Consider the following 134,135-nt stretch of genomic DNA (forward strand, 5'->3'; position numbering starts at 1 on the left):
GTGGGATCTTTAGTTGCAGCATGTGGGATCTAGTTCCCTGACCAGGGATCGAACCAGGCCCCCTGCATTGGGAGCGTGGAGTCTTAGCCACTGGACCACCAGGGAAGTCCCTTGCTTATTTTTCAAAACCAAATTGAATCGAAATTTTAAGAAAGGAGAGTCCTCCAAATAGGTTGGCATCGATGGATTTAGATTCCATCTCCTTAACATCATTCACAGGCAGCCAAACTTCTCTCACAAAATCCTTGAGCAGCTCCTCACTGCTTTTTGCATCAATTTCAAATTCATCAACACAGCATTCACAGCCCTTGTGATCCAGTCCTTTTCAGCTCTCTCTCTCTCTCTCTGCCTTCTCTTCCAAGATCTCTGGTTCAGAACTGTGAGAAATAAATGTCTGTTGTTTATAAGTCTCCCCAGTGCAAGATATCCTGTCATAACAGCACAAACAAACTAAGACACCTCCCATTCAATCCATCTTCTAAACCACCACCATAGTTTCCTTCCTAAAACTCAGACCTAACTGTGTCACTCACTTTCTCAAAATCTTTCAGATAATCTGAAGCCAGTTTACCTCTGGTTCAGGACTGCTGGCCTCCTTCCAATTCCCCGAGGGGTCTGGGTCTCTCATACCTCCATGCCCTTGTCACGTTTCCTCTACTTGGACCCCCCTTCCTCCCCTAACCTCCGGGGGCTCATCTCCACCCACATTCCAGGATCCAACCCATGTGTTACCTCTTCTAGGAAGTACTTCCTGCTCCCTCTCCAAGGAGAGTTAGACAACCCTTCCCATTCATTCAGCCTTCTGTAAAGATTTCTTGTCACCAGTAGGCTAGGACCCCTACTAGGTGCTGTAGGTACGGAAATTAAAAACATAGCCCTTATAGAGATTATCATACTAAGTGAAGTAAGTCAGAAAGAGAAAGACAGATACCATACGATATCACTTATATGTGGAATCTAAAATATGGCACAAATGAACCTATCTACAAAACAGAAACAGACTCACAGACATAGAGATCAGGCTTGTGGTTGCCAAGGGGGAGGTGGGAAGGGAGAGGGATGGAGTGGGAGTCTGGGGTTGGTAGATGCAAACTATTACATTTAGAATGGGTAAACAACAAGGTCCTACTGTATAGCACAGGGAACTGTATCCCATCTCCTGGGATAAACCATAATGGAAAAGAATATTAAAAAAAAAGAATGTGTATATGTATATAACTGAGTCATTTTGCTGTACAGCAGAGATTGGCACACCATTGTAAATCAACTATACTTCAATAATAATAATAACAATTTTTAAAAACATCGGCCTTACTCTTAAGAAAATAGCAGATTAGTGGCAAGGTATCCATTAGGATTAAGTCAATGCCTCCTCACCAAGTTCTCAGCCCTTGGACTGGGAAGTCAGCTTGAGTGTGGAATTTTCAGTCTTTCAGCTGATGGAACAGTTTCTGCCCTCCTCCCCTGGCCTCCTAAGACACGGTGCTCACAGCCAGAGTCTTATCGCCTGGTAATACAGAACTCAATTGTCTCCTTTATCTCCTCTACCAGATTGTGTGCTCCAAGAACGGGGAGTAAAATGAAAAAAAAAAAAGAAGTTACATGAAGGTGGTGTAATTATAACCAGGCCTTGAAGAATGGAGAGAATTTCCACCCTTGCTGTAGACGTGGAAGCAGAACATTCCTACTTGAGGGAACGGGGTGAGCAGAGGAGGGATGTGCCAACATCAAAGAAGTCACGTGGTTCCCTGTGGCTGTAATGAAAGATGCGTGCACGGTGGGGGAGGGGAGGTTGTGGGAGAGCTGCGTGAGATAAACTGGGTACAGATTACTTGAAAGATTTTGAGAAAGTGATATAGTTAGATTTGAGTTTTAGGAAGGAAACTCTGGTTTAGAAGATAGATTGAATGGGGAGGGGGTATCCCTTAAGGTCTGTCCCTTATATTATAACAGAATCCCATAGAGAGGAAATTTATTTCTCACACTTCAGGAGACTGGAAGTCCAAGATCAAGGCGCTGGCAGATTCGGTGTCAGGTGAGGGTCTGCTTCCTGGCTCGTAGACAGCTGTCTTCTCACTGTGTCCTCATAGAAGGGGCGAGGGAGTTCTCCGGGGTCTCTCTTATAAGGGAACTATCACGTTGATGAGGGCTCACGCCAAAAGGGCCCACTTCCCAAAGGCCCCGCCTCCAAGTACTATCCCACTGTGGGTTAGGATTTCACTGTATGAATACTGGGGGGACACGACATCCAGTCAATGGCAGGGGAAGAGGGAGGCAACAGGGAGATCTGTTAGGAGCCAACAGGACATGGTAACTAATTGAACATGGAGAGTGAACAAGATTCTTACCGGACCAGTTCCTTTTCTCAGTCCCCACGTGCATCAAATCACCACGTGATTGTAGCACGTTCATTGCTAAGGCCTCAGCTCAGTCTTCCCCATCCCGGTCTCTTGCCTGGGGCAGGCTGTAAATCTTCATGATACCTTCCAGTTACACTGCTCCCAACCACTAAAGAAAAGCAGCCTTATTCTATTTATTTTTGTAGGTATACATCTCAATCGTTTTTAGGGTATTCACAAAGTTGTGCAACCATTGGACTTCCCTGGTGGCGCAGTGGTTGAGAGTCCGCCTGCCGATACAGGGGACACAGGTTCGTGCCCGGGTCCGGGAAGACCCCACATGCCTCAGAGCGGCTGGGCCCGTGAGCCATGGCCACTGAGCCTGCGCGTCCGGAGCCTGTCCTCTGCAAGTTGTGCAACCATCAGTTTTAGAACATTTTTATAATCCTCCAAAGAAACCCCATACCCTTATCTGTCACTCCTCAATGCCCTCATCCCCTCCCAGCCCTGTACAACCACTAATTCACTTTATGTCTCTATGCACTTGTTTATTCTGACATGTCATATAAATGAAATCATACAATGTGCGGTCATTTTTGTGTCTGGCTTTTTTCTCTTAGCATAATGTTTTCAAGCATCATCCATGTAGTAGCGTGTATCAGTACTTCATTCCTTTTTATTGTCAAATAATATTTCATTGTTTGGCTGTCCCACATTTTGTTTATCCATTCATCAGTTGATGGACATCTGAATTGTTTCCACTTTTTGACTGTTGTAACTCTTTGACTAACTTCCAGACTCTTTTTCAAAGCACTTTACATTCTCATCAGCAGTGTATGAGAGTTCCAATTTCTCTACATCCTTACTGATACTTCTATCTTTTTTTACTATAGCCATCCTACTGGGTGTGAAATGGTATCTCATTAATTTGCAGTTTTAATTTGCATTTCCCTAATGACTAATGATGTTGAGCATGTTTTTGTGTGCTTATTGGCCATTTGTATATCTTCTTTAGGGAAATGTCTTTTCAGGTCCTTTTCCCATTTTTAATTAGGTTATTACTCTTATTAAAATTGAGTTGTAATAGTTCTTTATATATTCCAGATACAAATCTTTTATCCTTTGCAAAATATATGATTTGCAAAAATATTCTCTCATTCTATCCTGTGTGTTGTCTTTTTGCTTTTTGATGATGTCCTTTGAAACAAAGAAGTTTTTAATTTTGATGAAGTCTAATTTGTTTATTTTTTCTTAGGTTGTTAATGCTTGAGGTGTCATATCTAAGAAATTTTGCCAAATACAAGGTCACAAAGATTTATGCCTATATTTTCTTCTAAGAGTTTTATAGCTTTAGCTTTTACATTTCTGTCTTTGCTCCATTTTGAATTAATTTTTGTATACAGTATGAGTTAGGAGTCCAACTTCATTCTTTTGCATGTAGTTATCCAGTTGTCCCATTAGTGTTTGTTGAAAAGTCTATTCTTTCCCCATATAGTTTTCTTGGCACCCTTATCAAAAATCAATTTACCAAAAATATAGGGTTTATTTCTGGACTTTCAATTCTGTTCCATTGAACTATATGTCTAATCCTTATGTTAGTACCACATTGTATTGGTTACGGTAGCTTTGTTACAATTTTTTTTTTTTTTTATGTTTTAGGCCACACCGTGCAGTATGCAGGATCTTAGTTTCCCAACCAGGGACTGAACCCGTGTCCCCTGCATTGGGAGCGTGGAGTCTTAACCACTGGACCGCCAGGTAAGTCCCTGTCACAATTTTTGAAATCAGAAAGTGTGAGTCTTCCAACTCTGTTCTTCTTTTCCAAGATTGTTTTGGCTCTTCTGAGTCCCTCGAATTTCCATATGAATTTTAGAATCAGGTTGTCAAATTCTGCAAAGAAGCTACCTGGAATTCTGATGGGGTTTGTATTGAATCTGAAGATCAACTTGGGAAGTATTGCCATCTTAATATTAAGTCTTCCAACCCATGAATAGAGAATGTCTTTCCACTTATTTCATTCTTTTTAAAATTTCTTTCAACAATGTTTTGTAAGTTTCAGAGTATATGAAACTTACACTTCTTTTGTTAAATTTATTCCTAAGTATTTTATTCTTTTTGATGCTATTGTAAATTGAGTTGTTTTCTTTTTTTTTTTGCGGTACGCGGGCCTCTCACTGCTGTGGCCTCTCCCGTTGCGGCGCACAGGCTCCGGACGCGCAGGCTCAGCGGCCATGGCTCACGGGCCCAGCCGCTCCGCGGCATGTGGGATCTTCCCGGACCGGGGCATGAACCTGTGTCCCCTGCATCAGCAGGCGGACTCTCAACCACTGCGTCACCAGGGAAGCCCTTGAGTTGTTTTCTTAATTTCACTTTCAGACTGTTCATTGCTATTGTATATAAATAGTTCTTTATATAGTCTAGATTTTTGTTTATTGGTCTTGTATCCTGCAACCTTGCTGAACTCATTTAGTAGTTCTAATAGTTTTTTAGTGGATTCCTAAGGATTGTCAATATACAAGATAATGCCATCTGTGTACAGAGATAGTTTTACTTCTTCCTTTCCAGTCTAGATGACTTTTATTTCACTTTCTTGCCCAATCGCCCTGGCTAGACCTCCAGTATAATCTTTAACTGAAGTGGTGACACAGGACATCTTTGTTTTGTTCCTGATCTTAGGGGGAAGCATTCAGTCTTTCACTATTAAGCGTGATCCTAGCTGTAGGTTTTTTTGCAGATTTCCTTTATCAGTTTGGAGAAGTTCCCTTCAATCCTAGTTTTTTTAGTGCTTTTATAATAAAGGAGTGTTAGATTTTATCAAATGCTTTTTCTGCATCTATTGAGATGGTCATATTTTGGGTTTTGGTTTTTATCCTACTGATACGGTGTATTCCATTAATTGGGTTTTGGACGTTAAACTGATCTAGCATTCCAGAGATAAATCCCACTTAGCCATGCTATATAATCCTTTTTATATGTTTCTGGATTTAGTTTGCACATATTTTGTTGACGATTTTTGTGTCCATATTCATAGTGGTCTATAGTTTTCTTTTCTTTGATGTCTTTGCCTGGTTTTAGTATCAGGGTAATACTGGTCTCATGGAATGACTTGGAAAGTATTCCTTCCTATTCTATTTTTTTGAAGAGTCTGTGAATAATTGGTATTAATCCTCTTGTCTATATTGGTAGAATTCACCAGTGAGGACATAGGGACCTGGGCTTTTCTTTGTGTGTAGTTTGTTTTGTTTTGTAATTCAATCTCTTGTTACAGGTCTACTGAGACACAGAAGAGACACTAACCAGACCCCAGCCCAACCTCAGATTCCGGGTAGATTTCCAGTTCCAGCCCACCTATATCCTCACAGTATACCCACACACTTTTTTTTCCTAATATTTTCAGAGTTTGCCCTATTTCTTGCAAAGAAAATACCAAACTACCCTAACAAACATAGAAGTTTATTCCAGGAGTGGAGTTGCACGCAACAGAATCTCAGAAGAGCTATGGAATCTTCTGTAGCAATACAGTGGAGGAAGAGACAGAGACAATTTCTACATCCCTGAATGGGAAGTTAGAATTCCATAGATTAATAAAACAGTTAATGAAGTCTTGGTATTCAGATATTATGTCCACTGAAAGTAAAGCTTTGGTGGACATTATTGCCATTCCTTTAAAGCACATTAGATCACCTAAAGTACTTTAAAAAGCATGGGTGCCTGGGTTACATCCATAGATATTCTGATTTAATTGTTCTGGGGCAGGGGCAGGGCATCATGATTTTTCAGATTTCCCCAACTGATCCTAAAGTACATCAGAGTTTAAGAACCACAGCTTGAGAGGCATTCTAAGGGAATAAGGAGTGTAAGGACTGTAGGGACATTTTTCACAGCATTAGGTGATTTGAATCAAGAAGGAACAAATTTTAGACCCAGGGTACCTGGATAGAACCAGATAACAATATTCAAGGCTACTTTGTGGCCCTGTAACGAGAAACCATTTTACTATTGGAAACCACTGAAAATTAAATTTCAGTGAATTTTTATCATATTCTCTCTAAAGTGAATATTGATCATATTCTATTTTTCAGCTTGAGTGGCAGGTTCACCAGTGTTCATTTATTTTAAGGCATCACAGATAATATGTGTAATATGTATTCTTTGCATATTTTCAAACATGTTATCATGAAATTTTCCTGCCAAATATTTTACAGTAAAAAAGATATTGTAAATTGCCAAAGTACAGTGTTTGCTAAGTTCACAACTGTCCTGGGTTTCTATGGTTAAAATTAAGGTCTTGATTATCAAAGATTGAAATCCTGGCAGTTGGAATAGCAATATCTTAAGGGATGGAACCCCCCAGTCTCCTGGGCCCCTCCAAATAATTTCTACTTCATTCACCACGATTGCCAAGCAAATGTGATGAGTCACCTCTTAATGAGGAACATCTGGTCATAGGAGTTTGGAAAAACTGTGAAACCAAGGATGGTGTGCAAAATCTGAGGAGGAAAAAGAGGAATTACAGGCAAAATGAATTGCAGAAATTTTCTAGGGAGTTGTTGCAGGAGTGACTATGTGGAATTGAATTCTAAGGGTTCATAATCAAGAAAGATGGAATAAAGGAGGCTAGACTATGACTTCATTCCCTTCCTGCCTCCTTCGTCCCTTTATTTCTCTGTCTCTGTCTCTGTTCCCTCCTCCCCACCCCGCCCCCATCTTCCTTCTCTTCCTGCACAGAGTTTGGCTGATGATACTTTGTTGAGCTGACACTGAAGAGCTTGACGGTTCTTGGTACACCATCCTAGATGAAAAAAATACCAAGACTGAAGGAGAAGGAGTGACAGTATGTCACCAGTGACCTGCTGATGGCTACTTCCCTCCCTCCCCACAACACACAAACCTCGTCTTCTTCAGAAAAATTCACCACTGATGAAAACACTAATTAGTACAGCCTCTCTGTTGGCGGGGGCGGGCGGTCAGGGTGGCGCACCAGAAGAGCTGTCCCAGCCAGGAACATGCAAGGACAGTGATTAACCACAATGAAAGCACCTCTTGCCTCATGGAGTCAATTTCCAAGATGCCATCTTTCCAGACACTCAAGAGAACAGAAGGATGTTTTTCAGCCTTTTCCAGTTTTCAAACTGTTCCCAAGGGCAGCAACTGGCAACTTTCTCCAGGGACTGGGAGGTCCAAGAAGACAGTAGGACCATGACAGATTTATTGAGATGTCGCCTTAAGAGCCTCTGGGGAAAGGCTTACAAAGAACCTGGAAGTCTGATGCCTGGGTGAAGGATTCACTTTCTGTGCTGGAGACTCTTATTGATGGGTAGTCACTAAAAATGAACTCTTAATTTGCTTCATAGAACTCAGTGGTTTATCATACAGAGTGAATTCCATGCCGAGTCCCACTTGTGTGGGGTCTGCCTTTTCCATGTGTCACTTTTACAGCATCTACAGTAATGAAGCTTTCTCCCTGTGGAGAGCCAGCGTTGGGTTCTGTTTTGCGTGACGCCTCCTTCTAGCCGGAAATCCCCACACTGCTAGCATCCAGGAGTCAGTGACTCAGGATCACAGGAGAAAAGAAGCATTAACAATGAACAACAGATCACTGCCTGGTTTATATTCTTAGACTATGGTGGCTGATCGCTTGATTTTACTAAGATAAACCATTAAGAGTCAAAACCATTGGAGTTTAATAAAAAGAGAATATATTTGCAAAAAAAAAAAAAAAAAAAGGGAGGCAGACTCAAAGGGAGGCAGGTGTAAAAAGCAAAGTGAGGGGCTTCCCTGGTGGCGCAGTGGTTAAGAATCCGCCTGCCAGTGCAGGGGACACGGGTTCGAGCCCTGGTCCGGGAAGATGCCACGGAGCAACTAAGCCCGTGCTCCACAACTACTGAGCCTGCGCTCTAGAGCCGCGAGCCACAACTACTGAGCCCATGTGCCACAAGTACTGAAGCCCGCGCACCTAGAGCCCATGCTCCACAACAGGAGAAGCCACCGCAATGAGAAGCCCGCGCACCGCAACGAAGAGTAGCCCCTGCTCGCCACAACTAGAGAAAGCCTGTGCACAGCAACCAAGACCCAACGCAATCATAAATAAATAAATAAATAAATAGTAAAGTGAGTGGACCAACCAGTCTCTGTTCTCTGCTGAGGCCAGGCTGACCTTCTGCCTGTGGCCACACTCGTTGATGGATTGAAATGCTCTCCTATCAGTTGGGAAATTGCAGCCTAGAGTCCCCTGATGCCTCACCCCCATCTACCTGCCTCCAGGCCACTGGATCTCCCTCTGATCCTGCTTCTAAAGGGTTAACACCCAGCATAGCTCTTGGCCTCCTGGAATCTATCTCTGTGCTAAAGTCAGTGTCTATTCTAATTGGCTGGTGGCCATGTGGTAACCAGCTGCTAAATATGTTGAATATCGCCCCTAGCTGTGGCCACAAAAAAGGCCAAAGCCAAGTAGGTGTGGTACTTTTGGTACAAGAAATGGCCTAACTCACTGAGTTGAGGTTTTGGCTTCTGCTTGAGGCATGGGCAGGAACAGGACAGATGGGCAGGTCTGGGTTCTGCTTGATTTGTACAGCAAAATAATTCCTTAGTTTAACAAACAAAGATGTAACTCAAGCCAGCACACTACACAGTCACATGCCCTCTGACCGTAAACATCCCTGAGTCAGTTATTGACCTAGAGCTTGGGAACCTTGGAGCAAGGCTGCTAAAGCACCATTCCATTCTCCAGGCTGGTTGGTACCAAAGGTTGACAGGACTTGAAAAATAATGGAGGGCTGCCTCAAACTTAATTAGGTGGGTACTTGATACATGATAAAAATTTTTTTTTCCTGATCTCTTTACCCATACCAGCAGAAGCTATTTCTCTTCCACTGGCAGGTAGAACAGCATATCTTCACAGGGACCTAGTCCATCTTAGCAAAGATGACCAACTATCGGGTTTGCCCAGGGCTGTCTGAAAGTTCTGCATCCCAGGAAACCCCTGGGTCCCTAGCAAACAGGGATGCTTGATCACACTAATTTGCTCTTCCATGAATGTCACCTTAATCTGCTACATTGATGATATCATGCTGATTGGCCTGGGACATTACGAAGGAACAAGCATCTTTGTTGTCTTCTTGAGACATGAATATAATGGGGGTGTGAGCGAAAATTTGCAGAAATAAAAGGACCTGCCACATCAATGAAGTTCTTAGGAGGTCAAAGTATAATGGAATCTCTCCTTCAAAATGAAGGGGCCGGGGGAGACCATGAAGGACAAGTTGTTACATTTTATACCCTTTCACCTAATAAGGAGTTTTGGAAGCACTGCATATCTCTATTTTAGCAGGGCTTTTTTTCATTGCAAGAAACAAGAGTTCACAAAGCTCAGGTAAGGGAAACATTGATGAGAGAGACGAAGTCTCCCAGATCTGAGGCTCTAGTGGGATCAGGCTTCATGTAAATTGAAACCCAAGGAAGTGTGGAGTCCAGGAGAACTCTGGGAATAGGAATTTGTGGATTTTCTTCTATCCCAGATTGTGTGGCTTAGCCACTGTCTACCACTCCTGTTAGTGTTTGTCTCCTACCATCTGATTCCACATTTCTCACCTGAAGAGCCCAAGAAAGAGAATCTGATTACCTTTTCTTTTTAAAAATTTATGTTTTATGTTTAATAAAGTTTGGCGTGTACATAATTTAAAGAGTTAGATACTTCCAAAGGCTTGTTAGAAAAAAAATGGAAGAATCCTTTCAACCCTTCTTTATTTCCAGCTCTTCGGAAGTAAGCACTTTTTCAGTTCTTTAGCTGATTATTTTGGTACTTGGTATTTATCTCCATATTTCCAAATAATATGGCTATATTTAGAATTCTTGATTTTTCCAGTTTTAACCATTATCTATTGACTTACCACTGTGGGACAAGGAGATCTAGCTCTCTTCCATTACCCAGTCTCCACGCCCACCCACCCCCTACACACACCCCATGTCACCATGCTCCAAATATACATTTGGAATTTTAGTTAGAAAGATATTTAGGATTATAATTTTATAACTATGTAAATGCTATTCACAACTGAGCCATATGTTATAATGTTATTACTTTCCCACATGTTTTCCTTGGAGTTCATTGCCTTGGAGTTCATAATTGCCTCATCTTTTCGTTTGCCTAGTTTTCTAAGCATTTATTCCTAATTGAACCCCTGATACATAAATGTCTTCTCATTATATTCAAACATATGGAGTAGACTGTCACAGAAGTAAAGGTACGTTGCTGTACCTGCCAGGTGAAGGTGAATTATGAGGTCTTCTGTCAGTTTCATCTTCTTAAAGAAATCCCTACTAGAACCATCTGACCTTCTTTACTCTGGGCTGGCTGCCATTTAGGCCTGTAGCTCAGCTGTCATCTTGGAATCTCCTTTAATCAATACCCCGGGGAGTCCCTTTATCTTTCTGGTGTTGGACCCTTACTCATGGATCCAAAGTCTTCCTCTTTCTTGCTTTAGCCCTTCACTTTGGTCAGCTGACCCTCCACAGAACCCACGGATATGGAGGGCCAACAATACTATACCATTTTATATAAGGAACTTGAGCATCATGGATTTTTGGTAGGGACGGTTCTGGACTGAATCCCCTGCATATACTGAGGGACAACTGTATACAAGCAGCTTCTGAAAAAGAGTGCTCAGGCAATGTCCACGACTGTGTAGCAGAGACTGCTACTTATTCCACACGTCTGTCTTCTGTTTTTCCTTAGTAATATAGTTTTTAGCTGGGCACAAGATCATCCAAAATCAAGTCTTTTTTTTTTTTTTTTTTTTTTTTTTTTGCGGTACGCGGGCCTCTCACTGTTGTGGCCTCTCCCGTTGCGGAGCACAGGCTCCGGACGCGCAGGCTCAGCGGCCACGGCTCACAGGCCCAGCCGCTCCGCGGCATGTGGGATCTTCCCGGACCGGGGCATGAACCCGTGTCCCCTGCATCGGCAGGCAGACTCTCAACCACTGCACCACCAGGGAAGCCCCAAAATCAAGTCTTTATTTCTACATTTCCAGCCTCCCTTGCAGCTTCGTGTGGCCATGCGGCCAAATTCTGACCAATGGGATGTAAGCAGAAGTGTCATTTAGCAGCTTCTGAGAAACTTCCTGAAGACATAGCTGGCAAATGCCCCTTGCTCCTTCTTCATCATCCCTTTCTCCATCTGGTGGCTGGTGCTCAGATGCTACCATCCTGGACCATGAGGATGAAGCCCACACTCTGGGCATGGCAGAGTGAGGGCTGGAATGAACCTGCGTTGCTGAGAGTTTCATGGAACAGAACCACTCTAGTGACCTGGATTTTTATGTGAGAAAGAAAGAAAATTGTAACTATTGTTTTGGGTTTTCTGTCGCTTGCATCCGAACCTTGAATTAACGAATATGCCTTTATTCCAGAGTAATTCATAATTGCAGGTTAGCTGTGTATGGAATTGCAGGTTGGAAATTATTTTCTGACAGAATTTTTAATGCATTGCTCCTTTGCCTTCTAGCTTCCAGAGGTGCTATTATAAACACTAATTTGGACCATTTGTTTGTATCCTTAGAAATATATATGTATTAAATACATATATTTAATCTCCACTATTTTCAGTTTCACAAGGATGAGCCTTGGTGAGGTTCTTGGTTTTTCTCAGTTGTGTTGGGACACTTGATAGGCCCTTTATATCTAGAAACTCATTCTCTTCTATTCTGGGAAATTTCTTAAATTTTTTCAGTTACACTTTTCCCTCTGTTTTTTTCTCTTCTCATATTTTTTCATATTTTTAATTTCCAACATTTCTTTCTCATTCTCTGACTATTCTTTTTAAAAAATCATCTTATTTTTGTTTCATGAAAGTAGTATCTTATCTCTCTAAGGATATTAATTATGGGGTTTTGTAAAATCTTCTCTCTGCATTGTATCTGTTTCTTTCAGGTTGCTTATTTCTGTTTTCGGTTTTGGTTTTTTGTTTGTTTTTGTATCTATGCCTTCATACAAGGTGTTTCCCTCAGAAATACCAGTGATCCTTAGCAGGGCACCGCAGTGAGTACTAAAAGGTGATTGGCAGCTCTGTGTGCCTGGGTGGGGCTTTCTGCCTGTGGGGTTCACTGTAGAGTGATCCAGCTCAACCATTTCCGTGGAGAAACTCCAAACTCAATGTCTTTAAGTCTATTCTCTTCGGCTAGTCATATTTCAGAAAATATTTCTTTTGGGCTAGTCATATTTCAAAATATACTTTTAAGCTTCTGTCTGGAGGATAAAGGCCGGCTACCAGCATTTCGGGAGCTGAGGTCGGGGGCGGAGGTGGGCTTGGTGTCCCAACATTTGGTGCACTTTAGCTTTCTTTAAATCCCCATATTTTCAATAAGGTACCTTCACCTTCAACTGGGATTGGATCCCACAGTCCAGAAACCTTCTGTTTTACCTTCTCCAGGAATAAACTTCCAGTGTTCTTTCGAGGTAGAGAAGGGGCAGTCACCTACCTGTGGGCCCTAAAGGGGAACGGAACCTAGTTGTCTAATGTCTTTTTTATAAATTAAGGTGAAATTCACATAACATACAACTAACCATTATAAAGTATACAATTCAGGGGCATTTAGTACATTCACAGTGTCTATCTAGTTCTAAAGCATTTTCATCACCCCCAGAGAAAGCCTCACAGACCTTAAACAATCACTCCTCATTCCCGTCTCCCCCAGACCCAGCCACCAACATGCTTTCTGTCTCTATGGATTTATCTATTCTGGACATTTCCTATAAATGGAATCATACAACTTGTGCCCTTTTGTATCTGAACTCTTTTACTTAGCATTAGGTTTTTGAGATTTCCCTACACTGTCACATGTGACGGCACTTCATTCCTTTTTATGGCTGAACAATATTCCATCATAGGTATGTACCACAATTTCTTTATCCATTCAACCACTGATGGACATTTGGGTTGTTTCCACCTTTTGCCTATTGTGAATAATGCTGCTGTGAACATTTGTGTACAAGTATTTGTCTGAGTACCTGTTTTCAATCCTTTTGGGTGTATACAGACACACCTCATTTTACCGCACTTCACAGATATGGGGTTTTTTTGGTTTTGTTCTGTTTTGTTTTACCAATTGAAGGTTTGTGGTAACGCTGCACTGAGCAAGTCTATCTGCATCATCTTTCCAACAGCATTTGCTCACGTCATGTCTCTATGTTACTCTGAATTCTAAATTACAGTTTAGTGATTCTCGAAATATTTCAAGCTTTTCCTTATTTTTATATTTGTTACAGTGATGTGTGATCTTTGATGTTACTATCGTAATTGTTTCAGGGCACCACGAACCGCGCTCATATACGACAACAAACGTAAGCAATAGATGCTGTGTGTGTTCTGACTTCTCCACTGACTGGCTATTCCCCCACCTTTCTCCCTCTTCTGGGGTCCCTCTATTCCCTAAGACAACAATATTGAAATTAGGCTAATTAATAACCCTACAATGGCCTCTGAGTGATCAAGTGAAAGGAAGAGTCACATGTCTCTCAGTTTAAATCAAAAGCTAGAAATGATTAAGCTTAATGAGGAAGGCATGCCGAAAGTCAAGACAGACCAAAAGCTAGGCCTCTTGCATCAAACAGTTAGCCAAGTTGTAAATGCAAAGGAAAAGTTCTGGAAGGAAATTAAAAGTGCTAGTTCAGTGATCATATGAATGATAAGAAAGCAAAACAGCCTTACTGCTGATATGGAGAAAGTTTTATGATCTGTACAGAAGATCAAACCAGCCACAACATTCCCTTAAGCCAAAGCCTAATTCAGAGCAAAGCTCCAACTCTCTTCAATTCTGCGAAGGCTGAGAAAGGCTAGGAAGCTGCAGAAGAAAAATCTGAAGCTAGCAGAGGTTGGTTCAGGACGTTGAAGGAAAAAAGTTGTCTCCATGGGCTTCCCTGGTGGCACAGTGGTTAAGAATCAGCCTGTCAATGCAGGGGACACAGGTTCGAGCCCTGGTCTGGGAAGATCCCACATGCTGCAGAGCAACTAAGCCCGTGCGCCACAACTACTGAGCCTGTGCTCCGGAGCCCACATTACTGAGCCCACGTGCCACAACTACTGAAGCCCACGCGCCTAGAGCCTGTGCTCCGCAACAAGAGAAGCCACTGCAGTGAGAAGCCCGCGCACCACAACGAAGAGTAGCCCCTGCTCACCGCAACTAGAGAAAGCTCACATGCAGCAACGAAGACCCAATGCATCCAAAATAAATAAATAAAAATAAATAAAGAATTAGGCTAAATCTACCCTGCTCTATAAATGGAACAACAAAGCCTGCATAACAGCACATCTGTTTACAACATGGTTTACTGAATATTTAAGCCCACTGTTGAGAACTACTGCTCAGAAAAAAAGATTTCTTTCAAAATATTACTGCTCATTGACAATGTACCCGGTCACCCAAGAGCTCTGATGGAGATGGACCACAAGATTAATGTTTTCATGCCTGCTAACATAACATCCAGCCCATGGTTCAAGGAGTCATTTTGACTTTCAAGTCTTATTTTCTTCCCTTTGCTTTGTTTTTTTTAAATTTTATTGAAGTATAGTTGATTTACAATGTTGTGTTAGTTTCAGGGGTATAGCACAGTGATTCAGATATATATCTTCTTTTTCAGATTCTTTTCCCTTATAGGTTATTACAAAATATTGAGTATAGTTCCCTGTGCTATACAGTAGGTCCTTGTTGGTTATCTATTTTATATATAGTAGTAAAGTCTTATTATTTAAGAAATACATTTCTTAAGGTTATAGCTATCAGAGATAGTGATTCTTCTGATGGATCTTGGCAGTCAACTGAAAACCTTCTGGAAAGGATTCACCATGAAGAACATTCATGATTCATTAGAAGAGGTCAAAATACCAACATTAACAGGAGTTTGGAAGAAGTTGATTCCAACCCTCATGGACGACTCAAGACTTCAGTGGAGGAAGTAACTGCAGATGTGAAAGAGCAAGAGAACTAGATTTAGAAGGGGAGCCTAAAGATGTGACCAAATGGCTACAATCTCACGATAAAACTTTCATGGATGCGGAGTTTTCTCTTCTGGATGAGCAAAGAAAGTGGTTTCTTGAGGTGGAAACTACTCCTGGTGCAGATGCTGTGAAGACTGTTGAAACGACAACAAAGGATTTAGAATATTACCTAAACTTAGTTGATAAAGCAGCGGCAGGGTTTGAAAGGATTGACTCCAATTTTGAAAGAAGTTCTACTCTGGGTAAAATGCTATCAAACAGCATTGCAGGCTACAAAAAAAAAAAATCATTTGTGGAAGGAAGTGTCAATCAATGTGGCAAACGTCACTGCTGTCTTACTTTAAGCGACCGCCACGGCCACCCCAGTCTTCAGTAACCATCACCCTGATCAGTCAGCAGCCATCCACACTGAGGCAAGACCCTCCACCAGCAAAAAGATTATGACTTGCTGAGGGCTCAGACGATGGTTAGCATTTTTAGCAATAAAGTATTTTTTAAAAATGTTTCTCACCGCCTCTTTTTAAAAAAATATTTATTTATTTATTTGGCTGCGCCAGGCGGGTCTTAGTTGCGGCACGTGGGATCTTTAGTTGCAGCATGCAAACTCTTAGTTGTGTCACGTGGAATCTAGTTCCCTGACCAGGGATCGAACCCGGGCCCCCTGCATTGGGAGCGTGGAGTCTCAGCCACTGGACCACCAGGGAAGTCTCAGCAATAAAGTATTTTTAAATTAAAGTATATACATTGTTTTTTAGACACAATGATATTGCACACTTAAGAGACTACAGTATAGTGTAAACATAACTTTTATATGCACTGGGAAACCGAAAAATTTGTGTGACTCACTTTACTGTGATATTCGCTTTATTTTGGTGGTCCAGAACCAAACCCACAATATCTCCGAGGTACGCCTGTACCTAGGAGTGGAACTACTGAGTCATATGGTAATTCTATATTTACCTTTGTGAGGAACTGTCAAACTGTTTTCCACAGTGGCTGTCCATCAGCAGTGTACAAGGGTTCCAATTTCTACCCATCCTCTCTGACAACTGTCACTTTTATCTTTCCTTTTCTTGAAAAATTATAGTCATCCTAGTGGGGGTGAAGTGGTTTTGATTTGCATTTCCTAATGACTAATGATATACTGACCATCTTTTCATGTGCTTATGGCTTTTCATATATCTTCTTTGGAGAAATGTCTAATCAAGTCCTTTGCTCGTCTTTTAAACTGGGTGGTTTTTCTTTTTGTTGTTGAGTCTAATGCTTTTGTAAACTGACTTTCAATTAAATCTCACATCTTATTTTTAGTCTCTATATTAACCCCACTTCCAGAGGTACCTGCTGCCACCAGTTCCTGAGGGGTGCACTTGAAGTTGTGCCACAGCTTACTGGGGTTCTGTTTGTTTGTGGGTGTTTTCCCCATCCTTTTTCCCCCCTGTATTTCATTTTCAGTAGTTTCTATTGGTATGACTTCAAGTTCATAATCTTTTCTTCTGTAGTGTCTAGTCCACTGTTTACCCCATTCACCATACTTTTCATCTCAGACATTTTATTTGTCATTTCTAGAACTTAGATTTGGGCCTTTTTATATCCTCTTTATCTCCTCTTATCATGCTCATACTTTCCTCTACCTTCTTCAACATAAGATATATATTTTGAACAGCCGTTTTGCTCTCCTTGTCTACTAATTCTATCATCTGTGTCATTTCTGGGTCTGTCTCTATTGTTTGATTTTCTTGCCTCACTATGGGTTGTTTTCCTGCTTTTTTGAATCACTGATACTTTTTTTTTTTCTTCCATGCTGCATGGCTTGTGGGACCTTAGTTCCCCGACCAGGGATCGAACCCGCACCCTTGGCAGTGAAAGCGTGGAGTCCTAACCACTGGACCGCCAGAGAATTCACATCTGATTCTTTTTATATTAGATGTCAGACACCGTGAATTTTACATCTGGGTGCTGAATTTCTTTGTATTCCTTTAAATATTTTTGGCTTCTCTGTTGGGATGCAGCTAAGCTATTTGGAAATAGTTTGTAATTTTTTTTCAAGGCTTGCTTTTAAGATTTGTCAGTGGGGACCAAAGCAGTCTTTAGTCTAGGACTAATTTGGCTACAGTACTATTTAGCAAATACCTTTCGGAGTACTCTCAATGCCTTGTGTATTATGAGGTTTTCCATTCTGGCTGTTAGGAATGTGAAATATTCCTAGACTTGTGTGCTCTCTAGAAAGTGTTTCACCTGTTCCTTTCTGGTGGTTCAGTATCCAGCCTTGAGTAGTTTCTTCATCCACACGTGATGATAAGTACTCAGCCAAAGACTCAAGAGGAACCCTCTGAAGATTTCAGGACTTCTTTCTCTGTCTCTGTGCAGCTCTCCTTCCAATACTTTGCCCTGTAAACTCAAGCTCTCTTGGCCTAAGCTCTATCTCCTCAACTCAGGGAACCCAGTGGGCTGTGTGTCAGGTCCCCCTTCTTGTACTGCAGCCTGGGAACTCTATCCAGACGGCAAGCTGGGGCAATGATAGGGCTGACCTCGTTCTTTTCCCTTTTCTCAGGTATCAATGTCCTGTGCTGTCCACTGTCCAATATCTGAAAACAATTGTTTTATATATTTTGCCTTTTTTTTTTTTTTTTTTTCAATTTGGCTTCACCCCGCGGCTTGTGGGATCTTAGTTCCCAGACCAGGGATTGAACCCGGACCCTCAGCAGTGAGAGTGTGGAGTCCTAACCACTGAACTGCCAGGGAATTCCCCTTTGCCCATTCTTAAGTCATTTAAGTGGGAGGGTGAATGCAGTCCCTGTTACTCCATCATGGGCAGAGCTGAAATGTCCTTGCTTGTCTCCTCACAGCAGACAACTTTAAAGGTCACAGGTCATGGTATGATTTGTCTGTCTTAGGATCATGGGTCTTCCCACCTTTCCCATCAGTTGCGGTCAGTGACCCTAAGCACAAAATTCTACTGCTACAGTGGGCTGCCCACTCAGTGTGGGCCATGGGAAGACGGGGCGGATTTCCTTAGAAGAATCTGTGAGCTCGGATGGGCCCACGGCCAACTTGCGTAGAGTGAGCCTGCTTAGGACTCCTTCTTAGACTCATTTACCGGTTGGCCTGAAAATATGTCCATTCGAGGGAGGAGAGGACAAAAAAGGAAGTTTTGTCCAGGCTGCAGAGCAAAATGCCCTTATGGCCTTGCCAACCATAGTGCTGGAGATGTCTAGTCCACTGAACTTTGGCATGGCCAACAGAGCATCACAGTGGGGCTCCTGAGGGTTTGAAGTGAGATGACATTTCAGCAGATAACTATTCTCCTTTCGGGAAGCATCCTCTATTATGCTCCTGAAGTCTGGTGTAAATACCGGGGATAGAAATTTACCATGAAACCTGAACTGAGCACTGTTTATCCATCTCGCCTCAGAATGGGGCAACCCAGAGCCTTCCATAACTAAGTAGACTCCAGATTCTGAAGGCCTAAGTAAGTTACCTGAGACATTGTTTACAACTTTGTATGCTTCTCCCCTCCCCTGTCACATATGTTTTCACTTGGCCCATTTGGGAGGGAGTCCCCTATGACGAGGTAAACGAGGGTAAAAAGACTCTAGCCAGATTCACAGATGGTTCCTTGTAGTATGCTAGTACTACCTAGAAGTGAACTGGTTCAGCATTATTCAATCAAAAGCCCATAGACAGGGCTTCCCTGGTGGTGCAGTGGTTGAGAATCTGCCTGCCAATGCAGGGGACACGGGTTCGAGCCCTGGTCTGGGAAGATCCCACATGCCGCGGAGCAGCGGGGCCCGTGAGCCACAGTTACTGAGCCTGCGCATCTGGAGCCTGTGCTCCACAACGGGAGAGGCCGCGATAGTGAGAGGCCCGCGCACCGCGATGAAGAGTGGCCTCCGCTTGCCACAAATAGAGAAAGCCCTCGCACAGAAGTGAAGACCCAACACAGCCATAAATAATAAATAAATTAATTAATTAAAAAAAAAAAAAAAAGCCCATAGACAGTTTCATTTTGAAGATGGTAGCATAAAGGCAGCATTTCCTCTCTACCTTCTCGCAACCATCCAAGAGCAATGGAGAGAATAAGAAACAAAAGCACAAATTCCAATTTCAGCAAAACAATCAACTAGCTCCAGCTTCAAACCACAATTCCAATGGAATGGCTGCCGAAAGTGGTGGAGTTCTAGAGGAGGTGTGTGTGGAAGGAAGGGTAGCAAGGTCACTGCTATTGCGGATCTCAAAAAGAGCCAGGACAGGGGCTTCCCTGGTGGCGCAGTGGTTGAGAGTCTGCCTGCCGATGCAGGGGACACGGGTTCGTTCCCCGGTCCAGGAAGATCCCACATGCTGCGGAGCGGCTGGGCCCATGAGCCATGGCCGCTGAGCCTGTGCGTCCGGAGCCTGTGCTCTGCAATGGGAGAGGCCACAGCAGTGAGAGGCCCGCGTACCGCAAAAAAAAAAAAAAAAAAAAAAAGAGCCAGGACAATACATTTCTCAAGGATGAGGGGCATACCATGGTGCGCAAAAGCCCTTGAGGGTCTGTCTCAGGTGTTTGAGATGGGGAACTGAGTAGGTCAGAGAGGTGCTTCCTGGACCCAGTTTAACTCAGAGAAACAGAAGAGTTGGAGTGAATGACAGTCAGACTGGCAAGTCCCGGCATGAGGCCCTCTCTCTCTCTCTGGGGTAGCAAGGTAAAAGAGGGACTTTACCGGACATCCCTGGTGGTCCAGTGGTTAAGACTCCGTGCTTCCACTGCAGGGGACGAGGGCTCGGATCCCTGGTCGGGGAACTAAGATCCCGCATGCCACACGGTGCAGCCAAAAAAAAAAAAAAGAGAGAGAGAGAGAGAGAGAGAGACACTTTACATTATGAAAAACTCTATAAGTAAGTAAACGGAGTTGGATGAACTCAACAGCATAATAAGGTAGGTCTGATATTATCAAACACACCTTAGTTTCAGGTACCCAGAGAAAATTCACAAAACTTGGCTATATATTAGGCTACAAAGAAAGCCTTGTTAAGTTTGAAAAAACAGAACTAATACACATCCATCATTCTCTGATCACTGTGTAGTATCACTAAACATTAAGATTAAAACTAAGAGAAAAAAAATGTCCCTATGACCTGAATATTTTTTTATTGTTCTCTTTTAAAAGAACTCCTTTTTTTTTTTTCAGGCTGAAGGCAAAGGGAACATGAACCGGCTGGTGAAGAAGGGAGGTTATTCATACCAGCTACAGATTTGTTGTAGAAAAGTTCTGTAGCTTCTACATATATTTCTTTAAAAGAAACTTGAGTCAATAAAGAAGTACAAATCAAAATGCAGAATATTTAGAAAATAACAAAACCACAACCTTACAGAATCTATGAGATACAGCTAAAACAGTGCTTTTAAAAAAAAATTTTTTTTTTTTGGCCGCAGCTTGTGGGATCGAACCCGGGCCCCCAAAGTGAAAGCGCCGAGTCCTAACCGCTGGAACGCCAGGGAATTCCCTAAAACAGTGCTTATATGAAATGTTTTTAGCCTCATTAATAAAAAATTAAAATAAAATAAGTAAGCATCCAACGCAAGAAATTAAGACCTTTAAGACGTTGACTGGTGTATGGGTCACCGTGGAGCCACGCCTCTCCATTGCCTGCTGGGCTGTGTGCCCCCTCCTTACTCTACAGCCAGCAGTAAGCACGCCCCACCTCACATTCTGCCTATGGCCCACCTGCCAGCTCCCAGCCCTTCCCAAGGTACATCAAAGGGCACTGGTAATACTTTGCGAAGACCCCTTTTAAAGCTTTACACGCTTTGCCCTAGTCCATGCTATTACGACTCCAGTCAGCAAAGGAGAAGTACCAAACCACCAGAACCCAGGCAGACGGTCACAGCCAGGGCAGCTACAGCTTTCTTGTAGAGTTTCTTCTGACATTTCTCTCCTTAAAGAAGGAGAAAAGATATCCACTATTATTTAACTAGCTCTAGATGCTCAAAAACCAAATTACACAAGAGAAAGTAATTAGAGATTTTAGAAAATCAAAAGAAGTTAAAACTGTCACTATTTGAATATCAGGGGATCTCTACCTAGAAAAAATGAAGAAAATAACCGAAAAAAAAAAGTATTATAAACCGTAAGTGAAATCAGTAGGAGGTTGGATACAGTCCTGAGGCCCGAATGGAGCACCTGGTTTCTTGGGAAACTGTCAGGAATGTAGTGGCAGGTCATGTCTATCAGATCCCTTCACTGAGGGTGTGGTCATTTAAACATTCTGGAAGAAACACTTATTCTATATTTGGGTTTTCTCTCCCAGCAGGTCATGCCTCTGAGTATTTCACCAACCCTGGAATTACTGACTTTGCATAACACAGGGGGGTCCAGACAAAATCTCTCCAACCAGGAAATTCATTTCCCAGTGAGAGAAATAAGACAGTTGGCCAGCCATGGGCCATGATCATATTTCCCATCCACAAGAAGCAGCTGGTCCTATAGAACAATGAAACGGTGTTCTGAAAACAGATCTAGCAGTACCCAGGAGACTGCACCTGTGAGGCTGGGACACTTCCTTGTAGAAAATGATACGTGGAGAAAAAAGAAAAGAAAATGATATGTGATCTCACACAGTGACTGAAATGCAGTGTCAATTCCCCCTCAGCCGATATTAGATGTTCAGAAACCAAGGGCTGGGGTCGGGGGTGGAAGGTGGCAGCTCTCACTATTACTTAGATCTCTAAAAATATTTCCTTTCCATCCCCCAAATCACTCATGTTCTGTGGACTTGACTGTCCATGTGGGCAAGGTATTTTCACCAGGGAACCCGGTGAGGGTTCCACCTGGCCATCTGGGACTCCTCCCACCACAGGCTAATGGCAGAAAAGGGTGTTCCCGTGCTAGCTGCGCTCTGATTATACAGGGGAAATGGGGTTGTTACTCCCCGATAGGGTTTGGGAGGGGCAGAGGAGGTTGCCTCCTTGCACCACCACACCCAGTGGCACAAATTAACCGAAAACGATCACAGTGCATATTAACGTTCTAATTTTCCTTCCCCACGACTATCCTGTACACCAGGGTTTGTGGTAGCTAAGACTACCAATTTGTTCAAGGTTTCAGGATAGTAAGAAATAACCCTCGGCTAACAGGAAATACAGGAGGAATGGGCAGCACTTCGAAACTGTGAACTCCAGAAGGAATGTTTAAAGTGGTCCGAGATGTCACAGCTGCATATCTGGATGTGACTTGGTGTCATCTTTTTTTCTGGGGGGCAGGGTGGGGGCAGCGTTTAAGTGCATTTGTGGCTGTGATAACTCGAGACATGAAACCAAGTACACATCGGGGTGCCCAGAGCTTAGTTCTGGGCCCTCTTCTCTGTCTACATGCTGCACCTAAGCAACCTCACCCAGTCTCATGGCTTTAACTAGCTCCTGTACACTGATGACTCCTAAACCTACATTTTCACTTCTGGCCTCACCTGCAAATCCAAACTATATATCCACCTGCCTACTTGATCAACTACTTGGAGGCCTCACAAGTGTCTCAAATCAATATATCCAAAGCAAAGCTACTGATTTCTGGCTATCAGCACCCCCTAACCTTCTTCTGCTACAGTCTCCATTTTTTTGTCAATAAATGGCACCATAAGCCACCCAGTTGCTCAAAACAAAAATCTAGAGCTGCCCTGTCCAATATGGTAGCCACTAACCACATGTGACCACTTCAATTTAAATTTTAATTAATTAAAATAAAGTAAAATAAAAGATTCAGGTTCTCAGCTTTATTAGCCACATTTCAAGTGCTCAATGGCCACACGTAGCTAGTAGCTACCATACTGGACAGTCAGATACAGAACATTTCCATCATCACAGAGAGATCTATTGGACAGTGCTTCTCTAGAGAGGTTGCCATTGATTCCTCTTTCCCTCACCTCCCACATGTAATCCATTGACAAATCCCATGGATTTTACCTCCAAAACATTCCCTGAATCAATCCATTACTCTCCAACCTACTCCTACAACCCTAGTCTCTGCCACCATCACCTTTCACCCTGACTGCTGAACTCACTTCTTAATTGCCCTAGTTTCAATCATCCCCACTGTAACCATTTCTGCTATAGTAGACAGAATGATTTTTTTTGAAACTGAACATCAGATCATCTCTTGCTCCTGCTACAATCCTTCCAATGGTTTCTGTGGCAGAGGCTGTGGTTTTATCCTAATATCCTTTCTCCCCTTCCACCTCAGTAATAGAACCTCTGAAGCTTAGGTGAGCGCATAGAAGCCCAAAATAAAGAAAACATTTTCCAGAGTCCCTCCTTGCACTTAGGTGTGAATTCATGTGACTGAATTCTGACCAGGGTGAGCCAATGAGGTTGTGTGTATGTCCTTAAAAAGAACAGGTTCTTCCTGCTGCTGTAACAGACATGATGGCTAAAGCTGGAATAGACCATGAGGTGAACTTGGGAGGGGAGGTAATGCACTCTGGAGCAACAAGATAGAGGGAGTGTGGGTCCCTGACACAGTGGAGCAACCCACCAGCCCTGGAACACCTACCTAGACTTTTACATGCGAGAGAAATAAACTTCATCTTGTTTAAGCCCCGATTATGTGAGGTATTCTGTCATAGTGGGACTTAATTCTAATACAGCTTCCCATCACACTTAGAAGAAAATCCCAAGTTCCTTACAAGTCTGGAAGGTTCTACACGATCAGGTCCCACTCCAGTATAATCCCCCTCATCCCCCCCACACTCCAACCTGCTTTGTTCTTTGCTGCTTCCACACACCAAGCTTCCTCATGCTTTAGGGCCTTCGAACTTGCTTTTCCTTCTGCCTGGGTTGCTCCTTTTCTGTTACTCAGGTCTCAGCTTTAAATATCACTGCTTCAGAGACGGTCCCCTGACCAATCTGAAATATCTAAGTCACTCTCTTTTACAATACCTTACTTTGGTTCTCTGCATAGAACTTACCAGAGCTGATGATTCTTTGTTTATTGTCTGCCTCTCCTACTAGAATGTAAATTCCATGAGGATAGGAATTTTGATTGGTTGGTTCACTGCTGTATTCCAAGTGTCTACAACAGCTCCTGAAACCTAGTAAACTACTCAATAAGTGTCAAATGAATGCTCAAATACTGTTCCACGGATAGGGTGGTGGTTAAAAGCAGGGCTTCTAAAGTCAGACGTCCCAGAACAGAACCCTGGCTGGGCCACGAATCAGTCGTGTGACCTACCTAAGTTGTATACCTAAGACTCTCTGTAAAATGAGATTTCCTACAGCATAGGGTAGGAGTAAAAAATATATACATATATAGCGTTTATAAAGCACTCCCTCTCCTTCTCCCTTCCTTACTCTGAGAGCTCCCGTCTTTTCTCCCTCTCTTTGGCCCCTCACTTGGCCACTTCCCTTCGGCTTTGCGTTCCTCTCGGCACAGTCTAGCTGAAACTAGTCTTTTGAAATTTAGCGGGAATTAACATCATCCCTCCCGAGGACCATAGCTGCGCACGCGCAGGACACCCACTCTTTCTCGAAAGCAATCTTTGCAGCCTCGACAGCCAATCAGAGTTATCGTCGGAGCCAAGTTCCGAAGACTCACCAATCGAGTGTGGGAGGCGGTCAGCCCTGGAGGCAGTGGCGAGAGGGGGCGGGAACTAGGAGAGAGCACGCACAGTTCTCGCGGCCAGGGTCTCAGCAGCCCAATCCGAGAGGCCTGAGGTCTGAAGGCAGTGGGGCGTGGCGTTGGCAGCTCCCGCAACTCGAGGCCGTCCAATGCCGGGCCAATCAGAGTGAGGAGGTGGAGGAGGCTAGCCAATCAGCGTGCAGGACAGGAGAAGCAGGGGGTTGAGGAGTCTCGCGCGGCTGCCGCCGGCTCCCTAGCTTCTGTCAGGGGAGCCGGGCGTGCGGGGGCGGCTGAGGAGGCGGGAAGGCGGCAGTGGTTGAAGGGGCGATTGCTGACTTGCAGGGAGGAGGTCCGAGTGGTTGAGCAGCCATGGTGATGGCAGCGAAGAAGGGCCCAGGGCCGGGTGGCGGGGTCGGCGGGGGAAAGGCGGAGGCGGAGGCGGCCTCGGAGGTGTGGTGTCGCCGGGTGCGGGAGCTGGGAGGCTGCAGCCAGGCCGGGAACCGCCACTGCTTCGAGTGCGCCCAGCGCGGGGTCACCTACGTGGATATCACCGTGGGCAGCTTCGTCTGCACCACCTGCTCCGGCCTCCTGTGAGTGGACCGGCGCGGGGGGAGGACCGGGAAGGAGCGGCGGAGAGTTGGCGTTGAGGACAGCGGGGGACCCGGGGCGAAGGGACAGAGCCGAGGTCGGGGGCGGTGGGGAGGCCTGGGACGCGCAGGATGTGCCGAGAGGGTCGTCTGCTGCAGGGGTGTCACGGGGAAGGCGAAGGGTCAGGGGCGACAAAAAACGATTGGAGTCGCGATGCAGGGGAAAGGAAAGACAGCGTGAGAACTGGAGAAACTCCCTAAAGGAGGCGAGGCGATCCGAAAGTGGGGAGAATTGAAGGAAACTGGGGTCGGGTGGGGGTTAGAGATTTAAGGGGCCAGAGAATGATAGACACCTTGAAAGGGAACTTCATGTAAGTGGAGGGCAAACAGGAAAGAGGTAGAGCAAGCTAGACTCAACATGAAGGGGTACCTTTCTTCCTTCTGGCTTGTGCCCATCCTGGATTGTGAGACGGAGAAACCAATTTAAAATAGGTAAGTTAACCCAGGTTGACAGCACAACGGTAATGGCAGGTAAAGAGCCACGTTCCAGTGTTCAGGAACAGATCCTAATCTTTCAGGGCTTTAGAATGCTACCCAGAGGGAGATTTCTTACAATTCTAAGAGATGAATGCTGATGGGTTGCCCTGTTAGAGAACTTAACTTTTCCAGAGGTTTGGGGGTCTGGATGAGCCATCCTTAAGTGTAATGATTTACACCTTTAAGCTCCTTGTTACCATGGCTTGCTCCTGGTAGTAACATCTGGCGACTCTTTCTAGATTTGGGGGGAGGGTGGGTTGTTGAATAATCTGCAGTGCTACCTTGGCACCGGCACTGAATTTGGTCATGCCTGAGCTAATTTAGAGCCGCAGATTTCTAGCCCAGATTTCTGGTTATATAGTAAGGTTCTTTTTTCCCCCTAAGGGAGTTATCTGGTTAGATGCATGACTAACATTTGATACCAAGCCTGCATGTCTATCTTTATAAACTTATCAGGGGCTTTATTTTGACTTTTTTAGTATTAATACATTAGTTTGGTTCGTTTCATTTTTAACTAGGAGCGCTTTCCTTGTTTCTTCTTACATCTTCAGGAGCTGAGGAGGGAGTGGTATTGTTCTTGCGTGACAGATGGGAGAACAGAAGCAAAGAGAGGTTTAGTAACTTATCCAATGCCAGATGGGGGTTGCTGTTTTCAGCATTTGTTGTTCCATATTAGTTATGATCACGGCAGACCAGAAATGAGGGTCCAGGTCTCCTCATGCAGTTTAGGATTATTTCTCTATTCGATTCTTACTTCGTTAGCCAAACTTCTATATGTTAATCAACCTTACTTGTGTGTTGTGAGGATAGACTTGACTTCCGTCTAAGTAAAAGCATCGTGGCTCTTGGGATAGTGGTTTAGAACACGAACAGTAATGTGTCAAAAGTTGAGATAGAGGCTCAAAGGAAGTCAAAGGATAGAGACTCGAGACTGGGACAAGTACTTTGAGGAGAACAGGAGCAAAGTTTAGGAATATTTATAGTGCAGAGTACAAAGAGAGCAGATTCCTGAAGATCCTGTTATGAGAAGGCAAATCTGATTACAGAGTCTGGAGAGAAGTCAAAGGAAGCAGGGGGATAACACTGATGGCATATCAGAGTCTAGGTCCCAGGAAGCAGTGTTAACTCATTCCCCTAGTCAGCTGCCAAGGCGTGAAAGCCAAAACGCTGAATAAATGGAAAGTGCTGACATCATTATCATTATTTTATAGATCTTGGTTTAAAGTATCCCATAGACAACACTTCCCTTCTCTAATGAATGTCCCTCAATCAGGACAGAAGGAGGGCCAAGGGATCTGGCTCACATTAAAAACCCGGTTTCTTTTGCTGGACAAGTTAACTCCTTAAACATCAGTGCACAATTTGCAGAACTTTACCACTTCCTCCTGTGGTCATTATTGTTGAGCTCACTGGTGAAAAGTCAAACACCTGTGCTCTGGACAGACAGTGGGTGGGGCTGACGATGGCCTAAGGTTGCTTAAAGGAGAAGTACCTCAAGAGGCCTGTCTCTGTGGCGCACGTAACTTCCAACTAGGGGCTTAGCTCCTTAGGAAGCTAAGTTCCTATAGGACCAAGTGGTGGGAGTCTACCAGCCTCCCCCTTTTCTTTTAGTTTCAAAAGATTCTCGAAAGGACATTTTTGCTTAGTACTTTGGTAAAGCATTATGAGAATTACTCGGAGTGATTCTCAAGGTGGTAGACTTTAGGGAACGCATTTCGGTGGTTGGGAAATCAGAAGCTAGGCCAACTGTTTGTTAGCAGGAAGTGAGGGTAGAGTGAAGGGTCAAGAAGCTGGACCAATAAATGAAGCTGAACTGAAGGCATGTTGAGATTATAAAGAGACAAATGTCAGAAGAAACTCTACAAGAAAGCTTTAGTTGCCCTGGCTGTGACCATCTGCCGGGGTTCTGGTGGTTTGGTACTTCTCCTTTGCTAATTGGAGTCGTAATAGCATGGACTAGGGCAAAGCATGTAAAGCTTTAAAAGGGGTCTTCGCAAAGTATTACCAGTGCCCTTTGATGTACCTTGGGAAGGGCTGGGAGCTGGCAGGTGGGCCATAGGCAGAATGTGAGGTGGGGCGTGCTTACTGCTGGCTGTAGAGTGAGGAGGGGGCACACAGCCCAGCAGGCAATGGAGAGGCGTGGCTCCACGGTGACCCATACACCAGTCAACGTCTTAAATCCACATGGTTGCTTGCCCACAGATTTGGATTTTGTGGTGCTAGTGAAAATCGTAGTAGTAGGCCAATATCTTGCATCAGTCTATCAGTCAACAAATGTTTGTCAAGTGTCTTTGAAGCCCCAGTCGCTGTTTTAGGCACTGGAGTTGTGGTAATGAACAAAACTGGCAAAGTCCTATCTTCATGTAGCTTGCATCCTAGGGGAGGCCTTGGACTCTAAATGAGTCATGAAATATATAATTTCAGGTAGTGATAAGTGCTACGAAGTAAACTAAAGTTCAGCATGGGCTAGAGAGTGATGAGAGCTCATATTCAGCTATGATGATAAAAAGAGAAGAAATATTCTTGCTTAAAATAAAGAGGATACTGAAGGAGAGGAAATTGAAGTATCATACTTCACACCATAGCCAGAGAAAGGAGACAGAGGCTTGGCTCTCTTGAAAGCCAGTTTCCTGTTGAGTGTGTTACAAATATGTCGACCACTTAGGGGGCTGGAGTGTTCTGGGGCAGTGAGCAGAATTGCCAGGGTTCCCATCTGGCTGGATTGACTGATAATAACAAAGTTGACTGTTCCAGCCAAAGTTGAATTTCCCAAGATCTGAAGAAAAATTGAGATTTTAATAGTGGGGGTGGGTATGGCTGTGCCTTCAGCTCTGCATATGCGAGCTCATTCTTTCTGTCTTTTTCAATGAGAAATTTTTTCTCAGCTCAAGCAGAAACCCACAGTGTTGGTGTGAGGGCCTGAGAGAGAGGCTGCTAATTTCTGCTGTTTCTAAATTTACATACATGCTGCCACAGTGGTAGGTCCCAAATTTGACCTAGTTTTATTCATTTGGTTTTCTTCCAATACCTAATTTCCTTAACCTGGATAGAGATCCTTTTACTCTCCCTAATCTATTCATGCACTTGTCTGTTCAGTTATACTTCTCACTCTTCAACTAGAAGACGAATCTGCCATTTGAAGCTAGGGGGGGTAAAAATTGCCACTGAAAAGGACTTCTTTCTAAAGCAGTGCCTCAGTGTTCCTTCTTGTTCTGGTTTGCTTGGATGCCTCAATGGAGAAATGAAAAGAAAGAAAAATGCCTCAACTTTTCTTTAAAAAGGAAATAGATGGAGAGGCCTGAGATCTCATTGGCATCTGGGCTAGGCACTATCTTTGACACCCAGTTTTTCAGCCAAGTATGTGACATGCTTCCCTGACCTGTCTGTCTGAGTCTGTCCTTTAATCCACCATCTTTCAGGTCTCAGTAGTAGCTATTTGTCTCTTCTACTTCTTTACAACTTTATTCTAACAGTGGGATTAAGTCAGGATTGAGGTGGACGGAGCCCTGGACTGGATGTCAAGAGATGTGCCTGACAGCTCTTTATTTGTGACAAGTTGCTACCCTTCTGGTGCCTTAGTTTCCCTGTCTGGCTCGCTAATAGCTGTTCCTAACCAAAACACTTTTATCTCCATGGAAGGAAAGGTATAGTATGTTGTTCAATAATTCAGTACTTTTCCATCTGTCTGGGCTGGAGAGGTAGACGTATGCCTTGCCCTTATTTTAGTCCTGTCCCTCCATCCCCTCGCACCTCACCTTTCTTTTTTAAAAAAAATTATTTTATTTTATTTTTGGCTGCGTTGGATCTTTGTTGCTGCGTGTGGGCTTTCTGTAGTTGCGGTGAGAGGGGGCTACTCTTCGTGGCGGTACATGAGCTTCTTGTTATGGAGCACAGGCTCTAGGCGCACGGGCTTCAGTAGTTGAGGCACGAGGGCTCAGTAGTTGTGGCTCACGGGCTCTAGAGCACAGGCTCAGTAGTTGTGGCGCATGGGCTTAGTTGCTCCACGGCATGTGGGATCTTCCCGGACCAGGGATCAAACCTGTGTCCCCTGCATTGGCAGGCAGATTCTTAACCACTGCTCCACCAGGGAAGTCCGCACCTCTCCTTTCATATTCACTTCTGCCAGGCAGAGATGGACAGAGTCTCTAAAATTACAGATTTAGGCATTTTATTATATAGGGCCTTTGGACAACTTGAAAAGCTCCTAAGAAAATAATAAATTAACAAAGGGGTGAGAAGAAAGGGGGCAAAATGTGAAAGGATTGAGATTGAGCCTGAAGAGGAAGGTAGCTGGTAGTATCAGGATTCCACGTGTCTCTACATGAGGGCAGCTGTTTATTATTGTCACTGAGGAAGAACTTCAGGAAATGGGTCGAAGCAGGGGACTTTCAGTTAGGAAGGAGTTCCCTAACATTAGTGAAATTGACCCTGGAGCAGGGTAATGGGGAGCCTTCCTAAGAGGGACTCTTCTTGGTAATGTTTGGGTCCAAGATAAGAGCTAACCTGGTTTAGCTGAACCCTGCTCAGAGGCAGAGGAATGGAATCCCAGGGGCAAAGAAACACAATCTAGAGTGTATGAATTTGAACACAAATATTCAGAGGTAAGGAATGCCCGAGTCCAAATCTGGCACAAATGAAGGAACTTGGGTGCTGGGTAGAACTGTTTTTTTCCACTGTCGACCTGGCAGAACCCTTCTTATCTGAGCAGCTGAGCAGGTTTGAGGCTTCTGTGAAGCAAGATAGAAGCAAAACATGGGCCAGTTTGAGGGTGATGACCACAGAGAAACAAAAGATGTGGTATTTGCAGAAATAGTAGTATGCTTAATACAAGCAAAGGGAAGGGAGAGAGGCAAAGAGAGGGAGGACTGGGCAGACTTCAGGATCTCTGCAAGTCGCTTCACTTGCCAAGTAATTCAGAGTGCTTCAGAGAGGGAGTCAGAGTACTTCAAGTGCCCTTTAGGTGCCCTGTGAAAGAGAAACTGAAGTAGAAGAAGACATCATGACTGGGCTGAAGGCTTGAGCCCTAGTAATGTACTTGCCTTCAACTAGAAAAACTTGCCCTATTCTGGGCAAATACCTTTATCTCTATTTCCCCAGCTCCTCCTGGTTAGAAATAATAGAATAAATTTGCTGTGATAACCAAAGAGCAGTGCCTCCTTCAAGCTCTCACTTCTTCTTGTTTTGGGGAGAACCTGAGAGTTATGTTGGGGAGACTGGCTGCAAGTTGGAGAGTTGGGTCTGTTTAATTCCAGGCCAGTGATTCCCATCTGGCCCAGTGCATGACCCTGGTTTGTACCCGGTAACACACAACACTCCTAGACCATTTGATTCCGGCTCCTGGGAGGAGAGGGGCTCTCATTTCTAAATTGCTTCTCTTGGCCAGCAGTGGCCTCTCTATGATTCAGAGACAAACGCTCTGACTCATAGGCCGTGTAACTAGGCCCTCTTCCTGGGCTGCAGTGTTGCCTTGTAGACTCTCCCTGCCCCCAAACCATGGCTCTGGTTATACATGATCCAGTCCACAGACATCAAGGTCAGAGCAGTGCTTTTTGTACTGTGCTATGGAAACATCCTGTTCCACCAGATTCATTTGGCCCAAAGCACCTAAATCACTTCTTTTCTCTGCCTTTCCTTTATCCTTTCTCCACCCCACCTCAAAACCCCTCCAATCCAAGCTCAGCCAGAGGAAGTTCTGTTGCTCTAAGCATCCCCTCTAGACTGATGAGTGGGTCAAGTTCCCCACCCCCCACCCCTGCCAAGGAAGCACACCTCCCTGTTTATACTTTGCTAACAGTTCCTGGTTGTCCTGTCAGGAAATGTCAATGACCTTTTTGTGATAGGCTTAGAATCTGTTTTTCTAGTGTAAACATAATACATTTTACTTTTCCCATGACCATTTCTCTTCCCTCACTGCTGCATCCTGGTGCCACGTCCTCCCCCATCTGACTGTGTGCGCCTGCTGCATTGCGGGCTCCTTGGCTCCTTCTTGGAAGCAAGTGATCGAGGACTAGGTCCTATAATTTTTGCATCCCCCACAGTGCCAAACGCAATGCCTTGTGTTTTATTTAGCAAAGTAAATATTTGTCAGTGGGAGGTGATAGGGCGGCCCAGGATCATAGGAACAGAGAAGTCTGCTCTGGCTAGACCTCGGAAAGGCCTGGCATTCCCAGGGGGAAGGGCACAGTGGTTAAGGTGAGAAAGGGCAAGGGAAAGAGTATCAAAGTGGGATGTCTGGACTGCGGGATGTCTGGACTTCAGGACCAAAACAGAACCAAGCCACTGGTAAGAGAGGCTTTAGGAGAGAAAACTGGAGTCTCTGAAATGCAATCAGAAGAGAGTCTTCAGGTCAAATCAGGTTTAAGAGCTATGGTTTGACACCGAGTTACAAAGCCTGGCTTTTGGTTTTCCCGGCTCTCATCTTTCCTCAGGGCATCCGTCCTCTTTGATATTGCTTATCTTTTAAAGGGGTATTTTGAAACCCATCCAAGTCTAGTAGCAGAATTGCTGAAAACGCCCCCAGTTGTAGCCTCCAGTGTCCTTCCTGTCCTTGGTTAGAATCCCATAATCGGTAACTTGTCCAAAAGAGCAGCTGTCCTTCACTGTTTACCTTGTACTCTGTCTTCTGTCCATTGTCCCCGCCCAGGCTGCCTTCACTTATGCTAACCCACGCACTGCCGTTCTGCCAGGCTCGCCTGGGCACCTGTATTCATCGTGTGTACCTGTAAGCCTGCATGTGTGATTTCTCCACCTTTCCCCAAGATTTCCATCTGGTAAATTTTGTTCGCTTTCCTGAGGGCGTCAGCCAGGACCGTATCCTAGAGTTACTTTTATTTTCACGTCTTGCTTTGCCTATTTTTTCCAGAGGAGTGAAAACCAGAAGAGGGCTTATCAGTTGAGACTGTCTTTCTTGCATGTGCCCATGGTCTTTCACTCCTGACCCCAGCATCTAATTTATTTGTTTTGGTTCAGCCAGTTGTGTTTTCATGTGATGAGGGCCATAGGTTCAGACTAGAGTAAAACTGAAGGTAAGGAAAGGGGAACCTCTGAAAGCCTGCCTGGCTTGGCCCCAGGCTCCAGTTAGAGCACTCTGGAGGGCAGCTGAGTGGGGGCAAGGAAGCCTTCTCAGCTGTAATCTCCACAGGGCATCTGTGGGCAGAGCTGGACTCCCAGGGAGTTAACAGAATACACAGAGCTGGCACAAAAGCATCCCTACAGGGTATATGTTCCTGACTCATGCCCGTCTCATACTCATGATTGAACCTGACTTCCTCCTGCTTCATTGAAAGATCTAGAAGTGAAAGGAAGTCTGGAATACTTCTTTTCCCAGAGATCACTCCCTAAAAAGAGAGGCCCGGTCCATCCCTCCACCACACCGCCCTCCTGTGTAGTCAAGAGGGGGAGCAGCCAGCCTAGGGACTCTTGTTTCCAAATCTTATCTGTGTTGGTATTATCAGGGATAGTCACGGGCCTTCATTTTTGCTTTCCCTCATGCATGAGGGATTTGTGTCTCCATGGGCTCTGGGACCCTGAGGATGTGCTATAGGTCTCAAACAGTGATGAAGCAGGAAACGGGAAGTGCCCCCATGCCAGAGTTCCCAGAAATACCCCTCAGCCTGAACACCCAGCTGCTGTGGTCTAAGCCGAGGTAGAGGAGGCTTCTGGATGGGCAGGCTCTACCTTTCTCTCCAGAGTGACTCGGGTTCCCTGTCTCTCATGAGAAGCCTCCAGAACATTCTTGCCTCCCTTCTTTCCTTGAATTAGGAAGTAGCTTCAGTCAGAGAGTTTCATGTACGTGTAGTTTTATCCTTTCCCCCTCCCTCTCCTCCCATAAACAGACCTGCAGTGCTAGTGGCATTCAACTTCTCTTTTTTTCTATTTGTCTCCCACAGGAGAGGCCTGAACCCCCCTCATCGTGTCAAGTCCATCTCCATGACAACTTTCACTGAGCCTGAAGTAGTGTTCCTGCAATCCCGTGGAAACGAGGTGAGCCACCCCAGACGGAAGGGTTCCAGGCTGCAGTTGCCCTATCTGTCGGTGGAGCTTTGCCTCAGGAGTATAGAAAAGCCCTACAGTTTTCTTTTTTGTTCGAGTTTCTCTTATTTTTTAGTACGTAAGGTATCTTAACTTACGTCCAGGTGTACATTTACAGACAGTTATAAAATTTGGGGTTTGTCCAGGCCCCTTGTTGGAAGAATCAGGGGAAGAAGCAAAATCTCTGTCGGGGGTGGCTCCTGGGCACTCGAGGGGGGAAATGCTCCACAGTGATGAGCGTTCAGGGTTGACTGAGCCAGGCCCTCCAAGCAAGAGCTCCTGGAGCCAGCTCTGCTGACTGGAGCCTCGGCAACTGGGTCTAAGCCATGTCATTTACTTGAAAGGGAGTTAAACCCCTTCTCCAGCTAAATCTGCTGGTGGGAAGATGCCAGCCTTGGTGTCAGCAGTACCCCTAGCTTATGGGTGACAGACTTAACTTGGAGGGTGCAAACAAGGGCCTCTAGGGGGTGTTCTGGAAGCTACAGTTCTGAAAATTGCTCCTGACCCCACCTCCATCCAAATTTAGTCCCCCTTAGTTCTCATGGCCCTCTGTTTTCTTTCACAAGATGTGTCACAGTGTGTCATTATAAATGTATTTTTATTTATCTAAGGCATGACCTCCCCGTTAGATGATCCACTCTGCGAGGACAGGGATCATGTCTGTTTTGTAGGTGTACCCAGATCCTCACATTGTGTCCATGCTCGATAAACGTCTATTGATAAATGAGCTGGAAATGGTTTGACTCCCATTTCATGCTTTCTGCCTCAGTTCCTCTGCCACCTGACTTCATTCCTTTAGGTTTGCAGGAAGATTTGGCTGGGTCTTTTCGATGCTCGCACATCTTTAATACCAGATTCCAGGGATCCTCAGAAGGTGAAGGAGTTTCTCCAGGAAAAATATGAGAAGAAGAGATGGTAAGGAGGAGGAAAGAGATTGCTCTGGAGACATGTGTCCAAGACACACTTCATCTTACAGTCCAGTTTCCAGAGCTGAACTGGGGCTTCTCTCAAAGGCTAGACGAGGGTTGAGTCTGTTCCCTTCAGATTCAGTTAGGGCTGAATTCTGACTTCAAAATAACAAAGGTACAGGAAAGAACAACTTGCTCTTGGTCACTAACCTTGCAGATTTGATGTCCCCTCTTTTGGGGAGACAGTAGACTGGTTGGAGGGGAGAGCTATGGCCCCCACTAGGGAGTCTGGGTTCATTTTTATAGCTCAGCTGATCTCATTTATGGAGAGAGGTGACTGGGAGCACATGTCCTCTAGCTTCATGCTTTTAACCCGTGATTCATATGTCCCCTGTTTTCCTGCTGAGGAAACAGCATCTCTGTTCTCTCTTGCCTTTTCTCTCCCCAGGTGTCACTTCCTATTGTTCGATTTCTGGGGGGTGGCGGGGTGTGTACGGTTGGGGGTAACTCTGGGGTGGAGAAGAGAATTCAGGGAGCAAGGAGACTGGTGTGGATAAAACAGAATTTTGGAGTCCCTTCGGGGGGCGGTCCTTGGGATAAAGAAGATACATCGGAGTAGAGACCGCATCCACTGGAGTGGAAGGGGATTTGATCAGAAGGCGCAGCAGCCGGCAGGATAGACCGTGAGCACTTAGAAGATGAGGTGGCAGAGAAGGAGGAACCTGAAGATACTCCCAGGAAATAAAAGGGGGCCCTTGAGTAGGAAGTTGGAAAATAGGATCACCTGTTGCTCAGCATGACTGCAGGTGTTATTACTTGAAACCCAGATGGTTTGATGTGTCAGAAAGATGAGGGAGAGATGAGGGGAAGACCAGCACAAGCCAGAGCCAACTGAACATCCCTGCAGGAAAAAAATGAGCACCTGACAGTAAAGGGGAAGCTCAAGTTAGGCAGAACTTTGCTAAGTTGCTAAATTCCCTTTAGTTCAAAAAAGAGAATCAGTAGGGAAAGTGAGAAAGGACTTTGACTGCTGTAACCTGTGTTTTGTCAAGCACCTAAGCTGAGCAAGGTCCAAGGTTTCACCCCTCTCCTCTTAGCCTAACTGTTCTTTCTCCAAGGTATGTCCCCCCAGACCAAGTCAAAGGGCCCACTTATACCAAAGGTGGCGCCTCCACCCCCATCCAGGGCTCCATTCCAGAAGGGAAGCCCCCGCGGACACTTCTGGGGGATCCTGTGCCATCTCTCTCGGCTGCTGCCTCCACTTCCAGCCAGGTAACTCTCAGATGTGCCCTGCAGCTTATTTTGGGATTTGGGAGGCAGGGGTATCAGTTTCCTAAATCCAATTGCCTGAACTTAGCAGACGACGGTCCAAGAGGTGTGAGCAGGTTCTCAGCCTTGCTGTTCCCATGTCTTGCATCTCTCACCTTGGATCTGTATGTTTTGGAAGAAAGACCCCAACAGGAAGTGGTATTTAGGGAAGTCAGAGTATCAACTTCAAACGTGACCATTCCTCCAAGGAAAAACAGGGGCCAGGACACTGCTTCAGGCGCCTGGGAAAGATGAGGAGGGGCTGTTGGGCGACATCCCTGTGTATCTCAGGGTTGCCTTGACTAACGTGCTCTAAAATATGTGGTTCTGGGAGCTGCTGCACTGAGAGGACAGAGGAATTAGGGATGAGAAGGGCTCAGGCACCTTCTGCCCGGGAACCCTCTTGGTTGAGGGTAGTTTCTGCCTCTCTTCTCTCTCCACTCGCCTATCTGGGGGCAGCCCGGGGAGCCATGCAAGGGCCTGGGTCATGGCTGGGATTCCGAGTGCTATATGTACTGCCTTCTCCTCCAAGTCTGTCAGTCAGTCTCAGCCCCGGACGTCCCAGCCCCGGAGCTCTCAGCCACCTCCCCCCTCCTCGGTCAAGAAAGCCAGTACTGACCTGCTGGCCGACATCGGCGGAGACCCCTTTGCTGCTCCCCAGGTGGCACCAGCTTTTGCTGCATTCCCAGCCTTTGGGGGTAAGTGGGACTTGGGAAGAGAACCTTCCTACAACATATGTCCCCATCACACAAGGAATTCACTCGGCCCTAGCTCTCTGCACAGGAATGAACGTGATGGTAATTCTGAAGTATCACGGCTGGGAGGGTGGGGGTCAGATGAGTACAGCCGGGATTCGTTTTGGGAGTTTGACCAGAAAGCATGGCAGTTGGGGGCTCCCAGCTCTCCCTCTTAGAGCATTGGAAAGAGCCTTTTTCTTAGTTTCTCTCTCTGTTAAAGTGGGGCAAGGGGATTGTCACAGGTTCCATTTCCCCTGCCCTCTTCCAGAAGATCAGCAGTAGCCAGTAGAGGGTGGAACAAAGTGATTATCTAGTTTCCCTTTTTCCTTTTTAAAGCCCTTCCCCCCAGCAAAATCTTTTTCCATGATTCCGCCTAAACTAGGCCCTGACAAAAATGTTAATGCCTCACGGAGTAAGGATAAAAAATGGGGAGTGAACTTGGAGGCCTCTGAGATGCCCTTTCCCCCTGCATGTGTCTGGCTCTCTGCCACAGGCTCCTGCCAACTCCCTCTGAAGAGGACCCTGCAGGAAGGCAGATGTCCCATTGAGCAGCCCTTGGCCTTCAGAACTAGTCCGTGTGATATGGATTACATATACATCATATATAAACATAACCTTTATATTCTCTCCACCTATAGGCCAGACGCCTTCCCATGGGGGCTTTGCCAACTTCGATGCCTTTGGCAGTAGCCCTGGCTCTTCTGCATTTGGAAGCATGCCTCCAGCTGGCCAAGCCCCGTTCCAGGCGCAGCCAGCACCCCCAGGTAAGCTCTGCCCCTCTGGCTTCCTTGCTTGCAACTGTGACCCACTGTCCACACCCATACATCACCCTGCATTCACATCCGCACCCACCCAAAGTACCGCACAAAGAGGAGAAGCTCCAGGAAAGGATGAGGGCAGTCTGATGGGGTTCTTGTCAGGAAGAAGGGGCTCTGTTCTCTTTCTTCATGTAAGGAAATGGCTAAAACTGCATCAGGAGTTGTGCAGGCTATGCACTAGGAGGTCGCTGACTGGGAAGTAATGGAGACCCGAGTCCTAGAAAACATGAGAATGGACATGACCTTTCCCTGAGAGGGCCCCCAGGGCAAGGTCTGGATCAGCATCCTAGGTGGTCTCCAGAAGTCCTCAGGCATCCCTCTTAGAGCAGAAGCCTGCCAACACTGCATCGTGTTGTTCCTGTGGGATGGAAGGAGAGTCTAAAGGCCCCGAAAGCACTCGGTCCCTCCCGAAGCTCCCAGACATCAATCAGGCTTCAGAGCTTTCGGGCTGCCTCCTTCCTTTGGACATCCTGCACACAGGAGGGCAGCCGGAGCGCTGTGAGGACAGATGTCTGGGGACGGCCAGTGACTGACACTCTCTCTCTCCTCCCCACCTACCTGCCCTTTCCCTGCCCCACCCTCACTGCCAGCCAGTCGGATGCTAACTGGAAGTCACAGCTTCGGTAAGTTATTCCTCCCACTCCACAGCCGACCCAAGGCAGAAGCCTCTGTCTCAGGTCCTCTGACCCTAGAGTTTTGAGGTCTGGAAGGAACCCCTCAAATTTAGCCTTTAACAAAGGAGGCAGTTAGCAGTTTCCCTAGTCATGCAGCCCACAGCCCAGCAGAGCCCATCCCACAGCGCAGACTTCCTGACTCTCTGCTGTCCACAGCGCCCCCGCCTCTCACTGTTGCTCTTGTCTTTAATTTTTTGAATGGAACAAGAAGAGACATTTTATATTGACAGAATTTAAAATTCACAACAGAGTTCTCACATTGTGAACTTAAAGTAACTGACAGAGTAGCCTTGAAATCCATAAAGCAAAAACTATTAGACAGAAAGAAAATCTGATAAACCAACAGATGGAGACTATAATAGATTCTCTCACAAGATTCATAGGTGGAGTAGATAGACAAGGAGGGAAGAGAGTTGACCATTTGAGGAACACTTTAACAAGTTTGACCTAAGAAGTATAAGTAGAACTTTGTAACAAAAATACAGAATATATACTATTTTCAAACATATAACCCTTTTATAATTTGACCATATACTGGGAAACAAAATCTCCATAAATTCTAACAAGGAGAAATTGTTATGTTATTCTATATAACATGTTATTCTATATAACATGTTATTCTGTATGGTAAAAGATGTCCTAAAAAATGTCCCCACACAATGTTTCATGTCCTTAAAGGCATGAAGCAGATGAGGAGAAGACACTTACAACATGGAAAACAGACAAAAAGCTAATAACCATAATGTGCCTTTTAAACTCCTATTAATAAGAAAGACTAGAATAATGGGCAAGGGATAGAAGCAGATAATACCCAGAAAAAACATGAAAACGTCCTCAACCTAACGAATCAGGGGAAACACAAATTAGAATAAGATAGTAATTTTGCACATTATATTCACAAAATTTTTAAAGATGAATAATGGCCAGTATTGTGTGGGGAAATAGGCCCTTTTGTATGCTGTTGGCAAACATGTATACTGGTAGAGGAATAATCAACTTAGCAAGAGGGGGCTATTCCCAGGAATGGGATCTGGAAAGGAAACAGCCTATTACAAGGTGGTTATAAACTGGCTGGTTGAGAGATGCATTCCTAGCGCAACTGATCAGTTTAAAGGGAGTGCTTAAAGTGCCAAGCTTTAAAGGAGAGAAGGGAGGCATCAGCCCCGGAGCCATCCCAGGCTGAACCTGGGATGGACCGTCTGTCCAGTGTCTGCTCATCTCAAGAAGCAGACAGCCCACGGCCAGACCCAGAGCTCACCAGCGCTGACGGTGCTTGGGGAGCACCCCCGTATCATCTCCATGAGGAAAGAAAGATCTCTGTTTTGCAGCTGAGGAAACTGGCTCAGCTTGGCCAAAATCAAATGTGTGATCAGTGGCAGATCCCATTCATTCCCAGCCACACCATGACCACGAGGGTGTTACTGTGAGTGTGACGTGAGGAACCACTGGGGAGGAAGTAGGAAGATTTGGGTGAGAGATGGATGTCTCTTCTGACAAGGCTGGTTGTATTGTTATATATCTGAGGGGGAGTATGGAGAAGGGGGGTTTCTAAAAGTGCAGTTTCCCCTGAAACTGTTAGAAGGCAAGTCTACTAATCCAGCTGTGTGGAGTGAGGCTCTGGCAGTGGATAGGAAGCAAAGGAGCACAGGTATTGGGAGCGCCGGCCTCCTTTCTGAGGACACGCCCTCGGTGCAGGGAGCCCAGCCTGCCTGAGCCAGGGCCGGCTCTGCCCTCTAGCGCCGGCCAGGAGGCGCACAGCACTCTCTCCCCGCCCTCGGCGGAGAGCCTGGTCCTCACTGAGGGGAGCACCCTGACCCAAGGGCCCAGAGCAAGACTGAGGAGTCAGACCCCAGTAAGGACGGGGAGCTGTGTCCGCTGGGAAAGTCCATGTACCTCGAGTCCGTTGGGCAAAGGAAAGGCCTGGGGTCTGAGAAGCCAAAGATCCACCACCGCCCTGGTGGCTTCCCAGCCTTCCTCACAGCCTGTGGGTGCGAGAGGACTGAAGACCAGGGCTTGCAGTGGCCACAGCCTAGCACTGTCCCTCAGGAAAGCCCAGGGGTTGGGGAGGGAGAGGGGCTGAGGAGAGCACTGTCCCCTGAGTGCTGGCTCTCAAGAAGCAGCCCATCCCTGGAACCTCGCAGGCAGGCCCTGGGCACTCGGCTTCCCTGCTGGCTTCTCGGCCCTTCCACGTTACAGCCGGTCCCCCATCCCCATCAGGTATGCTCTGTGCCTGGCACCAGGAAGATACCCTTAACAGAGGGGTTTGGATAAACACAGCAGCCTCACCCTTTAGAAAAGGAAGATCCACATTACAGTTCTGAGGTGCTCAGAAGAAAGCCCAAAACTGTACTGACAAGAAACGAGGGCTGAGGTTTGAGGGGACCAGGGAGCAACGCGGATTTGAGAACCACCCCGACCCTGCCATTTCCTTCCTTGCCTCGTGTCTTTATCTTTTCCTTTCCCTCTTCTTCCTCTCGTGTCTGAGAAAGAGAAGTATCTTCCCTTGCGAAGGTTACCTCCCTCGTCCTTTCCCACTTCCTGCAGGGCTTGGTCCCATCAGCTTTCCTATCTGAATTTCACCTCCACTTTCTCCACCTCTACCGGCATGTCCCCTTTTTCCCACAAATACACTTCAAGTTCCCATCCTACAAAATGTCTCTGCAGCCTGACCCACGCTGGTCTCTCGTCTCACCTCTCCACAGCTGTGCCTCTGGGGAAAGGGGTCAGTAGCCTTCACTTACTTATCTTTTATTGTCCTGTTTTCTCTTTTTTTTTTGTACTGAGCATTTTATGGCATAATATACAAGCTGTTCTGAACCTCGATTTTTCTTTAACTTAACAGTACTATTAGGGACTTCCCTGGCAGTCCAGTGGTTAGGACTCCACGCTTCCACTGCAGGGGGCATGGGTTTGATCCCTGGTTGAGAAACTAAGACCCTGCAAGCCGCATGGTGCGGCCAAAAAAATAAATAAATAAAATAACAGTACTGTTAGATTTTTTTTTTTTTTTTTTTTTTTTAGCGGTACGCGGGCCTCTCACTGTTGTGGCCTCTCCCGTTGCAGAGCACAGTCTCCAGAGGTGCAGGCTTAGCGGCCATGGCTCACGGGCCCAGCCGCTCCGCGGCATGTGGGATCTTCCCAGACCGGGGCACGAACCCGTGTCCCCTGCATCGGCAGGCAGACTCTCAACCACTGCGCCACCAGGGAAGCCCTAGATTTTTTTTTTTAGTAGTACATTAAGAGCTTCCTCATTCTTTTGTATAGCTGCACCACTGTTCAACTTCTGTCTAGACCATAATTTATCTGCTCAGTTCCCTGTTGTTGAATATTTAGGATGTTCCAGTCTTTTGCTGTTAAACAGTGCTGCAGTTAATAACTCTGCTTCGGCACATTGGCAAGTTATATCTGTAAGGGAATTCTTGGCAGTGGAATTGGTATAGTGGGGACCCAGTTGATACAGAAATAAACAAAAATACATCACTATAAATATGTCAAGTGCTAGGAAGGAAAAGAACAAGGTGCTAGGAGAGGAAAACCAGGATCAAACACTGGAGTCAGGAAGGCCCATGGAAGACATGGTTCTGTTAAGCCTGCAGGGTGAGTAGGAGTTAGCAGGCCAAGGCCATGGGCAAGGCCTCTTGTTCAAGGCAGAGTGGAAAGGCCAGAGCTGAGGGCTGTGGGTCGGGCCCTTTCCACTCGTGTTTACCATCTGAGCCAGCCATCCTGTGTTTCCTTTGAGACCTTGTCTTGCTTCTCTGACCCTGGAAGTAGTATCTTATAGGTATGATAAAACCTCACATTTGTGTTATGCTTTAGAGATTTCAAAATACTTTATCTCAGAGGGCCTTTACAGCCACCCTACAGGGGGCGGGGTTGGGGAGCAAGAACAAAAGTGGGCTCCGGAGAGTGAGAGAGATGGTTTGCTGAAGTCACAGCGGTAGCAGGTGGCAGAACCACAACTGGAATCCAGTTCTTCTCCTTCTGCCTGTTCAGCTGTTCCTTCAGCAAACCCTTCCGGAGCACCGTCAGGAGGCGGGCACTACGTAAAGTGTGTTTCCCTTTGGTAACAAAAAGTCTTACAGCACTCAGAAAAATCAAGCTTTTCCCCATTTGTAGCCTCATTTTACCCTCACTGTAGCCCAGAGTAGTTGGCAGGACCCCACACTACAAATGAGACTTAGACACTCAGATAAAGAGGCTTTCTTAAAATGACAGGGCCTCAGGCCTCTCCCTTCGAGACCAGGTTGCTGATTGGACCCTAACCCTAACCCTAACCTGCCCCGAGGGCTGTTCTGTAAACTTCCCCTGTGAGGCTCTTCCATGTTGACTATGAAGACCAGGGAGGGCGGGAGAGCCCTGCTGTCGGCCCTGCCCCGTGGGCAGTGTGTCCCAGCCCTGATCTGAGGTCCTGGCGTCAGGGGGCTCCCGAGAGGGGTGCAGGCGGCTCGATGGGAGTGAGAAGGGTGCTGGTGAGGCCGGAGATTTATGCTCAGCACCTCCAGTGCCATCTCCGCGTTCCCCGAGTCACCCAAGTGTCCCTGAGCCTTTCTGCCCTTCACAGCTCCTTCCCCACCCCTCTACCTGCCCCTTCATATGATTTATTCATAAATGGAAATGCTGTTTAGGCAAAAGACAGACGTTTCCATCTCTTAAGGAAAAAAATGGGAAGTGTAAGCCAAACTAGAGCAGGAGGGACGGTGACCTGGACGAGGAGGAAGAACTGCTTTTCTCTCTGCAGTGGCGGTTTTGAGCGCTAGGGAGATTGAGAAGGGCTGAGTCTCACATCGCCTAGAATTCTCGGTGGGAGACAAACCCTCCTGAACTGGGTGATCCGATCCGGGGGAAGAACGGGCTGCCTCAGAGGACCCCGTTTGTGCCATCCCTCCCCTCCCCTCCACTGCACCTCTGCCTCCATCTCTCCTGCCCTTTCCGTCCTGTCTCATGCCAGCACCCCCTGTTTTACTTCCTGTGCCTGCCCAGGGAGCAGCCAGGGGACTCCATTTGGTGCCTCTCCTCTGGCACCTGCCAGTCAGCCCAACAGCCTTGCAGATACGGGCAGCCTCCTGGGACCCGGGGCATCAGCTGGAGGCATCCCTAGCAGGTAGGTCCAGATGTTGGGGAGCTTGCCATCAGGCAGGAGAGCCGGCCAGGAAAGCCTGGCCTTGCTTATACCAGCCCACTCGGCTCCTCCCGTCCGGCAGGACAGAGTTTGCCATCTCCTAGTTCCTTGCCCAGCTCACCTCCTTGGTGCTAGATGATGTGCACGCCGACTTTTCTCCCCATATCACAGCATGTTCGGGATGACCAGCCAGGTCCCCACGCTCCAGTCGGCCACCACTGGTGGAGGCGGAAGCACAGGGCTCTCCTTTGGAGGTGAGTCTTGCGTGTAGAGACCCAGGGAGGGGATCTAAGGCCAAGAGGAAATTGGGGACCCTGGAGGGAGGGGAGTGGGGAGAGATGCACACCAGGATTTAGAGGAATGCTCAGTTATCACGATATTAATCAAATGAGAGAAAAATAACCAGCTCTTCATCCCTCCTCTACCCCATTCCACCCTGAGCAGCCTTCAACCCTTTCACCACACCTGCTGCTCACGCCCAGCTGCCTTCCACCAACCCTTTCCAGCCCAATGGCTTGGCCACAGGTAAGCCTCCCAGACTGTCCCCTGGCCCTGACTCTCTCCAGAGTCACCAGCCCAGGCCAGGCCGGTTTAATTTCCAGTCCACCTAGTGGGCAAAAACTAGAGGCCCCTAGGTCACCAAATCAGAATTTTGGAGTTAGAAAAGACAGGCTGCCCCTTCCCTGAACCAGTTCCGAAGGGTTAATGCTGACTGGTAGTGTGGTGATTCTTTTTTCTCCAACCCTCAGTTTCCCTCTGGGAGCCCAGCCTCCTTCCCTTCTGTGTCCCACCTGAAACCATGGCCCTGTTTCCTGCCCTTCTCAGCTGGAGTCCTGTGGTCTCCTGCCCCTCCCCAGCCCCTGCCTCTGCTTTTCTCTCTCCAAACTCACACTCACGCCCCCCTTCGTTTTTTTGTTTGTTTTTTGTTGTTTTTTTGTTGTTCCTCTAAAACCTTCAGGCCAGGAAGAGAGAATAATATTTGCTACCAAGCTGACCCACGTGGCAGGCCCAACACTTAGGGCTTTACATCCGTTATTTGATTTTCACAGCAGTCCGAGAAGATAGGCATGGTCCCCGTTTTAGAGATGAGAGAACTGAGGCAGAGAGGGCTGGTAATTTGCTTTGATTTATGCAGTTTAAGAGGGGGCAGAAAGCTGACCCCATGATCATAACTACCCTGCTGTCCGAGCCACAGGCCACAGGCCGGAGAGGGCAGGGTTGACACGATGCTTGGACGCTGAAGGGTTTCGTGCTCATTTCAGGTACTTCCACACCTCTGGGTGGCGAAAAACGATATCCCATTTCTGTGTCTTGGAGGGACTTAGGAAGAACTGTTCTCCTGCCCACCTTCCAGAACCTCACCTACCTCATGTCCCTCCCTCCCTCCACAGGGCCAGGCTTTGGGATGAGCGGTGCTGGGCCTGGCTTCCCCCAGACGGTGCCACCCACCGGGGCTTTTTCCAGCCCCTTCCCCCCACCGCTCTTCCCCCCACCGCTCTTCCCCCCACCGACCTCAGTGACTCAGCAGCAGAATGGTAAGGGATTCAGACTGCGCCCTCCTTTCTTAGCCCATTCCCACCCCCAGGGACTCTGCTCTGTGTGTGTGTGTGTGTGAATATTAGAAATACGTATTAGGGAGCCAGACATCTGAGCTAGTTCCCTTTTGGACCAGCAGGGGGAGACCAGGGAAGCAACAGACCTGCCTGTGTCCTCTGACTGTTCCACAGGTTTCTTCCCGGCTTTGGGGAGGCCCCCACTGGCTGCCCACCTTGGGATGTAACTGGGCCTGCCCTGCAGGGAGGCGGGCGAGCTAGGCAGCACTAGCCCCGAGGGGCAGGGTTCCCGTCAGCTGAGTTTTTGCTCTTCCTGCCAGGCTCTTCCTTCGGAGACCAGGGATCTGCCAAGCTGGGGCAGAGGCCACTGAGCCAGCCAGCTGGGATCTCCACCAACCCCTTCATGGTGAGTGGCCGGTGCAGGGCCCGGGCCTGGTGGGGGTGTGGCCTTTCACTCTGGGGGTTGGGACAGAATCCTTCCAGGAGAAGAGGGCAATGTGGGGCGGAACCACGCCCCTTCCTCGTGAAACTGCCTTGGCCCAGCCAGGGATGAGTGGGCTGGTTAAGGAGCCTCTGCGCTACCCGCCCCTCTGCTTGCCTCCTAGCTCCCTTACTTTCCCTCCTCCCTCAGCACAGCAATTTTGAGGGAGAAAGGAATCCTGAGCTGCATTTCTTCCGTGGCCTCCAGCTTTTCCTCCCTAATCTAACAATTTGTGGTGATTGTTTCTTTCCAGACTGGATCCTCATCAAGCCCGTTTGCCTGCAACCCTCCAAACACCAACCCATTCTTGTAGCACTGTGTCCGGGGGGCTGCTCTCTGGGGCCCCTCTACTCCCTGGAGCTCCGATGACCACTTGCCTGTGGCAGTTTTGCGGGTCTGAGACCAGATGGGTCTTGTTTCGCAGGGTAGGGGTCTGGGGATGGTGGAGGTGCTAATGCTTTGCTTGGGGCTTGCAGATAAAAGGGCAGCTTCCCGGGTCAGCAACCCCAAGGCTTCCTCCTTCCTCCTCCAGCCCCCACCCAGGTAGGGGGCCCGGGAGGCGGGCTGGCAGAGCCTGGCCTAGAGGAGCCTTGGTGTTTTATTTTTCAAATTACTAATTATGATGACAAGAGTCCTCCTCTCCTGCCCCCAGCGCTCCCTTCACTCCGAACCCTGTGGGCAGAGGAAGCTGGGGGCACAGGCTGAGCTGTGCTCCTTGTGGGAACAACTCCCCACTGCCCAGCTGTCTAACACTGTTCTCCTCGTGGGAAGAAGCACAGTGGGGAAAGCAGGGCGGAGGTGGGGATGAGGCGTGCATGGTGTTGACATGGGATGGTGATCAGACGGGACGGGGAGGTCCTGGGGAGCCAGAGTGCCCTTGGTGCCCTGGCTTGGGACAGCACCCCTTTCTCCATGTTTTTGCTTCCCCAGCTCCCTCAGGATGAGTAGTTTTACCTACATACTTATACATGCCCAACTTCCGTCAAGCACTTTAGTTAGCTGTGGTGTCATGTTTGGATACCAGTGTTTTATATTTATACATAGAGAATTTTCTAATATAGCCTATTATATATATATATATGCATACACATACGTATCCAGATGCAGCCATTCTTCCTCTCCCAGACAGCTCTTTCACACGGGGAATGGGATCTGTGCCTCGCAAAGCCAGAGCTCCAGGGGATGGTGGGGAAGGAGGCACACTTCTCGACCACCCCGAGCCTGGGCTTTTCCAGAGAAAGGCTTTGTGCAGTTGGCTTTTTTTTTTTTTCCTTTCTTTTTCCCTTGTGCCTCCCCCGCTCCTCCCCCTGGCCCCAGATCTCTGCACCAAAGCTGTTGCAGGCAATGTTGGAAAAGAACTGCATTTGAAAGAAAAAAAATGGCTCTCGTGGTCTTGCTTTGGGCCAGCTTGAGGGGCCTCATGTCAGTCAACGTGACTGCTTGGGTCAGTGCCCATGCTGCTGTTCGCCAAGGACAGAGCCAGTCCCTGTCTGAACTGGAGTCCAGTTTTAGCAGTGGAGGGAGCGGGGGAGGGGGTGCAGAGGAGGACCCGGCATGAGGGTCGGGCAGGGCCTAGTCAAAGTCCAGCTGTCCCAGGTCAGCTGCCTCCTCAGCCCCTCCCCAGACCCTTGCCACCTGGGGATGTTGTGTCAACAGTGTCTAGGCTGTGTGTGTGGTAACAAGACAGCTGGCTTGGGTTAGACACCTCACCTGGGGAGGAGAGGCCCCGAACTCAGCCCTGCTGTGAGCGCCTCTCCCTTTCCTAAGGCTGCCTGGGAACCCTGGCCCCTTCAGTCTTCCCTTCTTGGGATTCCTCTGAGTCTTTCCACCCAATGACCTTTAACCTGACAGCAAGGAGAGGCCGGGACAGTCTTATCACTGATTTACTTTGAGGATTTTTCCTGTAAATACCTTCAGCTGCTGTTCTTTGCGCAGCCAGGCGTGGCCTCCCCACCGTCCCAGGGCTCAGTCCCCATCCTGTCTTGTGTCTGTGGTTCCCGTTCTCCAGCCTCTACTCTCCTTCCATCTCCTGGTGGCGCTCCCAGGGTGGACCATCTTTTTTTTTCCCTGGGTATTCTCTGTCACCCTTGATTATCTGTGTCTCCCCCATTCTCTGCTCAGAGCCAGGGACGGGAGGGAAGCTGGAATCTTGTGGTGGAGAAGGAGGGGGAGGAGGAGGCTTTTTCCCCAGCTCCCTGGCGCCTCCTTTCCTAACCAAAAACACTGAGGTTTGGAGGTGAGATTTAAAGGACCAGCAGCTGCAGTGCTTCTTACTGTTTGAGTCACACTGCCGCTGTTTCCCAGGGATCTCAACTGCTCAGTGCCTGGGCGCAGGACCTCCCTGCAGTCCCCCCTCCACGCTTCTCAGTCACTCTGTCTGACATGGACCCCCACCAGCTCACTGGCCAGGGCAGGATGACCAGTCAGAGAAGTTACAACGGGTCAGCGTCCAACTCCAGGGCAGAAAAATCAAGAGTTCGCAGGGCGTAGGCCGAGGCCGGGACCGCAGCTGCCTCTCGGTGTGGAACAGCCTGGTGCTGCCTCCACCCGGCGTCCTCTCTCCAGGCAGGCAGCAAAGATGGAAGAATCCCTGGCCTCAGGAAATGTCTAAATGACTGGGCTGTGCTCCCCCGCCCCGTCGCCCAGGGCCTCCCTGCAGGCCCTGCCTGGTGGTTACAAATCTGGACCCACACCATGGGGCTGGAAGGACTCACCCAGACTGCCACCAGGCTTCTGACCAAGTGCTCATGTCCCCCTGGCCAATGCTGTGACAGTGCTCTGCAGGCAACAGTCCTCTGGCTTGATCCCAGCCTTCAGCAGGTCACTGGCGGCTGCCTCTGCGGGTGAGGAAGCAGGAGCCAGTGCCCAGGACCTCTGTCAAGCTCTCCGATGGAGGAAGGGGCTGGCGCTGTCCCTGCAGACCCCTCCAGAGGAGTGAGAACCTGGAGGGAGGAGAGAGGGGCACACGGGAAGAGCCTGGCCCTAGTGCCCCAGCTTCCTTCCTGGGGGCTCCCCTTTGGTAACAAGAGTCTTCCATAGGCACTTAGAATGTGGAGAGCCCATCCCACTGCTGCCCTGCACCTGGCAGTGGGATGCACAGGTGGACCTCCTCAGGTGTTCTCACCCAACAGAGCTGAAGTTCTGTTACTTCCTGTCCCGGGGGAGCAACACGAGTTACCAGGGCAACAGGCTCAAATCAATCTTGTCTGGGTAGAGCCAAGGGCAATGTTGTTGCCAGGGCAACTGATTAAGTCAGTCGTTTGGCTCCAGGCTTTTCCTGGTACCCAGCAGGCTAAATCACCTGGCATTGATTACCAACCCACTCGACCAGGTTTGCTTGTCCAGGGCCCAGGTGCTCCAATCCCTGCTGCTTCCTGCTTTATCTTTACCCAGCACTTAGGGGTTCAATGACACAAGGCCGTCTGGAGCTGGTCTCTGTGACAGCGGCTGTGATTTCGCAAGGACTGGGGTGCTCCAAGGTGGACTGGTTGGTGGGGAGCGGGAAGGAGCAGATGTGAAGAGACCCTCCTGTGCGTAGCTTCAAATCAAACCTGGGGAGTAAGGCTCCAGGCAGGAGCACAGCAGGTACGTGGCCCCCATGGGTGCCCTGCTCCTCAAGGCAGCACCAAAACTAGGAAGGGGAAAGGCCTGCAGATGTCTTTTGTGTCCCTGCCACTTCTCCATGGCGCATATGTTGAGGCCACACTGGAGGCTATGACCTTGAATATACTTCTGGTGTCCACTTCAGGATCTCTCACATACCTGCCTCTCCCTGGCCAACACCCATCAACGGTGGAGGCTGCCGCTGGCCCACGTGCACCACCTGAGCTGCCGCCACCTCTCTGGCACCTTGGAGAGGCTTTGGCTGACCGGGGTGGGGGTGGGCGGGCACCTGGAGCAGAACCTGGGCGCTGCTGCCTGCTGGCCAGATGCCCATCCTCATGATGCCAGGTGGTGCCCTGCATCACACTTTCAGCATGACCCTTAAAGGGCGTTCAAGAATCTGAGCCTTCCTGCACACCGCACGCACTGTTGGCTTTTCCAGTATTCCAGCTCATAGACCAACCCCTTCCTCCCACGCCTGGGAAGTGGAGGAGCCGGGGTGGGAAGCCCAGCCCTTCCTACTCAGGCTTTCCTGGCCCTTGGACTAGCCGGAGAAAAAGAACCAAGTGGCCTTGCCTCAGTACTCCTGGTACAGCTCCTAACTCACCTGAAGGCGCTCCTCCCCAAATACCATCTTTAATAGGGGCCACAGCTGCCCTCTCCCAAATCCTCAGATCCTCCACTGTAGGTGTCCTACTTGCCGTGACAGTGAAATCATAAGGTCCTCTAAGGCCCCCACCCATGTGTCAACTACCGGTTTGTCTCACAGAGTGTGCACTGACCGGCGCCATCGCCCCCAACGTGAGTCAGTGGTCCTTGGAAGGATCAGAAGTGGGGTGTAAAAACGTCTGAATCCCAACCCCATTTCAAGCCTCCCGGGATGCAAGGGGCAAAGGGTACCTCCGCCAGTGCAGAGAGTCTGCACTTCTGTGATCAGAGCCTTCAGCTGGCCTAGGCAGCGTTATTTTTGAACAGATGTGGTGAGAAGGGGCTGAGGGCAATGGTGCAGCAAGAGGGCAGTGCCCCTGAGAGAGAGTCTCTTCCTCTACTGGCTCTCCTTCAGTGCCACTTGACTGGAACCCTGGTGGGTATGGTCTGTGCACAGGGACCGATCCAGAAGTTAACTTACCCCAAGACACCTCCTATGGCCCCAACCCCGCAGAGAAACTGAACCTCCATCTCCTCCAAGATCAGCATAGGCCAGTGCTCCGTAGCCCTGGCTCCTGGGATTACTTGGGAAGGCAGAGAACAGAGCCACTCCTGGGTGGGAAGAGGAGACACCATTCCGAGTGGGGAGTGGCAGAGGCCGGAAGGGGGTGCCACTGTAAGGGTGGCCCGGCTCAGTGGCCCGCTCACCTCTAGGACTGCAGACGCCACCAGCGCGGTCACCACAGACGTGGCTCCACGCACACTCGCCTCACCTCGCCGCTTTCTCGGCCGGCCGGCAGCTCAGACCAGTAGATACGCCACCCCACCCCCGCCCCTGCAAAAGCCCAGTCCCAGGACACGGGATGGGGTGAGGTGGAGGCCGCCTCTCCTGGATTTCCCCACTCACACTCCACTCCCACCGCCCGGCGTCCAGCTCCGGGGCGCGCAAGGGTTAACCTCGCAGGGGTGGGGACTTCGGCTCGATCCGCGCTGGGAGGGAGGGGAGAGGACAGGAGAGGAGGCGACGGGAGGCGCAGGGGTCAAGCCTCAGAGTCTGTCGGAGGCTCGGGTGTCTCAGGCCACCGGGCAGCCACACGGTGCGGACCCCCTGCCCCAAACTTCAAGTCGGGAGTCGGGGGAAAGACGCTGGGCATCAAGACGGGTGGTCGCCTGTCAGGATGCCGCCCCCTTCTCCGGGGGCCGCTGCGTCTACCCCACCTCCGCCGTCCCAGCCCCTGCTCCGGACACTTTACTGCTTTGGGTCCGGGATGAAGCCCGGAGGCCCCACGACGACCCCGGAGTTCGAGTCGGCCGACATGGCCCTGGGTCCGCCGCGGCCCTGGGCCTGCCCGGCTGATGTGCGGCTCTGCGGCCACCTGCGGAAGCAGAAGTCCCAGCGCCGCCGCTTCTTTGTGCTCCGCGCCTACCCGCAGCGCCTCGAGTGTTACGAGAGCGAGAAGAAGTTCCGCGCCGGCCGAGCGCCGCCCAAGTTCAGCGTGAGCCTGGAGGGCGCGTGCACCATCAGTAAGCGCGTGGACGCGCGTCAGCGACACCTGATCGTCCTGTACACGCGCGACCGCAGCCTGGGCGTGGCGGCGGCCAGCGAGGCGGAGCAGCAGGCGTGGTACAGCGCCCTGCTCCAGGCGCGCGCCGCCGCCGCCGCCGGTGAGGCCCGAGCCGGGAGGGGGTGGGGGTGGGGGTGGGGGAGGTGGATGATCGTGAATTTGGTTTATCCATAGTCTGTCCCTTCCCCAGGTCTCCGAAATCAAGACCAAACGTGAAGGGTTTACACGTTTTCAGTTCCCGGGCCACAGTGAATCCAGCCTGCCGGCCCGGGATCCCCTATCACCAGACCATTGTCTCTCCAGGTCCCGACTCCCACGAGGACGCTGGGGCCTGGATCCTCGCTCCGTTTCAGGACGTCTGGCCCGTGACGCTGCGGCCCAAGGGGCTGGGGCGGGCACGAGGCCTGGGCAGCGGCGACTACTGCCTGTGCCTGGGTTCCGGGGTACTGAGCCTGCTGCGGAAGCCCGGGGGCAGAAGCTCCAGGGCCTCCCGGCCATCTCCGCCGCCGGCCCTGCGCTTGTCCCTGCTCAGCGTGCGCCGCTGTGGCCATGCCGACGCTTTCTTCTTCCTGGAGCTTGGCCGCTCGGCACCCACGGGTCCCGGGGAGCTGTGGCTGCAGGCGCCCGACACCGTCGTGGCCCAAAGCATTCACGAGACTGTCCTGACCGCCATGAAACGAATCGGGGACAGTGGTGCTGCTGGCAGGGCTGAGCCACTGCCAAGAAAGCCCCCGAGAAGTGCCTCCACACCCTCTGTCCCTCGATCTTATGAGACCCCAGCCTCTGCGGCCCAATCAAGCGGCCTGTACCGTCTGGGACGCCTGAGTGAGAGAAGCGAGCAAGCAACCCTCAAGACCCTGGCCAGGCCGGGGGCAGCAGCCTCACACCCCGAGGGGCTGGAGCTGGGCGGGGTCTACATAACCAAGGGAGCCAGGAGTGACTACGAGCCCATGGGGGGTGGCCAAACCAGTGGCTACGTGGTGATGGCAACCCCGGACCTTCCTGCCTCAGCCAAAGCCACTTCCCACCAGCTGCTCCAGGATGGAGGGGTCACTGAATATGTGTCCATGAGCCTCTGTGCACCACGGTCCTTTTCCTCGAGCTTCTTGCCTCTTTCCTACAGGCCTGGGGCTGGGGAGCCTGGACCCGGGCTCCAAGGCCCTCATCTAGGCGTGGGAGACGACTGGGGACCCGCAGGGGCTCAGCGCTGCTTGCAGCCGCCGTCAGAGTTAGCCGGGGAGTACGTGTGCATTGTGTACGCGGCCGCCGACTACATAGGAATGGGCACTGACATCCCCGAGCCCCCTGACAGCGGCCTCAACTATGTAGACCTGGACCTGGTCCCTCCCCTGGAGGTGCGAGGCGACGCCCCCGGGGCCAGGCACCGCCCACACAGCTACGCACACATCGAGTTCCAGAACCTCGGGGAGGCCCCGGTGAGGAGACCCCCGTGGCCCCTGGGTATAGGTGATGGATGGAGAGACAGACGGGAATGGAGAAAGAAAAAAGGGCAAAGTTAAGAATGCCTTCCTGCCCACCCTGCTAAACCCCACAATCCCCTTCCGCCCGATGGAGAGGCTCTACAGCCCAGATGTCCCCTAGGACGTGTGACCAGCAGAAGCGCTGAGCTGCCCCTTAGGACGGGCTGCCTAAGGGCTCCGCCCCTTCCAACTGTGGCGCCTGTGAAGTCTTCGGGAGGAGGTTCCCCAAGAAGTTGGATTCTTTTAAGGGAGAAAATTCTAGAACTCTTCCCCCCTTAAAACAAAACCCCTACAAATTTCTGGACCTTCTCAGCCAAAGCCCTGACCCTCTGTTTCCCCACAGAGTTCCTGCAGCATCGCTCCAGAGTCTCAAGTCAGCCTTGGCCCCACACCCTGCCTCCAATGACGACCACGAAGACAGAGATCTCCCCCTCCCCCCCCACACACACCTGCTGTGTTTGCCTGGTGTCGGCTGAACTCCTGGGACCCCAGAGCAAGAAGGATGAGAGCAACAGGTATCTTACACTAGGTGCCTTCCCAAAGTGATGACACACCCTACCCCCTACTTTGCCTCTCCCAACACCAGCTATGTGCTCACACAATTCTCCTTCTCTCGGGCCTGGCAGAACTGATGGAGTCCTTGCTTCTAATATACTTAATCTAGTCTAGGGGTCTATACTGTGCACCCCACCCCCATTAAAGTTTCCCTGCTGGGTGAGCCTGGAAAAGTCTAGGTCCATGGATTCCCCTGCCTGACTGTAAGGGAAATGAGTAACAAGAATCTGAGGGGAGAGCAATCAAAGCCGTGGTGGAAGAAGAGACCCTATCCCTGCCTCCTCGCCCCACTCTGCTATCTGCCACAAGGAGCCTGTTTGCAAACCAACACTGTTTATTGTCAACAGAACCTGCCTGGGGAAGTAAGGGGCCCACTCTCCCCCAGAGGGGCTATGGACCTTGGCTGTCTGGGGCCCGTGGGAGAGATGGGTCCATGCAGTGAGAACAGCTCTGGCCACCACTGGCACCTGGGTGGTCAGAGGCAGGGTCTGGGGGGCCAGCAGGGGGCATGGGAGCCCCCGGGGAGCTGGGTCTTGGCTCCCCCTGGCTCATCTGCAGGAGGCCAGTGAGGGCGATCAGCTCAGGCCCACTGAGCCAGGCGGTGGAGCAGCCAGAGGATGGAGCGGGGAGGACCCTGGGGGACATGACTGGGGGTGGGAGCAGCAGCTTCAGAGAGCCCATCACCTGAGGAGAAAGGAGAGGCAAGGGTCTCCCCCCGAGCCCTGCGTGAAGGCTGGGGTGAGGCCAGGGCACGAAGAGCGCTCACCTGCTGACGGGCCTGAGACAGGTACAGGGGAACACGCTGCCCACAGGGCAGATGGTCAGAAAGAAAGACGTCTTCACAGCACGTCACCGGGAACCCTGGGGAGGAGAAGCTGCTAGGGTGGCCAGCGCTGCACTGGTTCTCCGCGGAGCCTGAGGGAACCAAGGGCCATACCTGCATCCCTGGGCACCTGCTCTCCACTCTGACGTCCTGCTAGACTGGGCCTGAGGCCTCTGCCTGAGGCTGCCTCGTACACAGGGCAGAATGAGGGATGGCGCAAGGTCCGGCCTGAGAAGGAGGTGCCTGACTCACAGCTGAGCCCCTGTGGAGGGATGGGAAAGATTCCTGGAGCTTCAGCCCCCTCCCAAGGCATCCCTGCCCCACCCGAGGCTGGTGCCACAGGTACCCCCAACTCACCCACACCAGCTGAGGTCCCGGTTTAGCTTCACAGTTGGGGTCCTGTGGCGCCAGCAGGGTCATCCTTGACGGGGCCACCTCCCAGGTCATCTGGGGGGGTAGGGGAACTGGGCAGGGGGAGGACTGGAGATTAAAATCGGCTCAGGAGTCGGTAAAAGGGTCTTGGGGGTAAAGATATCAGGACCCTGTACCTACCTGGGGTTCCCGGTGACCGCTCGGCAGCCAGGCCTGGGGGCGGCCGAGGCAGCTGCTGCTCTTTCCGGGTCCAGGAAGGCCTTCGGAACCAGGGCTGAGGACTGGGAAGGGGCGGTACTGAGATGCTTCGGTCACAGCCTCCCGCAATCACCTCCCTGCTCCAAGTCTGAATACTTCCAAGGCCGGGCCAAGGGTGCCCGGTGCGGGGAGACTGATCATACCCTTTCTTCACTACTAGGGACAACTGAGATCTCACACTGTGGGCCCCCGCGGGTTTTGCCCAAATGCCGCTGGCAGCGCCCCTCACCTGTCCTGTGGGGTTGTTCTTGGCTCCCGCAGGGCTTCCTCTCCAGAGTCCCAGGCCTGGCCGGGGTCGCTGCCCGCCGAGGGGCCTTGTTCCTCGGGCGCCTGCTCCTCGCCCGCGCCCCACCGCCGGGGGGTCCAGGGCAACATGCCGCGTCCACGGAGAGGGCAGGTCAGGGCCCCGCGCCGCCCGCCTGGCACCTCCCGGCTCCCACTCGGGCGCAACCTCCCTCAGCGGCCCGCGCTGCCCTGCGCGCCCAGCTTGCGGCCCACCTCGCAAGGCTTCGCGGCGCAGGCGTCCAGCGCGTTTCCGGGCCACGTGGCGCACGGTCCCGCCGGGAGCCCGCGAGCGCCCCCTGGCGGCGCGGACGGCGGGGGCGCACGGAAGGGTGAAAACGGCCAGAGGGAACTGCGGCGCCCGCACGTGTGAGGCTACACCGTCCCCGGCACGCACCGCTCTCGTTCGCAGGCACACACACACACAGCTAAGGGGCAACCTAGAGGGCTTCCGGCTTCCGTTTATTGCACGTGACACGACACCCAGCCCCCAGTCTTCCATCCCAGACCCTCGACCACGCCCAGAGGCGGCCTCGCGCCTTGCTGGGCCAGCCTGCTTCCAAGCTCCCGGGCAGACAGGTGCCCGAGGCACAGGGCCAGGCCCGAGGCCGCCCTCACCAGTCCTCACTAGAGAGCAGAGCCCAGGTGTGGCTGTCTTCTCTGTTCCTGGGGTTCCCGCCGGGTCGGGCCCCTGCACCCCGACCTCAACCCCTAAGGCCGTTCCAGCAGTGCATGGATGACAGCAGCGATGTAGGGGAGGCCCCTTCCCGGGGCCCCCTCCTCTTCCAGGATGTGGTGGGGCTGGCACAGGGACTCCTACAGGGAGGGGCCCAGGTTAAGTTCCCCTTGTCACCTCCTCCTCTCAGCTGTAGGGTGGGAGACACCCTAAAGGAGCCTGGGCAAAGGAAGCTAACAGAATGTAGCAGGCAAGGGTCAAGGGCACCCTGGACATGGCTTGGGGACAAATGAGATGCAAGGAAGCTGCCAGAGGATAACAGAAGGGAGATGACACAGGGGGCCAAGGCTCAGAGGGAAGGACAGACCTGCCATTTCCAGAGGGAAATGCTGGAGTAGGCAAGCTGGCACATAGAGCCCAGGAGACACGGCCAGGGATGGGCCCCCGTCACAGCAGGAGCAGACGCAAACACGCAAACACACACACACACACAGGCAGCCACAGTCTGTACAATTTATACAAGAGACAGAGACCCAGGCTGGGCCCCTGCATCCCCTACAAATATAGAGTTCTCTCTACAAAATATAGATAATTTAGCCCCCTATAGCAGCTGGGGGGGGGGGATGGTGCAAGGAGGAAGGTTAAGACCCACCCTCTAGGGAAGCAGAGGGCAGGGCAGGGAGAGGACTTAAAAGGCACCATCAGCACTGAATAGGGAGGGGCTACAGGAGGGTGGCCAGAGGCTGGGGGCCCAGGGTCTGGGGGCACCAGAGTGGGGCCTCTGAGGTCAGTGTTTATGAGGGGAGGGGGGTTCACTAGTGTCTTTGGTAGGGGCTGAAGGCACCACCGGCGGGGAAGGGGGTTTGCACAGGAGTCTTATAAATAGAAGTAGGGCAAGGGAGTAGGGGAAGGGGTGACTTCAGGTCCTAGGAACCCAGGAGCCGAGTGTAGATGACACAGAGCAGCAGCATGAGGACCACGTAGAAGAGGATGAAGCCTCCCAGACCAGAGGGGGGCCAGAGGGGCGGGGGGTACCTGCCCCCCGCCCGCTTCACAGCCTCCAGGGTGGTCCACAGCCCCTGGGCAGTGCCCTGGAGGAGATCCGAGGGCGAGCACAGGTCAGCCTGGGAAGGGAGAGTAGGACAGATGGACAAGGACAAAGGACAAAAGACGTCAGCAGCAGCAGCAGCAGCAGCAGCAGGACAATCCTTCCCACCCCTGCCCTCACGTGCCAGGGCCAGAGCCACGCCAGCATGCGGAGTGCGGTAAGGGAGGCATGCGTGCCAGGGCCAGAGCCACGCCAGCATGCGGAGTGCGGGAAGGGAGGCATGCGTGCCAGGGCCAGAGCCACGCCAGCATGCGGAGTGCGGTATGGAGGCATGCGTGCCAGGGCCAGAGCCACGCCAGCATGCGGAGTGCGGTATGGAGGCATGCGTGCCAGGGCCAGAGCCACGCCAGCATGCGGAGTGCGGGAAGGGAGGCATGCGTGCCAGGGCCAGAGCCACGCCAACATGCGGAGTGCGGGAAGGGAGGCATGCGTGCCAGGGCCAGAGCCACGTCAACATGCGGAGTGCAGGAAGGGAGGCATGCAGGGGAGACGTGCGGGACAGGGGCTGGCAGATGTGCTTCCTGTTGAGAAGCAGACACGCCCCGTGAATGGAACCCTGCCATCCACGCAGGGTGCCCCGCTGAGCCCAGGACACTGCACCCTTTATAGGAGAGACCAGCCCTGCGCCCCTGAGAACACACCCCCATACCTCAGGCACCCCCATTTTTCGACAAGCTTCTAAGAAACTCTCCACATTCTTCCGAGACTTGAGGGCACTGAGTTTTGGCTGGGGGTGGGTAAGAAAGGAAAAAGAGAGTAAGGGGAAGGCCCCAGGAGGCCCCGTCCCAACCCCTATTTCCTGCCTGGGCCCCAACTGACCACAGCAGGTGAGGGCACATGAATGAAGGGCACGGAGCGGGGCCGCAGCTGGTTGGCCAGCTGACAGAGGATGACCCCATTGGCTAGAGCCTCTGCCAGGTCCTCGGGTAGGGGCCGCTGCAGCTGGGACTCAAGCACCTGGGAGGCAGGGGAAGGAGGGGTAGAGGTCAGGGTCAGCAGGGAATGCCCTCCTGCCCCTTCCGTCTCAGGGGAGGTACCAGGGTAGGCAAAAAGGCTGTTGAGGGAAGCCGGGAACCTCCAGGCACCACGCGGAGCCCAGGCTCCACCCACGCGGATCCCACCTCTCATACCTGGCGCAGCTGAGCCATCACCTCCTTTTCGTCCAAAAGCTGGGGGGATCGCCGAGGTCTCAAGACAGAGTCTGGTGAGGAAGGGCCTGGAGAGAGAGGAGGGTGTGGGGCCGCCTCCACTACGCACCATCGACTTTGCAGCCCGGTCGCAGGGTCTGGCACCCACATCACCTGCCTCTGCGCTTGTGGGATTTTCAACACAATGGGACAACTGACCAGAGAACTCCCAGGCCAGAAGGGACGGCCCTAGCGCCGGGGTTAGTGCTGGATTAGCACCGGGTTGGTACTGGGTAGGAGGGAAGACCCACCTGAGCTGCTCTGAGAGGAAGAACGGAAGAGGAAGCTGTTTGGTCTCTGAATGGAGCTGAGCGGCCGGGGAGCAGGTGCGGTCGCTGGGGGCCGGAGCCAGGGGGCAGGAGAAGCATCCCCTCAGTGTCCTACTCCTCCCTCAGGCCACCAGGTCTCAATCCCCCCTCACCTACACAGGCCCGCACCCTCCTCCCAGTGCCGCCGTCCCACCTGGTCCTGCTGTAGGAAGTGGCTCCTGGGAGGTGGAGGCGGGGGCGGGAGCACCCTGCCCCCCCGAAGCTCCCAGCTGGGTGGCATTGGACTTGGGCGTGCCGCTGAGGAGAGACAGAAGGGGAATCGAAGGGAGGCTCAGGGGAAGGGCGTGTAAGGCGAGGACGGAGGGAGGCGGGGTCCAGGAGGACACATACTTGTAGGTGGCCTGAGCTGACGAGGCGGCAGCAACCCCGCCAGGAGCCCTGACCCCCAGCTTCGGAAAACTAGAAAATGAAGGTGTGGGGTCAGCAGTGCCAGGCGGGGCTCCGCCAACCCCGAGAGGCAGGGAAGCTCAGGAGGCCTCACCGCCAGGGCAGCTGCTCCCACGCCCACACCTGTCCTTCCTTGGGGAACCCCACACTCCACTCTGCTGCTGCTGCCGCCGCTCGCGCTCCTGCCACAGCTGCAAGGTGTCTGGGCGCCGCCTCTCCTCCCCTGCCGGCTCCTCCCGCCTGCGGGGCAGAGGCAGCATGAGAGGTGGAGCGGGGCCGGAGGAGAGGACAGGAGGGAGGGCGATGCAGTAAAGGGAGGAGGCGCCGCCTCAGGTGGCTCCGGGTACCTGCTGCTTGGTGCCCTCTCCCCATCCCCTGTCACAGGGCTCGATTCTGGTGGCCGCTGCTCCTGAAGAAAGAACAGCAGAGGGGCTGAGGGGGTTCCCCGAGCCTACACTGGCTCCCCTCCTCCAGCTCTCTCATGGTGGATGGACAGGTGGACGCGGGCTCCCCTCACCTCGCCAGCACCTCGCTCTTCGTCCTCCCCAGGGACGTGGCTGTCGATGAAGTCAACCTGCTCAGGGTCTCCGTCAGCTGGAGAGAGCAGTGCGCATCAGCGAGCCGATGCGGGCGTTAGGCCCTCGTCTCTGCCCCGCCCCCTGGCCCCTAGCCCGTGACCCCACTACACACCAGAGCCATCCTCCCGCCGCTCCCTGGGTCCCCGAGGCTCCCGGGCCAGCTCTGAGATCCGGAACGACAACTCGGAAAATTCATCAGTTGACTGTAAATGCAGAAATGCAGGGGCAGGGGACAGCCTCTCCGGAGTCCCGGGGCCCGTGGGGTTCGGGCCCAGGCTCTGCTGCTGAGCCAGCCCTTCCCCGCGAGATTCTTGGGCGAGCGAAGGAAGAGGGCTCCAGGCATCACCAGTCACTCTGAGCTTCAGAGGTAGAAGGCGAAGGGTCCCGGCTCAGAGGTTCTCCCCTGGGGCTGAGATCCCCCACGATCCTTGGAAAGGAGGCCCTTACCTCATTTCCAGACCACCTCTTGCTGCCACTGTCAACGCTGTGGAAGCCTGAGTCCAGCCCTCCGTCATACCGACGTCCCGGAAACAAGTCCTCAGCGGGGCTGGGGCCAGCCAGGGAGAGCTGGTCAGCTCCATTCTGGGCAGCAACCCCGTCATCCGCCCTCCGGAAACCATGGGGTCCCTGGTGCTAGGAAGGGGTTTAAGTATCCAGGGGCTTCCTTCCTTCCCACTTGGAACTTACCAGGGGCTGAAACTCGGGGGGCGGGAAGGGGCCAGGTCCCCCAGTGCAGACCCCCCGCGCCGCCCAGCCTCTGTTGACAAATACTTGAAGATGTGAAGTTTCCCCTTCAGGCAGATCTAGATGTGGAGGCGCATGGGGGGGTAGTTAGGGGAAGAGAGGGGGGCCTCCCAGATCCTGCCTGGCTACCGAAGGGACCTGTGCCCCCAACTCCTGCCCATTCTCGGGCCGTCCTCACCTGGGCAGGCGGGCTTTGCAGGGGGTTGCTGTCCAGCAAAATGACCTGCAGGTGCCTGAGGCGGCAGAAGGAGACCGGGATGCGGGAGACACGGTTACAGGAGAAATCCAGGCGGACAAGAGGAAGGTCTCCCAGCTCTGGCGGTGGGTGAGGGAAGAGTTAGAAGCATGCCCCGGGGCGGGGCCTTGTGCTCACTTCCTCTGCCCCCTGCTCTGGCTAGTGGGTCACCCCTGGGGCCGCCGCGCCTCCGCCCTGGTTGGCTGAGGGCACTCCCCAGGACCCACCTCCCTGCTCCTCTTCCCGCTCAGACCAACTTCGGCTGCTGCCCACCCCACGTGCTTCCCTCGCCTTGTCCTCCCCTCGCCTTGTCCTCCCACCCCACCGCCACTTCCTCCTTCTCAAGTGTCCGTCACAGGGCCCAAACCAAGCTGTGCCACCGCGTTGCTCAAAAGCCTTCCAGGATCTGCAGGCGGGGCTTCTGCGGGTGAGCGGGCTGCACCGTGCACAAAGGCACAGGGAGAGGGGCTGCTGCGACCGTACAGCCTCCACTAGCCAAGCCCTGGCCCACCCGCAGGAGAGGGTACCCTTCTCCACTTCTCAGAAAGGCACAGCTGGATTAGTGGTGCCCCGAGACACATAAGAATAAAAATCACTGCTCTGAAAAATTTCACGCCAAGCTGGCAGGTAATCCCCGTGTCAGTGTGACGTGCTAGCTCGGAAGTGTTTTCTGCCGCTATCGCGGTTCGTCCGCTACACTGCATCATCACTGTGTCCCAGAACATGGGCATCAGCAAGAACGGGGACCTGCCCTGGCCCTCGCTCAGGAACGAATACAAGTATTTCCAAAGAATGACCACAACCTCTTCAGTAGAAGGGAAACAGAATTCGGTGATTATGGGTAGGAAAACCTGGTTCTCCATTCCAGAGAATTGACCTTTAAAGGACAGAATTAATATAGTTCTCAGTAGAGAACTCACGGAACCTCCACAGGGAGCTCATTTTCTTGCCAGAGGTCTGGATGATGCCTTAAAACTTACTGAGCGACCAGAATTAACAAATAAAGTGGACATGGTCCGGATAGTGGGAGGCAGTTCTGTTTATAAGGAAGCCACGAACAAGCCAGGCCATCTTACAGTATTTGTGACAAGGACCGTGCAGGAATTTGAAAGTGACACATTTTTTCCAGAAATTGATTTGGAAAAATATAAACTTATCTCAGAATATCCAGATGTTCCTTCTGATGTCCAGGAGGAGAAAGGCATTAAGTACAACTTTGAAGTATATGAAAAGAACAATTAATGTGAAAGTGTTTTCTGATCTATTTCAAGCCTCCTCCTCCCCCCGAAAAAATTATGTTTTTTTTGTTGTAGAGACTTTTGTTGACTTTAGATCTGTGGATAATTATTTCTAAGCAAAGTACTTTTATTCCCCATTAATCTTAACTAGACTGTATCAGATACCATCTGTGAAACATTTCTTGCTGTAACTTCCTGAATGTCCACCAAGAGTCGAGAATAGGTGAGCAGCACCTGCCTGGGGCAGAACGTCTACCAAGACAGCCCGAAGTGGGAGAGCGCCCCGGCAGCGTGAGCTGAAACCAGAGCCCACAGAGCTAGGAGCTAGGCAGATGGGTGCAAGGTCAGAAATGGATTATAAACAGAAGAGCTAGCATTCAGTTATTAGAATCAGATCAAAAGAGGGACTGTGAATTACTTTATATCACACTTCTGAAAAAAATTCTCTTCACTCAGACCAGGAGTCAGTAAGTTGAAAAATCCAGGATATTCCACAGGGATAGTAAAGAGGCAGGTACAAGACTACCTTTTTGGTGGTTAAAGGAGAAGGTCTGAGACCTTAAAAAACTTTGTTTCTGATCTTCAGTAAGATTGTATGGGATGTTACAATGATAGAACAAGAATTGGCTGCTCTTTACAAAAAAGAATAATCTAATATCAAGCATAATGGCTAAAATTAAAAATTCAAAGAGCTAATAAATTGAGAATGAATATTGCTAGAAACCAAAATTAGCAAGTTAGAAACTAAACTTCACAGAATTAAAAAATGAAAATTAAAACACGTTTTACCCAACACGTTAGCAAAGATTCAGATTAAGTATCCAAAAAAACAAACAAAAAGCATTTTCTGCCTTATAAATTGGTACAACCTTTTTAGAGTGTAAGTTAGCAACATCAATTAAAATTCAAAATATTCTGGGTTTGGACCCAGAACTTCCACTTCTAGAAATTAATCCTGAACAAAGAAATGGACCCAAGAGTATTTGTTGCAACTTTTTTTTTTCAAACTTGGAAACAGCCCAAATGTTGATTAATAAGAAATAACTAACCAATATGTCTATAAAATGTAACGTCTACAGCAGTTAAAAAGAATGAAGTACTGACAGGAAAATGCCAAAAATTGCTAAGTAAAAGAAAGAAATTGTGTATAATACTCAAAAATGTTTAATAAATGTTCATGTATGGGGAAAAAGAAAAAAAAAAAGAAAAAAATCACTGCTCTCTGGTCAAGCACCCCTCCCTGGTTAAAGAGTTCATGATCTGGCTCCACCCATGTCTCGCACCTTGCTGCCCACCCTCACACCACATCAGACAACCCCCTGTGTTCTGGGCCTCTCCACATGCTGTCTGCTCAGGTAGGAGAACCCCATTTTTCTGTCCACGCATCTTTCAAGGTTCAGCTCAAGGGTCATTTCTTCTATGACATCTTTCTAAACACTAGGTTGGAATTTATTGCTCCTTCCTCTGGGCCCCCAGGGCATTTTGCTGGGGTCTCTTTTACGGCCCAGAGAGAGCCGTGATCAAATGCTTATTTGTACCCCTACTGTCTCAGAAGGAAAGAAGGAGTCGGGGGGGGGGGGGGGAGCCTAGAGAAAATGGATGGCCACCTGACTCCCCTCTCTTGTTCTTCAAAACCATGGGTAGCATGGCCCCAGCCTTCCCACCTAGCCTTGGCTTGCCTTTCTAACCACGTCTGTGCTGGACCTCCGTGCTTTACACACAGGGTTGCTTCTGCCTGGGTTGCAGAAGGATGGAGAACTCTCCTTCAAAGGTCAGCTCCTGCTGCACCTCTGGGCTGACTGAGGCCTTCCCCAGGTCCCTGAGCAGAGCCACACGGCTCCCTCTAGCCCCTACTGCGCTAAGTTTCCAAGTTTCCTGTTCTAGCGCTTCCCTCTGCTTGTCTCTCCCCATTGAGCCATTAAATCTTAAGAGTTGGCCCCAGATCTGAGTGACATCACTCACATCTACCTGTTCCCCACCTAAAACACAGGAAACACACACACACAACAATGCTGGCTGAATAAAGGAAGGTGTGCCTGCTTTGCAGCAAGGGCTATCAAGTGTCGGGTGCATCACAATTAGCCCATTAAAATGGGGTTGCCTGAGCTCCAGCTCACTGGCTCAGAATCTCTGGGGAGGCAGCACAGGACCTCACCTGACTCAGGCTTTGAGAGCTTCGTGGGCGCTAAATGGTGACACTGGGTGACCTTGAGGGCTCCTCTTGACTGTGAAATTCTACAGGGTGCCGATGCACTCACGACTCCCCTTCCTGTACCCTTCCCCAGATTTGTCAAGCACGGCTAATAACCCATGCTTTGCCAGCCTCAGAGGGTTGCTGGTCAAGAGCAAAGAAAATTTACAGCATGTCTCATGCATTGCAAAACCCTGGGCAACTAAGGCATTATTTTTCCTTGAAGATTCCTTGTCTGTGACTCCTCCAAGGTAGATACACAGACACAGACACACACACAGACACACACCCCTCCAGGGCTTCCTTTTCCTCACCATCAGGCAGGGCGCTGAGCTGGTTCCTGCGAACATTTAGATCCCGCAGGGAAGGGAGGCCACACAGCTCCGCTGGGAGAGATGGCAACTCATTGCTGCTCACATCCTAGAATGAGGAAAGAAGTAGGGAAGGAGCCACAGACCCCGAGCATCAGAAACTACCTCCTGGACCTGGCCGCCTGCTTTAGTCTCGGCTTTTCCCCTAGGGTGCATCCCTCCTTTTCCTGCGCTCCCCCGCCCCCCAGAGGTCCCTAGTGCCTGGCTCATCAGTCCCTCTTGTCACCCTGCTCCCCATCCTCACGAGCTGCCGCAGGCTTCCCAGGGCGCTGATGTCGGGAGGCAGGGCCCCCAGTTTGTTGTTGCTGACAATGAGTACTCGCAGGGGCAGCTGGCAGATGTAGGGCGGCAGCGATGACAGCTGGTTTCGGCTGTGGGAGGGAGGAGGGCAGTGGGCTCACCCTCCAGGCATGGCGCTGTCCTTTCAGGCTCACTGGGAGGGTCATTCAGGGTGCCGTTCACTGGTACTTGGGGCCGAGAAGGACCACCCCCTACCCTGCAGTGGCCCTGCCTCCCTACCTGAGGTTGAGGTAGGTGAGAGCTGTGAGATTCCCCAAGGCTGGGTTCAGGCATCTCAGACAATTGTGGTAGAGGCTCAGACCCTCCAGGGACACCAGCTGGCACGCTGCCTCTGGCACCTCGGGGAACCGGTTCCGGGACAGGTCTAGGGGAAGCAAGCGTCAGTGGAGAGCTTGCAAAGACCCAGCCCTGGACAGGAAGACCTTGAACTTCCCCAGAGCCAAGGAATCAGACCTATAAACCTGGACCCTCTGGAGCGAGAAGAAAGCCTTCCGTAACCTGGAGCCCATTCCAAGCGTAGTCAGAGCGGCAAAGGGAAGGCAAAGGCCTTGGGGTCTCTGGGCTGGAGAAGCCTAGACTTGGGGGAGGGGGGCGAGCCATGAACACCATCTTCAAACGCACAAATGCAGGGCTATCCTGTAAGGGTGGCTGGATTCTATAACTCTTGTGGTTTCTGTTGTTCTGTGATGCCTGGAGAGGTGGAAGGCAAAGGTCATAGGAGAAGGTTGGTGCTCCAAAGGAACTAGCAAGGTGATGGGCTGGGAGGTTCAAGGTAAGAATATGAACAACCCCTGGGGGACACGACCGAGAAAGCTCATCCCTCCTAGGTGCCCTGTCTCCCAACCTCTACCTATTTTCCACCAAGGGTTATTACAGCCTGGCTCTAGAGACCTGACACTGGCCACTGGTTTTTCACCAGTCCCTGGGATCAGCAAGCCAGGTCCAAGGGACTATGAAGTCACAGATTCCCAAGGACCCGGAGGGAAAGGCAAGTGGACCAAGCCGGAGGTGGGAGGTGGAGTCCCAGGCACACCTTCCTCAGAGCTGGCCTCCTTCCTGCCCTCTTCCACTCTCAAAGGCCTGCTTCTACTTCCTCTCTCGCTGACCCGGACTTCAGACCAGCTCCTTTGCCTCGAGTCTTGGGCACGGGCGAGGAGTGGAGAGGGTGGAAAGGACGGGAGGGTCTACTACCATCCTTTTATCTCAACCAGCGGCTTGCTAGACCAGTGCAAGGCGTCCAGTACGGGGTTCCTGCCAGTCTGGAGGCTCTCACTGCTTAGACTGCTACAAGCCCGGGTCTCTGCTCCCTCTGTCCAGCCTGTATTGGGAGGGGCCCAGGGCCTGCTGGGGAAGTCCCAGGGAACAGAGCTTGGGTGAGCTTCTTAGAGGGCCCTCTCCACGGAGGCGCAAGCAAAAGCCGAGAGGAGGGGAAGCGGGGCTATATCCCCCAAGGAAATGAGTCTTGTGACAGGAAATGAAGTAGAAATAACCTGTCAGGTTCTGTCTCTGGGCCCTGTATTTACCAGGGCGGACGACAGCCTGACGCCCCAGGAACCCTCTCTGCTCCCAGCCCTGGTGTGCACAGAAAAAAGACCTGTCACAGGAGAAGACAGTTCCAGAGAGGGTGGGAGGATGAGATGCAGCCCTCCCGCCCTCCCCCTCCACCTGCCCGCTTCCTCTGCATCCACAAATGCGTGTGTGCACGCGCATGTGGGTGAGGGGGGCGGAGGGCAAGCTGTGTTGGGGTGGGCCAGGGAGCGGGGGGCAAAAGCTCAGAGCGGGTGAGCGGAAGGGAGCGGGGCTGGAGGAGCGGTGCACGGGAGGCGCAGGATGCGGTCTGCGAGAGAACGAGCTGCACTTCTCTTTTGTGAGAGCAGCCCTTCCTCCCACCTCAGGATTCATCCTCCTATCGGGGCCCGGGGACCGAGTCCAAGGGACAGCAGGGACCTGCGCCACAGCACACGTGCAAGGAAAACGCTGGTTCAGAAAGAGCTGCGGAAGCAGGAGGAGAGGTTCCACAAGATTCAGTCAGCAGAGCTGAAGTTTTTAGTCCGTCAGGGTTGACGGGCAAGGAAGTGTGGAGAGCAGGGTATGGGCAACAGACTGGGTTCCTGTCACTTCCTCTTTCCACCCCAAGCTACAGGCACCCTGCCTGGGGAGAGGGGCCGGAGGAGAGAGTTCTGGACGAGAGAGACCCACCTGGCCTAGAACCTGGGCCCTGAAAGGACTGAGGATTCCTGCGTGGAGAGCAGGGTAGAGAGGGGTTCTCAGGAAGCTGGGATTGTCCCGCTTGCCCTGGAGGACGGGCTGCACCCTGAGCCGGAATGCTGGGGGAGGAGGCGGAGAGGGGGTGGGAGCTGGGAGGGGGCCCGGGAGGTCTCGGGAGTTTTCCCCAGGAGTCCACTCACACAGACAGAGCCCTAAGGAAGTAAAGAATAACATTTGGTCTTTGTCAAAAAACAAGCAAGGGGGAGGGGAAAGCGAACAGACGGCAAGTGTCACACAGCTGCTGAGGTCAGTCTGGAGCTGGGGGGTTAGGCGGCTCGGGGAGACTGAGAGAGACAGCAGTGGCTCCCGGCTGCCCTGAACTCACTCGCCGAAGAGTGGGCGAGTGAGTTTACCTAGCAACCCAAGACAAGGGGAGTGGTTTCAACTGGTTCTCTCCAGAACAGTCGAGGAAAGAGTGTGCGTCGGCGCCCACTAGAGTGTTTGCAGGTGAGCAGGCACCTGCTGGGGGGCAGTGCAGTCCCAGGGCACTGTCATCAGGCGGACACTCTCATCCAGCCCCAAGTCCCATCCTGGGCTCGGCTGGGGTGGGGCTTTGGGAATGCAGTCCTCCACCCCTCTTCCAATCCCCACCCCCCAGCTGCCAGCCTAAGGTCAGAGTTTGCCTCCTGAGCAGCTGAGGCCTGACTCACTTGTCACAGTGGAGTCCCTGCACCCTACCATCAACAGACACCAGGGTGGAGGGAGCATGATTAGAGGGATCCTATGGGTGGGGGACTAGGAAGGACAGTTGGACCGTCTCTAGCTTCCCAGCACTCCTAGCTGGGAGATAAGATTTCCTTCCTTTCAGCAGCTGCCTCAAGTCCCTCCCCCGTGGGGAAAGCAGAAACTGAGATGGGAATTCTAGGGTCTCTGTGAGATCACAGGCTCCACAGTGACCTCACACACGCAAGAAGGAGGAGGAGTCGCAGATAAAGGAGTCAGGGATAATAGGAGGAAGAGCTCGCGGAGAAAAGAGTTGGGGGAGGTGGGAGATTTGCTTTTTTCCCACAGGCTGGCTGGGGGAAGAATGGAGAGAGTCTATGGCCTTAGGGGGCGGGACTACAATCAAAGGAAACAGAAACTTGGGGCTGTCAGGGGCAAACGCATGGAAGCGGGGGCCTGGGGCTGCTCTTATCTTTGGTGGAACAGGGGAAAGAGTTGGAGACTAAGTGGAAAAAGAGAAAGGAGTCATGGGGGGGGGGGGCTCGTGAGGGCTGCTTTATGGAACGATCAGAACTGAGGTTGAAGAGATCACGCAAATGAGCCAAGCAGGTGAGGGCCAGGACCATTCTACAGGTGCGCAGATATGCAAATAAAGAGAAGCGGGGCGGGGTAGGGGGGCGCTCACGACGCTCAGCCAGAGATTCCTGAGCGTTCCGTGCAAACCAGAAAAGCGCTCATTGTCTAGTAGTTCTTAAGGTGGGGAGGGGGTGGTAGCAGACTTATGCAAATCAGCAGAATCTAGAACTCCGACGGCCAGGTGATGGGGCGGGCCAGACTCCCGGGCCCGGGAAGAAACAAGCGAGGGGCGGGGCTATGTAAATGAGGGTCCCGGCCGGGCTCGGAGCCGGGTGCACTCACCAGCCTGGGTGATGTCTGACAGGTCGTAGCTGCGGGCCGCGCCCCGGGGGAAGTGCTTCAAACGCCGGTTAGACAGGTTCAGGGTCCCGGTGGCCACGGCCTCCTCTAGAGCCCGCTCTGCACTGCGGCTCCCGGGCAGACCCGGAGACCCTGGAACGGAGGTCGTGGCCGCCGCCTCCTCACCCCCGGCGGCGAGTGAGGCCGCTACCGCCGCCGCCATCCGCTCCCGGCGGCTCCCGCTGCCTGACTGACGGGACCGGCCGTCCCTCCTTGCCCTCCCCCTCCTCGGAGCCGCCGTAGTCGCTTCCAGGGGGAGGAAGCGGGCTCAGGGACCCGACGGACCAATCGGGATCCCGAGACGCGTCGGAAGTGGCTAATCAGAACCTGCCGGCGGGGTGGAGACGCCGGCGCTGAAGAGAGGCGAGAGAAGGGAGGGGGACTAGAATAGAGTGCTCGCCAACGGCCTACTCTCCAGGCCGGCCCGCCCCGCGCAGCCGCACCCAATCACAAATCTTAGGAGTGGAGATGGAGCCAATCAGGTCCAATCAGGAGGCGGGGACGTCGGCCCTCCACTAGAAGGGATAGAGGCCGAGAAACGCGAACCCTGGTCCTCTTCCAACGAAAACCAATCGCAAGCCAGATACAGGCGAGTGACTGTAAAGAAGGCCAATTAGACCCTTCAGAGGGAACCTGGCCCGGCCTCTTCTCTGAGGGACTGCTCTACCTACCAATAGCATGGGCGAGAAGTCTGTCCCTTCGCTAAGGAGGAGATGGGTGAGCTAGAACTTTGAGGTTGAGGTAAAGAATGTGAGTGCGGCACGCTGGGCTGGCTGGAAGCAGTGCAGGGATTGCAGTAGTGTGTGCGAGCTAGACGTGTTAGGGAGCGAGCCAGCTTTGCGGGCGCCAGGGTGACCGTAGGGATGGGGGGAGCGGGAGGCAAGGTGATGCCTGAGGCTAGTGTACAGGGGGTCGTTGCAGCCGAAGGGACCTTGGATGCCATTCTGGCTGCGGAGACCGAAGCCCCGCGACAATCTCCGGAGTCCGGGCGGACCTGTGGCTTCCCAGGGGCTGGAAAGGCCCAGCTCAACGCCTCGAGGGAGGGTTAAGGGAGACCGGGAAGGCCTCGAAAATACCGCCCGGCCTACACCCCTGCCCAAAGGAGCGCGCCTGGGCAGGAATTGTGATGATCAGATCTGGGGGGTTAGTCTAGAAGGGACCACCCCACCTAGAAGAAGTCCTCCGTTTTACAAATGAGGAAACTGAGGCGGAGGGAAGTCGATGAGCTGTCAAGAGCAAACAGCAGGTTACTGACAGCTCACACTAGAAGCCAGGCTTCCCCCTGCATCAGCTTTTGCGGTGGACTTTTTTCTGTTCGTACCCTCTTCTTTGCCTCCCGAGGTGAAATGGAGTGGATCAACGGGACCCAGTTACAAGAGGAAGCTGCAGATACTTGCTCCGTCTGCTGAGAGATCTTAGCATCCTGTTAGGTGGCACAGGACCTAATATAATCCACTTCATTGGTTAATAGTTGCCAAGCCACAAATAGCTGAAGGTTCTTTCCCATAAGTCACATCTCACACGTTGACATTCCGAAACGTTTATGGAGTTATTAAAATTCCATCCTACGTGTCCCAAACGAGCTGTTTACTAGTCCCTCTGAATAAGGGAGTTTGATTGGATGGTTGACCATCTTTTAGCTAACACGGACAACAAATGAGTCTGTAATACTATATGCAGCTGAGGGTTGGTTGTCCAGGCCTGGATTCCTCAGTTCATGGGAGAGCCAGCTACCCCTTGGATGGATTGGTGTAGATCCTTTGCCCCTATGTGGACAGACACAGCCCCAACTCCTGCTGTTTCTCATCCATGTCATCCCTCTCCCCACCCCCCACCCCCCACCCCGCCCCCGCCGTAAGAGTAAGTTAATAGCTTAGACTTCGGGAGATAACCTAAGCTTTCAGAGTAAATCCATCCCTTTCTTCCACCTTAAGAGGTTGCCCTTCATACATACAGTCATGTTACTGTCCCAGGAAAGCAGTCTGCTTTTGGATGTGTTTTGCCTGAGTCTGTGCTCAGCTGTGCCCACTTTCATGTGATGCCTGCTTTCACGAGATAGATGGTCTAATTAGCAGGGTCACCTTGCCCCCTCACCTGTCAAACAGTTTATACCTTTTTTTTTTTTTTTTTTTTTGAGTTTATATCCTTGAGCTACAAATCCCCTGGAGGCTCTGGACTGCTGAGATGTGAAGAATTCACCAGTGTCTCTCTACACTTAGTGCTAAAAGGGTATCAAGTGGAAAAACCTCCTACTACTCCTTGAAAGTAAAGGCCTCGTCTACCAGTAGTTCACACTTTATTGCTCCTGTCCTGTGCATATCCCATGAGCCACTGGGTGGCTAGAACTGGGCTAGAACCAAGGAGCTAAGAGAGAAAATCCCGGGCAAGGTTGGGGGAAATAGGTCACAGTGGCTGGGTGGTGAGGTCACAGAGAGGTTTGTCTGACCCGGACTACATAGGGGAGGGGCCTAGGAGGCAAAGCGGCCCCAGAGGTTCCCCAAGCCCAGGCAGGGGGCATGGTGTGGGAAAGGCAGCAGGGACAAAGGCCAGGGAGCTGAGTACAAGAGGCCAAGGGGCCCAGAGATTTGAGGGCAGGAGCAGTGAGGGGGCAGTCAGGATGGTGAGGAGAAGCCAGAAACGAAAGCTGCAAAAAGTCACCGGGCTCTGCAGACCGGAGGAGGGGCTCAGGGTGAGGGGGCAGGGGGCGAAGCAAAGGCCGCAAGATGGCAGCCAGAGATCAGGGGAGGGGTTATGTGGAGAAGTTGGACAGGGAACAAGGCAGACAAGGAAGGGTAAACCCACAGACCTAGAGAGAAAGATGGGAGGATTTGACAGCCCAGAGCCCCCAAGGTAGTGGTTAATAAGTAGTTAACAGAAGGAAGAGGCATGACCCTCATGGAACCCCTGTGCACCCCCTTCTCCTTGGGTAGGTGAAGCGGAGCTGCCCTTCATGTGGCCCAGAGCCTGGGGGTGAAGAGAAGAAGGGGAGAGGAAACCCTGTATCTATTCAGTTGTTCCCCCCAGAGCTGGTGAGTCCTTGGGGGGGTGGGTTGGTGCTGAGAATAAAGGACTGGGGGCCGCTGAGGGGCCCGCATGACCCCTGCTTTCCCCCTCCTGCCCCCACAGGTGGAGCACATCATTTCATTCCTCCCAGTCAGAGATGTAGTCTCTCTAGGTCAGACCTGCCACTACTTCCACGAAGTGTGCGACTCTGAGGGCGTGTGGAGACGCATCTGTCACCGGCTCAGTCCTCGACTTCGAGAGCAGGGTTCTGGGGTCCAGCCCTGGAAGAGAGCTGCGATTCTGAACTGTACACCTTCCCGGGAACCTCTAGTTCTCTCTGCTTCTGTCCTACCTTATTCTGGGATCCCTCCTACTCCATAAAATTGCCTGATGACCTCAGTATTCCCAGCCAACCTTCCAGGGCCCCTTGCTCTGGAAGAAACGTGTTAGATTTAAACATACTCCAACAAGGACTTACTCCAAGTCTCTAAAGCTGCTCTCGGACAGACATTGTCACCCAGAGCCCCCATTCCTAGCATCCCTGCCAAGTTGCCCACCATATTCAAGCTCTTCCATATCTTACCTTGAGACATCCTCCTCTTCCAAAACCTGGAGTTTTCCCTCCTCTCAACCAGGATTTTTCAACCTTGTCACTATTAAAACTTTGAGCCAAATAATTCTTTGCAGGGGGCAGGTGCTGTCCTTTGCATGGTAGGATGTTTAGCAACATCCCTGGCCTCTACCCACTAGACGCCAGTAGCACCTCCCCCAGTTCTGACCGCCAATGTCCCCCGAGGGACAAAAATCACCCCCAGGTTGAGAAATATGCTCTAGTCCCCTCCCTTCCCAGGGAGCCCCTATCCAATAACTTCGTCTCACACAACGGAGATGAAGGGAGATGCAGATAGCAGATCCAGAGCTAGGGGTGTGAAAGGGTTACTGGCCTTTCCCAGTCATTCCTTTTCACACCTCTTTCTGCTTTTCTATGCATTCTTATATTTCCTTTGATGTCTCTGATGCAAGTTTGGACCAAAGAAGTGCTCACTTAGAAGCATGTGTGTGGCCCTGGGCTGAGGTGTGGCAGAGAACTTTAGTTCAGACATGGGGCATAATTTCAGACATCTTCTGAGCTTTCCATGTGCCCTTTGGAAGGGGTCTTTCCCCAGGCCTGGGGATGGAGAGGAGCTAAACACCCATCCATTGAGAAATCTAGCTTTCCCAAGCTCTGTTTCATCTCCCTTGTGCCTCCCCGACCCCTTAAACCTCCCTCTCCTTCCCTTCTGCAGACACGAAGGGCCTGTATTTCCAGGCATTTGGGGGCCGCCGCCGCTGTCTCAGCAAGAGTGTAGCCCCTGTGCTGGCCCATGGCTATCGCCGCTTCTTGCCCACCAAGGACCACGTCTTCATTCTTGATTACACGGGGACCATCTTCTTCCTGAAAAGTGCCCTGGTCTCCTCCACCCTTGGCCAGAAGCGGGCCTGCTGCTATGTTGTGTTGTGTCACGGAGCCAAGGATGTGAGTACAAGGACCCCAGCAGCTGAGACCCCACCTCTTTTCCGGGAACCCAGGGCCCACACCAGTCCTGAGGTGGCACCCTTAGGACAGCCGCCCTCCGTTACCAGGAACTGGAAACCAAGTTCGCCTTTCCCAGCCCTGGACCCAAGTATCTCATCTCCCACCCCAGGATCCAGCTGCCCCAGCCTCATCCTACTGCAAGGCTGGAGATCCTGGACACCTTTGTCTTTTCCTACAGTTTGCCTCGGACCCGAGAGGTGACACAGTTTACCGTAAATACCTCTATGTGTTGGCCACTCGGGAGCAGCCGGGAGTGGTGGACACAGCCCACAGCCAGTCCTGCGACTGTGTTGAGGTCTACCTGCAGTCCAGCGGGCAGCGGGTCTTCAAGATCACCTTCCACCACGCCATGAGCTTCAAACAGATGGTGCTGGTTGGTCTGGAGACCCAGCGGACCCTGCTGCTCCTCACAGGTGAGGCTTAGAGCAGTGGTTTGCAAACTGTTTCCTGAAGCTTCTTCAGGACCCCTGCAGTGGAAACTTTGGACCGCCAGGGAATTCCCCGCTTCTGAACTTCTTAATGCTAGGCAGGGCCCTGAACCCCCAGACATCATTCTTCCCAACACTCAAATTGGATTCCGCCAAATCCAACTGCTCGGTTTTCTCTGCACTCATCCCTCACACTGAAGAGCTCCCCTGGTTGATTTTCGGTGGTGAAGACTGGAGGCTGGGGTACTTGAGGTCACTGCCCCCTTATTTCATCTCTACCCTTTTCCTTCCAGCCCCACTCTAGGGCAGCAAATGTCTCATGCTGTATGGCTTAGGGAGTCTCTTGGGAGGTTAATGTGGTTATTGGAGGGTCCCCTCCCCCACACAGTTGTCTGCCTCCCCGCCCCCTCCCCCAGAGGAAGGAAAGATCTACTCTTTGGTAGTGAATGAAGCCCAGCTGGACCAGCCACACTCCTATACAGGTCAGCTGACCTTGAGGAAGGTGTCCCATGACCTCCCTCACCTGCGTGTGGCCTGCATGGCTTCCAACCAGGGAAGTACTCTCTACATTACGGGTAAGAGCCACCTCTCTTCTTCTCCAGACCCCAACCTTGGACAGACCTTCCAGATACAGAACCCTCCCTTATCCTTACTCCAGCTCTGTGGGGGACCCGTAGAGCATCCTAGTCAAAAGAGGTGTTTAAGCTCCCAGACATCATAGCTGGTGCATTTCTAGTGGGCATGAGACTCCCCAGATCTTACATCTTTCATCCCAAGTAGGGCCTGATCCCTAGGAAATGGGTGCCCAGAGCTGCTGAGCTGAGGGCTCCCAACCCCCCAGACCAGGGGGGAGTGTATTTTGAGGTGCATACCCCAGGGGTGTATCGTGATCTCTTTGGAACCCTTGAAGCCTTTGACCCCACGTACCAGCAGATGCCGCTTCCGGTCTCACTGCCTGCCAAGGTAGTATCCTGGGGTGGGGGGTTGGGGTCAGACCAGTGGGGGCGGGCCCTTAGGGGGCCCGCAAGGAACTGAAGGTCTGAAACAGGAGCAGGAATCAAATGATTGATCAGGGAGGGACAAGGGACCCAGGGAGAGGGGAGACCTAGAGGGCAAGACCAAAAGCGATCAGCTGGGTGTGGCAGGTTAGCAGTTGTGAGATACTGGAGCTCAGAGTTCCCCTGGAGACGACTGAAGGCCCACTTCTCCTTCCTACCTTACCTCCTAGGTCCTATTCTGTGCTCTTGGCTACAATCACCTTGGCCTGGTGGATGAATTTGGCCGAATCTTTATGCAGGGAAGTAACAGATATGGGCAGCTGGGAACCGGGGACAAAATGGACCGAGGGGAACCCACACAGGTGAGATTCCTTCCCAGCTACTCTCATCTTGCCCCCCTTCCTCTAATTCCCTGACCCCTGGATCTCTCCACATCTCTACTTTCCATAGAATCCACTTGCTACTCCCTAGGATGTTAAGCCAACCAGTTTGTAATGCCTGTGCTACTGTATCTCACCTGGGGTTGGCACCACGGGGTGCATTCTGTGTGGCCCATGCTACAAGTACAGTAGGAGTTTAGTGAAGCAGGGAGACCTGGGTGGGCTGAAGTAACTCTAAGAGGTGAGATGTAAGCAGGGCCTAGTGGGTTAGATAGGATTCGGGTGGGTACAGGGAAAGGCATCCTATGTAATGGGGATGGGGACGAAGCTTGCACATCCCTGGGACAGTGGAAGGCCCGGCCTGACCAGGGCAGAGTGTGTTTTGGAACACAGTAGCTACGAGGTGGTATAGGTGTTTGTGAGCCTACAGAAGTATCGATTTGGGAAAGAGCCATTGCGGGTTCTGGAGCAGGAGAAGGCAACCCCCTGGATGATGGAGAACGGGTCACGTGGGCCAGAGGGCACAGTGAGAGGCCCACCGGGAGGCTGCTGAATGACACCAGCATTTGAGACAGGGGACTGGGGCTGGTACAGTGGCGGCGGGAACAGAGAGGAATGGAGACGTGAGGTGTAGTGAAAGAAAATGAACAGTCTCTGGAAACTGACTAGATATGAGGACAGTGGGGTAGGACAAAGGTGGCTCTGGCAATAGACATGGTAAACATGCCAGTGGGCGAGGAATGCTGGTTTGAGGAGAGAATGTGAATTTAGGCTTTTTCTTTGCAGTGAGAGTAAAACACTAAAGTAGAAATGTCTAGCTGGATTCCAAGTTGGAACAAGGTTGAAATGACAAAAGTAGAGGCAGAGGGGCAAAGCTGGGTGGTCGCCATGATTGTCGGTGGAGGGACTGAAAGAGTTGTCTCTGAGAGAGAGACACACCCTCAAATGCCACGTCTCACAGGCCACGGGCACAGAAAGTTTCACCCAGGAGGGGGTGGTGACAGTGATAGTGAAGGAATATGCTCCCTGACATGGAAGGATGGCTATGCCATATTTCTCAGTGGAAAAAAAAAAAATTCGTGAAATGGTTTACACAGCACAATCCCATCTTGGTTTAAAAATATACAACTTGCGTGTATATATTTGCTGAGGCAACAGTGAGGAGGAATATCCAGCAAGATGTTAATAGTGGGTGGTGGGGCTTCCAGTGATTTTTAAATGAATTTTTGCTTGCCAGTATTTTACAATTTTCATGTAACGGCCGTGAAATCACTTATCTATGTCTTCAAAAGTAAAGCGCTCACAGTCTTGGGAGCAAGCGTGCAGGAGAGGCCCTGGGATCTGGCTGCTGGGAGGTCCAGTGCCTTTGGAGAGAAGTCATAGTGTAGTGGGGAGTGGGGAGTCTCAGGCGAGACTGGCTGTGGTGAGACCAAGAATGTGGTCCACTTCAGACTGATCACGTAGCCAGTCTTACTGCCTAAAAGACAGAGGTAGGAAGCAGCAGAAATCAGGTGGAAATGTTTTTCCGAAAGAGTGGCCATTTTGAAAGATAAAGATATGACGGACTGAAAATGCTAGAGATGGAAGGAAGGACGCAGTGGGAGGCAGGTCCTTCCAGGGGCCTAACCTGGAACTACACAGGGACAGGGAGGAAGGCTCTTCCTCCCCCGAGGCTGGAAGGCAGAATGAGAGACTGGACAGGCCCAGGCCTGGGGGATGAGACCAGGGAGCAGATAGCAGGCCCTGGCCTCAGGCAAGAGGCCTGTTTTCCAGGGAGCCGAGAGGAGGAACCAACAGCCATGCTAGCGCCCCTGTGGTCAGACTGGGGCTGCAGGAGAACCAAGGAGGAGTGATAGCTGCCAGTCTGCAGTCGGCAGGGCGGACCTCATTGGGGAGGGGGAGGGTACTCTGGGGCCCACCTCCTCCCTCCCCCTAGCTTCCCTAGGGGAAGCTGTCACCCTTCTCCAACCCGGCCCCTCCCCACGGTGCCTTGGTGTTCCCCACTTAGGGACCCTGCCCTGTGTTCTCAGGTACATTATCTGCAGCGCCCCGTCGCCCTGTGGTGTGGCCTCAACCACTCCCTGGTGCTGAGCCAGCGCTCAGACTTCAGCAAGGAGCTGCTGGGCTGTGGATGTGGGGCCAGAGGCCGCCTGCCAGGCTGGCCTAGGGGAAGTGCCTCCTTCGTTAAGCTCCACATCAAGGTCAGAGCAGGGTCCAGGGAGCGGGCGTCCAGGGAGGGCCAGAGCAGTAGAGCCCACAGGACTGTAGCTCCCACAGGGACCCAGGGACCCCATCTTCCAGCACCACCCACTGCCCTTTCCTGCCACGTACCATGGCTCCTGGCTCTCTCCCTGAGCTGACCCTGCTGGCCCGTTCCTGCCTCACACAACCTTGGGGCTCAGCCAGCCAGCTCACTTGCTGGCTCAGGGCTGGTCTGAGCAGGACAAACACAACAGCTGGGGCTTCCTGGGAACCCCTTCCTGGGGCCCCACTCAGCCACTCCCCCTCTGTCTCTCCTCCAAGGTCCCTTTGTATGCCAGCTCCCTCTGTCCTACCAGAGAGTGCCTCTACATGCTGTCCGGCCATGACATCGAGCACCATCCCGCCTACCGGGACCTACCAGCCAGCAGGGTGGTGGGGACCCCCAAGCCCAGCCTGGGGGCCGAAGCAGCCCAGGACCCTGAGGGGGTGGCGGCCCAGGCCTGTGAGCCGTACCTCGGCCAGATCCACAGTTGCCCCACATTGCAGGAGTGCATGGAAACAACGAAGGTGATCGTGGGCTGGATGCCCTTGATGGCTACACAGGAGGATTTCTTCTGGGAGGCCCTGGACATGCTGCAGAGGGCTTTTGGAGGGGTTGGCCAAGGCCCCCCAACCCCTGACAGCTGACCCCCCTCTCCTGGTCTCACCCCTGGAGGGAGGGTCTGGCCCTGGGCCAGGGGCTAAGGAGAGGTGGAATGACAGCAATGAATGCTGCGCGTGGGGAGGGGGATGCAGTGGGCTAGGGCCTGCTAGACATGTCAGGGTGGGACTGTTTTGTAAAATGTTCAGGGAGCTGCCCAGGAGGGGCCCCCGACCCGACATGGACAAAAGATTTGATGGACAAATAGAATAAAAGGCTGATTGAGGCCCGGTTTGTAACCCTGGGGCCTGGGAGGAACGCGGGTTTGGTGCGGGGGGAGGGGTGGGCAGGCAGAGTGGACACAGCCCAGGCTGTCAGTTGCTGCAGAGCTGACAGCACCTGGATCCTTCAGCTTCCTTCTCCCTCCAACGCCAAGACCCGATGCCTACTTGGTTCCATCACTTGGATCCTCCGTCCATCAGGCTGAGAAAGGCGCTTCCTCTGAGTTCAGGATGCTTCCTACCCATTTCCCTTCATCCCTGTGAAGCCAACCCCCCCCCCACCCCACCCCCTCCTCCTGTTTCCCTTCCAGATCTGATCTCACATGTTGTCCTTTCCCTTACTTTCTACTCCATCCTCCTCTTCCTCAATAAGGAAGACACTCCCTTTACCCACAGAGCATGCCTCCCTGCCCCCACCCATACCTCCAAATATTTGGGAGAGAAGATGGGTGAGCAGAATTCTTCCTCCGTGGCCTAGTCTGGCCCGGGTATGGAGAGGACAGTAGACATTTGAAGTGGAAAATAAACTGGAGCAGAGGGTGGTCAGGAAGTGGGTAAGTGATTAGAGGTTGGGAGTCCAGGGAAGGACTTCCTCTGGGTGCTGAGGAAGCAGGAATGGGGAGGATCACAGGTGGGCTGGAGAGTCCTCAGGAAGGACCCGAGGCTGTGCTGGAAGGATGCTCGGGCACTGGACAGAGTGGGCTTGCAGATGACGTCACTGGACTGCCTGGATTATGCTGAGAGTCTGATGCTCCCTCTGCCCTTCATGGCTCCACCCCTGCTCCCACACTGGGTCAGTATTTATGTGTCCTGGACCTAGAGAGGCCCCTGGAATCGCCACTGTCCCGGCTCTTCTCTCCCTGTCCCGCCTTCCCCGCCGCCCGCCCCACTGGCCAGTCCCCACGCCCACACGCCCAAGGCTGCCTCATCTGGCACTGATTATCCCCGCTGCTGCTGCTGCCGCCGCTGCTGCTGCTACACTCAGCTGCTGCCTCTGTCTTGAGGACCCCAGTGCCTCTCCCTCGGGCCATGTTGCCTACTACCACAGCCTCCCTCTTGGGGCCCCTCCTCACTGCCTGGGCTCTGCTGCTGCCTTTCACCCAGGGCCAGAGCCCCAACTACACCAGGTAGGTCTCTCGGCACCTTCCAGATGGCTTGAGTTAACTTCAGATCCCTGATTCCTGGGGGGCTATGCCTGTGGAGCTTGTAGATTCTTTTGCTAACACACCACCCGCGCAGATCTCCCACAGCCCTCACCCTTCTCTGGCCCCCAAGTCCTCCTTCCCTGCTGCAAGAGCACTGTCTCCTGCGGTCACCACTGCTCCCCACTCCTCACCCTCCGTCCTCTGCCCTCTAAGTCTCCCCACCTATCCAGACCCTTGGCCCCACCATGGAACCTGAGAACACCAAGACCTTGAACTTGCCTGGTAGCTGTACATCTGGATTCCAGGAGGGAATCAGAGACTGTGGGGGCAAGAGGGGGCTGCAAGTGAGAGACGTGGGAGTCAGTCACCGCAGTAGTTAGCTGGAGCCGGAGCAGGGCAAAGGTTGGGAGCACAAGGCCCTGGCTGCTGCTTCTCCCTCATCTCCCCGCCCCCTCACCCCCCCACCTCGAGGCTGTGTCCACATCTGGAAGTAGTTAGGCCGCTCCAGGCCCTGACTGCCAGGCAGGGCGAGGGGGGAGAATGATGGAGGGGGGCCGAGGAGGATTCCGGGAATTCCTGCTGGGGTGGGGGTGGGAACTCTGAGGGGCTGGAGGGACAGCCAAGTTGCTGGTCCTCCTGATTCCCTGCTGGAGTATTTCCCACCCCAGTCCCATCCCCGCTGGCTGAGGCCGCCTCGAATCCTTTGGGCCTCCCTCCCTCATCCCGCTGGCTGCCCTTCTTGGCACCCCCATGCTCATTGCCCTACCCCAGTCCCTGCACTACTCCCCCACTCAGGCCTGACCTCTCTTCTGTTCTGCAGACCTGTGTTCCTGTGTGGAGGGGATGTGACTGGGGAGTCGGGTTACCTGGCAAGCGAGGGTTTCCCTAACCTCTACCCCGCCAATAAGGAGTGCGTCTGGACGATAACGGTGAGAAGGCCCCTCTGGCCGCCGTCCCCTTGTCCAAGTCTCCCCGAGGCCTGGGTCCAGGCAGCCAGAGGCCAGACTGCTAAGGGAACCCCCCTCCTGGCAAGCACCGCCGCTTCTCCCTGGGGAAGTCCCAGCCCCCTCCCCTCTGGTCACTGACAGCATCAGTGCCCACAGTAACACGTGGCAAGCATCCTCACACCTTAACTCAGAGCCTGCTTCTCCATTCCCACCTTCATCCCCATCCCCTCTGGTCTCTCCACAGACCTAAGTCTTGTCCCCTGCACAAGCCACAAGCCCTCTGCTCTGCATCCTGATGGGGTCCCCTCTGCTTCAGGTCCAGTTTCTGTAGGAAATGCTTGGGGAAAAAGAGTCCCCTCTGCCTGGTTGTGTCCGGCCTGACTTTGCAGGTCCCCGACCCTGTCCCCACCATCAGGTCCCTGAGGGCCAGACTGTGTCCCTCTCCTTCCGAGTCTTTGACCTGGAGCTGCACCCATCCTGCCGTTATGACGCTCTGGAGGTCTTTGCCGGGCCTGGAACCTCAGGCCAGCGGCTCGGACGCTTCTGCGGGACCTTCCGGCCAGCGCCCTTAGTCGCCCCCGGCAACCAGGTGACCCTGAGGATGACATCGGACGAGGGCACGGGAGGACGAGGCTTCCTGCTCTGGTACAGCGGGCGGGCCACCTCAGGCACTGGTGAGACCTCCCTCACCTCCGCCGTCCCCCTCTCCTGGCCCCGCCCCCGGCGCAGGCCCCACCCCAGCCTTAACCTCCACCCCAAGAGCCTGGGACCCCCATTATCTCCCTTACCCTTTTTCCTCACTAACCGCCCCTTCAGTCCCTCCTCCCCGTCTTCTCTCCCCTCCTTCCCGCTCCCACCCCCCCCTCTTCCAGGCCCCCGCCCAGGCGCGAGGCGGAAATGGGTCACCGACCCGCGGGTGGAATGGGCGGCCTGGGGTTACTGGGACGGTGAGTAACTGCCCGCCCCCGTCCGCAATCGGGCTCCCTCAGACGGGCGCGAGGGGGCACCCCCGGGCTGGGGGACTAGGTTCCCCCGACCCGGAGCCCCCTACACCCAGCCCGGGGGCTCCCGATTGCGGTCCCATCACCTCCTCCTGGCGGCAGAAGTCTCCCCTAAAATGTTTAAGGAGGGACCTCCCCAAAGGAGCCTCGGGGCTGTGCCCCAATTTGAGGGCACCCTCATAACATGGGGACTCTCCAGCTGCGACGGGGACTTTTCTGCCGGGCCGGGGAGATGGGATCTTCCAGGGGAAGAGGAGCGATGTGGCCTCGCGATGTGGCTTCGCGATGTGGCCTCGGGTCAGGGGGAGGGGCAAGAAGGGAGCGTGTCCAGTCAATTCCTCCTCCCCCTACCACCGCCCGCCTGGGTGCCCGGCGGTCCAAGACTTACCCCCCCGCGGTCCAAGACCTCCCGGAGCCCCGCTCCTCCGAGCCCCATCTCTGCTAACCTACCCCCCTTCTTCCTCCCTCTCTTCTCGCCCCATCATCCCGAGACCCAGACATCTGAGCTTTCTGCACGGGCTCCCAGCCTAGAGTTCTCCTCCAGCTGACCGAGGGTCTCCACCGCCCCCCACCCCCACTCCTCTCTCCCCTCCCCAGAGCACCAATTTTGCGGGGGGCGGCTGGAGAAGGCCCAGGGAACCCTGACCACGCCCAACTGGCCCGAGTCCGATTACCCCCCGGGCATCAGCTGTTCCTGGCACATCATCGCGCCCCCGGACCAGGTACTGACCCCCTGCCCGGGCTGCCCTCGGGGACCCAGGCGGCGTCCTCCAGTATGCAGCCTGCAAAGATTTATTGAACATCTACAATGTCCCGAGCACTGAGCTTGCATGGTGGGCAGCAAAAACAGACCCAGACCTGCTTGCACTCAAACAAAAAATGTCAAATTACGACTGTGACGAACCTTACGAGAGCGAGGTACCCGATGCTGATATGTAAACTGATTTGTGCGTGTGTGGGGGGGTGTGGGTGTGTGTGTAGTGGTGGTGGAGGTGGATTCTGGGTCTGTTCCTTGAGAATGAGCCAGGACTTGAGCTTGCGGACTACGGCGACCGAGGCCACTGCAGGGCCCCCGTGGATGTGTGTGTTCCTCCCAGCTGTGGTGTGAATGCATTAAGAGGGGGGCTGGAGGGCACGCGGGAGGTGAGCGAGGAGGCCGCGGCGAGCGTCCCGGAGGCGGCGGCCGGGCGGAGGAGGTGAGAGGCGAGAGCTCCGCTCCCTCGGCTGCCCGGGGTCCCACCGCGCAGCCTCCGCCTCTGCCCCGCCGCCAGGTGATCTCACTGACCTTCGGGAAGTTTGACCTGGAGCCCGACTCCTACTGCCGCTACGATTCGGTCAGCGTGTTCAACGGCGCCGTGAGCGACGACGCCAAGCGGCTGGGGAAGTTCTGCGGCGACACAGCCCCGGGGTGAGGGGGCGGCACCTGGGTGGGTGACGGCGTCCGGGAGTCTCCGCCGCGCCTGGTGCGGGAGCCGGGGGACGGCGCTGCGGGTGGGAGGGGCGGGGCTGAGCTGAAGCCGCAGGAGGCGAACCTGCCGGCCCCAAACGGGTGGGCGGAGCGGGTAGCGGCCCAGGCAGAAGACGAGGCTTGACGCCAGGCCTGGGGTCCGTGGATGGAGAGGCGAGAGGGGCTTGCGAAATCGGGAAGCTACTGCAGACAACCGAGGGGCAGAGGTGAAAAGGCCGCCGGCCTGGGTAGAGGGCAGGATGCGCTGCCCACCTGACACCTCCCCCAATGCCCCGCGCCCGCAGTCCCATCTCCTCCGAAGGGAACGAGCTCCTCGTCCAGTTCGTCTCGGACCTAAGCGTCACGGCCGACGGCTTCTCGGCCTCCTACAGGACCCTGCCGCGGGGCGCCACCGAAGGAGGGCCAGGCCCGGGCCCCAAGCCCGGAGTCGGGCCCAAAGTCAAGCCCGAAGTCCCACCTGAGGAGAAACCGAAGGCCGCGCCTAAGGCAGAGGCAACTCCGGTGGGCCCCGGTGAGTCTGGGAAGGCAGAGGAAGCGGCCGCAGGCTGAAGGGAGTTGTATCCGAGTTCCTTCCTGCGCTCATTCGTTCATTCAATACAGCACCCACGGGTGCCGCCTCCGCGCTAACGGCTGGTACTGGGTGCTGGGACACGAAGCTGGATAGAGCTCTGAACAAGCTCAAAAGCAATGAGGCTTTTGTGGGGAAAGTGGTCCTTCCTACCTGCTGGGTAGGTTACCCTCCACAAACAGTGCCCCCCTCCCCACCCCACCAGATGCACCCACTGTCTCCTGCCCAAAACAGTGCCGGCGGGCAGGCACCTTGCAGAGCCACTTCTGTAACAGCGACCTGGGTAAGCAGCCCCATCCCCCAGCTCTGCCCTTCCAGCTCCTCTAACCTCCCCTCCTGTCCCCAAAGCCCCCCTCCTTCTGGTTCCAGCCCTGCCCTGGCCTCCTGTCTCCTCACCTCTCCCTCTCTCTCCCACAGTGGTGACGGGAATGATGAAGTCCATGGTTCGGGGCCCAGGGGAGGGCCTCACAGTCACTGTCAGTCTCACTGGTGTTTACAAAACCGGAGGCCTGGACCTGCCCTCTCCCCCCACTGACACCTCCCTGAAGTTCTATGTGCCCTGCAAGCAGTGCCCCCCCATGAAGAAAGGTAACGGAGATGTGGGAAAATGTAGAGGGGGACTTATCCTCATGAAAATGATGGAGGCAGTAGAATCTGAGGGACTGGGATGAGGGGGTACATCTATAAGGTCTCAGTTACACAAACTCTCAATCCCTTCCTCCTCTTCCCTAGGAATCAGTTATCTGCTGATGGGCCAGGTGGAAGAAAACAGAGGTCCGATCCTTCCTCCAGAGAGCTTCGTGGTTCTCTACCGGCCCACCCAGCACCAGATCCTCACCAACCTCAGCAAGAGGTGCCCCTCCAAGCCTGTTCAGGCTGCTGGATCCCAAGCCTGAGCCCAGGCCAGCCTCTGGACCCTGGCCCTAGGGACCCCTTTCTTATCCAAATAAATGTTTCTAGACTTGAGGAAGGGGTCACATGTCCATTTGTATGGTTTTGGTGCTCCTCTGGGGATTTGTTTTCATTCATTCATTAAACTCAACAGTTACTATACAGAAGAATGTAAGTCAAATCTTGTCACCCCTTTGCTCAAAATTCTCCCGTATTCTCAACACACACAGAAAATGCTAACTACGTGGAGGTGATGGATATGTAAATTAGCTTGATTGTGGTGATCTTTTCACAATGTCTACATATATCAAAACACCAAGTTGTACACCTTAAATATATACAATTTTTATATGTCAAAGATATCTCAATAAAGCTGTTTAAAAAAAAAGAAATCAAGGGAATTCCCTGGCAGTCCAGCACTTTCCCTGCTGAAGGCTGGGGTTCAATCCCTGGCTGGGGAACTAAGATCCTGCAAGCTGCCTGGGGCAGCCAAAAAGAAAAAAAAAAAAAAGGAATTAAAACAACTCTTCCATAGTTTCCCATCAGTCTCAGCATAAAATCCAAAGTCCTACTGTGGGCTCTAAGGCTCTAGGTGATCTGTGTCCTCCCTCCCACCTCATCTCATCTCTGAATATTGTCTCCCTTACAATCTCTTCCATCACACTGGCTCCTCGGCCATTTCTAGTACACACCTGCTTCAGGGCTTTGCCTTTGCTGTTCCCTCTATCCGGAATTCTCTTCCACAGACATCTCCTGGCTCACTTCCTAACTTCAGTGAGATCTCAGCTCAGAAGTTCATCCTAGTCACCCATTCATTTGTGCATTCCAAATGGCAGGCACTGTTTTCGGTGCTGAAAATACACAAAACAAAGTCGCTGCTCTTGTGGACAGGAGAGTAAATTCTACCTGAGCAGAGATAAACTAAAATAAACATGATGTCAAGTAGCTCTAGGAGTGCTCTGAAGAAAACAAAAGCATGATAAGAGGACAGGCAAAGGGAGATTCTACATTTGATAGGGTGCTTAAAGAAGGCTTTCAGGTAACTTTGTTTTGCTCCGCTGCTAACCAAATGCGTGAGATTCCTCACCTTGTCGAGGCTGTTTCCTCGTCTGTAAGGGGAGCTGAAGATTCTGAATACTAATTCCCTCTGCAAATATGAGTGATTTCAAATATGAGTTCCGTGCAGGAAGGAATCAAGAGAAGTGCCCTGGGCTACGAACCGAGTCCAACTGGGAGCAACCGCCAACTCGTACTACAGAAAACGGCTTTCGTTGCTTTGGAAGCGTCTAGGAGAACCTGGAACTGAAGTGGAGAAAGAGGGCTCCCTTGTGGGATGTGATTCTAGTGATTTGGATGGCCTCAGAGTGGGGAGGAAGGAACAATGCCTGACTCCCATCCTCGCCCGGGCCCCTCCCCCCGACCTCGCCGTCCGACTTACTCCAGGATTAGCGTTCTAGCCAGAGACGCTCGTAAAGTTTTACGTCACTGGGATCAAGCCAATCACCTCTTTAGGTGCACCAATCGGTGTATACTTAGAGCTGAAACGAGGCCGCCCTGGCCAATGACAGAGGTCGTACGGCGGAAGAGCAGAAACGGTCTGCCGGGAAGATGGCAGCCCTGCTCCGGCCACAGGTTGATTGGCAGGTGCTGTGACCAGAGGTGAGCTTCGTAGCGTGAGCGGCCGTTCGGAGGCGGAAGCCCGAAGAAGCGCGGGCCCGAACTCAGGGGGGGATCGGAGGCACAGATACAGGTCTCGGGAGAGCAGGAGACGGAAAGGGCAACTCCGGAAGAGGGCGCGGAGGCCAGCGGAATTGGGCCGAAGAGAGGGGTGGGTGCCCTGGGAGGCCCGGAAGGGGCGGGGAGGGGCGGGGCTTATGGAGATCGGGAACAGGGGCTGAAGACTAGGGCCAGGGCTGGGAGCCGGGAGGGGCTGGGTTTACGGGGTGGGCGTGACCCTCGAGGTAGGGCTTGGGGGCGGGGCCTAAAGGGACCTGAGGCACAGCTGTGGAGAGGAAGGGTTTGGGGGGCCTGGGCCTGGCCTGCGGGGCCCTCATTTAGGGGGATTCCGAGGCGGCGGCGGCATCAGTCCAGGCCTTGCCCTACGATCTCATCCCGTTCCCTTTCGCCCCTCTCGCCCCTCGGCTTTATACTCCAGGCCCTGTCCCCTGAGCTCTGCCCTCGGATGTTCCACCGCCCAGAGCTTGCATGCGCCGTGGGGCGCCCCAGGACCAGGAGCTGGTGGGTCCGGGGGCTCCTGGGCGGGGGTCCCGGGGCGCCCCTCCTCCCTCGGGACCTGTTGTCCCGGTCCTCGTCTTTCCCCCGGATCTAGTATTCAGGGCGGACCAGCGGAGTGGATCTCGGCAGCTGCTGACCCTCTATAACCCCACGGGAGCAGCGCTTCGCTTCCGAGGTGATGGGGATGGGCGCTTCGTGCTAGGGATCTGGGGGCTGGCGGTAGAACACTGGGGAGCTGGGTGGGCTGGAGCAGTCAGATGAGTACGGTCGGATGTCCAGCCCTGGGGTAGAAGGCAGGGGGGACTCCATGGGCGGGGCTTGTGCAGGTTGTCTGAGGCAATAGTCGGTCTCTGTCTGTGTGCCTTTCCGCCTCAGTCCTGTGCACAGCACCTGCCAAATACACAGTGTTTGACGCGGAAGGATATGTGAAGCCTCAGTCCTGCATTGACATGTGAGTTGAGAGGGTGGGGAGGCTGATGGAAGCCAGGGGTCGCTGCCACCTTTCTCTGATTTACTGTGCCGTGACTTAAGCCTCAGACCAGGTCCTCTTCAACCTGTTTACCCCACCCTCTGTCTGTGTCCCTAAGGGAAAGTTTCCTGGGAGGGTGGGGCCTGGATCCTCTTGGATCACTGCCTCTCACTGCCCTTCAATGGGCCGCTCTCCTTTCTTGGGACCAGTGTGATTCGCCACGTGGCCCCCAATCCCAGCCACTATGACGTCCAGGACCGCTTCCGCATTGAGCTGTCTGAGGAGGGAACAGACGGCCGAGTGGTGGGGCGCAAGGACATCACCTCGGTTCTGAGGGCCCCAGCGTACCCCCTTGAGCTTCAGGGACAGCCTGACCCAACGCCGCACCCAGAGCCTCCTTCCTGGACAGCACCACCCACGGCTCAGCACTTCCCAGAGAGTGAGTTTAGGGATGGGAATTCTTGAGTTCTGTAAGGAGGGAGGACCTAGCATGACCCTAGAGATGAGCTCAGTTGGAGTTGAAGAGGTCTTCCGGTTCAGTCCTTTTTTTTTTTTTTTTTCTTTTGGCTGTGCCTGGTGGCTTGCGGGATCTTAGTTCCCCAACCAGGGATCAAATCCAGGGTCCTGGCAGTGAAAGAGTGGAGTCCTAACCACTGGACCGCCAGGGAATTCCCTTCCGTTTCAGTTTTCTGCTTTTTGGTGGAAACATTTCTAGAAATTGAGATTTTATATCAGGTTAGGGAAAAAGCAGACTTTGCAGTTTCCTTGGTTTCTGGCCTCCACTTAAAGAGAAAAATTCTTCCTTTAGCTCTGACTTCAGTACTTCCCATCATGTGTCAGCTCAGTTCAGTTCAGTAAGAAACCGGGGGCTTCCCTGGTGGCAGTGGTTGAGAATCTGCCTACCAATGCAGGGGCCACGGGTTCGATCCCTTATCTGGGGAGATTCCCACACGCCACAGAGCAACTAAGCCTGTGCGCCACAACTACTGAGCCTGTGCTCTAGAGCCCACGAACCACAGCTACTGAGCCCACGTGCCACAACTACTGAAGCGCGCACACCTAGAGTCCGTGCTTCACAACAAGAGAAGCCACTGCAATGAGTAGCCCCCACTCACCGCAACTAGAGAAATCCCTCACGCAGCAACAAAGACCTGACACAGCCAAAAATAAATAAATAAATTTATAAAAAAAAATAAATAATAAGAAACCGGGTTGAGCAATTATGTACCAAGTTGTGGGAGACAGAGGTCCCTGCCTGGCACACAGATACACAGGAGCCTGTAATCAAGGCAGAGTTGAAGAGAGAAAACAAATGATGAGGGACCAGAGGGGAGAGGGTTTCCTGAGGCTTTGGGAACGAAGGCTCCAGGGAGGAGAGGACACTTCCAATGTCCAACAGAAAGTGGGTACACCTTCCATCTTCAGCCTCCTCCCTGAAGGGCGTTGGGCTGGGCAGGAGTGGAGGCTAGAGATCCTGATGGGCCTTGTTTCCCAGACCCCCTCCCGCATCTGGCCACCAGCTCCTTCCTCCTCTTCTTGCTGATGGGCACAGTCTCTGTGGCCTTCCTGCTGCTGCCGCTCCAGGATGAACTTGGCAGCCAGCTGCCCCAAATCCTTCACGTCTCCCTGGGACAGAAGTTGGTGGCAGCCTACGTCTTGGGTGAGCACGGTGGTGGTAGGGGATCTGGGCCCGGAGAGAAGAGAGCGGGGGCTGGAAAGAGGGTGTACAGAGCCGGCGGGCTACACATAGGACCTTGCTCTTCCTCCCCTCTCCAGGCCTCCTGACCATGGTGTTCCTCCGGACCTGAGCTCCCTGCTCAACCTCCACGCCCCCTCCCCAGGCAGGGACGTGGACCTGGACGTGGACGTGAGACATTCACTGTGATGCTCATAACCTTGCCTCAACTCCTGCTTCCTTCTTCCTGCCCGTCCCCTTCCCCCCAAAACCCAGGGATTTGTATTCATTTTCCAAGCTGAATAAAATAAATTTGTAAAATTGAACTGAGAAATGTAAGGAACATGCCCCTTTCTTCCCACTTCTCTCCTCCAGTTCCTCCTACTCCCAGGGGACCTAGAACATCGGGGAGCGAAGAGACCCAGTGAGGATTTAGAAGATCAGAGTCTTAGGCTTGGTGCTGCACCGAAAAAAACTGTGTGACCTTGAGCAAGTCATTGAATTTCTCCGAGCTTCAGTTTCTGCCTCTAAAATGAGGGAATTGGGAAAGTTGATTCTTAAGATCCCCCTTAGCCCTATCCTAGGGATAGGATCCTGCCCCTAAGCCAACATGCCTTAAACTAAAAAGAAACAAACCCCGATACCACCTACTCCCACCTGCTATAGAACTCAGGTCCCGCCATCTTGAGCCATCAGAGCCTCTTGCCAGGGTTGCCTGGGGGCTTCCCCCACCCACCCCCAGAATCCTCTTCTGCCTTTTTGTCCCTTTACCTGCTTTTATTTTGTCTCTTCCTTTGACCTCAACCCCTGTGGGTCAGAAACACCAAGGTATCTGACAAGATGGGGACAGATGGCACTGCCTGCCATAACCTCAGCCTAACCAGGCAGGAGAAGTTAGGGCAAAGGAAAAGAATGGGCTCCTTGAAAGGCAGGCTTCCAGCCCTCCTTCAGATGTAAGGTGAGAGGGGAGGAAAGGAAGAAGGGAAGCCAAAGACACTGGAAGTTTGTTGATTGGGAACAAGAATTAGCAAGATAACGTTAAGACAGACTCAGTCTGTTATGCTGCTGGAAGGTTATCAGTTGTTCCAGCTTTACTTTGGGGGCCTTGGGAGCTGCCCCTCTGCCCTGGGGACCTTGCCCTTCCCATACCCAGAACTGGCCCCGGTGACATGTGAGCCTGATCCTGTGCAGAGAATGGCAGCCTGTGTCTAGGATGTGAGGGCTCTCCCCGCGGTCCAGCAAACCCCTCACAAAACCATCCACACTGGGCTGTCTGTGCCCAGGACCCCAAAAGGCATCTGAAGTATCGCACATTAATGATCTTGTGGATATCTGCTGGGAAACGGCCTTGCTGCCAGCGGGATCAGGAGGCTTTCTGAGACAAAGCTATGAAGGGCAGCTATAGGGGTGGGAGGGGCTTGGGTCACAGACATTTTTTTTTTTGGGGGTACGCGGGCCTCTCACTGTTGTGGCCTCTCCCGTTGTGGAGCACAGGCTCTGGACGCGCAGGCTCAGCGGCCATGGCTCACGGGCCCAGCCGCTCCGCGGCATGTGGGATCTTCCCGGACCGGGGCACGAACCCGTGTCCCCTGCATCGGGAGGCGAACTCTCAACCACTGCGCCACCAGTGAAGCCCCACAGACATTTTTTTAAGTAAATTTCTTAGAAAACAATACTGAGCTGGCAGTAATTGGAGCGGGTGGGTGTTAGTTTCCTGTGGCTGCCGTAACAGGTTATCACAAACTAGTGGCTTAAAACAACGTAAGTTAATTCTCTTATGGTTTTGGGGGTCCGAACTCCAAAATGAGTCTTCTGGGGATGAAATCAAGGTGTCAGCAGGGCTGGTTCCTTCTGGAGGCACCTGGGGAGGATGTTCCCTTGACTTTTCGAGTTTCTAGAGGCCATCTGCACTCCTTGGGTGGTGACCCCTTCCTCCATCTTTAAAGCCAAAGAGTGGAAATAACAAATGATCACTGTTTTAGGTCACTAAAAAAAAAAAAAAAAGAAGCCAGGAGTGTAGCATCTTCAAATCTCTGACTCTGACCCTTTGCTTCTGTTGTCACATCTCCTTTCTCTATCTCTGATCCTCCTGCCTCCTTTAATAAGGACCCTGAGGACTTCCCTGGTGGCACAGTGGTTAAGCATCCGCCTGCCAATGCAGTGGACACGGGTTCGAGCCCTGGTCCGGGAAGATCTCACATGCCGTGGAGCAAGTAAGCCCGTGCGCCACAACAACTGAGCCTACGCGCCACAACTACTGAAGCCCATGCACCTAGACCCCGTGCTCCACAACAAAGAGAAGCCACCACAATGAGGAGCCCGCGCACCACAACGAAGAGTAGCCCCCGCTCGGTGCAACTAGAGAAAGCCTGTGCGCAGCAACGAAGACCCAACGCAGTCCAAAATAAATAAATAAATAAATAAATAATAAAAATAAGGACCCTGGTGATTACGTCCCCCACCCCCACCCCCAGCATAATCACCCTGTGTCACTTTGCTAAGGCTGCCACAGACTTGGTGGCTTAAAAAACAGAAATTAGGGCTTCCCTGGTGGCGCAGTGGTTGAGAGTCCGCATGCCGATGCAGGGGACACGGGTTCGTGCCCCGGACCGGGAGGATCCCACATGCCGCGGAGCGGCTGGGCCCGTGAGCCATGGCCGCTGAGCCTGTGCGTCCGGAGCCTGTGCTGTGCAACGGGAGAGGCCACAACAGCGAGAGGCCCATGTACGGTAAAAAAAAAAAAAAAAACAAATTAATTTCATCACAGTTCTGGTGGCTAGTGTCCAAGACAAGCCGCCGACGGGTTTGGTTTTTCTGAAACCACTCTCCTTGACTTGCAGGTGGCACCCTTCTCACTGTGTCCTCACATGGTCTTTCTCCTGTGCACGCACATTCTTGGTGTCTCTCTGTGCATCCAATTTCCTCTTCTTATAAGGAGGTCAGTCAGATTGGATTAGGCCCATTCTGATGGCCTCATTTTAACTTTATCACTTCTTTTTTTAAATTTTGGCTGCGTTGGGTCTTTGTTGCTGTGCGTGGGCTTTCTCTAGTTGCGGCAAGCGGGGGCTACTCTTCGTTGCGGAGCGCGGGCTTCTCATTGCGGTGGCTTCTCTTGCTGCGGAGCACAGGCTCTAGGCGTGCAGGCTTCAGTAGTTGCAGCATGCGGGCTCAGTAGTTGTGGCACGCAGGCCCTAGAGCACAAGGGCTTCAGTAGTTGTGGTGTGTGGGCTCAGTAGTTGTGGCTTGCAGGCTCTAGAGCACAGGCTAAGTAGTTGTGGCGCACAGGCTTAGTTGCTCCGCAGCACGTGGGATCTTCCTGGACCAGGGCTTGAACCCGTGTCCCCTCCATTGGCAGCCGCTGAGCCACCAGGGAAGTCCTTTAATCACCTTTTTAGAGGCCCTATCTCCAAACACAAACACATTCTGAGGTACTAGAGGTTAGGGTTTCAACATAGGAACTTGGGGGGAAACAATTCAGCCCCAAACACTCCCCATTTCAAGATCCCTGACTTAATCACCTCTGCAAAGCCCTTTTTGTCGTGTAAGGTAACGTTCATTCACAGATTCTGGGTATTAGGATGTGGACATCTTTGTCCAGAACTTTATTCTGTCTACTACAGGGAACAAATGGACAAGGTGGAGAAGGGCTGAGAAACAACTTTGGGAAATTTGTTCTGGACAGTATGTCAGGGAAGTAAGGTGTCGAGGAGGCTTCTGACCCCTAGTCCAGGCTCCTGAGAACCCACCAAGTCCGACTCAGGGAGGTAAGGAGGACGCAGTTTCATCTTGGAACCCAGGAGCATCCCAAGCCATAAACTAAGAAGCCTTCACTTCCCAGCATCTGAGGAGCAGGCTAGGACCTCTCACGCCATACTGGGAGCAAGAGAGGACCAGGAGCCTGAGAGGCGGACCCTAGGATTTACACAGCTGCCGGGAAGAACGAGGGCCATAGCCTCCTGAGACCATGATTAAAGGTAAAGTGGTGGCAGCAGCACCTGTAATTCCCTGCTCTCCTGCAGCTTCCACCTCAGTGGACAACAATTGGCCAAAGGGGACCCAAGAGGCGAGAGAGGTCCCAGGCTGGGCTAATATAATGGCTGTGTAATCAGTGCAGTCTCACAGGGCTCTGTGCTCCAAATGGGGCCCTGTGCTTAGGGGTTAGTGCCCTGCGGTCTCTATCTTGAAATTCTTAATGATTTCACCTCTGAATTTGTGTTTTGGAAGTGTAGCCCGATGAGACAGTGGAGCATGTGCTGGGGGTCCTGCCTCTCCTGGATGGGTTCTCACCTGTTGGCTCCCTGCCCTCACCCAACCACAGCTGCCACCCTCCTTCCCCAGTAGGGACCTGGGTGCAGGCACACAGAGGGTCCAGGTCTGGGTCTGGGTCAGGGTTAGGCACATGTGCTGTCTATAGCAAGTCATGGGGCAGAACCCTGCGTGCCTACGGGGATCTGCCCCAGAGTATTTCCTTGTCTCAGGGATCTGGACATTAAATAACAACTTAAAAACCACCATGACAGGTTGAGAGACTGTGGAAGAAAGAAAAAAGCTTTGTTCTTGCTTTTTAAAAACAATTTTTTTTTTTTTGGCTGTGCCTTATAACATGCGGGATCTTAGTTCCATGACCAGGGATTGAACCCACACCCCCTGCACTGGGAGTGTGAAGTCTTAAGCACTGGACCACCAGGGAAATCTTGTTTTTTGAACAGAAGGCCCCACATTTTCATTTTGTACCAGGCCTTGCAAATTATGTAGCCGTCCCTGGTCCCAGGAGAAGGTACAGAGCCAGCCCTCCACCCGTGGTGGTCTTTGGAGAAGGACCCTCCTTACTTCCTCAGGCAGTCTCCTTAGTTCCTCAGGTAATGGGAATAGCTCTTTAACCCATGGAGACAGCATTCCCACTTCCATCCTCTCTGGCCCCTTCTGTCCAACCCTTCCCTAGCTCTCAAGGGAGGGATGACTGGGTGAGGTGAGGGTGAGGAAGACACATAAAAGTGCCTGTAAACAAAAGATGCCACAGGTGGTTTATTGAGGTTCAAACCCCAGCCCCTCCCACTGCAGGACATAGGTTGGCCATAAAGTTATGGTCGCAGCGGATCTTTCCCACCAAGAAGGCTGGCCAGGTCCCAGGGCCTAGGAAATCTTCCAGAGTGGTCTCTAGCTGTAGAGGGGGGACCCTGCTTCTGAAGAGGAAGGGGCGGTGATTGAGAGAGCAGATGCTGCTCCCTGATTAGCTGACAGTATGACCATCCCATTATGGAAGGCACTGCTCACCTACTCCTACGTTGCAGGGCCTGGGGTGTGTGGGGGTCTGCGCTGGCGTCCTTGCTGGGGCCCTTGGAGGTACGGTAAGGGCTAAAAATGAGTCAGTAATGGGAGGTGGTGCACAGGCATCTCGGTCACCCAGAAATCACTCGAAGGGAGAGCAGGCGGTCTCGGCAGGGGTCAGGGGCATGTGCCCCGACCCCACCAGCCCACGGGCCTCAGAAGTTGTTATCGATGTTCCAGACGTCCCCGCTCAGCGCGTTGGCTGCCCCCTGCAGCGTCCAGGTGAGCAGGGCCAGCTGGCGCCGGAAGCGGCTCTCCTGGAAGCCCAGGCCCCGCGCCACCTGGGCCTCCTCCCCCAGGGCCCCAGGGCCACTCGAGCGCAGCAGCCGCACGTGGTCCACCAGGGCACCCAGCGTGTGGTCTCCGCGACCCAGGAAGATGTGGCGGAACGGTGAGTCGGCCGCCGACACGTACTGGGACAGGAAGTAGAACTCCACCTGCGCCGAGAAGGGGATGTGGTTGGAGCCCGAACACCAGTTCCAGACCAACCTTGGGACCTCATGCGCGCTTAACAAATACTGTTGAGCAGCCTCTTTAAGTCCCACCTCCCTTCGGCCACCCAATCAGGAATGGTCATTCTGTAACGTCATCAGTAGTCAGGTAGGATACGTCCTCCCACTGTGTTTTGGGTTGGATCCCTTTCTTTCTACCCCTTGAGCTTCCAAGCCTGCATCTTTCTTCCTCACCCATTCACTTCCCTGCCCAAAGCCTCAAAGAACCGTCTATCGTCCTGCTGTTCCTCACCTCCCCATACCCCAGTCATTCCTGCCCACCTGCGTGAATGTCCACAACCCAGAGTCAAACGACAAGGGGACAGGCCAGCCCTAATGAAGTGCCTGACTCTGGGTCCTCACCCTCTTGACTCAGATGCTGTTGGTTTTTCCTGAGATGGCCGCGCTCCCAGCCCAGTTCTCCCACCTCTCTGCCAGCCTCTCCGGTTCCTTCTGTTCCCACCTGTGGGCAGGCCCAGGGTTCGACCTCTACTTTCTCCTCTTCTCATTACCTACAATCCAATGGTTTTCAACCCTGGCTGCACATTAGAATCACTTGAGGAAGATTTTAAAATTACCATATCGTGGGTGCCACCCCAGCAGAATCAGAATCTCTAGGGGTGGTCTCACAGACTCATGTCTTCTTAAGTCCTCCACCTTTCACTCAGAGAGCTCATCCACGCCCCCGGCTTCAACTGGGACCTCATGGGGACAATTGCCAAGTCTACTCCACAAATCATCGCCTGGAATCCTATCCCCCAGTCTGCTGGACCTCCCCACTGGGGTAGGGGGTACCCAGCCACAGCCTCACACACATGTAGACACCAACTTCTTCCAAAACCTGACCTTCGCACCCACCTTCCCTCATGAGCACCATGGCGTACCCCAGGTGCCAGGCTCTCAACCTCAAAGGTGAATAAGAGTTGGGTGGACACAGGGTCAGACTTTGGTTTCCAGTTTCTCTTTGGGATCAGACTGCCTGGTCCTTAATTTCAGCTTCACCACTTACTATGTGATTTTGAATAAGTCACTTAGCCTCTCTGAGCCTCAGTTACTGTGTACAACAATAGCAAACTCACAGGATTTGGAGGAGTCCTAAGGGAGAAAGTGAAGTAAAGCCTTAGCACGTGATAGCCCTCAATAAATGGCAGCTGCTATTATTATTCTCCTCCTCTTCCCTCAACACCCAGTCCGTCCATTTTTCCTTCCAAATGTCCACACCAGTTCAATCCCCTCACCCACCCAGAGCTCAGCTATCACTAACTTCGTTCCCTTTTCAAGCCATTTACACTCTGGCCAAGTATTTCCTAAAATTTCACTTTGCCCACATCAGCGGCCTGCTCAAAAACCTTCCAAATTTCCTTGATGCCCAGACCCTCAAAACCCAAACATCTTTTTTCTTTTCACCTTGCCATGTCGCATGTGGGGATCTTAGTTCCCTGACCAGGGATCGAACCCGTACCCCCTGCAGTGGAAGCGAGGAGTCTTAACCACTGGACCACCAGGGAAGTCCCAGAACCCAAACTTCTTATACTGGCGTTCAAGTCTCCCCATAGTTGATCCCTAACCCACTCCCCTCCGCTCCTCCACAGGGCTTCTGTTCTGGCTCTGCTGGTCTACACACTACTCCCAAGGAAAGCCAGGCCTAGTGCACTGCCATGCCCTTATTCTTGGTGTCTCCATCCTGAAACATGCTCTTTTTGTACCAACCCAAGTTCTGTCTGTTCCTCAAGACCCACATTATAGTCTAAAGCAGGGGTCAGCAAAGTTTTTGGAAAAAGCCAGATCGTAACTATTTTAGGCTTTGCAGGCCACACTGTTTCTGTTGCAACTACTCAACTTTGCTGCTGTAGCACACAGGCAGCCGCACACAATAGAAAAATCAACGAGCATGGCTGTGTTAAAATAAAACTTCATTTACAAAAACAGGTGGCAAGCCAAATTTGGCCTGCTGGCTAGTTTACCAACCCCTGGGTTAGAACCACAAAGTTCCCTGGGTCTGGCCCAGCCCTGTTTGAGGTTCTGAAGCCCTGCATCTTTTACTCTCCAGCCCTGAGTCTGAATCCTGTCCCTTACACACAGGTGCCCTTTATCCCTTGGGGGGCACATTGCAACTTTAGGGATAGGGTGAGGGGGGTGTCTTTTTTTGTCTCTAGAGTCTGGCACAGCGGGGGTTAAAGCAAGATCTGTGAATGAGAATGAATCGCCCGTTCCAGGAGTAAGGAGCCAGGACCAAAGAGCAAGATGGGTGGGCTTGCGAACAGAAAGACGGTATGAGTGATGCCAAGGGAAGCAGGCAGGGACACAACAGGAAAAAGGAGGGGGGAGAAAGAACAAGACCTTGCAAGGGCCAGACATATCATCCCCAAACCGCGCATGTGTACACCACGGGGTACCGGTTCACCCCACACTCACTGAGGATGGCCCTGCTTATCATTTTGCCCTATAGACTTTTCCCCTCGCCTACAGTCCCTACCCACCCATTTCCAGAGATCAAAGGGCTGCAGGGTTGAGTTCTTGGGGTAAGGAAATGGAAGGAAGAGGATGGGTTGGAACTGGAGCTGGGGTGCAGGCTGCAAAGTATTCAAAGCTAAGCAGGAGGGAATAATAATCTTGTATAACTTTCACATGACACCTCCTCCAGGCAGCCTTTCTGGGTTTCATCCATCTCACCAGAAGTAAGAGAGCTCTCTACGCTCTGAATTGTTTACACCATTTGCATCTCCCAAGCCATAATCCTGTGCCTCTTAGACCATGGACCACCGTGGACATGCTTCTTCTCTCCAGAAGGGAGAGGAGGCGGTGGGGAACCGGAGGGGGCGCGGTTGTCCCAGTTCTGCCATTCGGTGGCCGGGCGACTGTGGCTAAGGGGCTGACCCTCCCTGTCTCATCACTTTGCGGGCCCGCCTCTGTGGTCGCTCCAGCTTGGCGGGTCTGTGAGCAAAGCACTGTGAGTCCAGGACTGGGAACGCCCCGAGGACAGGTACAAATGAAAGCGGAACGAGGGTAAGACAGCGCACTGGCGCAGGGCCGAAAGGAGGGGCCCCACGCCGCCGGAAGAGGGCGGGGCGGCGCGGCCGGCGGCGGCCGGGCTGGGCGGGGCCTCACCCGCATAATGCGCACGTTGTACATGCGCGTCAGTCTCTCGTCGCTCTCCTCCGAGCTGTAGATCTCCTTCCGCAGCTTCTCGGCCGCCCGGATGTAGTCCCCCCGCGCCGAGTACACCCACTGGAGGGTCAGCCCGCGGGCCTGAGGGCGAAGGCGCGGGCTGGGGCCGGCGGCAGGGGCCCAGGTGCTGGGGGACGGAGCTGGGACCCCGGGCCTGGCAGGAGTGGGGAGGTATAGGGGGACAGAATGCTGGGGGCAGAATGAAGGGAGAGAGAAGACCTGTGCGGTTGGGCGGGTGCTAGCTGGGTCCTAGGGGCTTAGTGACTGGGGCAGGAGTAAAGGGGCCAGGTTGCCAGAGGGGCCCTAGACCAAGGGGACAGGGGCCAGATCCCCCGGCCCGGGCACAACTTTAATGGGATATAGCGCCCCCCACCGCCAGAAGCCGGGAGCAGGGTTGGCGTCTTGGACCTTGAGGTCCCCAGAGAACTCGTTGAGGCTGCCGATGTGCCTGAGGACCACATCCCCATAGCGGCCGAAGTCGAGGGGCAGCAGGTGATCGTGGCTGAGCCGGATGAGGAGCTGCCCGGCGAGCTGGGCCACAGCCTGAGCCACGGCAGGCAGGCGGCCCCGCAGTACCCTGTGCAGGTTCTCATAGGTGTCGTCCTTCGTGTGCAGGAACGGGTACATCGGGCCATCCTGCCGGGACAGGGCGGAGGCTGGCGCGCGGGCACAGTGCGAACAGGCCCAGGGGCTGCTGTTCTGGGGCAGGGCCCGGAAGTCTCACCTCCATGAAGGAGAACTCAACGGCAGGGACCCCCGCAAAGGCCGTGAAGGAATAGGCACTGCTGTCCATGGGCAGCGGCCGGATCCTGGCGACGGGCAGGTTGGAGCGCTGTGTGGGTTCAGGGTCCCCCCACATATCCCCCCCCAGCTCTCTTCCCTCCCCTCCCTGCCCAACTTACACCTCAGCTTCCCAGCTGTGATTGTTGAACACCACCTGCTCGAAGAGGGTCTGCCCACTGCGGTTAGGAGAGTCCACCTGGGGGCAGGGTGGGGGGCACCAGTCAGGCTCTGGCGGCCACCAGCTTCCCTTCAGCTCCCACTCCTGGCCAGGCTCTTACCTGCTTTAGGATGTTCTCGATGAGGCTGATCAGAAGGGGGCTGGTCTTGGCGTGGAACTTGTCATCCCCTGTGGAGAGGGATGCCGGGCTCAAGGCTTGGCCCGGAGGGCAGGGTGCACCAGAGGGGGCCCAGGTGGTGGCACTGCCCCTGCTCACCCAGCACTGCGTTGTCCAGGCTCACATAGACTACGGCTTTGAGGTGCAGCACGCTGAGGTAGCCCTGTGGGTGAGGGGTGTGGAGTATGAAATCCCCCTGCCTCTCCCCACTGCCTGACTACCTGCCCAGGACCCCAGGTTACCTCCAGCCACTCCATGGAGCCCACACTCCCAAAGTCACCACCATCCCAGCTGATGAAGAGAAGACTTCTGCGGGGCCGGAAGCCTGGGGGCGGGGGGAAGGAGGGAGGATGGGCTTGGCTGGGGGCCAGGCAAAGACCCACCTCTTTGTCTTCCTCTGTCCTGGTCCCCTGGGATCTCTCCTTCCCTCCCATCAAGCCACCATCCCAGCCCATCTCACCTGGGTCTGCCCTGACTCAGCTGTATCAGTGATGGGGATTGCTTACATAGGGAATCTCCTGCTTAATCTTCACTCAGACATGGACTATTAGTACTTTCATGTTTAAATGAGGAAATGGGGCTTCCCTGGTGGCGCAGTGGTTGAGAGTCCGCCTGCCTGCGGGGGACACGGGTTCGTGCCCCGGTCCGGGAAGATCCCACATGCCGCGGAGTGGCTGGGCCCGTGAGCCATGGCCGCTGAGCCTGCGCGTCCAGAGCCTGTGCTCCGCAACGGGAGAGGCCACAACAGTGAGAGGCTCGCGTACCGCAAAAAAAAAAAAAAAAATGAGGAAATGGAGGTGAAGTGACTTGCCCAGGGCCACACAGCCAGAACACGGAGGAGCCAGGTTTGGAGCCCAGGTCTCAGTGGCCACCCTCCAGCCTGTGCTTGTAACTGCCTCTCTGCCCTGTCCTAGCTCAGACCACAGCCCCAGCTGCCCAGCCCAGGCCCAGACCCTGACCTTACCATTGCTCACCATGGAGGAAAAGGTCCGCACCAGCTCCAGCAGTATGGCGGTCCCCACGGCGGACCTGGCTGCTCCTGGGCCCCATGCATCCCTCTGGGCCCCAATGACAACATAGTGATCTGGGGGAGGGGATGTTGGGGCCCACCTCTTACATGGGCAGAACCCAGAGGCTTCTCCCTTGACCCTAGGAGGGTCCATTTCTGCAGGACCCTCACATCTCTGCAGCCCCAGCCCTGCAATCCCTGCTGCCCCTAAAGAGAGTTCCTCTCCTCTCCTTGGCCCTTCCTGGGTGGGCTGCTCCTTCATCACATTGCCTGGGGTCATTCTGGGCTCCATTACCTGCCTGATCGGGGTGCCCCTCTGTTCACCAAGTCCTGACAGATTTAAAATCTCTCTCTAACCCTTCCCACTCCCACTCCCACCACCAGCATGCTCATCTGAGCCTCATCACAGGCCTCCCTGTGCCTCTTCCTTCAGTGCTTCTAGGTACCACACTCTTTGGCTCAAGAACCCACTTTGATTCCCCACTGTTATCCACAACAAGTTATGCTTGAAAGGCTCATTTATCTAGTCTGATCTCCCTTTCATGCTGTAACATCACCCAACTTATGCTTGCTCACCTCTGGTGCTAGGGAACTCACTACTGTGCAGAACTGCCCATTCTGTCTCGGGACAGCTTCAACCGTGAGGTCTCCTCACTGCCACCCCCCTCAGTTCCAGCCCATCCCCAACTTGCCAGCCTCCCTCCCTGCTAACCCCAGCTCCCCTGCTGCAGGGTGTGGGTGATGCTGGATAAGCAAGCACACCTGGCTCTGAGCGGCCCTCGATGCAGCCAAAGATGTTGCTGATGGGGGTGGAGGCCCTGTGGTTGTTGACCCCTAGGTGCAGGCCTGGCCCAGGGCCCAGGCGATAAGGGGAGACTGGGAGGTGCCCCTGCCATTCCTGGGGGGCCACAGGACCTTCAAGCTTCCTGGGGAGGGGTAGAGCAGAAAGGGTTAGAAGTGGCAGAGAGTCCCAGGCTATAGAAGAGCCCAAAGCCCCCACTTCACTCTTTCTATCCCTCACAACCTCTGGCTCCAGCTCTCTGCATCTGTACTCTGCCTGAGGGGCCAGTGCAGCCAGGGCTGCCTTGGACAGTTGTGCAGGTTGTGTCCTGCTCAAGAGTGCCCAGTAGAGGTGGGTGTGATACCCAGCTGGAGCTCCACTCACCAAATGGCAAGAGGCCGTGCCCACCCAGAAGAGCCACCTTGCTCTGGTTCACCCAAAGGCACCTTATGGGCTAGCTGCAGCCTACCTCTCCCTGCCTCCTCCCCTCCTGGTCCCCACATGGCCCCCACCTCAGTAGGAGGGAGGCGGTGTCCGCGCTGATGGGCTGGGCTGGGATGCTGGGGAGGCCCGAGGACTGGACCGGAGGGAACTGGGTTTGATTGAAGGAAGGGAAGCCAGGTGTGTAGGGATCTCCCGTTCCCAGGTGCACCTGTGGGGAGAGGGTTGCCCACACTGAAACTGTGAGCCGGGCTCCCCAGAATAGGGCGCCAGCCTCATCCTAGGCAGGCTGTGCAGCCCTGGGACCACAGGAAGGCACTACTGGCTCCCCGAGACTCACATGTCCATACACAGCCCGGTGGCTGGACAGGCTAAGCTTGTGTGGGCCCTGGGAGAAGTCTGCCGGGTCCGGGTATATGAGCACTCCTTGGGCCCCAAAGTCCTGGGCACTGGCCACCTGGGGAAGGGAGGTGGCTAAAGGACCCCTTCTCCCAGAGAAAATGGATTTATAAAGGCTGAAGGAGCAAGTAAAAGTGGAATGGCACGGCCTCTGAGCTGCAGCTGTGGATCCACAGAGAGGCTGTGGGCACCCCCTGGACCTCGCCTTCCGCCCTCCCGCAGTGCCTCGGCAGCCCCCAAACCTCACTGTACCCCACATCCCCTCCTGTTTCTGTTCCCCACCCCAACCTCCTGATTTTGTTCCCTGCCAACGGTTTCTTACGACCCATTTGGTTCTTCCTTTTCTCTCTGTGACCGCCTCCTAGACGCTTCCTGTTTGCCGCCATCCGATCCTCGGACTCCCCAGCCGGCACCCTCCCCGCTCCGCCCCAACCCGCATCCAGGGACCCTCACCTTCTGGGCAAAGTTGATCACCCCCAAGCGCACCAGCAGGAGGCGCCCCTTCGGCTCCACGCCCCGGGCCCGCAGGTCCTGCAGGTCCTCCGGCCGCCCGTAGTGGGCGTACACCAGCTCTCCCTGGGGAGGGAGGATGGGGAGGGCAGTGAGGCGCGCCCCTGCTCCACCGCCAGGGAAAGAGCACGCTGCCCCATCCTGGGGACCGGGCAGGACGCGCTCACCGTGGCGTTGCCCGTGGCGCTGTAGGGGCAGTAAACGTCCGGGTCCTCCAGTGGCAGCTGCTCCCCATGCTTCCCGGCGGCATCCACCCAGTGCAGGGCGTTGGGGTGAGCCCTGAGGAGCGGGGGTGGTGAGCGACCCACCCACAGGCCGCCCACCCCTCCTCGCCCCCCCCCCCCAACCCCATGCACTCACGGGTCCGGGAACTGCAGCCCCACGTAGTGCGTGTCCATCCACACGTGGTCCAGCTTCTGGCTCAAGAGCACCGCGCGGAGGTCCTGAACCAGGGCTGCCATCCCGGCCGAGCCGGCTACCCTTTCCCGAAGGCTGGTTTGCCTGCGCAGGGAGAGGGGGGATTGGGGCGCAGGAGGAGAGAGGGGCAGGGACTTCTGGGGACCTGGAGGAGAGGGCGGGAGCAGGGGAAGGATGCCAGAGGTGTGGGGTGGCCCCAGCCCCGGGCAGTGAGGGGCTCTTAAGGCTCTCCTGCCATCACTACCAGGGTTGCACTGGAGGGTCTCCAGGGCCTCCTTCTGCTTAAACCTCAGCTTCTGATAGCCAGGGGTCCTGTCCACCACCCCTTAGGCTCTTCACAGGTCAGGCCAAACTCACCAGTCTACCTACTGTCCCCTCCACACATACACACACTAGCCTGTGCTTTGCCCCAGGCATGAAAACACTTTTCTTCCAAAGGGCTATCTGGGCAGAGGTGAGGGGCCCTGCATCTCTCTCATCCTCCAGCTGGGCCTAATGGAGACACCTTACACCAAGGTTGCCGGTGGAATCTGGGGTCACTTGTCTGGTTGGAGACCTCACCCTGTCTTCTTCCATAGTCACCACCTAACTAGCCAGCCTGCTGTCACTGGAACGCTCCCTGATCTTCCATCTTGCCTGTGCCAGCACGGCCCCTGCATGGCCTCTCTCTCAAGCAGCTCCACCTGTGCTCTTTCCATGGCAAACAAACTTCCCTTCTCAGCATCATCACCGAATACCCCTTCTACCTTTTGCCTTGGCAGAAACCTGGCTGTCCCTTGGGAGGCCAGGTCTCCTTCGGGACATGTGAAAAAAGCAGCTCAGGCTCTCATATCACCCAGGCCCAGAGAGGAGGTGTGCTTCTGGCTCCACTGTTCACGTTTCTGACCATGAAACTCTCTTCCGTCAAAGTCCCTGCCATCCAGCAGTCCCACCCTCTGTCCTTCCTCGCTGCTGTTATCTTTTAGCCAATTGGTCACTTAGCCACTTTCAGTGAAGACTTTGGCATCTGGCCAGCCACTTCCCTGGCCACATCCTGGATCTTGTCCCCAGAACTCCATCTCTGGAATACTGATCCAATTTACTGAACACCTACTAAGCACTAGGCATGGTGGTAGGTGCTGGAGACTGCAAGATAAATAGGACACAGTTTATCATATAAATCTTAAAAGTTCCAGAATCTCACTCCCTGACTGGAGCTTTTCAGGTTGGAACTCACTCCTTTAGGCTCACTATACCTGTTCTGCAACTCCATGGAGCACTCCACACTGTCCAATTTCTCCATGTCTATCAGCTCCTCCCTGGTTTCCCTTCCTTCCCCAACCAACCTAGAGTCATACATCACCTCATTGCCCGCTCCCTCTCACTGCTCCCGTCTTGCCTCCCTGCCCTTTGATGGCATCCATAGTGCCACCCCCCCACCTCCGTAGATCTGTCAAACCATCCACTTGCTCAGGCTGTACCCAGACTACTAAGTGTTGCTCAACAGAATAAAAACAACAAAAACCACCATGCATGTAGGGACTTCTCTGGTGGCGCGGTGATTGGGAATCCACCTGCCAATGCAGGGGACATGGGTTCAAGCCCTGGTCCAGGAGGATTCCACATGCCGCAGAGCAACTGAGCCCATGTGCCACAGCTACTGAGCCCACACGCCACAACTGCCGAAGCCCATGTGCCTAGAGCCCGTGCTCCATAACAAGAGAAGCCACTGCAATGAGAAGCCCGCACACCACAACGAAGAGTAGCCTCCGCTCGCTGCAACTAGAGAAAGCCCACGCGCAGCAACGAAGACCCAATGCAGCCAAAAATAAATTAATTAATTTAAAAACCAAACCAAAACAAAAAAACATGCACGTTGTTGATTCAAGCAAAGTGGATCCAGCAGTGTATCAACAAATAATAATACACTTTGATCAAGTTTATGTTGATCTCATGAAGACAAGGAAATCTATTAATACAAATGACTACATAAACTTTAAAGAAGAAAAATCATGTGATCATATCAATACATTCTGGAAAAATATTTGAAAAAAAATTGATTCTTGTTCCTCCTTTCCTGATCATTAAAAAAAAAGAAAAAGTCTCAGTAAGTTAGGAATAGAAGAAAACTTCCTTAATTTACTTTTAAAAACCTAACTGGGGGAATTCCCTGGCGGTCACTGCCGAGGGCCCGGGTTCCAAAAAAAAAAAAAGCAACTATGACAAAGTATTAGAAAAACATTCCTATGAAAGTTAGGAACTAGGCAAGGATATTTACTATCTCATTACCTAAATTCATGTCCTCTCCAATGCAATAATAAATGAAAAAGATATATGCATTGGAAAAGAAACTATGCGTCTCTCACTAAATATAGATTATATAATTTTCTACTTAGGAAACCCAGGAAAACCCACTGAAGAAATGATTCCTGACCTCTTCTCTGGACCTACCCGAGCAGCTCCATCCCAGTAGGAAAAGGTGACCTCAGCAGGACAAAAGAAACGCTAGCCTGCTCACGCTGGGCTGGCAGACCCCACAGATTGGGGGATGGTCTTTGCCCACACATACATTTGCTTCTTTTTCTGATTCCCTAAGTTCCCCCTTCTCAGAGACCCCCAGAGCTCCCCACTGCCACAGGTCAAAATCCAAGCTCCTCAACGTGGCATTCAAGACTTTTCTGGATCTGTCCCACTTCATATGTGGATGCTGGAGCCCTCTGTGCACATTCAGGCAGCTCCCTCAGCTTCCAAATGTGTCATCTGCTGCCCTCCCTCCCCTCAGCTCCAAACGCCTTCTATCCTTCCCAGGACCGCTGAACAGGGAGGCCAGGGCGGCAGGTGGAAGGACTCAGGGTCCCGGGTGAAGAGGAAGGGAGGCTGAGTCTGAGCAGATGATGTTTTTTGAGGGCCTGGAATGGGACTGGCTGATCCTCACCTGATGGTATCTTCCAGACGCCCCTCCCCCAGGTGCCGCAGAAACATGGCCTGGAGGTCGCTCCAGTACAATGTGCCCTGGTGGGAGTCCGGGCCCAGCTCATGGTTCATGTCCTCGCTGACCACCATCACGTCATCCCCACATGCCTGGCAGGACCCCCGGAAGACCACGTAGCCCAGGAGGAAGGCTGGTGGGTGGCAAGATGGAGAGTCTCCTTGTGCCCCTCTCTGGACCCCAGATATCTCCCCCAGCCCAGCCCCTCCACTGGGGGTGGGGATGACTCTCACCCCCAGTGAAGATCAGTAGGGCTGTCAGGACCAGGTAGGGGGTGGCTCTTCGTCCTGCTGCTGCCCAGAGTCTGGGGTTTTGCCGAGCTGGTCGAGAGCCCAGGGGCTCGGGGCCCCTCAGCTCCATGGGGAAGAAGTGGGCCGGTGGCTCGGTCCCCTCCTCCCTGTCTTCCTCTTCCTCCTCCAGGGGCCCCTGCTGGGTGCCCTCCACACGCTTGTAGATGGTCTGAGAGGGTCCTGGGGACAACCTTTGCTGTAGGGGCGTGGTGGACATGAAATCGGGGAAAGAGGCCTGGAGGATGGGGAGGAATCTGGCGATAACAGGGTCAGTGACTTCGGGGTGCCATGGGCACAAGGCAGGGGAGAGGGCCCCAAGAAGCAGGCTGGGGGGGAGAGTAGGAGGTAGGGAAGGGGAGGGGCCCGCCTTGGGGTTTGGGAGGGGACTGAGGACCTGGAGAGAAGGCCTAAGGGTCTCCCAACCCCACTCTATCTTACCGCTCTCTGGAGTAGACCCCAAAGCCGCTCCATGCTCGTGCCCCCTCCTGAGCCCTGCAGTCTGTCCCCCACCCCCAGTGATAAACCGTTTGTGGGAGCCCCAAGAGGCCCCTTATCAGCCCTGGCAGGCAGCCTGAGCCCAGGCCCTTCGCTGCCTCCCCCGTCCCAGGGTGGGGGCACAGTCCGGGCTTCAGTTCAGCCTTCCAGACACGGCCCCCAGCCCAGGCTAGAGGATGAGGGGCTGTGCCCTCCCCTGCCAATCCCTCCGCAGTCCCACTCCTGCCCTCTTCTTGCAAAACAATCAATTTTTTGGCCTTGGGGCAGACTTTGGCCTCTAGTTCCCGTCAAGGCTGGGGGAGGAGGGCTGATGGCTGGGGAAGGCGGAGATATGGATGCCCCTTCCACCCTCCTGCTTCCTCCCTTCCCAATGTCCTTGGGGACCCCTTCCTAAGCTCCCCACCATGAACACCTCTGCCCCTTGCTCATCTGGCTTGCGGGCTCCCCAATACCCAAGCCCTGTAACACATTAGCTGCCCTCCCAGTGGGATCCCTAGCTGAAGGGGCCACAGTGGTGTGACCTGGGGTTTGGCCTGGCCATGTGGGTGCCTGTCCCATTGGAATCAGGCTGCAAGGGGGGGTCCAGGCTCCTGCTGGCTGCTGCGGAGGGAGGTGCATGGGTGGGAGCACATGGTCAGGCAGGGCCGGTGAGTATTCCAGGATGGGGATCCCGCCTGGAGTCAGGGATCTGTGGGTCAAGGCCCACCAGGCATCAATGGAAAGAATCCTGGCCAAGGCCCGGGCAGAGGTGGGTAACGTCGGACAAGTGATGGTCCTCCCTGGGCACCTGTGCCTGTTTGGTTACCAAAGGACTTGGACCACACGGGTTTCTATCTCTTTGGGGTCTGGGGACCTCAGAACACAGGCACAAACTACTAAGTTTTACCTACAGTTTCAGGCAGGGGGCAAGGAGCTCTGGAATGGAAGGGCTCAAGGGCCCAGTGTCGGGGTCTTCCTGGGAGACCTCAGTTCCTACCCAAGTTGGGAGAGTTCTGAGCTGCTGGGGAGTACCGGTGCCACATTCCCTGCCCCACTCTTGTCACCGCCTAGCGCCCCGGAAAAGACAGCTTAGTCCCGTCTCACCTGAGCTGTGGGTCCCTGGGTGCTTAAGTGCGGCCTCTCGGGAGGCCCGAGGCCCCGCCCACCCAAGATCCCACCTCCGGCCCCGCCCAGGCCCCGCCTCTGGGGCGGATCCTCGGCTCCACCCCGCCCCTACCGCCGCATCCTCTCTCCGGCTCCCACTTTCCGCCGCAACTCAGCTCCTCGCTGGGCGCCTAATTGAGCGACTCTCCCGGGTTCTCGCTGCGTGATCCTCCCTGGATTGCGGCCCCTTTGAAACCTGAGGCATCCGTGGCTCCTACGGCTCTGCCCCCGCCCGCAGACCTTGCCCTGGCGTCCACCGTGCGATTCCGAATGGGTATAGGTGTGGTCCTCCCTTCTCCTCTCTCCAGACCCCTGCCCCACTGCCCACCCCCAAAGAGGCCAACTTTTTTTTTTTCTTAAAACATTTTTACTCCTTTCAACCCAGAAACATCACAATCTAAGAGGACGAGTGGGGAAGGGAAGAAAAGCGGGCGCTGGGAGCGTTGGGGGCTTCGATCTGCGCTGGCGGAGCAGAGGTGGGGGAAACCATCTCCTTGCTTTCGCGTTCCCTCCCCCACCGCTGCAGGCGGGCCTGTGGACGGGGAGCGGGCGCCCTCAGGGGCACTTCCGCTCCACACACTGCTTCCCGCCCTCCTCATATTCCTGCTTGGAGATCCACATTTGCTGGAAAGTGCCCTGGGTCGGGGGGGCGACATCGGCGGTCGGGGAGGCTCTGGAGAGAGGGAGAAGCGCCTCCCCACACGCCTCCCGCGCAGGCTCGACCCCTCGGAACCTCCTCCTCAAGCCCACAGCCCTCCCGCAGCCACCAACTTGCCCCATCTTCCTGTCCTCTCCTTCGTATTCAGAGGGCGAATACCTGCTTCATATCGTTCAATCCACGATTCATTCATTCAACAAGTATTTATTGAGCACCAGTCTGCCCGGGGCCCAGGGCTGTTCTCGAGCTGGGAGGTGGAGCTTACAGCCCCAGACCAGCCAACCGGCGCCCCAACACTCCACATCCATTCTCCACCAGATACCCTATCACTCCGTCAGGCCTTCCAAACACGCCAAGTCGCCCCCCTCCCCAAGAAAAATCTTTCCTCCTCCCTCCCCACCATTCCGACACCACCTAACGTCAGGATATTAGGATGTCGTCACTTTGGCGCCCCACCTCCACCCTCCCGCTGAAACAAGCGCCTTGAGGGTCTCCAGCCCTGGCATTTCAGACTGCACCCTCTCTGTGGTTGTCCTGCCTCTGCCTGAAAGTTAGTGTGTGTGTCCCTGCTTCTGTCCCTTGGCGTGTCCAGGAAGAACACACCTTCCTGGACCAGGTCATTCCCCTCCCTTCTGCTCACGTGCCAAGGCCCCACCCTTCCCACCATCTCTGGTTTCCAGTGCAGGTCTCTGCGCTGAGTTCCAGACCCAAATACAGTAAGGCCCCTACATACCAACGAGTTTCCTTCTGAGAGCGTGTTCTTAAGTCCAATTTATTTCTAAGTCTAACGAAGTTGGCCTAGGTACCCAACTAACACAATCGGCTATATAGCACCGTACTTTAATAGGTTTATAATACTTTTCCCACAAGTATATAATGTCTGCTGAAATAAATAGACACTAGGGATCCAAAGAAATCATGAAGACCACACATAATACTGAACGCAGTTTTAACAAATGTGGTCACAGTGAAGTAACTGGATTAAAAAGATGATATCTGAGTTTTATCTATCATTCCAATATCTATAATATCTAATGTACATTCCTATTCAAAATTCTTCAGAGTGAAATTATTTTATGGGCTTGAAATATAATTTTTAAAGAAATATCTTATGCTAAGGTTGCATATTCTAAGAAGCTCTGCACTAGTGCCAATGAAATGAACACTTCTATTTTTTACAAGTACTGTACTGCAGTACTCTGTGCAGTCCTGTAAAGTACACAAAAGCAAATCACTTGTGGAGGATGCACGCGTGTGACAATGTACGCCAGACACGTGAACTAACTATGTGATTGGACATGCGAACATTCGCATCTTTGAAAGTTCGAAACCCGAAGGTTCGTAAGTAGGGGACTTGCCGTACTCAGCTGTCTTTGGACACCTCCTCCTCAGTGTCCCCCGGGACCTCACCCTCAACATGTCCACAACTGTGTTCACTATCTTTGCCCACACCTGCCCCAAACCTGCTTCTCTGGTCATTCTCACCTTCTACAGTTGCCCTGTCCAAATCCAGTGGCCATTTGCTACATGGAACATTTGAAATGGAGCTATTGAGCACTTGAAATGTGGCTAGTCCGAAATGAGATACGCGCCACATGTCGAATACATACTGGATACCGAAGACTAAACCCAGGGAAAAGAGTGTAAAACATCTTAACTTTTATATTGATGACATATTGAAATGATAATACTTTGGATATATTGGATTAAATAGGATATATTCTTAAAACTTAATTTCACGTGTTTCTTTGGACTCTTTTTAATTACGGCTGCTAAAACATTTTAAATGACCTATGTGGCTCACATTACATTCCTCTTGGACAGCGCTGCCAGCATCTAGCATCCTGGGCCTCGTCCTCGTGCCGGTTCCCTCTTACCTCGCGTATCCAAACAGTGTCCACGTTCTGTCAGTCAGACCTCTGATAAGCTTTCAATTCCACCCCGATATCTGCTCCGCCGTCAAACGCAGGTCACAGTGGAGACCACAGCAGCTCCCTCCAATCCACTCTCTGCTCTGCAGCCCAAGTGAGTCACTCAACTCAGATCTCACGGCATCTGCCCACTGCCTTTGGCCTCGCCTAGCTCCCCCCAGGAGCCAAGCACCCTCTCTCCCACTTTGCCTCATAAGTTCTTACTCACTCTTTCATCTCAGCTTGAGTGTCCCTTAGAGGCCCTTCATGACCCCTGAACAAAATCAAGTCTTCCTTTGAAGGAACACCCCACGCTTTGTGATGACCTCCTGTTTAATCGTCTCGGCTTCCAGGCTGTTCCCACGCACAGAGGCGGGGACTAGGTCGGGCTGTCCGTCCACTTCAGGTGCACGGGAGGCCCTCAACAACTGTGTGACTGACACACTCTCAGCCCTGAGCTAACTTCAGGGCTTCAGTCTCCTGTCACTCTGACCATTGTTTCTGTCTCCTTGGGGGCACCCACTCTAGTGGATATCCTCCTTGTCCTGTCATGGCCCTGCTGTCCCACTCTGTGTGGCTGACACCTGCACCCCCAGATGCAGTTTGCATCTTCACCTCTCGCTCAGCGTCTTGCCTCTACCCCAGCAGCTGGTCCAGACTGAACTCCCCACCTACCGCCCCAGAACCAACCTGCCAGCCTCCTTCTGTTTGCCCCTTGCTCACCACCCCATCCCCACTGCTACCCATTCCATGACTCCAGGACAATAGGAAGAACCTCCTGGCAAGGTCCCCTCACATCCGGCTCATACCCTGATCCCCAAAGACTCATGTCTGACATAACCTTCCCAAACGTGCCTGTGGCCATCACATCACCTTGCCCCAAACCTTCAGGGTCTCACCCTGGCACACAGGGCCACCACAATCTCATCCCAGCCAACCTCTCCGGTTTCCTGTCCTCCTCTCCCTGATTTGTGTCCTGATGTAGGATCCACCTTTCTGGGAGCAGTGACTGCCCTTTCATAAATGTTTGTTGAATGAATGAATGAGGAGGCAGGCAAGGCGATGGGGGCTGTCTGGATCTGCCCTTCCCCACATTCAGTGCTAGGCCAGGCCCCTCCCCTCTCACCAGTGAGGCCAGGATGGAGCCCCCGATCCAGGGGCTGAACTTGCGCTCCATGGTGCTGTTGCTGGCGATGAGCTTCAGTCTCATGCTCTGGGGAGAAAGAGGGGCTGGGGGAAGCAGACACCTGGCTTCTGGGAAGGGACAGGGCTGGGGGTAGGGAAGACTGGGAAGCCACAGCAGGAAGGGGCCACTCTGGTGGCCAGAACGTTTGCTTGATGTGTGGGAAGGAGGAAGGACTTGGTCCTGAAGGGCTGAGCCAGGACTGGAGTCCAGGGCCCTGGCCAGGGGTGGGTTCCTACCGGTGGAGTCTTCTGGGAAAGCTCTCGATTGAGCCTGTCAGTGAAGCCTTGGAGCAGCGTGTTCCCACCAGTGACAATGACACTGCCGTACAGGCCCTGAGAGCAGGGAGGAGGATTGAGCAGTCACGGGACGGCCCCTCCCCACCCCCCAGCTTCTCCTGCGCCTCTCTGCCAAGACTCAGGCTTGGGCCTCACCGGGCGAATGTCAATGTCGCACATGCCGATGCTGGTGGTCACCACGTGGCCCACACCTAGCATGGTGTTCCCCGAAAGGCCCTGCAGAGAAAGGTGACTGGGCTTTGGGCCCTCTGTCCCCTCTCCCAGACCTCTGTGATCCTTCCCAGCTTCTCCCACACCCCAGGATCCAGGGCCCTCCACCCAGCCCCACCTTGACATTGGAGGGATCAAACAGGCCCTCAGGGATGCGGAGTCGCTCCGCACCATAGTCTGTGTTGTAGCCATTGGGCATCTCGTAGTGCACTGTGGGCATCTGCGCAGCCACCCTGCCCAGGAAGGAGCAAGACTCTGCTTGGGGGTGCTCCCAAAACACCAGCAGTCCCCCCTGAGCTCCAGGCCTGCCCCCTTTCCACCCCCCACCCCCCAGCCATGAGCTGCACTTACTGCTCGTCGTAGGGAGAGTCCGAGACCTGCAGCACGGAGGCCTGGAAGTCCTGGATCACCTCCTGAGAACCCAGGGAGGTGGTGAGGGCTGGGTTCCCATCTCAGGGCCCACCCCACTCCGCCTGCAGGGCCTCTGTCCCTCCCGGCGGCTCACGGCAGGGGACTAGGAGGTGGGGGGCGCGGGGGTTTGGGGGGATTTCTCCAGCGCCTCACATTGCACATGTAGTTATGCCAGGACTTGGAAACCTGGGGTAACTTCTCCTTCTTCTTCCAGTTTGGGGGGGCGCCCTCCCGTACGGGCTCCTGTGGGGACACAGCCTGTGAGCACCCCACCCCATCCCACACTGACCCAGCCTACCCTGACCACACCTGCCCGCTCTGCAGCTAATGGGCACTGGGTTCTCTGCTCTGTTGCCCAGAAAAGGTGTTTCTCCCCCTTCCCTGTTAGAGGAGAGAGAACGGGGAAAGCCCATCCCCACAGATGCCATGTGTGCAGCGGGTACAGCTGATCTGAAAGGCTTTGGTCAGAGAACACTGAGCGCCCTGGGGAATCCAGTAGGCGGCCAGACCTTAAGGAAACAGCCTTTTACGGATCCATGTTCCACGTGGGGATCGCTTGCATGCAGTGTCTCATTTAACACTCGCGGCACTCGCGGCAGCCCTACATGCTGTTATTCCATTTTACAGGGGAGGAAACTGAGGCTTCGGAGCTTCAGTCTCATGTTCTAGGTCACACAGCTCTTCTGTGGCAGAAGCAGACCTTGAACCTGGGTCTACTGGACACCAGTACCCACCACACTGGCCCTGACATACACATCCTGCTAGCAGTTGGCTGTGGGACCTCGGCCATATCCCTCAGCCTGTCCAGATCTCTGATGCCTCCATTGCAAATTGAGGGCTGAGGGTCCTTCTGGGGCCTGGCTGCTCCCCACCCTGATATCTGATGGGTCAGTGGGTCGACAGTCATAGGGTCAGTGCCCAGGACATCCCAGAGGCTCCACCTTGGCTGCGATCATGTAAGGCGGGATGATGTCAATTGCCATTTCCTGGAAGAGCTCTCGGCACTGCATGGAGATGAAGTCCCCTGCCAGGGGTGACTTGACAATGCCTGGAAAGGAGGGGGTGTCAGGACCTGGTCCCTCAAGGCACCCCCGACCCCTGCCGAGGCCCCACCTTGCTGCAGGACGTAGCCATCGTGCACTGGAATGGCCGTGGTGTGGGTGGCCCCACTGTCCAGCACCAGACCTGTGGAGCGTCCATTCGCAAAGCTGGTGTGGGATGGGTAGGTCAAAGAGACAGCAGCAAGAGGGGGCTGGGACCCGAGTCTGGCCTAGTCACTCTCTTCTTTCCTGGATCCAGCCCATTCCCAGTCTGCAAATCTCTCCTTCTAGTTTGTGACCCATCTGCTAAAGAAAGGCAGCTGAGACCCTTGTCACTTTTTTCTTGTCCGAATCACACTCTCTTCCTCTATTTCTTCCTTTTGAGCTCCCAGCCTCTCTTTAGGTTTAGTTCGATGTCCCATGGGCTCTCTGAAATTAGGGGCTATATCGCCCCACTGCCTAGCATAGGGTTCAAGGCAAGGCAGATCCTTAAATAAAATAAATGCTGATTGGCTGCTTGGGAAGGGAACAAACACCTCAGTGTCATATACCCTTCCCTCCTCCCTCCAGCCCCAGCCTCTGCTGTCTACTTGTCCCTATTCTCAATGCCCAGCCTGATCCAAGGAATGGGAAAGGGCCGCTGAGCTGGCCACCCCAAGGTCCAAGGCACTTAGCCCCCAGGGGCCCTCTGCACTAATGGGGCTCAGGGGGCTGTCTGCCCATCCAGGATATTACTCTCCATAGAATCAGGCCCAGCCTCCAGCTCAGAACGCCACACCCCCCACCCTGACCCTCCACTCTGGCAGAGAAGCTTAACCCAGTGGATACGCAGTAAGCACAGCTGTCTTGCACAAGAAGAAGGCAGGAATGTTGTACTGCTCGAACATCAGCTCCGTCAGCTTCTCCCGCTTGGCCCGTGTGTTCCACTGAGGAGAAAGTGCAAGAGGGGAAGATTCAGGAAGGGAAAGGCACCGATCCACGTACATACCCGCCACCCCAACATGTATCTTGCGCTGAGGACAGAGGTCAGGTCCCCTGACCCTCATAGATCTTTAGAATGTGAGAACTATAAAGAACTTTAAAGATCACAATTCAAACTCAACTGAAGAAAACAAAACTTAGAGAGGGAAACTGGCCCAGATCACACAGAAAGCTCTTGGTGGAGCTGGGTCTAGAGTCACAGTCTCTTGACTCGTAGCCCAGTACTCTTGATTGTGCAATACGCACTTCAGCCCCCCCACCCCCAGCCGCCAGTACATCCCTCTTCCTCACTCTAATCATCTCAGAGGCAAGAAAGCTGAGGAAGAAGATTTCTGGGTAAAAATGTTGGATTGAATACAAACATCTACTTTTATTCCCTCCCAAGATCCCAGCAAAACTATAATAGGGGAATTAATTTAAAAAACAACAACAAAAAACCCCCAAACTCACAAAAGCCAACAGGCACATAAAAAGATGCTCAGGGCTTCCCTGGTGGCAAAGTGGTTGAGAGTCCGCCAGCTGATGCAGGGGACACAGGTTCGTGCCCCGGTCTGGGAAGATCCCACCCGCGGAGCGGCTAGGCCCGTGAGCCATGGCCGCTGAGCCTGCGCGTTGGAGCCTGTGCTCCGCAACGGGAGAGGCCACAGCAGTGAGGCCCATGTACCACAAAAAAAAAAAGATGCTCAATATTTTTGCCCATTAGGGAAATGCAAATCAAAAGCACAATGAGATTCCACTTCACACCCACTAGGGTGGTGATAATAATTTAAAAACAAGACAAAACGAAAAAACAGAAAATAACAAGTGTTGGAAAGGATGTGGAGAAATCAGAACCCTTGTCCATTGCTGTTGGGGAGGTTACATGGCTCAGCTGTAGAAAATGATTGGCAGTTCCTCAAAAAATTAACATAGAATTATCACATGCCCCAGCGATTTCACTCCTAGTTATATACCCAATGGAATTGCAAACACGTACTCAAACAAATCCTTGTACACAGCTGCCCACAGCAGCTCTATTCACGACAGCCAAGGTGGAAATAACTCAAATGTCCATCAGCAGATGAACAGCAAAACAAATTGTGGTATATCCATACAATGGAATATCACTCAGTCAGCTACAACATAAATGAACCTCGAAAACATTAATACAGACATAAAAAGTCACATACTGTATGATTCCATTTATATGAATGATCCAGAATAGATATATCCATAGAGACAGAAAACCAACTGATGGTTGCCAAGGGCTGGGGGCAGGGGGAGTGGAGAGAAACTGCTAAATGAAAATGGGTTTTCTTTGGGAGTGATGAAAATGTGTTTTTGTTTTTGTTTTTTCGGTACGGGGGCCTCTCACTGTTATGGCCTCTCCCGTTGTGGAGCACAAGCTCCGGACGCACAGGCTCAGCGGCCATGGCTCACGGGCCCAGCCGCTCCGCGGCATGTGGGATCTTCCCAGACCAGGGCACGAACCCGTGTCCCCTGCATCGGCAGGCGGACTCTCAACCACTGCGCCACCAGGGAAGCCGATGAAAATGTCTTGAAACTAGATAGAGGTGATGGTTGCAGAACATTGTGAATGTATTAAATGCCACTGAGTTTTTAACTTAAAAAAGATTAATTTTATGTCATGCGAATTTTACCTGAGAGAGAGACAGAGAGGCATAAACCCTTAAAGCTTAAGAAGAACAAGAAATGAGAAAACAGCAACAAATTTTTGAAGGTTGGAAATCAGTTAGGTGAGCAGTAACTGACTTAACAGATTCAAGAATGCTGACTCCTAAACTGGTAGTGGAAAAAGCCAACAACAGCCTGTGCTAAATGGCAGAATCCTCACAGGGATTGGGAATTGGTAGTTTCAGGTAGCTCTGAAAGTGGAAGGAAAGGGGAAATAAAATAAGATTGTTTAAAGCTATTCAAGTAACAGATCCCTAAACTCTCATCCTAATTCCATGGCACTAGGCTATTGCCCACTCCAACCTCAGCAGAAGAGTGGAAATTTATTCTCTGGAGAGAGTAAAACTGAGGGTCTCTGAACTGGTGGGACCCTTGTCACTGTTGGGAGTGAGGACACTATACTTAAAAGAGGGGAATTAAGTGATGCCATGCATATTGAATGCTGATAACATCAGCCCTATTTGCTCACTTGGCTTCCAGAAAGGGGTTGGGCAGTTCAGTCTTCAGGTTGGAAGTCTTCCCTGTGAGTTACATCAAAGATCTAAAGATGCAACATCCCAGTCAGACCATCCTATAACAAAGATTGCAGTCAGCAAGTCACCCTGCCCAATCAGCTTTTTAGTCCCCCATTCCTAAACATATGCAGACAGCCAAGGATTTGTGGAAATCTGAGAAAAACCTAGGAAATGAGATAAAGACTCCCAAGAAAGGGCAGGGAAAAAAAGCAACTTGGAAGAACAATAAGTATACAAGGAGACGAAAACTTCCAAAGACAAAACTAATAATATCCCTATGAGATAACAAATAATATTGCACCCATGAAATAAGAATAGGATGGTCTAAAGAGTAACATTCATGGAATAATAAAGACCTCCTGGGAAATAAAAATGCAGGAGCAGGAATGAGTTAAAAACTCAATAGGGGCTTCCCTGGTGGCTCAGTGGTTAAGAGTCTGCCTGATGATGCAGGGGACGCGGGTTCGTGTCCCAGTCTGGGAAGATCCCACATGCCATGGAGCGGCTAGGCCCGTGAGCCATGGCCGCTGAGCCTGCACGTCCAGAGCCTGTGCTCCGCAACGGGAGAGGCCACAACAGTGAGAGGCCTGTGTACAGTAAAAATACAAAAACAACCAAGAAAACCAAAAAACTCAATAGAAGAGGTGAAAAACAAATTGAGGGAATATCTTGGAAATAAGAGGAAAAAGATAAAGAGATGGAAAACATAACAGAAAAGAAGAGAACATTAGGAGACCAGTTCAGGAGGTACAAAATCCAAATAATAGGATTTCTCAAAAGAGAGAATAGAGAAAATTGAAAGAAATAAATCATCAAATAAGTAATTAAAATTTTTTCACTGAGTTGAAAGACATAGGTTTCCAAAATAAAGTGACACATTGGGTGTCCAGAGCCACGGACAAAAATAAACCCATATAATATTGTGAAATTGTAAAACACTGAGGACAAAGTGAAAATTTTATAAACTCTAAGAAAGAAAAATAAGTTACACCAAAGGATCAGGAAATAAATGTTTTTGGCCTTCTTGATAGTAACAGTAGATGCTAGAAGATATTGGAGAAGTGCCTTCAAGATTCCAAAGAAAAATGATTTCCAACCTGGAGCGTTATACCTAGCTAAACTATCAATCCAAGGTTAGACATGCAAGGTCTCAAAAATGTTACTTCTTATGACCTTTCTATGGCAGTTAGTGGAAGATGTGCCCCATGAAAACAAAGAAGAAAATAAAGAAAAGGAGTCATGTGATACAGGAAACAGGACTTCTAATACAGGAGAGGGGCAAAGTGTTTCCTTAAGATGATGGTGAAGGGAGATGTCAGGATGATAGCTACATCTTCTGCGTAGAAGGTAACTAGTCCAAAGTAGAGCAGGTCAGTGGGCTCCTGAGGAGGTTTCTTGAAGATGAAATTGATAGAACACCTTAAGGAATTAATGTCTTGAGAAAAGATATAGATAACTGATGAATAATTTAGGGCCACATTATTAAGTAGATAGAAAAACTAAGGAAAACAGAACCAAGACAATTTTCAGTGCTAGAGAAAACAAAAAGTTGCACAGGAAAGGAAAATAAACCACAGTTTATTGCCTGGTTCAGGCCTGATTAGCATACATAATAATAAGAGTGTAAATACTGAATATTGATCTTAAAAAAACCCCAAACCCTAAACTACAACTGTACTTTAGGTAAGAAATAAGAAATGTGTGTGGTGTGGGCTGGGGAGGAAAGAGAGCCAAGTGCTCATTTTCTATAGTGGGAAATCCACAGATTATGTTTAAAGCTAAAAAATTCACAATCAGCGATTTAAGTGTGATATATAGAGATATAAAAGGTAATGGCGGGACTTCCTGGTGGTCCAGTGGTAAAGAATCTGCCTTACAATGCAGGGCACATGGGTTCGATCCCTGGTCTTGGAACTAAGATCCCACATGCTGCAGGGCAAACAAGCCCACGCGCCTCAACTAGAGAGCCCATGCGCCCTGGAGCCTGCATGCCACAACGAGAGAGAGAAAATACGCACACCACAACTAGAGAGAACCTGTGGGCCACAGCGATGAGCCCGTGCCGCAATGAAAGATCCAGCAAGCCGCAACTAAGATCCAACGCAGCCCAAAAAATAAATAAATAAATAAACAGGGGCTTCCCTGATGGCGCAGTGGTTAAGAATCCACCTGCCAATGCAGGGGACACAGGTTCGAGCCCTGGTCCGGGAAGATCCCACATGCCGTGGAGCAACTAAACCTGTGTGCCGCAACTACTGAGCCTGCACTCTAGAGCCCGTGAGCCACAACTACTGAGCCCACGCACCTAGAGCCTATGCTCCGCAACAAGAGAAGCCACCGCAAGAAGCCTGCGCACTGCAACAGAGAGTAGCCCTCACTCACTGCAACTAGAGAAAGCCTGCACGCAGCAACAAAGACCCAATGCAGCCAAAAATAAATAAATTCATTAAGAAATAATAATAAATAAATATTTTTTAAAAAGGTAATAGCAAAAAAAAAAGCTAAAAGAGAGAAGAGCAATTGCCTCTGGAAAAGGGGCAATAGAAGGAGGAGGCTATGAATGGCATTTTTTTTCTTAACATACTTTATAAAACAAATTGATTCTTTACATGTATATATAATATTGACAAAGAATGTAAGTTAAAAGGTCATAAAAGGACTTGGGGTGGTGGGGCAGTGTATAAGGTTGACTGCGGGAAGGGCAAGTGGATAGAGCTGGAGGAGAGAGGGAGGCGTGGAGACTAAACCAGGGAGGAAGGAAAGTGGTTGAAGATGATGGAGTTGGAAGGAAAGTTTGAGAAGCGAAGTGGAGTGAGTGATGGCTTGAGGAGAGAGGTGAATGGTGGGCCCCAGGGCTTGACTAGCAGCTGGATGAGGCACTTACCGGGGCCTCGGACATGAGCACTGGGTGTAGATTTGGCTCAGACTTGACGTGTTTGCTGTAGGTGTGATCCAGGATCGCACGGAAGCACTCCCAGTCCTCGACTGGGGCCAGGAGACCAGTGGAGAGATGAGGGTGGGCAGGCAGGAGTCCAGGGACAGGAAGGAAAGGAAGGAGGGAAGGAAAATCCGGGGGAGGGGAAATAAGACAAGCTCCAGCAGAAGTCCCCCCTTCCCAGGAATCTGGTGGCCCCTGGTTAGGAACCAGGCAGCTGTGGGAAGAAGTGAGGGCATCCCCGGGACTTGGGCCGCTGCAAGGAAGACTCTGTGGATGTGGGGTGCTGTGCCCCAGGTTGTTGGGTGTGGGCTCTGAGTCTGTGTCAGGAGGCAGTGGGTGGGGGCCCCGTACTCATGCCATTCTTGAGGGGTGACATGACCTCCGCTCCATCCCGAGGCACGTGGAGGGCATTGGTGTCGATGTGAAAGATCTTCCCTTTCTTCTCCTTCTCCCCCTCCAACTCCAGCCCGCCCCCCTCCTCCGCGGCCAGCAGCCCCACTGTGGTGGGAAAGTCAGCCTGGAGGGGGGGCATGGGCGGAGAGAAATCAATCTCTTGCCCGGTTCCAGGCCCATGGCAGGGCCCTCAGCCCACCCCTGGGTTTACTCCCTCATTCCCACTCAGCAAAGCTTCTCTCTGGGCTCCGAGAGCCCTGGATCACTGGGAAGCCTGGAGGGGAGCCCTAGGTTTGGGGGAGGGGGCTGGAAGGCTCACCTTGGGGCAGTCCTCCCCAGCGTACCCAGCGCGGACTGAGAAGGAGCCAATGTCAAAGACCAGCGCCCCCACCTCATCTGTGCGGGGAGACAGACTTGTGAGGGGATCTCTCCCAAACTCTCTCCTCTTGGATTGTTCCGAAAGGAGGTCAGGGCAGAGCCACCTTCAACGCCGGACGGTGCGGGTGGGAGCTCGGCCAACAGTTTAGGGTCCTGGGAGTGGGGGTCAAGACCCCAAAGTGCCTTTCTGCTCAGTGGCCGTTTTCAGGCCACTCTCCTTGCTGGGCTAGGGGCCGGGCGGTGGTGGGTTGAATGGTAGAGAGGTTGGGCCCGGTGCGCGCGAACGTCCGGGGGCGGGGGTCGAAGGTGGGAGTGGCGCAGGACACAAACCAGGGGCTAGACCTGCTCGAGCGCCGAGGTGCCAGGCCCCAGGGTGCCCAGAGCTTGGGTCTCGCGGGTTCGGGGCGCTGGGATTCGGGCGAGGCCGCGCCAGGCTGGAGAGCCCGAAGCCCGAGGCTCGCTCACCTCCGCCGTAGACGCCCCCGCTCATAGTGCCCTCTCAGCGCTGCTCGCGGCCCGTGGGCAGCGGCGGGATCAGCACCGAGGCTGCCGGACAGCTCCCGGGACCCCGGGCGGGGCGGGGCGCGGGGCGGCCAATCGGGAGGCCAGGTTCCCCGCCCCCAACGGCGCCGCCGATAGGCTGAGAAGCCAGACAATAACCCGGCAGGGGGCCGCTGCTTTAAAGGGGCAGACACCTCAACCTTAGGCGCCGGGGAGGGGGTTAGCAAGGACCTCGAGGCCGGCCCTAAGGGATAGGCTGGCAGAGAGCAGGAGTACGCAAGAGATGGAGACCTTGTCCATTCGGAGTCTGTAGGGTGACTGACGGGGGGCCTCTGCTCCCTTACTTTTTAAAATGGGGTCTAGAAAAGGGCGCCATCGTCTCCGAGACGCGTCCATTCTCAGGCTCCTGAGCAAGGTTCTGCCATACCCAGGACTGAATGAAATCACTGGGAGAGGGAGGGTAGGGAAGGAGAGGGAGAGGTACGGGAAGGGGTTGTCTCCATTTTCTCCCTGTTTCTTGCCACCCTTGTCTTTCTGATGGTCCCTCTTTTCCTCGCTGGTCCTCTGGTGCCTGGGCCTTATACATACACACGTTTATGCACATGTACACACGTTCACACATGGCGCTCAGCTAAACCAGCTTTAGTTTCCTTTCCCTCTCCCTCTCTTTTCATCTGTTCTTCTCAGGAGTTATTTATCAAGCAAGTAGATTTTCCCCTCATAGGCTCCTAGGTCCTTCTTGGCTCCTGGCATGAGGCCATCTCCACAGCAGTTTTGAAAGAGAAGGTGAAGGAGTGGCTCTGACAGCCTGGCTCAGCTGAGAGACTCTTATGTGAGCATATGTGCCTGTATGTATGTGAGTGTGTCAGCATTCGTGTGCATATGCATATGTGCATGTGTTGGGGGCACTCCCACCTACTTGTTTAGGGGTGGGGGGCAATAAGACCAGAGATAGCATTGGAAGAGTGTTCTGTGTGATGGCCGGCCGAATGCCCCTGAAGGTTCTCAGCTCATCAGATACTCATTCTGTAAGGGACTCCACCCTTCCTTAGCCAAAGGACAGATAGTTTGAGCTGGCTCATCCGTTACCCACTGGCGACAGTGGCATTTCACATGCCCAGGGGTGGTTCTGAGCCCAGGCCTGGCTCCCCAGACTGGAGGCTTCAGTGGGAGGGGTGAGCTGATTCAGGAGTTGGGAAACAGAAATATCCCAGCGTGAGCCTAGGTCAGCCGTTGTCCTCTATAAATTGAGGCCTGGATGAATTGGAACAGCCCCTTAACCTCTCAGCGCCTCATTTCTTCATCTTTCAAAATGCTGAGGTGAGAATTAAAGGAGAACACTGGAGGGGAAAATGATTCTATTCATGGTCTGCACCTCTCCTTTTTGTTGACATTGAGTAATGTTGCTTCACTTCCCTTGTAAATTCACCTTGTCAATTCCCACTATCCCCTCCCCCATCCCAGTCAGGATCTCAGATTCAGAAACTACCCCAGTCAGGGGAAACCTTACTGATCCTGGATACAACTCCTAGATTTTATAGGGATTTCCCCAGATAGAGGCAGGGCCCTGTCTTGGGTCACACAGCCCACTGGGGCAGAGCCAGGACTAGAACTCACATCTCTCATCAGCCAGTTGACAGATGACCTTGTTTCATAACACCTCTATGTCCCTCTGCAAGCTTCACTGTCCCCATTCGTAGGACAGGTGGTGGTGAGGACTCAAGAATCAAGTTCCTGGCTAAGAGCTGGGCACACAGGGCTATTCAGCAAACACCGGGTCTTAAGAAAATCCCTAGGGCATTTTTGAGGCTTTAAAATTATTATCCATTTATTCATAGAAATCTGTAGTCTATCTGGTAAAATGATTTTTCCTCTCATGGTTGGTAGAAAAGCTAAAGTCAGCGAACTACCGACTAGACTTGATTTACCGCCCAGACAACTGTGGCCAATTTCCATTTGTCATAGGATCTGACATGATATGCTATTGCATGATGGAAGTGGTTAAGGTAAAGTTTATTAATATATTTCATTCATCCATTCATTGATTCAACAAACATCTTTTATGCCTACGGTGTGCCAGGCATTGTACAAAGTATGGGAATACTAAGGTACATAAGACATATCCCCGCTCTCAAGGAGTCTTGGTGCAGTGGGGAGCTCAGACATGCATGAAAGTGGGGTGAAATGGAGGCCCAGAGGAGGGAGGGGCTACCTGTCTCTGAGAGTCCAGGGAGGCTTCTAAAAGTGAAGTTTGAATTGTGAAGGATAAATAGGGGTCACCGGTGAACAAGGTGGGGAAGGTCCTCCACCCAGAGAACAGTGTGAGCAAAGGTCCATATGTGGAAATAGGAGAGTTGGAGATGAGCTGGTGGCAGAGACCAGCGTCAGGGGAAGATGAAACTAGAAAAATAGTCAAAGACTGACTCATTAGGCTTCCCTGGTGGCACAGTGGTTGAGAGTCTGACTGCTGATGCAGGGGACACGGCTTCGTGCCCCGGTCCAGGAAGATCCCACACGTGGCGGAGCGGCTGGGCCCGTGAGCCATGGCCGCTGAGCCTGCGCGTCCGGAGTCTGTGCTCCGCAATGGGAGAGGCCACAACAGTGAGAGGCCCGCGTACCACAAAAAAAAAAAAAAAAAGACTGACTCGTTTATGCCTGAACCCTGTTTTTACTTAGCAAACACAAAGCATCTGCTATGTGCCAGGCACTGTATAAATGCTTTACAAATATTAAGTAATTTAGTCCTCATAATGACCCGATCATCATCTCCATTTTGCAAGGGAAACAGAAGCATGGAGAGGTAAATGACTGGCCCAAGTTCACTCAGCTGGTAAGGGACAGCTGAGATGTGAACTGTGGCATGTGAAGAGTATTGGTCCTGGGGAAAATGTTGCCGTACTTCTATTCATCTCATAGATGTTCTCCAGGTGCCTGATAGGCACTGGGAATAAAATGGCTCATATAACTTGATGTGACTCTCACTGAATTTAATGTCTATTTTAGAAGATGGATGATTAAACAATTAGCTCAATAAAGTCATCTGGAGGGTCTCACGCTAGCCAAACCTGAGCACCTGGTAATGACATTGAAGGTGGTAGGACCATGACCCCCAGACCCCACACCTTGGATAGGATTTGGCATCTTGTTTGTGTCTATTCATTGCTTGGTGAGCTCTCACCGAGACCTCTTCCAGACAAGCCAAGTGCCCTGGCTTCCCAGGGAGCCCCTAGTGCAGGTGGCAAGTGCCCAGAAAGAAAGTCCAGTAAAGACTGCAATAGGCACGGAGCCAGCACTGCAGTGGGGCACAAACAGTGACGTAGTTAGGGAAGCAATATTTAAACTAAGACTGAGAAAATGAAAAATTTCCCAGCTGACAGGAAGTAGAATTGGAATGGGGGGTGGAAGGCATTCTTAATAGAGGGGAAAAGACCCAGCCTCTCTGTCTTGCAAAGAAGCTTGGCCCTTGTCATGGAGTCAGTGGGGAACTACTGCATGGTTTTGAACAGCAAAGTGATATGATCCAACTTGCATTTTAGAAAGATACCTCCTGGAAGCTATTTGGTAGGTTGATTAGAGAGGGACTATCCTGAAAGGCCAGGAAATAGGCAAGAACCGAGGTAATAGCAGCTGGCGTACAGTAGAACAGATAGATTTAAGTAATATTGGAGAGGTAGCACTGACAAGATGTATTCACTGATGAGGTAGACTGCTAGCCTTACATCAATAGTCATCTCCCTCCTTTCTTTTTTTTCTAAATAAGTTTATTTATTTTAGTTATTTTTGGCTGCGTTGGGTCTTTGTTGCTGCGCGCGGGCTTTCTCTAGTTGTGGTGAGCGGAGGCTACTCTTCATTGAGGTGCGCGGACTTCTCATTGCAGTGGCTTCTCTTACTGTGGAGCACGGGCCCTAGGCGCGTAGGCTTCAGTAGTTGTGGATCGCAGGCTCTATAGCACAGGCTCTGTAGTTGCAGCACACAGGCTTAGTTGCTCCGCGGCATGTGGGATCTTCCCAGACCAGGGACTGAACCTACGTCCCCTGCAATGGCAGCAGATTCTTAACCACTGTGCCACCAGGGAAGTCCCCCTTCTTTGTTTATGAACAATGTTTTAACTGGGTATATGGCTACAGACTACATTTCCCAGCCTTCCTTGCATCCGGCCAACTTCTGAATAGAAGTTAGTGGTGTCCTTAAACAGGAAAGAACTCATGCTTCCATGCCACCCCCCTTCCCAAGAGATGGATTCAGATACAATAGTGGGAAATGCCTGGGCCACGTTGGACACAGAGATGGAAGCCACAGGTTGAGGATGGCTGAGATGCCCCACAGTCCTGGGGGATCTATTCTGGGGTTGTCACTTAAGCCACTGAATTTTGGGGACTCTTTGTTCTAGCAGCTTGGACTATAGCCTAACTAATTGACCATCTTTTGGATATGGGGAATGAGGGGGTGAGAAGCTCCTGGGCAGATGGTGGTGCTGTTAACTGGGCCAAGAGATTCAGAGGAGAAGTAGGGTTGGGTAGGATGGGGTGGGGTGGAAGCGGATTACTTTAGTTTTGAATATGTTGAATGTGAGACACCTGTAAACAGTGATGTGCAGTCACTGTTTTAACAATCAACTCTTCGGGAAAGGGGAATTTCGATCTGAAGCATTTGCTGACTTCCATGGTGTAAATACTCTCACCACAACGATTACAAGTTACTACTACCAACATGACATCATCGAATAAGGAGTTGGGAAGAGAGGTATACAATGGCCTCTTGTGAGCTGGTCCAAGCTAGCACGAGCTGACTCCAGTGCACCACTGTCCATGAACATGCAGGTGGAGACGTTCAGTCTGCAGTTGGACAGACACCAAGTCTGCATGTGGAGACAGAGATCTGAGAGTGATGAGCAATTAAGGGGTAATGAAAGTCCCAGTAGTGCCTGGAGTCACCAGTGAATAACATGGAGAGTGAGAAGAGGAGGCTGAAGCTGGGATCCTGAGAAAATCAACGTTTACAGAGTGTCCTGAAGAGGAGGAGAAGGCTGAGGAGAAGCCTGAGAAAGAACAGTCAGAGGGAGGAGGAAGTGTCCCATGACCCACCAGGGCCAGGTTTTCCACATGTGCTCCAGGGCTTCTGTCTTCTCAGAGAGATTGGTCATCCTCTGGTCATCCCCTACCTGTCTCTATCTTCACCTCTCTCCTTTCTGTCCTTCTCATTATTATCCTTTTCATTATTATTATTTTTATAAACAAGGTTTTTTTAAAATAAATTTACTTATTATTTTTGGCTGCGTTGGGTCTTTGTTGCTGCACGCGGGCTTTCTCTAATTGTGGCGAGTGGGGGCTACTCTTAGTTGCGGTGCGCGGGCTTCTCACTGCAGTGGCTTCTCTTGTTGCGGAGCACGGGCTCTAGGCGCACGGGCTCAGCAGTTGTGGCTTGTGGGCTCTAGAGCACAGGCTCAGTAGTTGTGGCACACGGGTTTAGTTGCTCCACGGCATGTGGGATCTTCCCGGACCAGGGCTTGAACCCGTGTCCCCGGCATTGGCAGGCAGATTTTTAACCACTGTGCCACCAGGGAAGCCCTTCTCATTATTATCTAAACAAGCTCCAGGAGCTCCCATCAAAACACATATTTCTTGACTCCACATTCTCCTCCCATTGCCGCCCCACCTTTCTATACCCCCTTGCAGCCAAGATTCCCAAAGCCTTGGCCACCTTGGTTGTCTCCACCGCCTCATTTCTCACTTGTCCTCAGCCTGCTGCTAGCAAAGCATCCATTGCAGATGCTCCAGACCAAGCCAGCAGCAGCCTCCACGGTAGTCAATCCTATGCCCTCTTCCCAGTCCAGCTTTGTTTCACCTCTCTGCAGCATTCAGCACAGTTTACCATTCCTTTTTTGGAACAGAATTTTCCAAAAATTCTGTTGGGTTCCAGAATTCCACGTTCTCCTGATTTTCTTCTTAGCTCTCTGGCTTCTCCTTTGGCAGCCTGTTCTCCTCTGCCTGACCTTTAAATGTTGGAGTTCCTCAGGGCTTGGTCTTGGGCCATCTTGTCTTTTCCCTGAACCTCTTTATGATTTCATCTGCTCTAAAATGCCACTCATTCTCAAGGCTCTATTCCAACCCAGACTCCTGCTGAGCCCCAGACCTGCTTCGACAGCCACTACTGAGCATTCTGCCTTGCACCTCTCCTAGGCACCTCAAGCCTAACACGTCCCAACTTAAAACTCTTGATCTTCTTCCCCAAATATATCCCCTTCCAGCTGCTCTGCTCTCAGTAAATGGCACTTCCAAGCCTCCAGTACTAATAGTTATTTCCATGGTTGTCTACCATCTGTCTCCTCTGTAGATTGTAAGCTCCCTGCAGGCAGAGGAGGGTGCACAAATTCGAGGTTGTATCACCAGGGCCTAAGACGGTGCCTGATACATCTTTGGGACTCAATAAATATTTGCTGATTGGGTTAAAACAAGGAAGCATATTAGCACAGAACCCAAGTGAGAGGAAGCAGTGTCAGATGCCCTATAGAGATTAACAAAATTGGGTTCTAGTCATCGGCTGCTAGTTTACTAAATGACTTTAGGGAAGTCACTTCACCCATCTGGAGATTGAAACTGAAGTAAATATAAGGTCCTTTCCAAATTCTAATTGACATCTCTTATCTACTGCTAATATATCACTGAATTGGTGAGTGCACATACATGGAATTTGTGCTTAAGTAAGAATGACTTTTTTTCTTATTTTCTTTAAAAATTGGTGTTTTGAAAAAAAAAAAAATTGGTGCTTTGACGGGAATTCCCTGGCCGTCCAGTGGCTTAGCACTCAGTGCTTTCACTGCTGGGGCCCGGGTTTAATCCCTGGTTGGGGAACTAAGATCTGCACCCCCCCAAAAAAATTGGTGCTTTGAAAACTATTTGTAATGCCTTCAACAGAGGTTACATGAAAAGTGTCTGTTTTGATACTTTTACTTTTAAATTTCATGAGGACGCGAAGGCTATTCATTGACTTGAACTTACCAAAACATTTTCACAATCTGTGGGGATCTCATAACAATCCAAGGTGACTTGCAGGGCAGTTAGCTATCAACAGTCTCATTCCATAAATGTGGAAACTGAGGCTTATACTTACATTCTCATCCCTTTACAGGGATGGTCCAGGGGTTCATCAAGAGGCTAGCACTGCACACAGTGAAGTCGACGAAGCTGCCCTGGTTCATATCTTAACTCTGCAGCCCTAGGAATCTGTTTCCACTACTATAAAATGGTAACAATGCCAGTACTTAACTTCATAATATTGTCGTGAGCGCTAAATAAGTATGGAAATCAATAAATATGAGTTGTTATTACGGTGTCATGCAGCCCTGTAAAGAGTTCTACAAAAGCCCACTGAGCAACGTGGGGACACTGCCTGGGCAGGACTTTTCTCACAGCACACCTGAGTTCCCAGGGGCAGAAGCTGCCCCCACTCCTTCCTGCTCGGGTACCTTCGGCATCGCTGCCCTTTCCTCTACAGCGCTGAGGCCTGCGGGCTAGCCCTGCGTGGGTCAGGATCTCTCCAACTCCGCCCCCTAAGTAGGGGCGTGGCCTCACATGCAGGGGGCGGAGGCAGGGCGAGAAGTGGGGCGTCGAACTCCCCTTCCCAGTCTGGAGCCGCCCAATCCGGGAGGGTAGGTCACGTGATCACCCAGCGGTTTCACCCTCCCCTATGCCGGTACCATCTCTGCCAGTCCCGGGGGAGATGTCTTGCGCCTTTTGGGGAGGCAAAGCATCTGTTTTGGTCCGTTTTGCGTGGAAATAGTGTGGAGTAATATCTTTGATGTGACAGGGCCAATATTTGCCCCTTAGGTGGTATTTTCCCTTCCGGGCTCCCCCCACTAAGTAGTTGGTCTCGCCCAGCCGGGCCCTGGGCGCGGCGGCGACGGCCGCGTCACTGGCGGGCGGGATCCCTCCGCTCTAGGGAGAGCAGAGCTGGACGGTGAGTTGCGGTGACTGAGGAAATCCATCCGCGTCGCCGCCGCTGCCGCCTCCGCCGCGGAGGAAGACAGGACCTCCCGCGCTCCTCTAGCGACCCTTCGCAGAGTCCCACCGCCACAGGTACCTCCGCTGATAAAAGGAGTCCTCATTTCCCCTCTAAGCCCCAAATTCCCAGCGGGGAACCTCGCTTCTGTCTCCCCGGTCTGGCCTCTCGGGAGCGGACGTAACTCTCCAGACCTCCCCTCCCTTTTTCTGGCCCCGTCGCTCCCAAACCCGGAAGGGAAACCGGGGGACCCTCGCCTCCAATAACGCACGCTCTCGCTGCACCATCGGGGTTATTTTGCCTGACCCCAGATCCCAGGCCAGCCCCACCTACCTCTTGTTCCCTGAGAAGTTGGGGGTCTAAATTCGGGGCTTCCTCTAGGCCCCGCCCCGCCCCCTTTCCCCACCTCTACCACCCCCTTGCCTGCCCCTGGGTAGCACCCCTCGTGTCCTCCCATTTCGCACCCCCGCCGGCATTCGCCTTGCAAAACTCCAGAATCCTCAGAGGCAGGCAGGGCCGCGAGGCTACCCTTCTCCTCGTCTCCACCTCGATTTGGGGTCTGCCCGTGTTTTCTGGCCACATTACCCTAGACCGGACACCTCGGCACCCTATTCCCCTTAGTAGTCCTAACCCGACGCTTAGCTCCCAGGCGGCCCCCACCCCCCGCCTAGCTTTCATTTGGGCAAAATGGAGGTCGTGGGGGCCGGAGGACCAGGCCCACTGCGCTTCGCAGCGCGGCACCGGCCCGCGCCTTCCAGCTGCCAGATCCGGGGACCCTCCCTTGTCCCTTCCCCTTCTCCCCACTAGACCTGCGGAGGTGGTTGCACCCCCATTTCTCCGTGGTACCCCCGGCTGCTGTATGCCCAGAACCCGGGCCCGCCTAGGGGGCCCTGGCGAGTGATGGGGATTGAGGTCTGGGAGCGTCGCCCCCGCCCCCAGCGGCTTCCTCCCGGCCTGCTTCCTTCTGCCCCGGGCGTCTGGCGTTGCCGCCCCGCCTGGGCTGCCGGCAGCTGGAAGGAAGGGGCTTTGTCCGGAGCTGGGGAAGTGGGGTGGGGGGCTTTGCCCCCTCCCTTTTTTGGAGGGGCGTCTTCGGGCGCGGGTGTAGAAAAGCTGAACAGAGGGGAAATGTCAGTGGGGAAGAGGAACGCCCAGGGTACGGGGGAAGTGGGAGCAGGATGGGGGACGCCTGGGTGGGCAGAGTGCAGTGTGCATGGCCAGATCACACAGGTGTCTAAAGGGGAGGGGGGGCAGGACTCCGGGCCCTGGAGCGGAGCCAGCCAGGCCCCTGGGGCCCCGGCGCGGAGCCCGCGGGCTGGGCTCCTTGGGGAGCCGGGCCGCCTGGGGCCGCCCGCTCGCCCGCCCGCCGGCGCCTGGGAGAGAGCAGCTCCGCGCCTCTGGGCCCGGGACCTCTCTTTGGAGTCCTAATTACTCGAGAGCGGCTCCCACGGGCTTTCTGCGGGCGCGCCGGAGCGGGCGGCCTAGCCGCTGGAGGGAGCAGCGGCTTGGGGCTGGCTACCTCGCCACCCTCGCCTCCACCCGCCGCGGGCGGCTAATGGGGCGCAGCCGGCCCAGGGATAATCCGGGGTGAGCCGTCCCGAACCTATTAGTGCCCAATCGGCTTTTCCCAAATCCTGTAAACAGCCACCCTGGCTGGTTCTGGAGAGGGGCGGGAGGCTGGGTCGGGCGGGGGCGATGGGGCCGGGGGTGGGGTCATCCACCCTACAGGTCTCAGCCGTGGATGCGGTTGCCTCGGCAACCGGGCTAGGGTGGGGGCACTTCACCAATGAGGTGCTCTCAGTCCGGGTGACGGTTGCCTAGGCAACCCCACGAACAGCCCAGCTTTCCCCTCTGGTCTCCCCCACCCCCAGTCGAAGCTAGGGATGTGTGTGTGGAGGGTGTGCGGTGTATGGGGGGGAATTTAAAGAGGCACCGTCTCTTATAAAATTAGGTGCTAGGGAGGGCGGTGTCTCTGCGGGCCGGGGAGGACGCCCGGTCTGTTTTCGAAGGGACTCTCCCCGCCCCTTCCCGCACCCCAGTTCCTGCCGCGGGTGTCCCGCCCGGGCTGCTGTCCGAGGGAGGAGTTTCCCCTGCGCTTCCTCTTGAGCTTCCCGCTCCGTTTCCGGGGGGCGGGAGGAAGATTGGGGAAGTCAGCTGTTCCCCGGCTACGTCTCTCCCGTGCCAGAGGCCCGTGCTCTGTCCGGGGGACCGCGGCCACCGCTGGCGCCCCCTCCCCTTCCGACCTGTACTTACCCCTTCCGGGCCGCGCGTCAACCCCGCCTTTCCCCCTTCTTCCCCGGCGGCCTTGGGCCTGACGTCAGCCCTGCATCCCCCAGGCCTCGGGCCAGCGGCGAGGAGCTGCCTCCCCCAGCCCCCGTCCCGCGGCCCCCAGCCGCCCCCAACCCCGCCCCACGGGCCCGGCGCCATGAGTGAGCTGGAGCAACTGAGACAGGAGGCTGAGCAGCTCCGGAACCAGATCCGGGTGAGGGCCTAGCTGCCGGGCTGCGGCGGCTGAGCGGGCAGGGCCCGGTGGCTTGTGTGCACCGGGCCAGGGGAGGGGTTTGTGGGTGGGTGGTGGTGGGGTACCCTAATATACTCCTGTCTCATCCTCTCCATTCCCCTGTTTCCTGTTCTCTTTCCTCTCCTCCTTGTCTTATCTTCGTGCCTCTCTATGAATGGCTTTGCCGTCTCTTATAGGATGCCCGAAAAGCATGTGGGGATTCAACACTGACCCAGGTGAGATGAATCCAGGGCTGGACTTGGGTTTAGGGAAGGAGCACGGGTTGGAAGCATACTTCTCAGAGGGCCCTGCCGCCTGAGCCTTCCTGAGCCCATTCTGCCTCCACCTCCAGATCACAGCTGGGCTGGACCCAGTGGGGAGAATCCAAATGAGGACACGGAGGACCCTCCGTGGGCACCTGGCAAAAATCTACGCCATGCACTGGGGGACGGACTCAAGGTGGGTGCGGCTGGGGCTGTGTGCTGAGCTGTCGTGTTTGCCTTGGGCTGAGTTTATGGCAGGCAGGGTGGGCAGGGGTAACCTTGCACTTCGGGTGCCAGAAACAGGATGCCCGTGTTGCCAAGTCTGTTTGGGAAGCCCATGACTCCCAGACATCCCCAGGGGATGGGAAACAGGGCCATACCGACAGGAACTTCTCAGCTGCTGCCGGGAGTTGTCTCCCACCAGATGGGAGAGGGGGAAGGGTGTCCTGCCTCCAGAGGGGGCTTCCCACCCTGACCCCTCTGCGTCTCCATCCACTCTCCGACAGGCTGCTGGTCAGTGCCTCCCAGGACGGGAAGCTCATCATCTGGGACAGCTACACCACCAACAAGGTAGAGGTGGCACCTGAGGCTGGATGGGGCTGGGCTGCAGGCCCTGGCTGGCTCTGACCCTGGGCACTGCCCCTCGTCCATAGGTCCATGCCATCCCGCTGCGCTCCTCCTGGGTCATGACCTGTGCCTACGCGCCCTCAGGAAACTTTGTGGCCTGTGGGGGATTGGACAACATCTGCTCCATCTACAGCCTCAAGACCCGTGAGGGCAATGTCAGGGTCAGCCGGGAGCTGCCTGGCCACACTGGTGAGAGGCGCCTGGCAAGCCACAGGCACTGTTGCGGGGTGAGGGGCTGTGCTGCCCTCCCTTAAAGACCCGGCTGACCAGCCCCTTTCCCCAGGGTACCTGTCATGCTGCCGCTTCCTGGATGACAACCAAATCATCACCAGCTCTGGGGACACCACCTGGTGAGGCCCTGCCAGGGCTAGGCAGTCGGGACTCACCTACACTTCCTGCCGGGGGAGGGAGCACCGCCTCAGTGCTCAGGCGGTAGTCCCCACCCTGCGCAAGCACCGGCAGAACCCTTGTTCTGAACACTCAGCCTTTTGCTCCGGTGGCAGGAAGGAGGGGGAAGTGGGGGACCCCTTCTCACCTGGGACAGGAGCAGGCTTCTGTCACCCAGTGGCTCCCGGTGCCCCTTGTGTGGAGGCTTCACTGGGCCCGGGCTCACAGGGTGGAGGGGTAAGGGAGAGGGAGTCTGTCCTGCACCCGTCTCTGATTCATTCCTTCTTCCTGTCACCCCTCCAGTGCCCTGTGGGACATTGAGACGGGCCAGCAGACGGTGGGTTTTGCTGGACACAGTGGGGATGTGATGTCCCTGTCACTGGCCCCCGATGGCCGCACCTTTGTGTCAGGGGCCTGTGATGCCTCCATCAAGCTGTGGGACGTGCGGGATTCGATGTGCCGACAGACCTTCATCGGCCACGAATCCGACATCAATGCCGTGGCTGTAAGTTCTGGGGCGAGCTGGGCTGGCCCATCTTTGCCAGGCTCCAGGCCCTGCCCTGCACCCTCATCCCACCCTGGTCTTGTGTCCTGCAGTTCTTCCCCAACGGCTATGCCTTCACCACGGGCTCTGACGACGCCACGTGCCGCCTCTTTGACCTGCGGGCCGACCAGGAGCTCCTCATGTATTCCCACGACAACATCATCTGCGGCATCACCTCTGTTGCCTTCTCGCGCAGCGGCAGGCTGTTGCTCGCTGGCTACGACGACTTCAATTGCAACATCTGGGATGCCATGAAGGGCGACCGTGCAGGTGAGAGCTGGGAGCTGAGCAGGGGGTGGGCGGGGACAGGGAAACGAGGCTGGAGTTCTGACGTCCCGCTCCGTCCCAGGTGTCCTCGCAGGCCACGACAACCGAGTGAGCTGCCTTGGGGTCACTGACGATGGCATGGCTGTGGCCACAGGCTCCTGGGACTCCTTCCTCAAGATCTGGAACTAACAGCCCCGACCCCAGCTGGGCCCAGGCTAGGAGGGGCCCTGCCCATGCCCACACTACAGGTCGGGAGCTCTGGGGCTGGGTGCACACCGAGCCTCCCTCCTCGGGCCACGGGGCCTCGGGTCCCTGCTCCCCTACCCAGGTTTGGTTCCTCCCGGGGCCCCCACTGTGGAGATTTAAGATGGGAATAGAATGGGGGAAGAGGAGGGGCAGAAAGCCCTCATCCTTTTGCTGCCCTGGGGTCAGGGCCTCATCCCTCTGGAGGGCCAGAGGCAGGAGGTGGAAACTCCAGGGGCTGGCTTTTTTAAAACTGGTTTTATTTTAATTTTTATTATATTTTCAGTTTTTCCATAAAGGAACCAATTCCAACTCTGTACCTGGTCTCTACCCTTGCTTGTGTCTTCCTCGCTCTAGGTATCTGTCCCCAGCGGCAGACCGGCTGGGGGGACGTGGGGCTCCAAGTAGTGGGGTGGGGACTACCACTCCTCCTCAGCCGGAAGCAGAGTCACGGGTGGGAGGACCTTCTCTGGCCCGCAGGTCACAGGTGTTCCACACACACACAGCCCTCCCATTTCTAGTCTGGCCTGGTTAGGCTGGCCGACCACAGCCACCCCTTGCCTGTGGCTCTTTCAGTTTCCCAGCTCTTTCGAGCTGTGCCTCTCGTTCCCAACATCCCCTTACCCCAAGAAACAACTCAGACGCAGGAGGGGAGAACACACACCAAGTTTTATTGGGGGGAAGCGGAGTATTTACAGAGGCAGGTAGACGAGAAGGGAGTCACACAGGTTGGGGAGATGGTGGGTACAAGGCAGACAAGGATACAGAATGACCCCTGCACCCACCCTAATCCCAGGAAGGGCGGGGGAGCAGCCGGGGCCCAGGAAGACGGGCTGGGAAAGGACAGCAAGGGGCCTGAGTCCCTGGGCTGGGGGGCTCAGGGGCTTGTAAACATTGACCACTCTCAGAAGGGGATGGGGGTGGGAGAGGGCTCCCCCTACACTTCCTCACAGGGTTAAGGCCTCTCCAGGCTCAAGGGCCCCCTAAATTCAAAGTCTCTTTAGCTGGGGGGGGAGGGGAAGGAAGAGCCGGGGAAGAGTGTCATCCCCCCTCCCCCTGCATTGGCTGCGGCAGGGGTGGGGGCAGTTACATTCAGTCACAACAGTACTCCCCCAACACCTCTAATGCCACCAAATACTGGCTCGAGGAAAGGGGGAGCTGGGGGGCCAGCAGCAGCAAGACATTTCCCCCTGGCCCATCACCCCCTTATTGCTTTAGAGAGAATATTGTCTTTTCACGGACGCTA

General features: G+C 52.9%; 11 protein-coding genes and 1 pseudogene across 15 annotated transcripts in view; 7 read left to right on the forward strand and 5 right to left on the reverse strand.

Moving 5' to 3' along the window:
* Window positions 1–25,270: 25,270 nt before the first annotated feature.
* AGFG2 (ArfGAP with FG repeats 2) lies at window positions 25,271–46,676 on the forward strand. 2 transcript variants are annotated; one of them, XM_065892842.1, is made up of 13 exons: window positions 25,271–25,507; window positions 33,931–34,024; window positions 34,872–34,987; window positions 36,099–36,252; window positions 36,821–36,986; window positions 37,664–37,789; window positions 38,434–38,466; window positions 43,498–43,618; window positions 43,808–43,890; window positions 44,081–44,161; window positions 45,028–45,171; window positions 45,510–45,595; window positions 45,924–46,676. In XM_065892842.1, the coding sequence occupies exons 1-13, from the start codon at window positions 25,287–25,289 to the stop codon at window positions 45,981–45,983; spliced, it is 1,485 nt and encodes a 494-aa protein (XP_065748914.1). In that variant the 5' UTR covers window positions 25,271–25,286; the 3' UTR covers window positions 45,984–46,676. The 2 variants fall into 2 exon arrangements, with proteins under 2 accessions (XP_065748914.1, XP_065748915.1); XM_065892843.1 differs by lacking the exon at window positions 38,434–38,466 and having other exon boundaries at window positions 25,287–25,507; window positions 44,078–44,161; window positions 45,924–45,983.
* Window positions 46,677–51,099: 4,423 nt separating this feature from the next.
* On the forward strand, window positions 51,100–53,373 carry LOC136134682 (insulin receptor substrate 1-like). Its single transcript, XM_065892355.1, has 3 exons — window positions 51,100–51,586; window positions 51,790–52,922; window positions 53,311–53,373. The coding sequence occupies exons 1-3, from the start codon at window positions 51,100–51,102 to the stop codon at window positions 53,371–53,373; spliced, it is 1,683 nt and encodes a 560-aa protein (XP_065748427.1).
* Window positions 53,374–53,912: 539 nt separating this feature from the next.
* SAP25 (Sin3A associated protein 25) lies at window positions 53,913–55,350 on the reverse strand. Its single transcript, XM_065892356.1, has 6 exons — window positions 55,205–55,350; window positions 54,898–54,998; window positions 54,703–54,809; window positions 54,460–54,607; window positions 54,289–54,383; window positions 53,913–54,206 (listed from the first exon to the last, which is right to left on the reverse strand). The coding sequence occupies exons 1-6, from the start codon at window positions 55,348–55,350 to the stop codon at window positions 53,913–53,915; spliced, it is 891 nt and encodes a 296-aa protein (XP_065748428.1).
* A 338-nt stretch (window positions 55,351–55,688) lies between these two features.
* Window positions 55,689–68,693, reverse strand: LRCH4 (leucine rich repeats and calponin homology domain containing 4). 2 transcript variants are annotated; one of them, XM_065892045.1, is made up of 18 exons: window positions 68,451–68,693; window positions 64,821–64,965; window positions 64,546–64,672; window positions 64,245–64,350; window positions 60,445–60,581; window positions 60,210–60,325; window positions 59,970–60,069; window positions 59,635–59,725; window positions 59,462–59,538; window positions 59,292–59,353; window positions 59,068–59,184; window positions 58,888–58,956; window positions 58,691–58,794; window positions 58,480–58,563; window positions 58,172–58,257; window positions 57,861–57,998; window positions 57,691–57,768; window positions 55,689–56,073 (listed from the first exon to the last, which is right to left on the reverse strand). In XM_065892045.1, the coding sequence occupies exons 1-18, from the start codon at window positions 68,668–68,670 to the stop codon at window positions 55,969–55,971; spliced, it is 1,962 nt and encodes a 653-aa protein (XP_065748117.1). In that variant the 5' UTR covers window positions 68,671–68,693; the 3' UTR covers window positions 55,689–55,968. The 2 variants fall into 2 exon arrangements, with proteins under 2 accessions (XP_065748117.1, XP_065748116.1); XM_065892044.1 differs by lacking the exon at window positions 55,689–56,073 and adding an exon at window positions 56,860–57,057 and having other exon boundaries at window positions 68,451–68,670.
* LOC136135100 (dihydrofolate reductase-like) lies at window positions 61,339–61,743 on the forward strand (annotated as a pseudogene).
* A 492-nt stretch (window positions 68,694–69,185) lies between the features above and the next one.
* On the forward strand, window positions 69,186–77,781 carry FBXO24 (F-box protein 24). 2 transcript variants are annotated; one of them, XM_065892869.1, is made up of 10 exons: window positions 69,186–69,224; window positions 71,438–71,536; window positions 71,634–71,817; window positions 72,797–73,026; window positions 73,265–73,499; window positions 73,931–74,089; window positions 74,356–74,477; window positions 74,743–74,874; window positions 76,923–77,093; window positions 77,416–77,781. In XM_065892869.1, exons 1-10 carry the CDS (start codon window positions 69,186–69,188, stop codon window positions 77,779–77,781), a joined length of 1,737 nt encoding a protein of 578 aa, XP_065748941.1. The 2 variants fall into 2 exon arrangements, with proteins under 2 accessions (XP_065748941.1, XP_065748940.1); XM_065892868.1 differs by lacking the exon at window positions 69,186–69,224 and adding an exon at window positions 71,125–71,196.
* Window positions 77,782–78,961: 1,180 nt separating this feature from the next.
* Window positions 78,962–84,118, forward strand: PCOLCE (procollagen C-endopeptidase enhancer). Its single transcript, XM_065892639.1, has 9 exons — window positions 78,962–79,142; window positions 79,981–80,089; window positions 80,523–80,781; window positions 81,706–81,830; window positions 82,380–82,516; window positions 82,861–83,087; window positions 83,350–83,427; window positions 83,562–83,732; window positions 83,877–84,118. Exons 1-9 carry the CDS (start codon window positions 79,045–79,047, stop codon window positions 84,038–84,040), a joined length of 1,368 nt encoding a protein of 455 aa, XP_065748711.1. The 5' UTR covers window positions 78,962–79,044; the 3' UTR covers window positions 84,041–84,118.
* Window positions 84,119–86,173: 2,055 nt separating this feature from the next.
* MOSPD3 (motile sperm domain containing 3) lies at window positions 86,174–88,740 on the forward strand. 2 transcript variants are annotated; one of them, XM_065893025.1, is made up of 5 exons: window positions 86,174–86,445; window positions 86,646–86,721; window positions 86,949–87,178; window positions 88,235–88,399; window positions 88,516–88,740. In XM_065893025.1, exons 1-5 carry the CDS (start codon window positions 86,241–86,243, stop codon window positions 88,545–88,547), a joined length of 708 nt encoding a protein of 235 aa, XP_065749097.1. In that variant the 5' UTR covers window positions 86,174–86,240; the 3' UTR covers window positions 88,548–88,740. The 2 variants fall into 2 exon arrangements, with proteins under 2 accessions (XP_065749097.1, XP_065749098.1); XM_065893026.1 differs by having other exon boundaries at window positions 86,241–86,445; window positions 86,979–87,178; window positions 88,516–88,547.
* A 4,683-nt stretch (window positions 88,741–93,423) lies between these two features.
* TFR2 (transferrin receptor 2) lies at window positions 93,424–105,805 on the reverse strand. The gene is made up of 18 exons (XM_065892565.1): window positions 105,773–105,805; window positions 105,278–105,530; window positions 104,991–105,177; window positions 102,020–102,160; window positions 101,827–101,938; window positions 101,603–101,725; window positions 101,091–101,207; window positions 100,822–100,961; window positions 100,291–100,454; window positions 99,484–99,603; window positions 98,762–98,844; window positions 98,619–98,682; window positions 98,463–98,530; window positions 98,304–98,380; window positions 98,126–98,210; window positions 97,810–98,037; window positions 97,342–97,482; window positions 93,424–94,179 (listed from the first exon to the last, which is right to left on the reverse strand). Exons 1-18 carry the CDS (start codon window positions 105,803–105,805, stop codon window positions 93,898–93,900), a joined length of 2,418 nt encoding a protein of 805 aa, XP_065748637.1. The 3' UTR covers window positions 93,424–93,897.
* Window positions 105,806–107,316: 1,511 nt separating this feature from the next.
* On the reverse strand, window positions 107,317–120,084 carry ACTL6B (actin like 6B). The gene is made up of 14 exons (XM_065892558.1): window positions 120,028–120,084; window positions 119,504–119,580; window positions 119,143–119,308; window positions 118,738–118,838; window positions 113,512–113,609; window positions 112,757–112,851; window positions 112,585–112,691; window positions 111,797–111,886; window positions 111,584–111,645; window positions 111,351–111,465; window positions 111,158–111,238; window positions 110,963–111,058; window positions 110,667–110,753; window positions 107,317–107,608 (listed from the first exon to the last, which is right to left on the reverse strand). The coding sequence occupies exons 1-14, from the start codon at window positions 120,050–120,052 to the stop codon at window positions 107,528–107,530; spliced, it is 1,281 nt and encodes a 426-aa protein (XP_065748630.1). The 5' UTR covers window positions 120,053–120,084; the 3' UTR covers window positions 107,317–107,527.
* A 7,889-nt stretch (window positions 120,085–127,973) lies between these two features.
* Window positions 127,974–133,208, forward strand: GNB2 (G protein subunit beta 2). Its single transcript, XM_065891980.1, has 10 exons — window positions 127,974–128,138; window positions 130,395–130,540; window positions 130,756–130,794; window positions 130,911–131,017; window positions 131,328–131,391; window positions 131,475–131,637; window positions 131,732–131,798; window positions 132,139–132,340; window positions 132,433–132,649; window positions 132,729–133,208. The coding sequence occupies exons 2-10, from the start codon at window positions 130,484–130,486 to the stop codon at window positions 132,833–132,835; spliced, it is 1,023 nt and encodes a 340-aa protein (XP_065748052.1). The 5' UTR covers window positions 127,974–128,138; window positions 130,395–130,483; the 3' UTR covers window positions 132,836–133,208.
* A 330-nt stretch (window positions 133,209–133,538) lies between these two features.
* The window catches only part of GIGYF1 (GRB10 interacting GYF protein 1), a 9,114-nt gene continuing 8,517 nt past the window's right edge, over window positions 133,539–134,135 (reverse strand). The window contains exon 24 of the mRNA XM_065891884.1: window positions 133,539–134,135. This exon is cut by the window's right edge and continues 1,745 nt beyond it. The gene's annotated coding sequence lies outside the window, so the exon portion shown is untranslated.

This window comes from Phocoena phocoena, chromosome 15 (assembly GCF_963924675.1).
Source record: "Phocoena phocoena chromosome 15, mPhoPho1.1, whole genome shotgun sequence".
Lineage (NCBI taxonomy): Eukaryota > Metazoa > Chordata > Mammalia > Artiodactyla > Phocoenidae > Phocoena > Phocoena phocoena.

Coding starts and splice junctions, on each gene's coding strand:
- AGFG2 (XM_065892842.1), top strand. CDS start 25,287: ATGGTGATGGCAGCGAAGAAGGGCCCAGGGCCGGGTGGCGGGGTCGGC. Junction 36,987..37,663: donor TGCATTCCCAGCCTTTGGGG/GTAAGTGGGACT, acceptor CTCCACCTATAG/GCCAGACGCCTTCCCATGGG. Junction 43,891..44,080: donor CACAGGGCTCTCCTTTGGAG/GTGAGTCTTGCG, acceptor CACCCTGAGCAG/CCTTCAACCCTTTCACCACA.
- LOC136134682 (XM_065892355.1), top strand. CDS start 51,100: ATGCCGCCCCCTTCTCCGGGGGCCGCTGCGTCTACCCCACCTCCGCCG. Junction 51,587..51,789: donor GCGCGCCGCCGCCGCCGCCG/GTGAGGCCCGAG, acceptor TTGTCTCTCCAG/GTCCCGACTCCCACGAGGAC. Junction 52,923..53,310: donor AGAACCTCGGGGAGGCCCCG/GTGAGGAGACCC, acceptor GTTTCCCCACAG/AGTTCCTGCAGCATCGCTCC.
- SAP25 (XM_065892356.1), bottom strand. CDS start 55,350: ATGTTGCCCTGGACCCCCCGGCGGTGGGGCGCGGGCGAGGAGCAGGCG. Junction 54,999..55,204: donor AGAACAACCCCACAGGACAG/GTGAGGGGCGCT, acceptor GCCCCTTCCCAG/TCCTCAGCCCTGGTTCCGAA. Junction 54,207..54,288: donor TGTCTCAGGCCCGTCAGCAG/GTGAGCGCTCTT, acceptor CTTTCTCCTCAG/GTGATGGGCTCTCTGAAGCT.
- LRCH4 (XM_065892044.1), bottom strand. CDS start 68,670: ATGGCGGCGGCGGTAGCGGCCTCACTCGCCGCCGGGGGTGAGGAGGCG. Junction 64,351..64,545: donor TGGGAAGCCTGCGGCAGCTC/GTGAGGATGGGG, acceptor TCCTCATTCTAG/GATGTGAGCAGCAATGAGTT. Junction 58,957..59,067: donor GGTTCCCCAAGGAAGGACAG/GTGTGGGCGTGG, acceptor TTCATTTTCTAG/TTTTCCGAAGCTGGGGGTCA.
- FBXO24 (XM_065892868.1), top strand. CDS start 71,125: ATGGTGAGGAGAAGCCAGAAACGAAAGCTGCAAAAAGTCACCGGGCTC. Junction 71,537..71,633: donor AGTTGTTCCCCCCAGAGCTG/GTGAGTCCTTGG, acceptor CTGCCCCCACAG/GTGGAGCACATCATTTCATT. Junction 74,478..74,742: donor CGGTCTCACTGCCTGCCAAG/GTAGTATCCTGG, acceptor CTTACCTCCTAG/GTCCTATTCTGTGCTCTTGG.
- PCOLCE (XM_065892639.1), top strand. CDS start 79,045: ATGTTGCCTACTACCACAGCCTCCCTCTTGGGGCCCCTCCTCACTGCC. Junction 80,090..80,522: donor AGTGCGTCTGGACGATAACG/GTGAGAAGGCCC, acceptor CCCCACCATCAG/GTCCCTGAGGGCCAGACTGT. Junction 83,428..83,561: donor CTTCTGTAACAGCGACCTGG/GTAAGCAGCCCC, acceptor TCTCTCCCACAG/TGGTGACGGGAATGATGAAG.
- MOSPD3 (XM_065893025.1), top strand. CDS start 86,241: ATGCGCCGTGGGGCGCCCCAGGACCAGGAGCTGGTGGGTCCGGGGGCT. Junction 86,446..86,645: donor AGCAGCGCTTCGCTTCCGAG/GTGATGGGGATG, acceptor TTTCCGCCTCAG/TCCTGTGCACAGCACCTGCC. Junction 87,179..88,234: donor GGCTCAGCACTTCCCAGAGA/GTGAGTTTAGGG, acceptor CTTGTTTCCCAG/ACCCCCTCCCGCATCTGGCC.
- TFR2 (XM_065892565.1), bottom strand. CDS start 105,805: ATGGAGCGGCTTTGGGGTCTACTCCAGAGAGCG. Junction 101,939..102,019: donor GGGCTGCAGTTCCCGGACCC/GTGAGTGCATGG, acceptor CCCGCTCCTCAG/GGCTCACCCCAACGCCCTGC. Junction 100,455..100,821: donor ACCGCCTCCCTCCTACTGAG/GTGGGGGCCATG, acceptor ACCCCTCCCCAG/GAAGCTTGAAGGTCCTGTGG.
- ACTL6B (XM_065892558.1), bottom strand. CDS start 120,052: ATGAGCGGGGGCGTCTACGGCGGAG. Junction 118,839..119,142: donor ACCCCTCAAGAATGGCATGA/GTACGGGGCCCC, acceptor TCCTGGCCCCAG/TCGAGGACTGGGAGTGCTTC. Junction 111,239..111,350: donor TTGATCCCTCCAATGTCAAG/GTGGGGCTGGGT, acceptor CTTTCTCTGCAG/GGCCTTTCGGGGAACACCAT.
- GNB2 (XM_065891980.1), top strand. CDS start 130,484: ATGAGTGAGCTGGAGCAACTGAGACAGGAGGCTGAGCAGCTCCGGAAC. Junction 131,799..132,138: donor AGCTCTGGGGACACCACCTG/GTGAGGCCCTGC, acceptor TCACCCCTCCAG/TGCCCTGTGGGACATTGAGA. Junction 132,341..132,432: donor CCGACATCAATGCCGTGGCT/GTAAGTTCTGGG, acceptor TGTGTCCTGCAG/TTCTTCCCCAACGGCTATGC.